Below are 139322 nucleotides of genomic sequence, written 5' to 3' on the forward strand. Positions count from 1 at the left end.
GTATGATCCTATTACCATTTTGTTCATTGTTTTGGGTTTATTTTTGTAGATCTTTTCTTTCTCTTGTGTTTCCTGCCTAGAGAATTTCTTTAGAATTTATTGTAAAACTGGTTTAGTGGTGCTGAATTCTCTTAACCTTGTGAGGAAAGCTTTTGATTTCGCCATCAAATTTGAATGAGAGCCTTGCTGGGTATTCTTGGTTGTAGGTTCTTCCCTTTCATCACTTGGAATATATCGTTCCATTCTCTTCTGGCTTGTAGAGTTTCTGTTGAGAAATTGGCTGATAACCTTATAGGATTTCTCTTGTATGTTGTCTTTTTTCCCTTGTTTTTTTTTTTTTTTTTTTTTTTTTTTCATACAGGTAATGCATATTTATTGAAAATTTTCTTCACCGACAATGGTGAAATCAAGACCCAAATTACAAAACATGATGGCAGTTGATACTTATAAAAATAAAGCGAAGGGCGATGTTTCACAGATTTGTGCAAGTTTCTTTCAAATCTCAGTCTGTCCTTTCATCAAAAAGGAGATTGCAGCATCTGTGTTAGTCCTCATGATGAAATAGTAAAAAACTGCATTCCATTGACAAAAAAAATAGCTTTGCTTCTAAACAGCATAAGTCTTTAAAGTGACTTTTCCCCAACAATAAATATAGAAAATAGCCTTTATGGAGCACGTCTAGCTTGGTCAGAGCCGCTTCCTCCCCGACAGCCTTTAGACGTCGTCTTAGTCTTTGGTGCACGGGCGGCCAGCGAGGTCAGACTCCAGGCTGCCCTTCGGGGCCCTCCAGTGGCCCCAGCCCCGCGCGGCACGGGCTCTCAGCTCCTGCACACGCCCAGCTGAAGGCTTGAGCCCTTTCGAGCCAGGGCTCCTCAGACCCCACGGCTCCACCTGCCCCCTGGCTGCCCGCGAAGGTGCTCCCCGGCTCTCACGGCCAGCTGGGTGGGTGTCACACCGAGGGGGCCTTTGGCGGATGAACCTGCTGCACGAGCTGTGGGCGTTTCACCCTGGGCTTCCTCCGCTTCGGCCTGCTCTTGGCCTTGTTGATCTGCACCACAAAGAAGGCCAAGACCACCATGGCTCCCAGGAAGGCGAAAACGGGAATGGTCTGGCCCACCTCCTGGTTGTAGCGGCCTGGCATGATCCCTCCAGGAATGTCCCAGGCTCCACTCTCTCCAGGAGACAAGGGCCTCACTTGAGGGCGATTCGATCGGAAGTTGGGCAATACCACTTTGTCCAGGTCAATCCCTTGTTGTTTTTAATAATTTATCTTTGTCTTTAATTTTTGCCAGTTTGATTATTGTGTGTCTCGTTATGTTCCTCCTTGGGTTTATCCTGCCTGGGACTCACTGTGCTTCCTGGATTTCGTTGACTATTTTCTTTCCCATGTTGGGGACGGTTTCAGCTAATTATCTCTTCAAATATTTTCTCAGGTCCTTTCTCTCTTCTCCTTCTGGGACTCCTATAATGTGAATATTAGTGCATTTAATATTGTCCCAGAGGTCTGTTAGGCTGTCTTCATTTCTTTTCATTCTTTTTTCTATATTCTGTTTTGCAGCAATGATTTCCATCATTCTGTTTTCCAGGTCACTAATCAGTTCTTCTGCTTCAGTTATTCTGCTCTTGATTCTTTCTAGTGTATTGTTCATCTCTTTTTGTTTGTTCTTTAGTTCTTCTGGGTCTTTGGTAAACATTTCTTGCATCGTCTCCATTCTTTTCCCAAGATCTGGGTTATCTTCACTATCATTCTTCTGAATTCTTTTCTAGGAGGTTGCCTATCTCCACTACATTTAGTTGTTTTTCTGAGGATTTATCTTGTTCTTTCATCTGGAACCTATTCCTATTTCTTTTCATTTTGGTTAGTTTTCTGTGATTGTGGTCTTAGTTCTGGGGGTTGCTGGGATTGTAGTTCTTATTTTTTCTGTCTGCCCTCTGGTGGATAAAGATAAGGGGCTTGCATCAAGCTTCTTGATGGGAAGGACTGGTAGTGGGAAAAAGTGCATCTTGCTCTGGTGGACAGGCCCTTGCTCAGTAAAACTTTAATCCAATTGTCTGCTGATGGCTGGGGCTGCACACCCTCCCTGTTGGTTGTTTGGCCTGAGGTGGCCCCATCCTGGAGTCTACAGGCTCTATGGTAGGGCTATTGGAAAAGACCTCCAAGGGGACTTACACTGAGATGCATCTCCCAGTGATGCCAAGCAGAGCCCTGTGGGACTCTAGGGCACAGAGGCCTTTTTGTTCCCCGTTCCTTGTAGGCAGGACTCTGGCCTGCGTGAACTAGAACTCTGGCCAGAACTCTGGCTTGGCTGAGTTCCAAAGGGCAGAACAGTTGCTAATCAAAGGAGAAGAAGCAACAAAACCGCCTGAGGCAGAGGTTCATCAGGATTAAGAGATGAATCAACCAGGACCCTGCACACACCCTAATCTTGTCAGCAACCCCACTTTGGAAGCTGTAGAAGAAAGAATAATACAAGACTGTTACTGCCTTGATCCTTATCACATACACCTGCCTGACTATATAACCTTTCCCTATTCATCAGGGAAGGGGAACAGTTCTTGAGACATTAGCCTACTGTGTTCACCCTTTGCCTGCCAAAGTAATAAGAGCTGCTCTTTCTTTCTCCCCCATAACTCTGTCTGCATTTGTTTGGCCTTGGTCCATAAAGGACCAAGATTTTGGCAACACCAAGACTGCTGCTGCCAGTGCCCCTGTCCCTATGGCAGGCCACTGCTGACCCACGCCTCTGCAGGAGAGCCTCAAACACTCACAGGTAAGTCTGGCTCAGTCTCCTGTGGGGGGGTCACTGTTCCTTCCCCCTTGGTCCTGGTGCACACAAGGTTTTGTTTGTGCCCTCCAAGAGTGGAGTCTGTTTCTCCTAGTCCCATGGAGCTCCTGTAATCAAGTCCCACTGGCCTTCAAAGTCAGATTCCCTTGGGATTCCCAATACCTTGGCTGGATCCCCCGTCTAGGGAGCCTGATGTGGGGTCTGGAACCTTCACAACAGTGTGAGAATTTCTTTGGTATTATTGTTCTCCAGTTTGTGGGTCACCCACTCAGTGGGTATAGGATTTTATTATTGTGATTGTGTCACTCCTACCATTTCATTGTGGCTTCTTCTTTGTCCTTGGATGCAGGGTATCTTTTTTTGGTAGGTTCCAGTGTCTTCCTGTTGATGGTTGTTCAAAAGCTAGTTGTGATTTTGGTGCTCTGGCAGAAAAAGACGAGTGCACATCCTTCTACCCTGTCATCCTGGACCAGTCTCTTTCCTTACTTTCTGGTACAAAAGGCAATCTAGGCTCAATTTGTTCTTTTCCTGACTTAGCCCAAGAATCAACCATTTCTTCAAGGGGCTCTGGCTTCTTTTAACAAAAGATAGTATTTGAAAGGGGCTTCCCAGGTAGCTCAGCTGGTAAAGAATCCATCTGCAATGCAGGAGACCCCAGTTTGATTCCTGGGTTGGAAAGATTCCCCTGGAGAAGGGATAGGCTACCCACTCCAGTATTCTTGGGCTTCCCTGGTGGTTCAGTCAGTAAAAAATCTGCCTGCAACACGGGAGACCTAGGTTTGATTCTTGGGTTGGGAAGATCCCCTGGAGGAAGGCATGGCGACCCACCCCAGTATTCTTGCCTGGAGAATTCCCATGGACAGAGGAGCCTGGTGGGCTACAGTTGATGAGGTCACAAAGAGTCGGACATGACTGAGTGACTAAGCACAGCACAGCATAGTATTTGGAAACCAGGTGCCAGATATTCTCATTGCTACTATGATGCCATTGTCTCTAGGCCTTCTCAGCAGACAAAACTAAGAAATAAGTGAATTTACTATGTATGTACACACACACACACACACGCACACACATGCACACATACACTACTCCAGTCACTTTTGCCACCTAACATACCACCACCAAAACTGATATAGAATACTGTATTAGAAAAGACATGGTGAGGCTGGCTTGTCTTTGCTCAGTGATGTCTTGGTCCTTATCTGAGGACGCTTAAAGGCTGAGGGTGACTTAACTGCTAAGAGCTGGGATCATCTGGAATCATTTTCTTTTACACATCTGACAGTTGATGCTGGCTGTCAGCTGGTTCTCTGCTACAGCTGTTGGCTAGAACACTTACACGTGTCCTCTCCAAGCAGCCTGTGTTTCTTCATGGCATGGGAACCTTGAGATAAAATTCTTACATGGCACTCATGGCTCCAAAGGCACTTTGCAGTGAATAAGGCAGAAGTTATATCGTCTTTCATGAGCTAACCTCAGAAATCATGCAGCATGACTTATGTTTCATTCTATTGGTTTCAAGACACTTACAAACCCATTTTGATTCATGGAGGGGAGGTATGGACCTCACAAACCCACCTCTTTTTTAATTAATTAATTAGGCTGCATGGGGTCTTACTTGCAGCATGCAGGATCATTAGTCGAGGCATGTAGGATCTAGTGCCCTGAGCAGGGATCCAACCCAGGCCCCCTACGTTAGGAGTGTGAAGTCAGCCACTGGACCTCCAAGGGAATTCCCAATCCACCTCTTTTTAAAAAAAATTTGTTGAAGTATATCTGATTTCCCACATTGTATTAATTTCTGCTATAGAGCAGAGTGATTCAGTTATACATACATATATTCTCTTTCATATTGTTTTCCATTATAGTTTGTCACAGAATATTGAATATACCTCCCAGTGCTATCCAGTAAGACCATGTTGTTTATCCATCTTATATATAATAGTTTGCATGTGATAATTCCAAACTCCCATTCTTCCCTCCCCCAATCCTTAGCAACCACAAGTCTGTTCTGTTTGTCTGTGAGTCTATAAAGCGATCTCTTAATGAAAGAAATGGAGAGAATTAAAGACAAAATAGTAGATGAGGAAGAGAACAAGAGTACAACCAATCCTTTCAAAGAATTTTACCATAAGGGGAAGGAGAGAAATGTTGCTTAGTGTAGAAAGAGATGCAGGCTTAAGGGGAAGGATTTTTAAAATAAGAATGTCTTGGCATTTTCGCACACTGATAGGAATGACCAAGCACAGAGGGACAGGGACCAGAGAGTGCAATGCAGGAGTGATGCCCGTGGCTGAGAAGGACTGAGGTTCAGCGCACAGTGGAGAGAGTGGCCTTGGGTAGACACTTAGACTTGTGGTCCCTGGAAGGAGACAGAGTCTAAGCCCAGAAATGCAGGAGAAGGTGGGAAGTGGAGAAAGAAGTTCTTCTCTGTTGCCCTTTTTTCCACGAACTAGGAAGTAATGTCATCAGTTGGGCACAGGCGAGTTGATGTGAGGAGAGAAAAGAAGGTGCCCCAGAGCTAGAGTGAAAATGGAGGTTTACATATAACAGGTCTAAATTTTTAAAGTTAATCATCAAGCTAATAAACTGTTTGGTATGTTCTTTACTCTTACCTTTGATAAGTCTACCTTCATGACAACAAAATAAGACAACACAACTGAGACAATATCAAAATGACCTCATTTAATTATCATCACATGTATCTAGGTATTCTTTTGGTGGACCAGATAAGGTTGGCAAGTAACCAAATAAAGATGTGCATTATTAGAGAAAGGATAGTCTCATCAATAAATGGTGTTGGGAAAACTGGACAACCACATGACAAAAAAAAAAAAAAGAGAGAGAGAGAGACTAGACTACTACCTCACACCATTCACAAAGAATCAACTCAAAATGTCAAAATGGATTAAAGACGTGAGTGTAAGACCTGACATCATAAAATTCTTAGGCAAAAACTATACGGTATTCTTTTTCACGTTGATTGGAGCATTATCTTTCTGGATATGTCACTTCAGGCAAGGGAAACAAAAGCAAAAATAAATGAAACTGAATCAAACTAAAAAGCTTTTGCATAGCAAAGGAAACCATCAACAGAAATGAAAAGACAACCTACCAAATGGGAGAAGATATTTACAAACTGTATATCTGATAAGGGCTTGATATTCAAATTATATAAAGAACTCATACAACTCAACAGTGAAAAAACACAACTCAATTTTTTTTTTAATGGGCAGAGGTGCTGAACAGACATTTTTCCGAAGAAGACACTCAGATGGCCAACAGGTACATGAAAAAGATGTTCAACGTCACTAATTATTAGGAAAATACAAATCAGAATCACAAGATATCACCTCATGCCTGTCAGAATGGCTATTATCAGAAAGGTAAGAAATAACAAATGTTGATGAGGATGTGGAGAAAAGGGAATCTGTGTATACTTTCGGGGGAATGTAAATTGGTACAGCCATTATTGAGAACAGTATGGAAATTCCTCAAAAAATTAAGACTAGAATTACCATATAATCCAGCTATCCCACTTTTGTGTATTTATCCCCCAAATATGAAAACACCAACTTAAAAGATATATGCATCTCACATGTTTATCACAGTATCATTTACAATAGCCAAGCTATGGAAATAGCCTAAGTGCCCACTGGTGGATGAAAGGATAATGAAGATGTGGCATATGTATATTAAATGGAATACTGTCAGCCATAAAAAGATGAAATCTTGCAATTTGAGACAACATGGATCTTAAGGATATTACACTAAGTGAAATAAGTCAGATGGAGAAGGACAAATATTGTATGATTTTTGCTCATATGGGGAATATAAAGAACAGACAAAAAAACAAAATAAATGAACAAGCCAGACCAAATAAAAAGAAACTCATAAATACAGAGAACAAAGCAGTGGCAGAGAGGAATGAATGGGAAGAAGGTGAAGTGGGGAAAGGGTAGCAACTCCATGGTGATAGATGGAAACAAAATTTTTGGTGAGGAGCACACTGTAGCGTGGGAATGTAGAAGTGGGAATGTAATGTATGTGTGAAACTTAACCAGTAGTACTTCAATTTTAAAAAGACATGTATTATTTACAAATTAATAGATACATATTTCAAACTGTTTATATTTTCTTCATTTTTGCAAAGTCACTATTTATATTGTTAGTTGAGATTTTCACATAACCTATGTTCTAGTAATGGTAATGGACTAAAGAATTTAAAAGTTAAATGCAACTGATTTCAAACTTTATGAAATTTGAATATATCTTCATAAACACACAAAATGAGTTAATGTAAAATTTAAATTATTTTCATGCTTTCAAATGTTATTTTTCTAATATTTGAATTGTCTACTAAAATTAAAGTGTAGGGACTTCCCTGGTAGTCCTGTGGCTAAGAATCCACCGGCCAGTGCTGGGGACACGGGTTTGATCCATGATCTGGGAAGATCCCACATGCTTTGCAGCAACTAATCTGGTGCAATTACTGAGCCCTCACACCACAGCTACTGAAGCTCACATGCCTACAGCCTGAGCTCTGCAACAAGAGAAGCCACTGTAATGAGAAGCCCGAGCTCCGCAATGAAGAGTAGCCCTTGTTCGCCACAACTAGAGAAAGCCTACTCACAGCAACGACAACCCAGCACCACCAAAAACAAATAAATAAATAAGACATCTGTGATGATTAATTTAAAAAATTAAAGTGTTAGTTGCAAATTATACTGAATAAACAAAAATTGTTTATAGAAAACTGACATGAAAATTTAACTTTTTGAAATTTTAACTAAATCTTATGAAATATTTTTTATCAAGTTAAATACATGTAATTCAAGTGTTAGATGTCTGTTTACTTGCCAGTGTAGCTTCATGTGCTATGTTTGTTATGTGTGTATATATATATGTATATATATACAAACTGAAGAGTAATATTAATTGTTTAGTACAAGGAAAATATTCCTCAGCCACCACGTACAACTGTGGCCCTACTGAGAAAGGATACATCATTATGTAAGAAAGGGTTGCATTCCTACTGAGAGAGAAGGTTTGACAAGTTAATTAATTTGCCTTTTCCCTTACTTAATCACTCTCATTGCTAAATTCTCCTTGCTTCCCAAACAGGTATCCATCTGTAGGGTCACAATCCGTGACTCTTCACAGCATTGGTCACTATCACCTTTTGCTTCAATGACAGAGGACAAGAGGTCTGGAACACATTTCCTTACGACTTGAATAGTATTAATTATAACAGCAGATGTTTAGACTTATGGTCATGCTGTGTGTAGTAGGCAACCTTCTTAAATGGCCCCCAGTGGTCTCTACCTTCTGACAGCCATGCCCATATGTAACCCCTTTCCCCTTGAGTGTGGGCTGAATCTAGTGACTTGCTTGTAATGAATAGAATATTGCAGAGTGATGAGGTTTCAATTCTGAGATTAAAAGTCGATTTTTGTCTTGTAGGCACTTTTTCCACAGCTGGTTTTGATGAAGCAAGTTATTATTTTGGAGAGGCCCACATGGCAAGATGCTGAGGGTGGCCTCTGGGCAGTAGTCAACAAGAAACTGATAACTTCAGTCCAGCAGCCTTTAAGGAACTGAATCCTGCCAACAACTTGGGGAAAAGGCTTAGAAGCAGGCCTTTCCCCAACTGAGCCTTCAGAGGAGATCACTGGCAACAATTTGATTGCAACTTTGTGAAAGACCCTGAAGCTGAGGGTCCAGCTAAGCTTCTCCAAGGTTTCAGACCCACAGAAATCATGAAATAATGTGTGCTGTTTTGAGCCACTAGTTTTGGGGTAATTTTTTATATAGCTAATACATTGTGCCAGAACTGTGTCAGTCCTTAGTAACACAGATACCTTATGTCCCTTCAGAATTTTTTTTGTGGGTTGACATGTAGTGTCCTCTTAAATATAGGGCTCAGTCTTCAATTTTTTTACTTGCATGGTCCCTAAAAGCCTTTTGGAAAACTATGTGACTTGTTGCACACTTTTTACTTCATATCTAATTTCTTTCCTTGTAAATTTAAATAATGACAAACAATGTAAAAATTTTAATGTCACAAATATTGGCATTTAAAAATAAAACTTTATGATACTCTTTTAAATGTGACCAATAGAACCTAAATGCCATAACTTTTTTTTTTTTTTTTTGGCTGTGCAGTGTTCCATGCTGGATCTTAGTTTTTCGGACAGGAACCAAACCTATGTGCCCTGCAGGGGAAGCTCTGAATCTTAACCACTGGTCTGCCAAGGGCGTCCCAATGCCATAGCTTTTTGATATTCAACATCATCCTTTTAAAAATCACGGATAGACTCTTTTTCAACAATTGGACATTGTACATTATTTACTTCTTCCTTGAATTCATATTTCATTCATTTCTACTACATAATTTTATCTTAATGTATGTTATATCTGAAAGCCTTGTATTGATCTTTCTGTGTTTCTCTGTAACAAAATATATTTTCAAAAAATTAGTTCTTTTTAATTTCTTTTAATCATAATACTCTAAATGTTTAAACTTTTGGATTGAACTATTAGCAACAGAGCAAATTGATCACATAGATGTATCATACAGCTTGATAGATTTATTAAACATAAATATAGAATGTTATTCACAGTGCATCTCTTAAAGAGTTTTTAGCTAGTTCTGTAATAGGGAAGAACAGATCTGACTCCATACTAGATCTGTTCCTTTTACTTTAACTTTAGTGCTCTGTTGCCTAGGCTCAGTCATGCTGGCTCTGCACCTTTTGTAAAAGAATGTTGCCTATAGCTTCCAATATACAGGATAGCCTGACCTTGACCCGACCAGAGAATAGTATCAGTTTTGTTTGAGGTCTGGAGGAACATCATGACCTGACTGTGACCTAATCTACATGGACAGCTGTAAGAACAAGGCATTCCACACCCAGAAGTTTGCAAAAACTAACCATACCCTTTCCTCATCTTCCCTTTCAAAGGGCTTTGCTGGGCCTTCCCTGGCAGTCCAGTGATTGAAATTCCCCACTGCATGGGGCATGGGTTGAATCCCTGGCCAGTGAACTAAGATCCTACATGCCAAGAGGGGAAGCCAAGAAAAAAAAGAAAAAGCTCTGCTTGAAAGCCTGGGGAGTTCTGGTTTGCCAGGCCCTGCAGTAAACCTTAGGGCTTCCCAGGTGGTACAGTGGTAAAGAATCTGCCTGCTAATGCAGGAAACATAGGAGACCCAGATTTGATCCTTGGGTTGGGAAGATCCCTTGAAGTAGGAAATGGCAACCCACTCCAGTATTCTTGCCTGGAAAATTCCATGGACAGAGGAGCCCGCCTGGCTACAGTCCATGAGGTTGCAAAGAGACGGGACACTACTGAGCACGCACATGCAGACAGTAAACTTTTCTCTGCTCCAAACTCCAACAACTTTTCAGTATTGTTTGACCTCACTGTGCCTCAGGCACACAGAGTTGCTTTAGGTAACAGTTCAGGTATCCCTGAATCATAAATCACATTGCTGGAATGAGTCAGCTTTCAGTAACATTCTTTTTCTATTTTTTTTTTTCCATAAAAATAAAAGCCGAGAGTTCTTGTTCACATAAATAAGAAAATGGGAATGGCAATGTAAATTTATCATAGCAATGACACTTACTTCTAGTTTATTTATTTGGCTGTGCCAGCTCTTATTTGCAGCATTTGGGATCTTCAATCATTGTTGCGACATGCAGAATCTTCAGTTGCAGCTTGGGCATTCGAACTTTTATTTGTGGCATATGGGATCTAGTTTCCTGACCAGGGATTGTACTTGGGCACTCTGCATTGAGAACTTGGAGTCTTAGCCACTAGACCACCAGGGAAGACCCAACACTCACTTGTTTGAACTCCCTCTGAACTATATGTCAAAAATCACATCATGAGCCATCATAAATGTATTTCAAAATACATTAAAATTTATGGGGAGGGAGGCGAGAGGGGGGATCAGGAAGGGGAACACATGTAAATCCATGCCTGATTCATGTCAATGTATGGCAAAAACCACTACAATATTGTAAAGTAATTAGCCTCCAACTAATAAAAATAAATGAAAAAAAAACATTAAAATTTAATGTATCAAGCTAAAAACTCAATTAGATTCTCTTTTAATTTTGTTGAAAACAACCTCACTTGCTAAAGGATTCATTACTCAATCATTAGAGTCCTTTACTTTCAAAAACAATACTTCAAATTGTACTTTTGTTTAGCAACCCAGATGTTTTTACATTTCCCCACCTCAGGAGAATGGCAAATGGGCAATGGTAGAAGAGGAGGAGAGAAAATATGCACAAAAGTTCTCAGGTAAATTAGTTTTAGGAGAAGGATATACAGAAATAGAGAACATGAACATGAATACCTTCATAACTGGCCATGTCCTCATGTCCCTTGTAAGGACTTTGGGTATTCCTTGGAGTCTGCACACTTCAAGGTGAAGACCACTGAATTAGGGACGTGTAGCACGGTTGTCAGCCAGTATAAAGTCTACATGAGACTTAACATAAATTCAAAGTGAGAAATTCAAAGCCAGCATGGTTGTATAGTTTTCTTTCCCTTGAGATATGCTCAGCCATGTGAAAGCAATGGCAGAGTGGCAGAGAGTTAGGACTTTTTGCCAGGAGTGCCAGGAAAGGATGAAGGGATAAAGGAGTCAAGGTTGTATTCAAAAATAACTTCAGGGTTATTGGTGCAGTCCAGACAGGAAAGCAAGTGCTAAAATTTCCAGTTCTTAAGGAGGAGCTCTCCCAAGGTAGCAAAGTGAGAAGAGAAGAGTGCTCAAAACTAAGCTTTGGACAGCTCCAACATTTAATGTCAGGATGAGAAAGGCAGTGAAGATTGAGTGATTACAGAGGTGGATATCAAGTGTTGGGTCTTGGAGGCCAGGGAAAGTGTCCCAAGAAAGTGGAAGTGTACCTATCACCTGCTGCTGGGGAAATTAGTAACAGGATGTCTGGAAAGTCCACTGTATTTAGTTACATCCAAGTCATTGGGGGAATTTAGGAGAGAACAAGGCAGAAGCCCAACTGGAATAGGATGTGGAAAATGAATGGGAGGTTGGGGATGTGAACAGCCATACTAACAATTCTTATTTGGATGTTGAAAGAAGGAGGACAATAGTGTTATTCTTTATCTCTTTCATTTTTTTCAATATAATATTTACTGCAGCTCAAAATATTTTTTTTTTTTGCCTTGTTTTCTTTATCTGTGCCTCTCCTTTCTCAAAAATGGAATCAAAGCTCTATGAAGCTGGCAACCAACACTGTCTTTCCAGCTTGTACAGTATATTCAACACTTGGAAATATTTGTGAATCAATTAATGAATAAACCATGCTAAACAAAAGGCTTACAGAAGTAGTTCATCTCCAAATAAAGGTCTATCTTGATCAAAAGACAAATTTATGCTTCATTTTCCTTGAACTTGTAAGTAATTTTAAGCTCTTTTGGTTAAATCTTAAGAAGTGGACATTCAACTTGATCTCATCTCACGCCCCAAACCTCTCTGAAATGGAATAAGAAAGGCACAGGCCTACAGGACAAAGATGCTGACTTAAAAAAAGTGCACAAAATAAGAGCATTGGATTAAGTTTTATTTGGAGAAAAATGAGGACTATAGCCAGGGAGACAGCATTTCAGATAGCCTGAGAAACTGCTCCAAAGAGGCACGGTGAGGTCAGTATATCTGTGATATTGATTTCCCTTTTGATGAAGAGGGAGTACACACAATCAAGCACATGTTTCCTGGCAGAAGGTTTCTCCTAGTCACAAGGAGCAGACATCACCATGAAGGATTTTGGTGCTTTTCTAGATATGAGAAGATATAATAATTGAGTTCATATAATCAGTTCCTGAAAACATCTAACTATCTGAAGACCTGTTCTGCTAATTTCTCCAGAACATGGAGTGCCTCATTCCTGATTTCCACCCTGAACTCCCTTTAGGGAGTGTTTTAGGTCAGCAGCTGCAGCAACTCATGATTTAACCCTTGTAGAGGTAGGTGACAAGTACCAATTTGTAGTTGACAGAGAGAACAGGGGAAGAGACAATGACAGACAGGAGAAGCCAATATCTTAGTGAGTGGAAAGCTGATGGAACTGAAAGAAGAGTAATTACTGACTTCATCAATCTGAGAAAGCAAAACCTAAGGGTGAAAGTGGGAGCTGTGGGCAACAAGAAGCAAGCTTATTCCTGAAGCAGAACTTCAGGAAAATGGAGGAATTTCACAGCTCTAGTTTCTTGTGAAAGCAGAGGTACAAGGAGATGATGGATTAAAAGTTTTTGAAGAAGTTGAGATACCTGCAGTTGGTTCCCCACAGAAGGTAACCAGGCAGCCCCCAGGCCAGAGCATCACTGGGAGAAGACTGAGGAAAGTTCTATTAGGGAAATTAAATAAATAGTCTTGCTTAGGCTCCAGAGACAAAGCAGAGCAGGCCTCTGACCTTGCTTCTAACCTGCCTGGACACTGCCCTGACTGTGAGTGACTGCCTGCTGTGAGGGCCAGACTTGCAGCACCTTAGATAAGATGGGGGAGGAATCTTGAGATTATTGAACGCCTGGAGGGGGCCTGGCCAACCAAGCCCCAGGCTTAGCAACATTCAAAGTTTTACATGGCAAAACCATCATCATTAACTTGAAACCAAGCTTGCAACTTGGTCACAGATTGATGACGATATCAGTTTGCATCCATCCTGGGATTATACGTGGGAACCCCGAACGGCAATCTTTGAAGGCTCACCCATGGAGCGGGACACGCTGCCTGGGACCCTTTCCCAATTGGGACTCCAGATGTACTGTGACATGGGACTTCCTAGAGCTGTTTAAATCTGGATGTTGGTCAAAGCTCAATTTGGTGATGTATTCTCTGCTCTTTCTAGTTCTCTTTTCTTTTAATGTTAGTATGTTGAAAGTAAGTTAGATAATTCTCTAGTAAGTATCTATATTATTTATTTGTATAAAACGAGTGGCTTATTTTGTTAAATCCTTTGAGCCTGAGACGAAAGTGACAACTTTCTGCAAAACAGGGCCAAACCACACAAATCTGGCTTTGGGGACCTCAAACCCAACAGAGAGCAGAGATGAGGCTCCATACTGAATACAGAGAGTTTTATTGATGGAAGGCCTATATCCCAAGCAGTGAACCTGCAGCCTCCTTTCCCCAGCTGGGTCCCAGAAGACCGGCAATCCACTTTCAGTCCCCCAGGAGCCTGACGCTTGGAGGCAACTGACTCCCTCAAGAAAAAATACTCACAGATATAGACTTTTGAGTGTGATTCAAAGCAAAATCTTTAAGAAGTCTTTACTAAATGTGTTACTATATTGTTTCTGTTTTACATTTTGGTTTTTTGGCCACAAGGCAGGTAGGATCTTAGCACCTTGGATCCCTCCTCCACCAGGCATCAAACCCACACCCCCTGCATCGGAAGGCAGTCTTAACTACTGGACAGCCAGGGAAGCCCCTGATTCAAAACTTTTAGTCTGGATTCGCTCTCAATAACTCACAGTAAGGCTACTAGTTCCCACCTGGGTACCACAGTGGCCCACTGGCTTGCGGGTGGCTTGCTTTTAAGCAGGAGTTGTCAGCTCAAGACCACTAGACATTTAAGGGAGATTTTGGACAGGAACAAAAAATTTAAATAAAAAGCAACAAGGAGGAGAGCCGGCGGAGCTGGTGGGAGCGCGCCTGTTGCAAGATGGCGGCGGCCATGCGGTCCCCGCCGGTCGCAGGGCCACCACAGGCAGCGCCTGCGCTGCCTCCGGTCAGATGGGTCTCGATCTCACCGAAGGCCCCTGGTCAAGCGGGCCCAGCAACGTCCCGGCCTTTCTGGTCAAGCCGTGGACCCTCCTGAGTGACCCCTGACGGACACGCGGAGCTGTGTCCACGTGCCCGACCAGGCCGGCAGGCTGCCTGAGTCCCCAAGCAAGGCGCGGGCAGCTTCATGCGGCGGCTCGACCCTGTGGCTTCCGGAAGATGGTCCTCATCGAGACCGGCGGCCGGGTCGGGCCAGGGTCGATGACCCCGAGTGCCAGCACCGCGCGTCCGGCGCGGCCAGGAGTAGCCCCCGGAGAACAGTCGGGAGAAAGTGACCGTGCGTCCACCCTGAGGAGTGAGGACATGAAGCTTCGCCAGGACAGTGTCACCAGGCTGTTGACCGTCTCTCAGTGGGTGAACGGGAAGCAGGAGAGCATGGACCCCATCCTGCCGGCCGTGAAGCAGAGGACGAGGCCCTGTGGCGGGAGGTGGCCGGCCTGCATCAGAAGCACGCCAGGCCACAGAAAGCAGTCGATAGGCTCGTCCAGGTGCTCATCTGGCTGGCGCGGTCCAACCGGATCCTGCAGGTGATGAGAACGATCCCGGTGATGCTGAAGACGGCAGCTCAGCACATCCCAAGCCCCAGAATGGCCAGCAATACTCCCTGGAACAGGTCCACTACAGCCCCTAGGAGGCTCCTGCCTGGCCTACTGAGGCCCCAGCCTCTCCTCTCCAGATGTTGTTGCCAGCTCTGGACCCATCATCTGTGACATCACTGAGCTGCCCCCAGCAGCCCCTTGGCAAAGAGAGATCCCTGTCCAGCAGGCCCTTGATTGGAATTAAGGAGGAGTCCCTCCACCCCCCCAGCCCACCTCAGAGCCCCTGGGCCAAGGATTCTGGTCCCGGTCGCGGGCACCCATCCTCCGTGATGCAGACTCCCTTGTCCCCAGTTCAGTTCAGTTCAGTCACTCATTCATGTCTGACTGCAGCACGCCAGGCCTCCCTGTCCATCACCAACTCCCGGAGCTTACTCAAATTCATGTCCATTGAGTCGGCGATGCCATCCAACCATCTCATCCTCTGTCGTCCCCTTCTCCTCCCCCCTTCAATCATTCCTAGCATCAGGGTCTTTTCCAATGAGTCGGTTCTTTGCATCAGGTGGCCAAAGTATTGGAGTTTCAGCTTCAGCACCAGGTCTTCCAATGACTATTCAGGACTGATTTCCTTTACGATGGACTGGTTGGATCTCCTTGCAGTCCAAGGGACTCTTAAGAGTCTTCTCCAATATCACAGTTCAAAAGCATCAACTCTTTGGCGCTCTGCTTTCTTTATAGTCCAACTCTCACATCCATACATGACTACTGGAAAAGCCATAGCTTTGACTAGACGGACCTTTAAAGTAATGTCTCTGCTTTTTAATATGCTGTCTAGGTTGGTCATAGCTTTTCTTCCAAGGAGCAAGCGTCTTTTAATTTCATGGCTGAGTCACCAACTGCAGTGATTTTGGAGCCCAGCCACCCTCATTGATTCTATTCTGCTGCAGAACCTGAGCCTGCCACCCAGGCCACATCGACCACACCCTTTACAGATGGGGGGTTGGGGGGAGTGCCCTCCCCACAGTCCCTGCCCCTCCCTGCCCCAACCCCGCCTCCCCATCAGGTGCCTCAGCCTAACCCACCTGGACAATTTGTCTCATGCCCTGCAGAGGCCTGGGGTCACCCGTCTCTTCCCCAGCCCCTCCTGCTGTCTGCATTACCGAGTCCAGTCAGGGACCAAGCTCAAGGATCACTTGGATGCCACAGACTCCAACCTGGATGATCTGCAGACCAGGCAGACTAGCCATGGCTTCCACGTGGGCACTAGCGCCCTGCTGGATCTGTTCTGCCCCTCGGTGACGTGCCCAACAGGAGCCTGCCTGACCCGGGCAGCAGCCTGCCCCGCAAGCCCCCTGGGCCTCTGGAGGCAGAGAACAGTAGCCCTGACTCCGGGAAGCAGCTCCTGCAGGCCCCAGGCTCTGTGGCGGCCAGCAACCTTCCGGTGCACTTCGAAATAAAGGAGGGCTCCAACTTCAGAAGACCACCCTAGGGGATCCCACCATCTCCCTGCTGACGGGGAGGAGGGCCGGCCTGTGCCCTTCCCCTCCCCTCCTGATGCAGGGCTGGTCTCAGGAGCCTGATAACTGGTCTGCCAAGGTGGGGCATGGCCCCCAGTCAGCACCAAGGGCCACCCCTGTGTGCCATCACTGGCTTGGCACTTCACAGCCACACTCGGACTGACCAGTACAGGTAGAATTGTATTTTGGACTTTTTACATGAGAGACACTCCCCCACACACACCTTTTGCCTTTCTCCTCCTATTGAGATGTTGTTGTCCTTACTCAGTCGTGTCCAGCGCTTTGTGACCCCATGGACTGTGGCCCACCAGGCTCCTCTGTTCATGGGATTTCCCAGGCAAGAATACTGGGGTGGGTTGCCATTTCCTTCTCCAGGGGATCTTCCCAACCCAGGGATCAAACTTGGTTCTCCAGCCTTGTGGGCAGATTCTTTACCGTCTGAGCCACCAGAGATATACAGATACATATGTGGATGGACACACGAGACAGGCAGAGATCTATGAACGTCCAGGATCCGTCTGTGGCTGGAAAAAAAACAACACAGAGGATAGAGAGGAGAGGGAAACGTCTCATAAATTATAATAAACTTCCTCATAGATGAGGGAGAGTATCTGTGAAAGAAAAACAGGATGCTGTAAAAAAAATTAGCAAGAAGGTACAGTAAGGTGATCAATAGTATATGAGAAATAAAACCTTAAGGCCAATTTTAAGATCTAGAGTTTATTACTTCTTATGATAGAAAGAAGCTCCTGGCATTTTAAAAAACAATTGTCATTATCGTTAGCTCAACCAACCAACAAAGGTATGTACCTTCTTTTTTGTCTTGAAAATGACTGGAATCTCTAAAGAAAGAAATGTATCTTTCTCCGAGAAATTCTTTCTTTGAGAAATTCTTGCGAGTACCTAGTTAACTGGAGAAATTAAATCTCGCCCTAAATATTGAGGAGACTCTTTAATGCGTATACAGTTAAAAATTAAAAGCTGGCTTGGTTAAACCTTAAACACGGCCTTCTAGGGGGAAGCTGATTTCTCTGTGTCTCTGAGATGTAAATGTCCTATATGATCTTACTAGCTTGCTCTATTGTGTGTTTGTTTGTTTATATTAGGCCTATAAGAGATCTTTTCCTATTCTTACTTGGTGGCAAAACGATGGATCCTTTTAAAATTAGAGAAACTAATGAATTATTAAATATAGGGCGCTCTCATTGTAAACAACTGTTTTGTTGGTACCTATAAAACACCAGGGTTTCCTTGGTGGCTCAGATGGTAAAGAATCTGCCTGCAATACAGGAGACCTGGATTAAATCCCTGGGTTGAGGAGATCCCCTGGAGAAGGGAATGGCAACCCACTCCAGTATTCTTGCCTGGAGAATCCCATGGACAGAGGGGCCTGATGGGCTATAGTCCATGGAGTATAGCAAAGAGTTGGACATGACTGAGCAACTACACTGAGAAATTATTATCTGTTTTGATTATTTAGGAATTGTACTGACACTGCAAATTAACTTACAAAGGAATTCTTCCTATTGAATAGAGAGCATATGTGCAAAATCCCAAAGGGAGAAAGGAATGTCCCCTGTTATTTTTTCTGTTCTGTCCCAGTTCACCTCTCAGGAGCAAAACTCTTTTACTGGTTTCTCCTGCATCTTCCCAGATAAAAGTGAAAGTGAAAGTCGCTCAGTCCTGTCTGACTCTTTGCGACCCCATGGAATTCTCCAGGCCAAAATACTAGAGTGGGTAGCCTTTCCCTTCTCCAGGGGATCTTCCTGACCCAGGAATCAAACTGGAGTCTCCTCCATTGCAGGTGGATTCTTTACCAACTGAGCTGTCAGGGAAGCCCTCTTTCCAAATAGAGGCAATTTATTGGAAACAGTGACAGACTTTATTTTCTTGGGCTCCAAAATTATTGGAGATAGTGACTGCAGCCATGAAATTAAGAGATGCTTGCTCCTTAGAAGAAAAGCTATGACCAACCTAGACAGCATATTAAAAAGCAGAGACATTACTTTGCCGACAAAGGTCCATCTACTCAAAGCTATGGCTTTTCCAGTAGTCATGTATGGATGTGAGAGTTGGACTATAAAGAAAGCTGAGTGCCAAAGAATTGATGCTTTTGAACTGTGATATTGGAAAAGACTCTGGAGAGTTCCTTGGACTGCAAGAAGATCAAGCCAGTCAATCCTAAAGGAAATCAGTCCTGGATATTCATTGGAAGGACTGATACTGAAGCTGAAGCTCCAATACTTTGGCCACCGGATACGAAGAGCTGATTCGTTGGAAAAGACCCTGATGCTGGGAAAGATTGCAGGCAGGAGGAGAAGGAAACGACAGAGGATGAGATGGTTGGATGGCATCACCAACTTGATGGACATGAGTTTGAGTAAGCTCCGGGAGTTGGTGATGGACAGGGAGGCCTGGCGTGCTGCAGGCCATGGGATCCCAAAGAGTCGGACACGACTGAGCAACTGAACTGAACTGAACTGAACTGACTGTGAAGCTAATTACGCTTTTGCATCAGAGTCCCTTCCTGGGCTTCCCTGGTGGTTCAGTGGTAAAGAATCCACCTGCAATGCAGGAGACCTGGGTTCAATACCTGGGTTGGTAAGATCCCCTGGAGAAGGGAATGGCAACCCACTCCGGTATTCTTGCCTGGAGAATTCCAAGGACAGAGGAGCCTGGCGGGCTTCAGTCCGTGGGGCTGCAGAGAGTTGCACACAACTGGGCGACTAACACATCAGGGTCTCTTGCTTGCTGGGGCCCTTCACAGGCATTGTACCTAATTTTGTATTTGTACTTTTGGCATTCTTTTTCTTAAAAAGGGCCACCAGAATTGTACAGTTCCAGAGCGCCTAGACCTGGATCTGTTAGCTTCCAGAGACAGTGCCTTCTTATACAAGTGTGGATTTACATATTTTCTATATAAATACATAAATACTAGTATATCATGCTCAGCATTCTTTGCCTTCATTTTTTACACTTCATATCTTGAAATCAATATTTACAGAGTTGTCTTATTTTTAACCATTGTGTTACATTCTATTGTAGGGATAACGGCCCTTTTATTTAACAGTTCATCTATTGAGACATAATTGAGTTATTTGTAGTATTTTACCAACCCACCCGGTGCTACAGTGAAGATCTTTGTGTGTAATTCATGGTCAGGGTGACTGTACCTGCAGCTATCTGGGGTAGTTCTTGCTTGTAATAGTGCTCCCTTTGAGTCTCAAAAAGTCCAACGTAGATGTGTGTTCTTTGAAGTAGAACTGCTTGGTCAAAGAATATGTAGATATTTAATCTCAGTAGATATTTTAAAACTGCCATCTGTAGAGGTTGCACCATTGTACCCTTCCATCAGTAATGTGTGGACAGGAAATTCCCTGGTGGTCCAGTCGTTAAGACTGTTTGCTTTCATTGCCGGCTGGAGTGGACAAGAGAAAAAAAACCAGCAGTGTGTGGACAGTGTGAACAGTACTACTTTACTTCCCTGGCTCCTGCCAACTGAGCTTGTTATCAAGCTTCTTCATCTGTGTCTATCTGATGGGCAAAAAAGTGTGTCATTGTTAATTTACATTTGAAAAGTTAGGAGTAGAGACTTCCCTTGAGGTCTCTACAAGGGTGGTTAAGAATCCATCTGCCAGTGCAGGGGGATGGATGTGGCTTCTATCCCTAGTCCGGGAAGATCCCGTGTGCCTCGGGGCAACTAAGACTGTGTGCCACAACTGCCAAAGCTTGTGCACACCTAGAACCCACAGTCTGCAATAAGAGAAGCCACTGCGGTGGGAAACCTGCGTACCACAACAACGAGTAGCCCCTACTCGCTGCAACCAGAGGAAGCCTGGGTGTAGCGACAAAGACCTAGTGCAGCCAAAATAAATGAAACAGATAAATGATTTTTTTTAAGTTAGAAGTGAAATGAACTCTTTAAATTTCCATCAGATGGTTGAACAACCATTTGAATTTCCTTTCCCATAAATAGTCTATATCCTTTGCCTGTTTTTCTACTGGTTGTCAATATTTTTCTTATTGATTTGAAAGAGATGTTTATGTTTTGGGGAGTGCTGCCTGTTATTTAGAAATAACTTTGGGAAAGTAAAGGCTAGAGGTAACAGTGTACAGATAAACATTCTTTTAAGCCCATGCTTCTCAAACTGGTTTACACACATACCAGGAAATACTTCTCAGTGTGACAGGAACAGAGTAGATGATGTTGAATAACATCAGCTCTGGAGTCAGACTGCCTACATTCATATTCTAGCTCTATGTCTTGCTAAGTAACTTTGGACACATCTTTTAAGTTTAACGGACTCAATTAACTATTCATAAAGTAGATAATAATCTCCACTTCACAAGGTTGAAATCAAAGAGCCTATGCCAAGAAAAGTTGTCTTGGAAAATCAAAATAAACAATAATTCTCGTCCTGTTATTTGGACTTTTTAAAGAAAAGAATCATAAGGAGCTTTCCTAGTGGTCCAGTGGTTAAGAATCCACCTTGCAAGGGGATTTGTCCGCCAAAGCAGGGGACACTGCTTTGATCCCTGGTCCTGGAAGATTCCACTTGCCATGGAGGAACTGAGCCCATGTGCCACAAGTACTGAGCCCATCCTCTGGAGCCTGCATGCTGTAACTGCTGAGCCCACGTGTCACAACTAATGAAGCCCGTGCTCCCCAACAAGAGAGGCCATTGCAGTGCATTGCACTGCATGCATTGCCCATGCACTGCAACTAAGGAGCAGCCCCCACTTGCCACAATTAGAGAGAGCCCAAGTGCAGCGATGAAGACTCACTCAGCACAGCCATAAATAAATAAAATTTAAAAAGAAAGACTCATAAAGACACACACAAAAAATTAAAGCAAAGGGATAAGAGTATGCCATGCAAATTTTTAACCAGAATCCATCTGGCACAGATAACTTCTCAACAGACTGTATCAGTTAGCTAATTGCTGTTTTTAAAAAGAAACCCCAGGCCCCAAGTGGAGTCACTTATGCTAAGTCCTGGATTTCCCTGGTAGCTCAGCTGGTAAAGAATCTGCCTGCAATGCAGGAGACCCTGGTTCAATTCCTGGGTTGGGAAGATCCCCTGGAGAAGGGATAGGCTACCCACTCCAGTATTCATAGGCTTCCCTGGTGGCTCAGACAGTAAAGAATCTGCCTGCAATGTGGGAGACCTGGGGTCGATCCCTGGGTTGGGAAGATCCCCTGGAGGAGGGCATGGCGACCCCCTCCAATATTCTTGCCTGGAGAATCCCATGGACAGAGGAGCCTGGCGGGCTACAGTCCATGGGGTCGCAAACAGTCGGACATGACTGAGTGAATAAGCACAGCACAGTGCATGCTAAGTCCCACTGAGATTTAGCACTGGGATGGCCAAAAATTTCATTCAGGTTTTTCCGTGAGATGTTACAGAACTTAATAGCAGTTTCAGCTTCTCCCAGGAGTGGAATTTTAAACCAATTACTCTGAAATTACCTGAGCAACCCTTGTGAAGCAATTAGCTTGCTAAGACCTCCTGCCTTCCCATAAGGCAAGGGGATCTTCCCTGGAAAATTCACTTTTAACTTCCTTGTCTCACCCTCCTTCTGCCTGTAAAATCTTTCCATCTTGTACATCTCCTCAGAGCACACTTCTCTTTGTTTTGTTTGTTTTTTGGAGGTGGGCATGCTGTGGGACTTGTGGGATCTTAATTTCCAGACCCACGGTCAAACCAGGGCCCATGGCAGTGAAGGTGCAGGGTCTTACTCCAGGGAATCTTCCTGACCCGGGGATCGAACTCGAGTCTCTTGTGTTTCCTGCATTTCTTTGGCAGGCAGATTCTTTAGCGTTAGCACCACCAGGGAAGCCCCTTAACCCCTGGACCACCAGGGCATTCCCTGAGCACACTCCTCTTTGTTAGATAGGGTGCTATCCATTTCATGAATCATTGAATGATGCCAATTAGATCTTCAGATTTTCTCAGTCCACTTTGTTTTATTTAACACTGTGTATCTAACTACCCCTAAAGTTAGTGTCTTGAAACAACCATATAGTTAGGTCACCCTTCTGTGAGTCAGCAGTATGAGCTGGGCTCCTGTATGAAATTCTTATAATCTCTGCAAAGCTCACTCCTATGTTTGTGATCAGCAGCTGGACAGCTCCGCTTCTGAAGGTTGCCTGGGCGTGGCTGCAGCGATAAGAGGTGCCTGGGCCACGGGGCAAGTGATCCAGAAGACTAGCCTGAGTGTGTTTTGGGATAGAGAGCAGAAATGTACAGAGCTTTCTGAGGCCTCAGCTCAGAGCTGGCACAAGATTGCTTCCACCTTGTTTTATTGACCAAAGCCAGTTATAAGGCCAATCCAGATTCCAGGAGTGTGGTAAAAAAGCTCCACCTTTTGATGGAGTAGCTGCCAAGAGCACGTTGCAAAGGGCCCAGAAAATAGGAAGTGAGGAGAATTGCAACCAATTCAACACCTACGTAAATTCAAAGCTTGGGATACAGACTGTAGGTAAGAGGTAGCTAGCAATCATGGGGCTATTCAAACCCACAAACATCCCACAGAGCAAAAGTCAATCTGAACATCTGCCACAGCCAGAGGAAACCAAAACCACTGCTGGTCTGTGCTGGTTATTAAGTAAAGCATTTCCTCCCCCTTGCCTCCCTGCTTCTGGCTTTGATGGGTACGGCGGGATGCTGAGTGAGGCTGGAAAGAAACACACAAAGAAGCCAGCTGCACCGTCTTTGTTCCTCAGCACAATTTTCCAAGTCAAACTTATCTGGGAGAGAGAGCAGGGAGCAGTTCTGAAGAGAGATCTCAGTTCCCTGCCCAGGGTGGTTCTTGCTGTTGTTCAGTTGCTAAGTCATGTCTGACACTTTGCAACCTCATGAACACTAGGCTCCTCCATCCTCCACTATCTCTCAGAGTTTGCTCAAATTCATGTCCATTGAGTTGATGATGCCATCCAACCATCTCATCCTCTGCCACCCCCTTCCGCGTTTGCCTTCAGTCTTTCCCAGCATCAAGGTCAATGAGACAGCTCTTCACATCAGATGGCCGAAGTACTGGAGCTTCAGCTTCAACATCAGTCCTTCCAATGAATATTCAGTGTTGATTTCCTTTAGGATTGACTGGTTGGATCTCCTTACAGTCCAAGGAACTCTCAAGAATCTTCTCCAACACCATAGTTCAAAAGCATCAATTCTTCAGTGGGTTGCCATTTCCTCCTCCAGAGGATCTTCCTGACCCAGGGATCAAACTGGTGTCTCTTGTGTCTCCTGCATTGGCAGGTAAATTCTTTACCTCTGAGCCAGCTGGGAAGCCCCTTAAACCTGGGTAGCCTGGATGAAAACCAGGAATCCTAGCCACTGGACCACCAGGGGCTAGAGGATAGGAGCAAAGTCACCCTGGCTTCCTCCTTAGACGCCCCCCCCCCACCCCTGCCTCCTTTTGAAAGTAAGAATGTTTCAAGGCGACAAAAACTGTGAAAACAGGTACAAAGTTTATTATTAGAGACTAAGTTTATTATTAGAGAGACAGCATAATAACATGTGGGAGAGCAAACAGAGGAACAGTTTGTTTATTTAAGGCAGAAGCAAGGCAGAAATGCACACCCGGAGAGCAGTGGAGTTGTCCTGAATGAGGAGTGCAGTAAAGAGGTAACTTGAATCTCTTATGTAGGGCAGTCCCTCCAGGTTTCTGCGAGCATGCGTTGCACGGCTGCTCAGTCACATCTGACTCTTGGCCACCCTGTAGACTGTAGCCCACCAGGCTCCTCTGTCCATGGCATTTTCCAGGCAAGAGTACTGGAGAGGGTTGCCATGCCCTCCTCCAGGGGATCTTCCCCACCCAGGGATCGAACCCCCATCTCCTTCCTCTCTTTCATTGGCAGGCAAATTCTTTACCACTGAGCCACCTGGGAAGCAGTGGTCTTTGTTTCCATGTGGCCAATTATCTTGTTTCTTTTTTCACAACTGACTGGTCCTTGGACCCTCTGCAAGACGGGCGTGCAATTTTCAGCTAAGATGGATTCTACCACAGAGACATGTGGGTGCATGTCCACACCTATTATGGAGTGGGACCCCCACTTTTTGACTTGCTAGAAGCCTTCCTGCGCGTGTGCAGACAGGGAAGTTTTCCTTGACCTTAGGGGTGGGCATCTAATCTTGTTACTTCAGCAGATCTCAGCTTCTGCCACTAGCTTTGTCCTCGGAGTGCCTGGGTGAGAACAAAGCTTGAATTTTACTCCACTTGACAAACACCAGCTGTCCAGCCCAGGGGTCCACATATTGCCTATCTCAAAGCCAGAGATAGCTGGCCTAGAGATGAAATGTAATTTAAAATGAAGTATGGAGGGCTTTTTTATAGAGATAGTGAGTAGATATGTTCTGTGGCCTTCCTGAGTTGTTCAGAGGCACAGAAGGAAGTAGCTCACAGGGCAGGCTCTCAGGAACAGTGGTGGCAATGGATAAAGCTGTTATCTGGTTACAAGCTCTGAGCCCGCAGACCCAATGCACTGCTGTAGAAATAATAAGTATAGATTGTAGTAAATGATATAAAGGAAATAAGCAGCATGAGAGAATTATGCTTCAGAGAGAGGGAGGCATCGGGTTTTGTGATGGTGTGGCCTGGAAAAGTCTCCCTGAGGGGACTTCAAGCTGGAGAACGAACCATCTCAGTGTTTCAGGCAGAGGGACCAACTCGTGTCAAGTCCCAAGACAGGGAGGACCTTGGCAAGTTCTCAGACAATGACTTGCTTTTTCTTTTTTAACTCCAATTTATGGGATAAAAAGCATTTTCTTACTGCAATCCAGAACACACATGCATCAAAAACAAAAATTTCATGTAATTCTCCTTCTACATGAAATACTAAAATGCACTCTTGTATTTTCTTTTACTTCAGGTTCATTGAGATATAATTTACACACAGTAAAATCACCCTGGTTATGTGCACAGTTCCATGTATTTTGATAAATGTGTACAATCACAGACACTACCACAATCAACATAGAGAACATTTCCAGATTCCTCAAAATTTCCTCCTGGTCCTTTGTAGTCAGTCCCCTCCCCTAGCATGAAGCCAGTAGCCAGCACTGATTTGATTTCTGCTCCTACCGATTTTTAAAAATAGTTTTTCTTGATGTGTCTATTTATAGGTTTATATGATTTTAATGATCTTTTCAAATAAATTGCTTTTGGGTATCACTGATTTTTCTCATTTGTGTTTCTGTTCTCAATTTCATTGGTTTCCTCTCTAATCTGCCTTACTTCCTACTTGTTTAGTTCACTTTGGATTTAATTTGCTCTTTTTTTTTTTTTGGTTTCTAAAGAAGGGACATAGATTAACAATTTGAAACTTTTCTTATTTTCTAGTTTAATATTTAAATTTCCATTTAGGCACCACTTTGGCTATACCCCACACATTTTGATATATTGTGTTTCTATTTTTATTCAATTCAAAATATTTTCTCGTTTCCCTTGTGACTTCCTCTTTGACACATGGGTTAATATTTAGAAGTGTGTTATTTAACTTGCAAATATTTGAAAGATTTTCCAGATATTGTTCTAATTTAATTCAGTTGTGGTCAGAGAACATACTTTTTATGATTTCAGTTATTTTAAATTTGTTGAGGCTGTTTTATGGCCCAGACTATGATTGATCTTGCTGAACCCTTCATGTGCGCTTGGAAAGAATGTTGTTTTTCTGTTGTTTGGTGGAATGTTCTATAAATGTCAATTAGGTCACATTTGTTGAGCGTGTTCAGGTCTTTTTATCTTTGCTGATTTCCGGTCTACTTGTTTCATTGATTACTGAGACAGGAGTGTTGAAGGCTCCAGAATCCCACATGTTGGGTGGCACAGCCAAAAATAAATAATTAAAAAAAATTTCAGTGGAGAAACTGAAAAACAAAGTCATATAATTTTATGAGACTTCTTACAAAAATCAGTAGACTGCTGATCCCTACTGGTACCTCATTTTCAGTTTAGAAGTCCCAATCTTATTTCACTTAGTTGTTTATTTTGGTATTAATTTCATACTTTTATATTTTTAATCAACGTTATCATTTTTAATCAATTATTCATGTACTTAGTCTAAAGATTCAAATGCTTAGGAAACAACACCCCTCCTCCCACTCCAGTGCAACATAGCTCATTTTAAAAAACTATTTATTGAATTATAATTGACATACAATATATTATATTGGTTTCAGGCATAAAACATAGTGATTCGATATTTTTATACATTACAAAATGATCACCATGATAAGTCTAGTTACCATCTGTCATCGCACAGAGTTAGTACTGTATAGTTCATTTTGCTTAAATGGATATTCATCAATAACATATTATGAGTGCACAAGCGTTACTCACTAAATAAACTCTCATTCCCCTCGACCTAATAATTGCCCTTGTGTGTATTGTTTCTATGTTCTTACCATTAATTCAACCTCCAAATATCTCCTAGTATGTATTTCTCTTTGATTTGTGCAAACACATCAAGTCATCCATCATATTTTCTGAATGAACGTTCCTCTTGAAGCCTCTCACCAGCTCCTATGGGAACGGGCTGCCTTCCAGGCCTGCTGAACACAGCTGTGGTCTTTGGAGTCTCCTTCACTGTCTTTCCGGGAATTCTCTTCCTCTTCGCTTGTGTTCCATCTTCTGCTTCACGCATATCAAGAATTCTTTTTTGTTTATCTCCTAGTTGTGGTGGAGCACATCCTGTAAGTTTCCAGAGCAAAGGTGCTTGAGAAGCAAATGCTTTGAGACTTTGTACATCTGGAAGTGTACTTATCCTCCTCATGAACTAATTAATAGTTTGCTTTGGTATTGAATCTTAGATTGGAAAAAAATTTCCAATTTTTTTCTAGTTTCTAGGGAAACTAGAACCCCATGTGCTGAGTGGTGCAGCCAAAAACAAACAAACATACAAACAAACAAACCTGTTTTAGCCTCTCTAGAAGTTGTTAAGATCTCTTTTTTCACAATGGTGAATTCAAAATGATATAGCTCTGCATGCACGCTAAGTAGCTTCAGTCATGTCCAACTCTTTGCAACCTTATGGACTGTAGCCTGCCAGGGCTCCCCTGTCCCTGGGATTCTCCAGGCAAGAATACTGGAGTGGGTTGCTATCCCCTCCTTCAAGGAATCTTCCTGACCCAGGGATCAAATCCACTTTTCTTATGTCTTCTGCATTGGCAGGAAGGTACTTCACCACAAGCACCACCTGGGAAGCCCAATATAGCTGTAGAATTAATTTTGTTTAATGTGCTGGGCCTTGTCTCTCTAGAAACTCATCCACCAGTTCTGGAAATTTTCTTAAATTATTTCTTTGGTTATATCCTTCCAACAGTTTTCTTTTTGTTTTACAAAATTATTTATTTTTATCTGCTCTAGAACTGACTCACTGAAAAAGACCCTGATGCTGGGAAAGATTGAAGGGGACGACAGAGGATGAGATGGTTGGATGGCATCACCGATGCGACGGACATGAGTTTGAGTAAGCTCTGGGAGTTGGTGATGGACAGGGAAGCTTGGTGTGCTGCAGTCCATGGGGTCACAAAGAGTAGGACACGACTGAGCGACTGAGCTGAACTGAAGGTCTTCACTGCACTAGAGCTTTCGTTAGTTGCGGTGAGCGGGGGCTGCTCTCTAGTCAAGATGGGCAGGCTTCTCATTGTGGTGGCGTCTCTTGTTGAGGAGCACGGGCTCTAGAGTGTGCGGGTTTCAGTAGTTGGGGACACACGGGCCTTGTTGCCTGGTGACATGTGAGATCTTCCTGGACCAGGACCAAATCCATGTCCCCTTCATTGGCAGGCAGGTTCTCAACCACTTGATCACCTGGGAAGCTGCAACTGTTTTCTTTATTTTCTCTCTATATAACTCCCAGAATCAGATACTGGACTTCTTGGACTGATTTCCTAAATATTTTAAATCCTTTCTCCCACACCCCCATTTTTCATATTGTTTTTCTTTTCTCTACTTTCTGAGAGACTTCACCAACTTTATTTTTCAAGTCTCTATGTTTTTGATTTCTACTATCATACATTTTATTTTCATTTTAAGAGCTCTGCTTTGTTCTCTGAATGTTATTTTTCATAGTATTCTGTGATTGTTTCATAAATGTAATTTCTTAACTCTCTTGAAGATATTAATAATAAATATTTGGCAAGTTTTCTTCCCCCTTTTTAGTTTCTATTTCCTCTGAGGTAGGGTCTTCTCAGTGGCTCAGTGATAAAGAATCTGCCTGCCAATGCAGGAGACACAGGAGACATGTTTCCATCCCTGGGTCAGGAAGATCCCCTGGAGGAGGAAATGGCAACCCATTCCAGAATTCTTGCCTGGAAAATTCTGTGGACAGAGGAAACTGACGGTCTGCAGTCCATGGGGCCACAAAGAGTCGGACACGACTGAGCAACTGAGCATGAACGCACGCCTCTGAGGTAGTCTCTTATTCTTGTTTTGCTTGATCTCTGTATTTCAAGTTAGAGATTTTTTTTTTTAAACTTCTGATGATCCTTGGCTGTCTGCCTATATTTAAGCCTGGGGCACTAAAACGCTGATTAGACGATCTCTTCTCTTTGCATGGGGCTTTTCAAATTTAACTTGAATGTCTTGGTTTCAGTTCTCCCAAAAGAGACCCTAAAACCAAGTATTCAAGTGGAAGTACTCAATGGAAGCATAGAGGAGTAGGAAAGTGAGACAGGGAAGAGAAAACAGCTGTAGAGCTAACTGTAACTCAGGCTTAATGCTATGGAAAATCTTTGGGAAAATGATGCAAAACACACATCCCAGAACTCTTCTATAGAGCAGAAAAGGAAGTTGGGACGGCTATAAAAAACAGAATCTTTGACTTGTCATTGACTGAGTCCTTGCCAGGAAGGAAGAGAAGTCTTTCTTCTTCCTATTGTGTGTGTCGTCGCTCAGTCGTGTCCGACTCTTTGCGACCCCATGGACTGTAGCCCACGAGGCTCCTCCGTCCACGGGATTTTCCAGGCAAGAGTACTGGAGTGGGTTGCCGTTTCCTTGACTCTGCTATTGTTGCAGCATGTAAGAGCTCCCCCTGCTGGTCTCCTGACTATTTAATTGAGGTTGCCACTCCAGTATTCCTGCCTGGAAAATCCCATGGCCGGGGGAGCCTGGTAGGCTACAGTCCATGCGGTGGCAAAGAGTCGGACTTTCACTTTCTAGTTATTAATTTTTTTTTTTTTTTTTTTTACCATTTCTCCCTTTTGATCAAGGTCATTCTCTGAAAGCACTGCTGATCAAGGAGCAGATTTTCTAACTTCAACAGCTTTTTGTCACTCAATATCAGAAAGGACCTTTCCTGGGTGTTGTGTCTTATATAAGAGGGAAAATGCACAGATTGAAAACCTATTCAAGCAATAAGGAGGGTCAGGAGAGAGAACTCTTATGTACCTTTTATCTAAAGTCCATATGTTATCAAGATCATAGACACTGGAGATCTTCCGAGATATTATGTCATCAAAAAGGTCTGCTGAAGTTTTCAGCAGGCCTCGTCCAGATATTTCGGGAAAACCGTTCATTGGATCTCATCTGCATCAGTTCTGGGAGCCTTTACTTTCAGGTCACCAAGTGACGGACAGGTCCAGTCAGGGTTCAGTACTTTCTTTAGGTATGTCAGGTAAATCCAAAGGTCTATTCCTCAGAGTTTTGCAGGACAAAGGTTGGTTAGAAATACCTGATAAAAGCCTTTCCAGCAATGTTGAAGAGCCTTCCTCTGAAGGTGTCTTTTTCAAGAGAGAAAATCCCCAGATTGCAAGGTGTAATGCTTAAGGTCTTCCTCTTCTGAAAACATACTGTGGAAAGACTGCTCTACCAAAGCACAGTTATTTTTAATAGAAGCAGTTAGGCCTTTGCAATATTGGAATGCCTCTCCTTTTATCAGTTGTGGGTCAAAAGAAGCAGAAGCCAAGTGCATTGGGCATCCTGAAACTGTCTCAAAGGGTGAGCACTTAGGAGTTCCGAAAACGGTGGATCTGAGACTTGGAAGGACCAATGATGATGCTTTGGAGGGTCTTTCCAAGGTATTTGGAGGGACTCTACAAATTTTGCCAATTGAATCTTAATAATGCCATTAGTGCATCTGACTAAACCAGAGAATTGAGGGTGGTAAGCACAGTGAAATTGTTGTAAAACTGGCCAAAGTGCAGGCGAGCTGTTGAAGTATCTCGCCAATAAAGCTGGTTCCTTGATCACTAGCGAAGTTTGAGAGGAGGCCCCAAGTAGGGATAATCTTTTCCAAAAAGACTTCATCCACAAAAGAGGCAGTAGCGCATCTGTGAGGGAAGGCTTTGGTCCAGCATGAAAGCATACAGGCCACGACTGAAACATATAGCCATAAGATGGAGGAAGTTGTATGAAATCCCTGTGCCAGAGCCTGAATGGTCCATCAGGCAGTTCAAATGTAGGAAGAGCTGAATAGACTTCCCTGGGTTATACTTCTGACAAATGGGATAAGTGAGGTGGGCACTTTTTGTGGTATTGTTAATGCTTCATCACCAATATTGAGTAATGAATGCTATCATTTTGTCAGTAAATCAATGGGTTAATCCACATACAGTAGTGAGGAGAGGGAATTTCAGAATCAAATCAACAATTTTTGAATTCCAAATCTTGTTTTTCCTTTTCTGAGACCAATTGGTTGGACTTCTCTAGCCAGTGTTTCTAAGTTATCATTTGGGAGAAATATTACCTTGGACCATGACAGAAGTTTAGTTGCTGGTAGTCCCTTTAAGGGCAGTATTTCTTGTGTAAATATCAGCAAGGTGATTTCCCTTAACTTCCAAAGGGTCAAATTCAGAATACCCTAGAATCTTACCAATAGCTAATGCAGCAGGTCAAACTACTACACCTAATAATGTCTGAACATAGAAGCCATTTAAAAATTTATTTCCTCTGAAGTAAGGAAGCCACATTGCTTCCACAGCATTCTAAAATCATGAACTACTCTAAAAACATATCTACTATCCATATAAATATTGTCCTTGTCTGAAGTACAAGCCCATGTAAAACTATATAATTCAGCCTGTTGGCCATAGGTAAGCATGCTGCCTCAACATCAAAAGGAATTGTAATAGCAGCCCAGCATAATATTTATGGTTGTCATCTTTTGAATAAAAACCATCAGTAAACCACAAGAAATCAGCATTACCCAGAGGAATTTCAAGATCACCAAGAGGAATCAGGAAGTGGTCCATCAGCATTAAGGAGTCACGAGGGATTCTGTTGGTGACAGGGTTAAGATGACTATAACATAAACGGGTTACATGAGATCAGGTAGCAGAAGGACTTCATAGGAGGTGAGGTGTCTGGCTGAGAAATGTTCAGTGTAATGAGAATTCAGGAGGGTTTCTACTGCGTGAGTTACAAATGGTTAAAGGAGATTCATAATCATTTTCTCAGTGGCTTCCACCAAAAGGGCATTGACTATAATGGCCCTAGGGCAAGGTGGCCAGGTGCTGGCTATAACACCCTATGGGTCAGCAGTGGTCCCCCTGTTTTGGGGTGAATACTCCAAGGGCATTCCTTAGTTTTCATATACAAAAAGGAGAAAGGGAATCCGATAATTGGGATGCCTAATGGCATGTGGGTTCATCAGACTCTGTTTTAAAGTCTTAAATCTAGGTCCTCCAGTTGTTTCCATAAAATTGGGTTGGGGTCATTATTGTTGAGTAAAACATACAGAGGTTTGGCCATAAGAGAAATTGAAATCCAATTTTGACAATAACCAGCTATCCAGAGAAAAACAGTTGGCACTTAGTTTTGGGTTTGGGGAAACTTAGGAGACCATGAAGTCTATTTGGATCTAGGTGTGGTCCTTGTTCTAAGAGCAGATGCCCAGGTATTGAATCCAGATTTGGGCCAACTGCACTTTTTCTTTGGTAACTTTATGTTCTTTTAGGGCTGAGTGCTTTAGCAAACTGGATGCTGTCTTCCTGTGAGGAGCCTTGAGAAAGAGTGCAAAGAAACAAATCATCCATGTATGCAACAAAGTAGAATCTTTAGGGAACTTTATATTACCCAGATTGGCCTTCAAGATTTATGATAAATAGAAGGACTCTCAGTAAAACCCCAAGGCACTACTGTTCAAGTAGTGAATTATTTTTCTTCCCAAGTGAAGGCAGAAAGGCATTGGCTAGTTCATCAACCAGAATTCTAAAGAATGCATTGCATAAATCAATTATGGCAGATAGTTCACTTCCAGTGGGAATGGATGTTAGTATGATATGAGGATCAGAAAGCAAAACTTCCTTGAGTGGCTTTGAGAACTGTGGGCAGAGAAGCAGAATGGAAGAAGAACTCAGTAGGTACTTCATGGTGGCCACAGCTGATGTTTATGGACACGTATGAGGCCTCTTGTGGGCTCATCCAGAGATATCAGGGGAAGGCTGGCCTGCAGGGCTGGCTGATGCAGGTGGAGGCCTGTGACCTCCGTGACCCTCAGTGGATGCCTCCCAGTATCCATGACCTCATGTAGGCCCCTCTGCTTGATTTCATATAGCACAGTGCTGGCCTGTGCTGGCCCTGTCACCTGATTTAATAGAGCACAGTGGACTTGACTGTGTGCCAGCTCTGAGCCTAAGCCTTAAGAAACCCAGCAGTTTCTATTTTTCCTCTCCTGGGAACACGGGTATTTATTTATTTGGCTGTGTCGGTGTTAGTTGCAGCACGTGGGATCTAGTTTCCTGAGCAGGGTTCAAACCTGGGCCCCCTGCACTGGGCGCGCGGAGTCTTAGCCACTGAACCATCAGGAGAAGTCCTTGTTCTGGGAACTTGGGGTCTCCAGGTGAAAAGCCTGTCTACCCTGCTGGAGTGACTGCATAAAGAGGTCACCACAAAGCCCTGAGAACTGAGGCCGCAGGGGTGTGACCACAGGCGGGCGGTTCCGGTCATTGTGGGGCCCTGACGCCCTCGATCGGAGACTCTGAGCGCAGGACGAAGGTGCCCCATGGACCTTCCAGCCCCGTGGGCACCACCGGGATGGCCGGGGATCTGTGGCCTGCCAGAACTCCTGACCCACTGAACTGTGAGCAGCGATCAAATGGTCACTGTTTGAAGACATCGTGCTTTGGGACAGTTTGTTATATATCAACAGAAAACCAAGACTGAACCAGAAGAGAAACTTTGAGTTCTCGATATTTGAGAGACTGTCTCTACAGACCAACAAGTCTGACAACATTTAGACTGCACTCAAAAAGAGCTAAACCTACAAGGCAGTTAAAACCATATGCTTGTCTGGAAGAAAACATACATGTTAGAATTTTTAAAAATATGTAATAAGAATTGTTTTCTTTACTCATATGCTTCGAAAACCTAAGTTTGAAGAGAAGAGTAGGAAATGCTCCCCAAAGTACCTCCAGGCTGGGTGACATTTGGATCCATCCTAGTATGAGCTCCTTCTAACAAACGGCAAGGGAGCTGGGGCCTCATTTTTTTTTCCCCCAGTGGCTGAAATCTGATCCCTTTAGTTTACAACCAGATTAAATAAACTCACTTTCATGCTTGTTTTATTTATTTATTTATTTTAAATATATAGATTTATTTATTTGGCTCTGCTGGGTCTTAGTTGCAGCATGAGAACTCAGTTGCAGCAGGTGAATTCTTAGTTGTGGCATGTGGGATCCAGTTCCCGGACCAGGGATCGAACCCGAGCCTCCCGCATTGGGAGCGTGGAGTCTTAGCCACTGGACCACCAGGGAAGTGCCCTCATGCTTGTTTTAAAAATAAAGTTTTGGACTTCTCTGGCGGTCCAGTGGTTGAGAATGTGCCTGCTAATGCAGGGGACACAGGTTCCATCCCTGGTCCAGGAGGATTCCACATGCCACAAGGCAACGAAGCCCGTGGGTCAAAACTACTGAGCCCAAGCTCTAGAACCTATGTGCCTCAACTGCTGAAGCCCATGCACCCTGGAGCTCATGCTCTGCAATGAGAAGCCCAAGCCCCACAACAAGAGAGTAGCCCGCTCGCAGCAACGAGGACCCAGCACAGCCATAAACAAATAAATAAAAGTAAAATTTAAAACAAGTTCTACAAGGAAGAAAACACTCATCTTGATGGAGTTCTCCTCATGTGTTGTCAGCGCATTCTCTGAAGAGGCACCTTAATGTAGGGAAAGAATGGTGAGGTGTGTTGTCACAGAGGATGGGGTTTGAATCCCACCTCCTTCCCCACCTCAAAGCTGTGAAGCTTTGAAGAAGTTATTTGACATCTTTCAGGCTGAGCAGAGGCTCCCTCATCATTAAAAAGTAAGACTAGTAATATCTACTGAAACCAAGCAGGACCCTGGAGGGCCTTCCTGGGGATAGACCACCCCCTACCTCTTGCTGCGTCCCCTGCCTTGTGTTTGTTTAAAAAAAAAAAAGCCTTAACCTCCTAGACCTTCCCCAAATCTCAAACAGCAAATTTCATCAGAGAAATTCTTAAAAAATGCAGAAACAAAGGAAAGAAGTCAAGCAAGACAAGGTAATCAGAATTTTATCCGTAATACAAAATCAAGGACGTTTAGTTCCTCTTCAGGGGCTATAAATCCTATCCTGAGCCATACCCATGAGTTGTTTTGCAGATATTAAAGCCCCACCAGGCAGAAGAAGTTAACTGTTCACTGACCACCAGCGCGTAGATCCCAGAACAGTTGGAACCAGAAAGTTGATGTTTGAGATTCTTGAAAGTTCACCCTGTTACCTCACCACTGACCAATCAGAGGAATGTACACAAGCTGATCATGCACCCCACAACCCTCTTCCTCCCCTGGCCTTTAAAAACTCTTCCCTGAAAGGCATGGGGGAGGCTGGTTTTTTGAGCATGAGCTCAAATTCACCTGAAGTCTTGCAACAAGTGCTGTCCTTTCCTTCATCACAACCCAGCGTCAGTACATTGGCTTTGCTGTGCTTTGGGCAAATGGACCTAAGTTTGGTTTGGTAACTGTACCTTGAAGGATTGATTCAAGGAAATAATGAGGTACTGTATATGAAAGTACATAAAACATTGCCAGGCATATGGCTGAGACTCAAAAATACCTTGGCTGCATTTTCCTGCATTCAGAGGTTATTGAAGCTCAGGTGATGGTTCAAAGAAGCTGAAGGAGAAAACAGGCTGGACAGCTCAGTGGGAGTTGGGTTAGGTCACCAACACTGTTCTCTCTTCCAACCCTCTGGCCATTGACTTGGATCCGGAGACGGAAGATTTTAAATACATGAACCTATTGTCATATTTTCTGTAATGTGTGTCTCTACTCCCAACACAAAAACAAAGGTCCTGGCTTTAGTATCTCAGGAAAGGAAATAGAGTAGAATGCAGATTATCATTTTTTCAGTTTTTGACTTTGATGTTTAAAAGCCAAAGTCTCAAAAAAAAAAAAAAAAAAGCTTTAGAAGAATAATTAAAGAGTTCATTTTTCTCAGTGCTGTCCCACATATGATATGTACTCACATACATATGCACATATTGACACATGTGTGCAGGCAAAAAATCAAAGGACTATATAAAAATTCACTATTTTTATAGACTCTGGAGATGGGAAGTCAGACAGAAATGGGGAGCTGGAATGCGGACTGTATGAAGAAACTACTCAGGTGCTTTTCTCTTTGCCCTCAGCAACTAAGTGACCTCCTCCTTCATTGTTTGTAGAATTATCCTGCTTGTGAGAAGATTAAGATTGTTTCAGAAGGAACAGAAAGAGGAGAAAAGAGTTAATGTGTTGAAATTCAAAATAGGGTTTTTCAGCAAGACAATAGACTTGAAATTGCACTCACAGAGAAATCATTTTCTGTATGCATTTACTTCCTGTTTAACATAATCAAGATCGAGATCTAGATCCAAGTTTCTACCAAAGGGAGAGGTAATTTAATCTCTCGTTTCTGACTTCCTCACCTGTTCATGATGACAATTGTAACACCTACCTCAAAGGATGGCTTCCAAAAGGAGCTCCTTTCTTTTGAAGTGGCAACTAGAGCTAGAAAATCAAGGGTATGATATGAAAGGAACGCAAGAGAAGCCACCCCTTCTAGTCTTGGAGATTGAAGAAGAAAGCCGGGAGGTGACAGTGAAATAGACATCAAAGAGGCTTACCTTGGGAGTGGAGAAATGGCTTCAAAACAGCCAGAAAATAGAAGAAATCATTGAAGTTGGTACAAACTGGTGTCCAGTGTAGACACATGGACAAATCAAGGTGAACCAGTAGGGAGACAGAGAGTAGTTTGCACTTTTAGTTCTTTCCTAGATGGGTATTGAGTTGAGAGCCATGGGCCTGCCATGGGCGTGGTGTGCAAGCAAGATGGTGAATGGGCGACAGAGGTGGAAGGTTCAGACAGCTTGGGTCGGGGGCTAGGTGGGCGATACAGTGGATATTCAGGGAGTCCACTGGGCTTTCTAGAGCCACAGGGAGGTTGCAATAGCCAGGGAGTACAAGTGAGATCAGACCCAGCCATAAGAGTTGTCGTTTGGACTCTATGCCATCACATAGACTGCAGCACGCCAGGCTTCCCTGTCCTTCACTATCTCTCGGAGTTTGCTCAAACTCATGTCCACTGAGTCGGTGATGCCATCCATCCATCTCATCCTCTGCTGCCCCCTTCTCCTCTTGCCCTCAATCTTTCCCAGCATCAGGGTCTTTTCTAATGAGTTGGTTCTTCACATCAGGTGGCCAAAGTATTGGAGCTTCAGTTTTAGCATCAGTCCTTCCAATGGATATTCAGGATTGATTTTAGGATTGACTGATTTGATCTCCTTGCAGTTCAAGGGACTCTCAAGAGTCTTCTCCAGCACCACAGTTCAAGAGCATCAGTCCTTTGGCGCTCAGCCTTCATGGTCCAACTCTCACATCTGTACATGATTACTGGAAAAACCATAGCTTTGACTAGACAGACCTTTGTTGGTAAAATGATGTCTCTGCTTTTTAATATGCTGTCCGGGTTTGTCATAGCTTTCCTTCCCAGGAAGAAGCGTCCTTTCATTTCAAGTCTGCAGTCACTGTCCACAGTGATTTTGGAGCCCAAGAAAATAAAGTCTGTCACTGTTTCTATTTTTTCCATCTATTTGCCATGAAGTGATGGGACTGGATGTGATGATCCTAATTTTTTGAATGTTGAGTATTAAGCCAGCTTTTTCATTCTCCTCTTTCACCTTCATCAAGAGGCTCTTTAGTTCCTCTTCACTTTCTGCCATTAAGGTGATGTCATCTACATATCTGAGGTTATTGATATTTCTCCCGGCATTTTGATTCTAGCTTGTGCTTCATTCAGCCTGGCATTTTGCATGATGTACTCTGCATGTAAGTTAAATAAGCAGTGTGACAATATGCAGCCTTGACATATTCCTTTCTCATTTTTGAACAAGTCCATTGTTTCATGTCCGGTTCTAACTGTTGCTTTTTGACCTGCATACAGGTTTCTCAAGAGGTAGATAAGGTGGTCTGGTATTCCCATCTCTTGAAGAATTTTCCACAGTTTGTTGTGATCCACACAGTCAAGGGTGTTGGCGTGGTCAATGAAATAGAAGTAGATGTTTTTCTGGAATTCTCTTGCTTTTTCTATGATCCAATGGATGTTGGCAATTTGATCTCTGGTTCCTCTGCCTTTTCTAAATCCAGCTTGAACATCTGGAAGTTCTCGGTTCACATACTGTTGAAGTCTAGCTTGAAGGATTTTGAGCATTACCTTGATAGCATGTGAAATGAGCACAATTGTGTAGTAGTTTGAACATTCTTTGGCATTGCCCTTCTTTGGGATTGGAATGAAAACTGAAATTTTCCAGTCCTGTGGCCACTGCTGAGTTTTCCAAATGTGCTGGCATATTGAGTGCAGCACTTTAGCAGCATTATCTTTTAGGACTTGAAATAGCTCAACTGGAATTCCATCACCTCCACTAGCTCTGTTCATAGTGATGCTTCCTAAGGCCCACTTGACTTCACACTCCAGGATGTCTGGCTCTAGGTGAGTGACCACACCCTCATGGTAGTCTACCTGCTTATCTTTGTGCACCTTTTAAAATACACGTGAATATATTACTATTCCAAAAATTCAATGAATAATCAGAAGACTCTTATAATAGACATCATATATAGGCATATAACCAAGAAAGAATTACCACCTAGAATTTATGAAGAATTTCAACAAATCAGTATGAAGAAAGACAGTCAACCAAAGAGAAAAATGAAGACAGGATGAAAGACAATTTCTCAAAGAAGAAAGAGAAAATGCAATTTAAAGTAACAGTGAGGGGAAGAACCCAAATGTACATGGGTAGTCCTCTTGGCAGCTGGGGCTCTGAGGTTTGGATATTCAAGCTGTGCTGGCAAGCTGGGGCCCACAGCAAAGGTTTGGGCTGGCTTCTCTAAGGGGGAGCTGAGCGACTACAGCAGACTAAAGGTGGGTTCTGTGAAAATGCAAAATAAAATGGAAGCTGCATCACTGACTTTCAGAGGGATATTAATAATTCAGCTATCAAGTGTATCTGAAAGATTCATTTGAACCACAGTGGTGTCTCCCTGTGAAAAAAGTCAATGATAACTTCAGCAAGAAAAAGCCCGTCAAGAGCAAAACCTTGGACTTTAAGATGAACCAACTTCATTGCCTCCAGAGCAGCTGCTTTCTCCACCAAAGCAAAGATTTAATGTTCAAAGACCGTGTTCATCTCCCCAATACTTCCCCCCCACCACTGCGCTTTGAAGAAATATAGTTTTAACATTTTGTTTGTGTTATATGTCTAACCTAGAAATATAATGAATAAACTATTGAAAAATAAAATAACAGGAAAGAATTCCCTGGCAGTCCAGTGATTAGACTCGGTACTCTCACTGCAGGGAGCATGGGTTCGATCCCTGGTCTGGGAAATAAGATCCCATAAGTCACATAGCGTGGCCAAAATATACTCCCACCCACCCCCTGCAAAAACAACAACAACAACAGTGGGTAACATTTCCCATCCATCATATTGGCAAAGATTAGTCTGGTAATATCAAGTCTTTCTGAGGTTATGGGGCAATAGGGGACCCTCTTACGTTGTATGAGAGTGTAACCTGGAAAAACCACTGTGGAAATCATTTGGCAATATCTAGTAGAGTTGACAGTACAATTCCACTTATAAACTTATATCCAAATTCTCCCATATTTGCATAAGAAGGCATAGAAAAGTATGCTCATTGCAGCATTTTCTTATATAGAAATAAGTTGGGGTCCACTCTCCCTTGAGCCGACCTGCTCTTCTAACAGCGTCTCCAACTCTAATAAACTTTATTTCCCTCTCATTCTGTCTCATGTCTGGAAATTCTTTCCAACCCGAACACAGACTATGACATAATTGTCCCCAAATAACTGGTCAGATATCTCAGTGTAAAGTTTTCAAAAAAAAAAAAAAGAAGGAAGTTAGAAATAACATCCATGAATGAAAGAAGGGAAAAATGATTCACGGTCTATTTATGTAATTGCAGGTTATAGAGCTGTGCTGTCCAATATGGTGGCCACGAGCCACGTGTGTCTTTTTTAACATAATTTTTATTTATTCAGTCCCTTTGGGCTGTGTTGGGACTCCGCAACTGTGCAGGAGCTTTCTCTAGTTGCCGCGAGCAGGGGCTCCTCTCCGTTTCGGTGTGTGGATTTCTCATTTCAGTGAATTCCCTTGTTGCGGAGCACAGGCTCTAGGGTGCTCCTGCTTCAGTAGTTGCAGCGCTCAGGCTGAGCGCGTGGGCTCAGGAGCTGTGGTGAGGGCCTTAGTTGCTCCACAGCTTGTGGGAGAGTCCCAGACCAGGGATCGAACCCATGAGCCCCACACTGCAGGGTGGGTTCAGCCACTGGACCACCAGCGAAGCCCCAAATGTGCCTATTTAAATTTACATTTATTAAAATTAATTTTAGGGGAAAAATTAATCCTAGAGGAAATTTTTTAAAAGAAGTAAAATTTATTTTAGGGGAATTCCCTAGCCATCCAGTGGTTAGAACTCCAGGCTTCCAGTGCAGGGGACATAGGTTAGTTCATGGTCAGGGAACTAAGATCCCACACACTGCAAGGTGCTGCCTCCCACCCCCCAAAACTAATTAATTCTATGTTTTAAATTTAAAATTTTAAATTAAGTTCCTCTATCAAGTTTAGCCACATTTCAAATGTTCAGTAGCCACGTGTGGCTGTTGGGTACTATATTATTGGACAGTGTGATAGAGAACATTTCATAACTGCAGAAAGTTCTATTGGACGGCACTGCTACAGAGCTGATAAAAGGAGCTATCTTATTTTCAAAGTGTTTCAAAATATGCAAGTCTCAAAAATCTAAGTTTGATTGGAGAAACCAAGCTAGTTGCCGAAGAACACCTAGAGTATCGTCCCATTTAAATAGTTTGGAAGAAATTGATTGCACTGCCTTTAGAGACAGGAAGCGTGTGGTGAGGGATGAAGTGGCTGAAAGACTTCACAGATGCCCTTTTGCATCTTTTCAGTTTTGAAATAGGCTATTGTGTCACCAGTTCAAATAACATAAAGTTAATTCTCCTGGCCTCAGTCAATTCAAGTAAAAGGCCCAAAGCAGGTAAAGTTTGTTTGGACTTCGCAAAATCATACTTCTTGGTTTTTTACTGAAACCTGCCTACCAGATTATCTTTTTAAAAAAGGAACATTGTGTTTCCTCTCTGTGGTATTTTACAGTTTCCACAGAATGCAAAATTTGACTGTTTGTACCGAAACTTCTATAGCAAGATCTGGCTCACGTCTCTGATTTGTTTCATGTGGGAATGAAAGTCTTTTGAGGGAACTGAGCTCCTGTAAGCGGTGTACCATGGAAGAAAAAGAAAAAGCCTTTAAGTGTGTGCAAAAAGTTCTGAGATAACTTATAAAGGAAAAGGGCGACAGACAAACACAGTGTGAACTTGAAGCTAAATTGCAATGCGTTGTCTAATAAGTCTGGCTTGAACCTATTAAAAATGCCCATGTTTTCACAGATATGTAGAAATAGTACGAAAACATTCATGGGCATGATAATCATTGCATTCAAGCTAGAGGTTCCCTCTGAGGAAGGAGGAAGGGGATCAGGAAGGCATATGCAGGGGATTCCTCTGAGTCTTTAATGTTGTACTCATTAAAAAATAGAGCAAATTAATAGGGTTGGAGAAGGTGGTGGTAATTCTGTGAGGTTCCTTATGGCTATGCTCTGCAGTTCTGTATTTATTTCATCATTTTGTAAAAGAAGGAAAGAGAAGGGAGAACACTGTTGGAAGCTTTAAATATGAAGACTGAGATGTGAGAGAGAATGTGACATTTGGTTGAGGAATTAAAAAAAGCTTCTGAGATTTCCAGGTGGTCCAGTGGGTAGGACTCAGTGCTCCCATTGCAAAGGGCCCAGGTTCAATCCATGGCTAGGGAGCTAAGATCCCGCATGGCTGGAGTGGCCAAAAAACCATGTAGTGGGATTCTACAGTGAGGGTGGATTTGCCCTGGAGAAGTCTGCCCAGGTGGGCGTGATGAGCTGGTACACTGGACCAGTTAAGCCATGTTGAAAGCAAAAAATATGCAGGGTCTTTTTAAAGAAAATGTAAGATCAGATATGTGAATTTTTCTTTGAAGAATGGAAGTCATTTTTAAACAGTAAAGGGTTCACTAACTAGATTTGGAAAACTTTGGAAAGCTAAGTACAAGTCTCAAAGTGAATGCATCTTGACTTTGCACATAAACTGCTCTTAAGATTCTGGCATCCAAAGGGAAGAAAATAGGAATTCTCTTAGGGCCAATAAATTTGTAAAGACATTTTATTATGTAATTGGTTATTCCAAATGCTTACAACACATTCTTTAGATAAATTACAATTATCACTGTGAAATTTAATGATGGTTCAAAATTCGTATCAGTTGAGATAAATAGGGCATCTGTGAGCTTACAAAGCTTTTCCCAAAGGGGCAGTTTATTCAACAATAAAAATACCAATTTGTGATTATGGTGTTAAAAGACTTATCCCATAACATTATGTTAAATCAAGTGGATTCTTAAAGTTCCTTCCCCATACTCAAACACAGAACAATGCTGTTGCTCTGACTTTCTTTTTCAAAAATTTGTATTTATTTATTTTTGACTGTGCTGGGTGCTTGTTGCTGCATGTGGGCTTTCTCTAGTTGTGGCATGAAGGCTTCTCATTGGGTGGCTTCTCTTATTGCAGAGCAAGGACCCAGTTGCCTCCCAGCAAGCGGAATCTTCCCCAACCAGGAATAGAACCCATGTCCCCTGCACTGGCAGGCAAATTCTTAACCACTGGACCACCAGAGAAATCCTGACTTTTTCATGTCATATTGAGCAGTTTGCACTTCATTTTATTTTTAAATTAATTTTTATTGTTGTTTTTGTTTTGTTCTGCCATACTGTGCAGCATATGGGATCTTAGGTTCCCTGATCAGGGATGGAACCCTTGCCCCCCACTTTGGGAGTTTGGAGTCTTAACCACTGGACCACCAGGGAAGTCTCGGTATTTGCACTTTTGAAAGATCACACTGGCTGCCAAATGGAGAGTCAGAGGGAAATAGGAGAGGATGCGAGAGGCAGCTGGATGCAGTTGTAGTAGTCCAGGTGAGAGGTGAGAGGTCAAAGGTGAGGAAGGATGAGCAGCAGGTAGAATCTGCAGGACCAGGAGATGGAAGAGGCGGGAGGCCGGCAGTGTTGGTGGGGAGAAGGTGGTCGGAGGGAGAGTGTTAGGTTTCTGGCGAGGCTGATGAAGTGGGAGACAGGTGCAAAATGAGTAGCAGGGAGAAGGTCAAGCTGCGGTTGGACATGTCAAGGCAGGGTCATGCCTAAGGTGTGTAGGCAAAATCTATAAACAAATTGACTTCCAAAATTGCTACAAAATACATGGCTTCCCAGGTGGCTCAGTGGTAAAGAATCCGGCCCCCACCCCCACTCCCCCCACCCCGCAAATGCAGGAGATGCAAGAGACTCAGTTTCAATCCCTGGGTGGGGAAAATCCCCTGGAGAAGGAAATGGCAACCCATTCCAGTATTCTTGCCTGGGAAATCCCATGCACAGAGGAGCCTGGCGGGCTACAGTCCATGGGGTCACAAAGAGACTGAGCATATACCCACAGAATACCTAAGCCCAAGTGAAGTATAGTGACATACTGATGAAAATTTATATTAATGGGTAAAAAAATGTACTTATGTATTTTTTCATAAACCGTCCAACCTATACATGTGAAGATTTCTTTTGTGGTTTCCAGGCATCATCTCTTCCCATTCCGTCCAGAAATCATTGTTTCTTGGTCTGTACTGTCCAATGTGCTGTTCCTAGATAAGTTTTTTGCCTACCCTACACAGCATGTGGGATCTTAGTTCCCGGACCAAGGATCAAACCCCCCTGCATCCCTGCCTTGGAAGTGCTGAACCTTAACCACTGGATCACCAGGGAAACCCAGGCTCCTGGATAATTTTATACTTCCCACCACTGCAAGGAAATACGCTGTCATGGCTCTTTGGAATGTGTTTGATTTGGAACAATACAGATCTCTTTTCTTTCAGATCCCCCATACTTAATGCTGGTACATCGTTACCCAAAGTACAGTGTCATGTTTGAATCCTGGCTTCTGATGACTCTCTGAAGAGTGACTACAGGGCTTCACAGATGACAACCAGGAATGAAGCCTTACGCACAATACACAGGAAAAGTAAAGGGTCATTTGTTTTCTGGTCATGTTACGTTGATCATTTGAAATTTGATCATGAGCACATACATCAACCCATGTTTCAGCCATATATTCTCTTGGGCTGTCTAGGACATAATCGCTGCCTTCTTGGAATGTGATCTTTTTTTTTTTCCCCCCCAAGGATACGGCACCCCTGCCTTTCACACACAGCCACCAGCAGGAGGCAGCGAGAATACGAGGTCTGTCCATCCTATGAGGAACTTCCCTGTAGCTTATACTGTAAAGAATCTGCTTGCAATGCAGGAGACCTGGGTTCGATCACCGGGTTGGGAAGATCCTCCGGAGAAGGGAATGGCAACCTACTCCAATATTCTTGCCTGGAGAATCCCATGAACAGAGGAGCCTGGTGGGCTACAGTCCATGCACTCACAAAGAGGCGGACACAACTGAGCGACTAAGCGCAAGCCCATCCTTTGAGCTGCCTGTGTGACCAGAGACTAACCTGGGAGGTGGCCACATCAGCTGGAGAGAAGGGCCGGCTGGCTTGCAGAGTTGAGGTCTTAAAAGTCTCAGGACGAGGCAGGCAGAGCCACCCCCCGGGGACAAGCTGGCATGAGGTGCAGACTGTAGGGCAGGTGGGTGACATTCCTGGGTGCCAGCAGGGCGTGTGGAGCAATGCCAGCCGCCAGGGACATGCAGGGTGAAGGCCACCCGCCACCCTTTCCAGCCCCATCTCCCCAGATCGTTCTCTGCTCTAGCCATTTTCAGTCCCGGGTGCCTGGAGAGCCCGGCTGCCGCCTTCCCTGCCTGGAGGGATGCAGTAACCCATGCCGATGTACATGCGGTGCTAAGGAGGTCACAGTCATGACCTTTTAGTATTGTCCTTGCCTGTCTGCTCATCTGTCTGGACAGTAAGTCCCTGACATATGAACCTTCAAGTTGTGAACTTTCTTTTTTTTTTTCCATTTATTTTTATCAGTTGGAGGCTAATTACAATATTGTAGTGGTTTTTGCCATACATTGACATGAATCAGCCATGGATTTACATGCGTTCCCCATCCGATCCCCCCTCCCGCCTCCCTCTCCAACCCATCCCTAAGTTGTGAACTTTCAAAGACACCAACGTGTCCCCGTATCCAGCTGTTGTACTGCACTAACCCCTGCTTTTTAAGGTACTGTACTGTAAGATTAAAAACGTTTTATTTTTTATGCTTATTTATTTTTATGTATTATTTGTGTGAAAAGTATCATAAATCTATTACAGCAGCGTACTACATAGCTGAATGTCTTAGTTGGGTACCTAGGCTAACTTTGTTGGACTTAACAAATTGGACTTACCAACGTGCCCTTGGAACAGAGTTCGTTTGTATATAGGGGACTGACTGTGCTCCCCACTGGGAAAGAACTTCCGAAGAGGCAGGGACCTTGTCTGTCCCGTTCACTGCTGTGTTCCCAGCACGCAGCAGTGGGGCAGGCTGGAGGAGCCCTGGGCTCCATGCTACAACTGGCTATGATAAGCCTTTTTTACACTGAATCTGCATCTTACCAAAAAAAAATGAAGCAATGAACTGATTTTTCTTTTGTATTATAACTCAGTTTTTCTAGGAGCATTAGACCCAACAAAGGAAGATGGCTCCCTACACATCCTTTAAAGGGCATGTCTTCCCTAGACTTTCAGCACTGCTTTGGGGCGTGTCCTGGGAGGCCTGTCCACACAGATGGAGGGTGTGGTGGTGGTGAGTGAGGCCTCCTTGGCAACTGGGTCTGGAGACCAGAGGCGGTGGTCCTCCTCTCCAGAATCTATCACAAGGCCCACTGCTCTCCGTAACTGTCTGTTGGGGGAGACGGCCTCCCTGTCATTGGACGAGTATCTACCTATGCCTTGGTTGTGTTATCTGGGATAGAGAAAAATCTGGGGGCAGGGGGATGCGGGATCAACCACCTCTGGCTGAGTGCTTTCAGACTCAACGAGCTTCCTCTCGGACTCACAGAGCTAGACACTCCTTGGGGACCTCAGCCCCTGCTCTGTACCCACATCTCCACTCCTGCAAAATCAAAGCTGCCTTTTCCCTTGATTCTTACTTATCTTGCTGCTCCCACCTGAGATGAGGACTTCCCCTGGAAATCTTTCTTCACCTCCTCACTTCTGAGCAAGGTGATCTGATTCCAGCACCTGTCTTTCTTCTACCATATGGTAGGTAACATTTTATTGTCTGTGTCTGCTTCAGTCCAAAACTGGAAGCTCTGGGAGGAAAGAAATGATGTTTATTTCCTTCACCAGTGTGGCCCAAGAGCCTAGCACAGCACATGACAGAGTGGGCACTTAAGAAATAATCAACTGGGGACTTACTGGTGGTCCACTGCCTAAGATTCCGTGCTCCCAATGCAGGGGGCCAGGGTTTAATCCCTGGTCAGGAAACTAGATACCATATGCTGCCACTAAAGATCCCACCAGTGACCAGTGAAAGTCACTCAGCTGTGTCCGACTCTTTGTGATCCCATGGGCTATACAGTCCATGGAATCCTCCAGGCCAGAATACTGGAGTGGGTAGCCATTCCCTTCTCCAGGGAATCTTCCCGACCCAGGGATTGAACCCAGGTCTCCTGAGATATAATTGCAGGCAGATTCTTAACCAGCTGAGCCACAAGGGAAGCGCATGCTGCAGCAAAGACTGAAGATCCCAAGCACTGCAATGAAGATCTAGTGCAGCCAAACAAGCATAGAAATAAATATTTAAAAAATGATGAACTGTACTTGAAAACTGAGTGAGCTTTTATAACAATTTTAAGAAATAAAATTCATCCTTTTAAAATGTATAATTCATTGGTTTTTAGTATTAATATATTCACAGAGTTGGTCAACCATCACCATTATATAATTTCGGAACAATTTTCATCATCACAAAAAGAAACCCATTAGCCAATCACCATTCCTCCCTCCCTTGGTCCCTGGAACCACTAATCTGCTTTCTGTCTATGGATTTTCCTCTTCTGGACATTTCATACAAATGGAATCATTCAATTTGCGACCTTTTGTGTCTGCTCCTTTCATCAGCATGTTTTCACGGTTCATTCATGTTGTAGCATGTATGAGTACTTGATTTCTTTTTATGGCTGAAGAATAGTCCATTTTATAGATATACTACATTTTATCTGAAGAGTCTTCAGCATTTTCGTTTGCTTGCTTCTCTGTTTTGTTCTTATCTTTGGGATTTCAACTAGGCAACAACACATACAGAAAAAAGGTTGCAAGGCCGTACACAGTGGCTTCCATGGCTAAAAAAATGATTTGTTTTCCTATAAATTTTCTTTTCTTTCTTTTCTTTTTTTTGGTTGTCAAATGATCCTTTATTTTTCTTTTTCCTTTGCAGTTCTTAACTAGCTGGGCACTCCACTGCACCACTGTTGGTATCATCTATGATGTCATGAGGGTGGCGGCCATCAACATTGCAGCCCACAGACTGGGCGGTCCCCAGGATCTCTTTAATGGTTCCAGAAAGTTCTCTAGCTAGAGACCAGTGCCGCATCTGCCGGGCAATGTTGACGATCTCATCAAAAGTGATGTTTCCACTGTGCTTAATGTTTTTCTGCTTCTTTCTGTCCCTTGGTGGTTCCTTGAGGGCTTTGATGATCAGGGCAGAAGCAGAAGGTACCGCCTCAATCTGGGCTTGTCTGTTCTGAATGGTCAGTTTCACTGTAATCCTCAGACCCTTCCAATCACCAGTTGCCTTGGCTATGTCATCACCGACCTTTTTTGGAGACAGGCCCAAGGCGCCGATCTTGGGGGCCAGGGCAGACGTGACACCGACTTCCCCACGGGTGCACCTCAGGTACACAACTTTGATCTCGTTGGGGTCGAACTTAGGCGGCATGGTGGAGGCGGCTGGTGTCGGATGAACCCGGATTCGGGACGACTGAAGAAAGTTGCACCTTCGCCTCCTCCTAGCCGAAAGCTGAAAGGCTTTTCTTTCTTTTCTTAAGTATAGTTGATTTAAAATGTTTTGTTCGTTACTGTTGTCGAGCAAAGTGATTCAGTTATTACATATGTATTCTTTTTTTGTATATTATTTTCCATTATGGTTTCTCATAGGCTATTGAATATGGTTCCCTATACAGTAGGACCTTGTTGCTTATCTACTTTGTATATAGTAGAGTGGCTATATTGCTCCCAAATTCCTAACTTATTCTCCCCACCTTTCGCCTTTGGTAACCATAAGGTAACTTCACTGCACACCCTGCCATCTGCGAAGAGGTCTGCAAAAGGTTGGGCAGGTGGAAAGAAATCCCCTGGAGAAGCAAGGGAAAGAAGCAGGGGGAGGAGGGGATGTGGAGTTTAGGAATGTGATTTCCAAAACAAGAAATCCTCCCCAGCTTGCAGGAATGATCTCTGAGGAGGGGGAAAGGACCTCTAAGGGACTGTCCCACTCAACCTGCTCCTGCGGTACTCAGACGGGAGACGCTCTAGGCTTTATCATCACACTCTAGGCTTTATCACAGGCTTTATCATCCCCCTTAGCCCAACATCAAGGCCTTGGAGAGAACTGACATCTTTATAATATCAAGTCTTTCTCTGTAAGTACACTGTGTATCTTTTCATTAATTTAGAACATCTTCCAGTAGGTTTTATTATTTTCTCCACAAAGGGTTTGCACTCCTATTGTTAAATTTATTCCTAAGTACTTTGTATTTTTGTTACTATTGCAAATGGTATATTTTTAATTAAAATTTTTATTGCAACATAACATGAAGTGCAAAGTCAAGTGCAGAGCTTGACTTTTATATATGTATATAGTCATGTAACCAAACAGTATATTTTAAAAGTTACACTTTCCGATGGTTACTGATGAGAAATGCAAAAATTATATATATATTTTTTCTGTATTTATTTTGGACTAGAAATCTTGCTAAACTCACTTGCCAATTCTACATGAATTTTCTTTTGGGGATGTTACACACACATTTCATCTGCAAATACTGACGGTCTTGTTTCTTTCCAACCCCTATATATTTGCTGTCACTATTTATTGGACTAGCTAAAACTTTCATTATTGTATTGACTAGGATTGTTGAGAGCAGGTTTCTTTGCCTTTTTTCTCATCTTAAAAGGAAGGCTTTCAACACGTTATTATTATCGTGATGTGTGCTGTTGGATTTTTGAAGATGTCCTTTATCAGGTTATGGCTTTTTCTTCAATATCAATGGATGTTGAATATTTTGAGCAGTCTTTCTGCATCAATTAAGATAAGTAAACTTTTTCCTCCTTAATGTCCATATTTCTCCTACTCTAACATTTTGTTTTTTAACTTTGATAAATGTCTTTTGATATACATATCTTCTCCACTTTCCCTTCTCAGTCCTCTTTACCCATCCAGTAAGCGTCAGTCTTCTCTGGTTTCCTTCATCACTGCTCACTCTTCAAGCTCCTTCTCCTTGTAGGTTTCCTAGGATTTCAAAGGTTGGGGGATGATGACAGGGTTTTTAGACACTGGGTTTCCCCACAGTCTACTCCCCTCCACAAGCACAAGTTTGAATTCAAGTTAAAGCACTGAATTAGAAGATAGGTGGCTTGAATTCCAGACAATTCCGATTGTCTCCAATTGCCTTTTCATACTGTCCACGGGGTTCTCAAGGCAAGAACAGTTAGAACAGGACATGGAACAACGAACTGGTTCCAAATTGGGAAAAGAGTACGTCAAGGCTGAATATTGTCACCTTGCTTATTTAACTTATATGCAGAGTACATCATGTGAAATGCTGGACTGGAGGAAGCACAAGCTGGAATCAAGATTGCCGGGAGAAATATCAATTACCTCAGATATGCAGATGACACTACCCTTAGGGCAGAAAGTGAAGAAGAACTAAAGAGCCTCTGGATGAAAGTGAAAGAGGAGAGTGAAAAAGCTGGCTTAAAACTCAACATTCAGAAAACTAAGATCATGGCATCTGGTCCCATCACTTGATAGAAAATAGATGGGGAAAAAATGGAAACAGTGAGAGACTTTATTTTTTGGGATCCAAAATCACTGCAGATGGTGACTGCAGCCATGAAATTAAGAGTCGCTTGCTCCTTGGAAGAAAAGTTATGACCAACCTAGATAGCATATTAAAGAGCAGAGACATTACTTTGCCAACAAAGGTCTGTCTTGTCAAAGCTATGGTTTTTCCAGTAGTCATGTATGGATGTGAGAGTTGGACCATAAAGAAAGCTGAGCACTGAAGAACTGATGCTTTTGAACTGTGGGGCTGGAGAAGATTCTTGAGGAGAGTCCCTTGGACTGCAAGGAGATCCAACCAGTCCATCCTAAAGGAAATCAGTCCTGAATATTCATTGGAAGGACTGATGCTGAAGCTGAAACTCCAATACTTTGACCACCTGATTCGAGGAACTGACTCATTGAAAAAGACCCTGATGCTGGAAAGATTGAAGGCAAGAGGAGAAGGGGACAACAGAGGATGAGATGGTTGGATGGCATCACCCACTCGATGGACATGAGTTTGAATAAGCTCCTGGAGATGGTGATGGACAGGGAAGCTGGGCCTGCTGCAGTCCATGGTGTTGCAGAGTCAGACACAACTGGGCGACTGGACTGAACTGTGTCTTCAATTATGCACCAAGACAAATCCCTTAGGAATCCGCTTTCAGTCTGGTAAATAAAATCCCTGCCCTGCCTACCCCCAGGATTGGTTGGTAACTAGGGGGTAGTAGAAACACTGCAAATTATTCACAGGTCAGGGGTTGCTGCTGTTACCAATAGTAGAAGTATTGTGAGATAACCGATATACCTTGCATTTTGAAGCTAGTGGAATTTAGATCCAATCACACTTCCGATCAGCAGTGTGGCTCGTTACTTGTGCACTTGTTAACTTCACCTTTCTGAACCTGTCTCCTTTTTCTGGCTTGCAGATAAGAAATGGAAAGCACTTGACACATATTAAGAGCCCAGTAAATGGAGCGATTTATCTGAAAAGCATTAAAAATATTCCATAAACGGAAGCAGTCAATCCTCCGTGGGTTCTAGCCTCGGAAACACTCAAGTCAGTTGTCCAGCACCAGTAACAGCGCCCAGGTACACACAGGAGGTAAGGCGAGGAGGGTGACCGCAGAGAAAAATCCTCCTCCTCTGTACCTCGAATCCCCACCGTCGGGCTTCCATGGAGAGGCCAGCTGTATTCAAGGTCCTTAAATGTGGTGAGAAACGCCAAAGTGACCAGGGAAATGAGCCGAATCATTCACTCCGACAACAAGCGGGATCCAGCTTCGGGGATCAGTCCTCAGCGGCGCGGGGACTTCGCGCAACAGCCGCAGCCCCACCGGTCCAGTTAGGGGCTCGCGAACGCGTTGCCTACTGCCGCCGCCGCTAGGAGGCGCTCGTCCGGCTCCGCGGCCCGCACAGGTCCTTCTGCGCAGGCGCGCCTCCTCTTCGCTGGCGTCCCCGCCCCCACACGAGTTACGCTCCGGCGGCGCCTTCCCGGCCATTTCTGACGCTGCGAGCGGCGGCCGGGAGCCGAGCGGAAGCGCCGCGCGCCTCCAGCTGAAGGAGGGGTGGGGTGAGGAAAGAAGTGGTGCCGGAAGTGGGGCTCAGTCGCCTGTGAGGCGGGCGGGGGGAGCAGGAAGGAGGCGGTGGCGGCTGGGCGGGGTGTGGCCTCCGGAGGCGGCGGGCGCTGCGATTGGCCCTGGATTGTGGCGACGGCGACGATTGGCCCCTGTGGGCCGAGCAAGGTGAGCCCGGGTGGCGGCCGTTGAAATTCAAAAGTGGCGGGTGTGGCAGCGCAGGGGCCGGCGGCGCAGGGGCCCGGAGCTCGCGTACCCTGTGTCGCGAGCGCGCAAGAGAACGCGGGTCCCGGGAGCCCCGGCTCTGTGTCGTCTTCAGTGCGCTTGCCCGGCATGAGTGGCCCCGAGCCGGACATGGAGCCGCAGGTGAGTGGCGGGCGGCGCGGGGACGACAGCCGGCTGCCGCACCCCTCAGCGCTGAGCGGCCGGAGGCCTCTGTCCGGCCGGCGGGGCCCAGATCCGCGTGCCCTGCTCCGTGGGACGGATCCGGAGTGGAGAGCGGAGAAGGCAGGGAGCGGCCCCGGAGGGCGGGGGCACGTCGGCCTGCCTTCTCGCAGTTTCAGGGAGCCCCCGCACCCTTCCTCACTTTCGTGTATCGAGGATTTCCCGTTTCGAATCTTCAGGCTTGTCTGAACACGTTCCCTCCCGTCCATTCAGTGTGAGTTCCGAGATGGCCTCTAGCCCTGGGGAAACGGTGACTGAAGCCGAATCCCTGCTAATGCCTTTTCGTGTCCTCTCTCTCCTCTTTGCAGCCGCTTGCGGGCATCGGAAGGGAAGAGGGTGGAGTACTCTGAACTGAAGGACTTTGCATTATCTCTCCTTCCCTGGTTTTGCAGAGATCTCTGCTCAGTGGGACTGGTTAACTTAATGTCTCCTCTCATCAGTGCCCTGCGGCACCCCACGACCTCCTGCAGCCTCCTCCGTCCAGCGGAGAGAAGTGTGTTTGTGACAGAGTGGGTTGACTTCTGGTGCCAGAAAAGGGCTCCTGCCAGAATCCTCTGTTTACTTCTGTTTGGCATTCAGATTTACCCAGTCAAGTTGCTACAAAGAGATAGTTTTTGTATCCTGCCAGCCAGAGAGAGGAGCAGTGTGTTGTGACAATGAAAAAGAATAGAAGCCTTCTCATGTTTATTCATCACATATTTACCAGGCATCTACGATGTGCTTGGGATGCAGCAGAGATCCCTGTCGTCATGGAGCTGCCATTCTTTGGGGTGACAGGCAATATGTGATAAGTAAATTGTCTAATGCTGTTAATGTTTTAAGGGCTGTTGAGAAAAGGAAAAGTTTGAGCAGATTAAGAGGGGAAGAGGGGAGGCCAGCTGGCAAGATAGACAATTAAATTGGGTGGTCTTAGTAAGCTCCCAGTGCAGAAGGTGAGAGGTGAATAAAGACTTGGAGGAAGTGAGGGAAACAGGTAAGGGGTTATTAAGATCATTCCAGGCAGAGGGAATCCCGTAGCGCAAAATCTCTAGAGTTGTATAGCAAAGCCGGATTGGAATGAGCAAGAGGGAATGTTGTGGTAAGGGAAGTCGGATAACAGACTTCTTGCACAGGCCACCGTGAAGACTTTGGTTTTTTTCTCTGAGTGAAATGGGGAATCACTGGATGGTTTTAAGCAAAGAGAGACAAGATCTGTCTTACATTTTAAGAGGACCATTCTAGCAGCTGCATTGAGATTAGCCTGTAAAGGAGCAAGGATAGAAACAAGGAGAGCTGTTAGGAATGTGGCGGGTTTTCTCAGCTTTCAACATTATTGACATTTCATTGGGGGTGGAGGGCTGTCCTGTACATTGGCTGATGTTTAGCAGCATTCCTGGCTTCTATCCATTAGGTGACAGTAGCAACCCCCACCTGACCATGCCAGTCAGAGTGTCTCCAGACACTCACACATCTCCTGGGGGTAAAGTCATCCCTAGCTGAGAACCAGTGGCGTGTGATAATCCAGGTGAGAGATGATGGCGATTTGAGTCATGGGAGCAGCAGGGGAAGTGGTAACAAGTGGTCTGATTCTGGATCTATTTGGAAGATAGAGTTGGCTACATTTGCTGACATTAGACTTTGTGGTATATAAGAGAATGAGAGGACTTTAGATGTATTTGCTTGAGCAGCTGGAAGAGGGAGTTATATCAACTGAGATGGAGGAAGCTGCAGGGTCGAAAGGATTACACGTCAGGCGGTAAGAGTTTGGCATGTTTACTAGGATTCCAAGTGGTGACATTGAGAAGGCAGTTTCGTATGACTTCAGAGTCAAAGTCTGAGCTGGAGACGTAAGCTTGGGAGTTGGCAGCATATGAGTGGTGTGTAAAGCCATAGGAGTGGCCCAGAACATAGAGATTAGAAAGACCACTGTTAAAATTTGGGGAGATGAAGAGGATCTATCAGAGAGGTAGGAAAGAAGACCATCAGGAGAAGATGTCTCCCGGGAGCTAAGTGAAAAGAGTGTATTTAGGAAGAGGGAGTGATCAACACAGGGTGACTTATGGCCTTGAGAGTAGTTTTGGTGGAATGGTGGGAGTGAAAGCCTGATTGGGTTTAGGAGAGAAAGACTTTTTGGTTGGAAGCAATAACTGTGTGTTGTATACTGGCTGGAAGGTTCCAGGAGAAAGGGGAAGTGATGGTGCAGAAAAGGAAGGATTGCCTCGGTGCTGTTCTTGAGTGGGTGAGGAGTGGGAGCAGATGTGCACATGGATGACTTAGCAGCAGGGCATCCATCTCTGAACCTGGGAAGTGGTATAGGAGGGGTTCAATGAAAATCTGCTTTTATATTATGGAAGGTGATATTATGGAAGGAGTGGAAAGTTGGGAGTTGTCCTGTCCAGCTTTATAGATGGGCGAAAATTAAATACTGTGCTCTTTGGAGTTGTCCTGAGTAAACAACCCTTTGAACACATTTTCTGAACCCACACAAATTCCAAGGAGGTAAGTCTTTAGGTAATCCACTATCTTAGCATAGGGAGAACAATAGGCATTTCTGATTAAGAAATTCAATGTTTGACCTGAAATACTGAAAAGAAAAATTTACTTTTCATACTACATTTAATTAAAAATTAAAATCAGTATTCTTTGTGCAAAATTCTGCAAGTGGCAGGAAAAAGAGAATGCAGCCTCTTTTTTTTTTTCCTTTTTATTTGTATATGAGCCAGTAGTTTGAACGTATCACAGTTAAGTATATCCCTGCTGGTGGATGGGCTTCCCTCATAGCTCAGTTGGTAAGAATCAATAAACTAAAAATTAAAACAAAAACAAGGATATCAGATTGTTTCAGAGTTTTCTCTGTGAGCATCCCTGAATCTCTGTATCACAAGTAGTTCAACCTTACTTTCCTGAAGTTAAACTTAGCATCTCTTAAAAATTAGCTTTCAGGTACTCTCAGATCTCTCCATGTTACTTCTCACAACTGCATGTGAATCAGCAATATTTAAAAACAAGAAGTTTAACTGAAAAACAAACACAGCTTTTCCTCCTGTGATCTTGAGAAGCAGGGCAGGCTTGGAGTCAGCCAGACTTGGTCTCCTTTGTTGCCTGCCCTCTGTTCCCCCACTCCATGCTACCTCTGCTTAGCCCTGAGACTCTTAGAATATCCCCTCTCAACTGAGTTCCTGGGGAATTAAGCTCTAATGCCCTAAGGCATCCTTTGCATCTAATGTATTAACTTCTCTCTTGAGCAGTTAGAATGGTGAGAGCTGTTTACATTCTTGGGAGAATTGAGAAGACAGTTCATTTTCTGTAGAGCTTTCTCTTGTACCCGTTTAGAAAGGCTGCCCTGGAAAGTATGCTCTGGGCAGGCAGGGACTTTACATTCGTTACTCTTGCCCCAGGGCCTAGAACAGCATCTGGTCCAGAGCATCATTCAACAAACCTAGTGGGACAGACCCATGATGAATGGATGGATGAGGGAATGATGCCATCCCTCTGCTGTGATAACCCTCACCTTCTATTTCCATTCATTCTTTGCACTGGACACGGTTCACTTAAAAAAAACTTTAAAAATATGCCTTAGTTTATCTTTTTTTGTATACTTTTGTTTATTTATTTTTGGCTGTGCTGGGTCTTTGTTGCTGCTCGGGTTTTTCTCTAGTGGTGTGTGGGGGCCACCCTCTAGTTGCTGTGTGGGCTTTTATTGTGGTGGCTTCTCTTGTGGAGCACAGGCTCAGTAGCCGTGGCTTACGGGCTCCGTTGCTCCGCAGCATATGAGAGCCTGCCAGACCAGGGATCGAGCCTGTGTCCCCCACACTGGCAGGCGGGCTCTTTACCACTGAGCCACCAGGGAAGCCCCTAAACCTTTTTAATTTTTTTATTCTTTGGCTGCAGTGTGCAGTATGCAGCATCATAGTTCCCTGACCAGGGATCGAACCTGAGCCCCCTGCAGCGGAAGCACAGAGTCTTAACCACTGGACCACCAGGGAAGTCCACAGTTCACTTGTTCAGTACAAATTGAGTCATACTGTTCTCCTGACTTAACGACGTCAGAGGCCTCTTGCTTTCAGTAGACCCAGACTCCATGCTGGCATCCCGGCTGCCGTGGTCTTTCCCTCTGCCTCTGCTCTCCTCCCCACTCTGCACATCCCTGTGTTCAGCTGAAAAGAATAACCGTCATTCCTTGCACATCCCTCCCCTTGCTTTCTGCCTGGAATGCTCCTCCTCAGCTCATCCCATCAAGCCAGCTCTTTCTCATCCTCAAGGCTCAGCCTGAAAATACTTTGTAGGATTGTGTCTACCGCTCTCCCCATCTAAACTGGATGCCCACTCCCTCCTTGGGGATCCTTTCCTGATCACACTCAGTAAGATTTAATCATCTCTTTACGTTTTACTTGCCTACTGTCCTGTGGCCATTCTGAGGACAGGGACCACGCCTGTTACTCCAAAATCCAGATCATTTCCTGGCATGTAATAGGCACTTGGTAAATACCGAATGAAGTAAACTGAAGGACAGAGAGAAACCGGCCTTGGAATTAGCAGTTACCCATAGTGAAAATCAGAAATTGATCTATCCGTGGTGCTTTCCCGAGGGGGACAGGAGAATGGTGACCAGGTGTCCTGGCTTGCATAGGAGTGACCTGGTTTTAGCATTGAGAGTTCTGTGTCCCAAGAAACCCCTCAGTCCTTGGCATACCAGGATGGTTGGTCCCCCAAGGCAGGAGTAAGCAGAGGTTGGGCGTGATCCCCAGACCCTGAGCTGGGCTGCTTGGAGGAGAGGCTCTTCCTTTCCCTTACCCCCATCGCACACCTGTCCTTGGTGCTCTCCACTGATCATGCTGCTACTCTTATCTTCCCCTTGCCAGTCCGCCTACTCCCACCTCATTATTATTTATATAGCCTCTTTCGTATATTGTTTCACATGCCTGATCAGAAACTCTATCTGGCTATCCATGCATGCAGGGCCCAAACCTAAACTCCTTAGCGCAGCATCAATGCCCTATGAGACAGTGTGGTCCAGTGGTAAAAAACACAGCCTCCAGAACCAGACTGTCTAGCTTCTAACCCCAGCTCTTCCTTTTATTCATCAACGACCTTAGCCCAGCTCTGTTACTTCCCAGCTGCCTTCCTTCCCTCATCTGCAAGGTGGGCTAATAGTAGCACCTCCTCTGTGGGCTGCTGTGAGGTTTAAGTCAGCTGATTCGGATAAAACATTTGAAACTGTTCCTAATAAATGTTACCTACTCTTTCCAGCCAGCCTTCAGCCTGGTCTCTTTTCTAAGTCACTCCCTTGTTTATGATTCTCAGCTCTCACTGAAAGAGTTCATCGGTTTCTCAGCCATGCCATGTGCAGGCAAAGCTTTTGCCTTCCAAAAGGAGGGCTCCTTCTCTGCTAATTTAGGTCCTCCCCTTAATGTTAGCTGAAGTCCAGCATGTGTCTTTCCGTCTTGTCCCTTAGGGACTGTGTCGTGTCCCAGCTCCCTCCATGGTTTTTGGCTGGCACCTCATCTGAGAGCCCCAGGGTGTGGCCCCAGGGGTACTGAGTTGATGCTTGTTGGAGATGGTGTTGAGAATCAGGCTCGGGGGCCATAAAGGGGAGCTCCTGGGACATTTGGGCCTCAGGGTGTGTTCTGAAAGGCCTCTCTCTTTCCAGCAGAGGTCACCATTGTTGGAAGTGAAGGGCAACATAGAGCTGAAGAGACCCCTGGCCAAGGCCGCTTCCCGGCTGCCTCTCTCGGGACGCAGGCTGAAGAGGGGGCCCGACCAGATGGAGGAGGCGTTGGAGCCGGAGAAGGTGAGCTGGGTGGAGATCCATGGACGTGTGTCTGAAACCATCAGGGATGGAGCTGTGGAGCCCACCCCACCCTTGTCTTTCCCCAGAAAAGAACACGAGGCCTGGGCACCAGAGTGACCACGACCCACCCCAGAGCAGCAGCCCTCAGCTCCGTGCCACAGACACAAGGCCAGACCGCAGGTGGGCGCCAGGGCTGGAGAGAGACCTGGTCCACAGTTCAGCTCACTTCTGTCTTTTTTTTCTTTCGATCGTAACTGATTGTGAATAGGTAACATGTTTTACTGGTTTCAAAGTTCCGAAGGCACAGAAGTTTTTGTGCAGTGAGAACTCTCCCTCCTGCTTCTGTTCCCCAGTCCCCCAGCCCCCTCCCTAGGGGCAGCTGTGAGTCCTTCCAGGGATGTTCTGTGGGTTTGCAAGCAGATATGGGCGTGCCCCCCCGGTGTGTTTCACACGCACTAGCATACTTCACACACTGTTTGCCTGCCACCCCCCCCAGCTCTTTTCACTTGTCTTTGTCCAACTTGTTTCTTGGCATGTTGGTCCTAGGGAGGATATCTTTAGGAGCTGGTCAGATTTAGAGGAAGAGGAAGGTTATCTTATTTCTAATCTTCTGAAAAAGCAACTCCTCTGTCTTTGGATGCACTCCCAGCCCAAGTGCGTGCTACCCTGCGCGTCATGACTCTGCTCTTCCTCTCCTCTGTCTCCCAGCAGTGCCCAGAGCTCCCAGGAAGTCAGCACCCCGATGTTCCATGGCTGTTGCCCCAGGTAATAATAGTGTCTGAGAGCCAGGGCTGGGAAGGGGTTGGGGGTGAAGGAGGTGGGTAGAGGTGGAGGGACCCTGGTGTTATCGCCCCTGATGCCACCTTTCTGGTTCTCTAGTGCTGAAGACTCAGAAGCCAGGTCCTGTTGTTCCTGCCCAGAAGCCTGGAAGTAGGTGACAAATAAGATCTTGGGTGAGAGGCTGGGATGGGGAGAGGAGGTGGTGAGTGCCCAGAAAAATCCTTTTGGTCCTTTCCCTGCCTGAAAGAGAAGGAGATGGAGCCTCAGGTGTGGAGGCCCTAAGGCTAGGAGGGAGGAGGGAGACAGAGCTAGGGCTGCCCTGACCTTGGTCTTTCTGTGCCCGTCTTAGCGACAGCTGCGCCTCCTATGGTGGGAGGGAAGAAACCCAAACGTCCTGCCTGGGACCTAAAGGGGCAGTTATGTGACCTCAACGCAGAGCTGAAATGCTACCGTGAGAGGAAGCAGGTGCTGGACCAGGAGAACCAACAGCTGCAGGACCAGCTCCGGGAGGCCCAGCAACAGGCCTCGGCCCTGGGGGCAGAGCGCAGGACCCTGGAAGAGGAGTTGACCAGGGTGCGGGCCCAGGCTGAGCAGGGCCAGCGGGAGCTGGGGAACCTGAGTGCCCGCGTCCTGGAGCTGGAAGAGCGGCTGGGCACGCAGGAGGGCTTAGTGCAAGAGCTCCAGCAAGAACAGCTGAGATTACAGGAGGAGCGCAGGGGATTGGCTGCCCAGCTGGGCGAGCAGGAGGTGAGGGCTGGCTTCTGTCTAGGTGGCCCAGAAGTCGCTTTGGGCTTTGAAGTCCTGAGCGCCTCTGTCCGGCAGCACCGTCCCCCACCCTGCCCCCTGCTCGCCCCCACTCTGCACACTTCTGCTCTGTCTTGCTTCCTGCCCCACTTCACCCCATTCTGACTGTTTCCATAACCCTCCCCTCTGCCATCTGCCTCTCCTCTACTTCTCCACCTCCTTTCTTTCTGTCCGTCTTCACTGATGGTCCCGGATGGACCTTCACTGATAAAGGTCCCCATGCATTCTCTCCCGTCTGTCATCCATTTGGCTCCTTGGTGAGCACCAACTAAAATGAGTTACTTGTAGTCTCTCAAATGACTCGATTCTCAATTCAGGGCGTTTGGCACATCGCTCTTTGTGGAATATTCTCTCTACACCACATCCTTCCCTTGGTTCACTCCCGCGCTTTCGGGGTCAGCCTAGATATCCTTCCTTGTGCCCTTTCTGGTGCTCCCATGTACTCCTTATTCTAATACTATGATTAACATTCACTTATCTCTTCTTTACCAGACTCTGAAGTCCTTGGGGTCAGGGGCCAGCCCACCTCCCACCCCTAGTCCCATCATGAAACTTCTTACTCTTGGTTGTAAGAGTACATGTGTCTCATCGTCCATGTCTGTTCTGTTCTGGACAGAGGAGGCTGCAGACCTCAGAAGCTTCTCTGTCGGACAGCCAGGCGGAGGTGGCATCTCTGCGCCAGGAGGCTGCAGCCCGGGAGGCCGTACTGGCTGAGCGGGAAGACCGTCTCCACGGGCTCGAGATGGAGCGCCGGCGGTTACACAACCAGCTGCAGGAACTCAAAGGCAACATCCGAGTTTTCTGCCGGGTCCGCCCCGTCCTTCCAGGGGAGTCCACCCCATCCCCTGGCTTCCTTCAGTTTCCCTCTGGCCCCTGTGGACCCTCTGACCCTCCAACCCGCCTCAGCCTCTCCCGGTCTGATGAGCGGCGTGGGACCCTGAGTGGGGCGCCAGCTGCCCCTACCCGCCATGACTTTTCTTTTGACCGGGTGTTCCCACCAGGGAGTGGACAGGATGAAGTGTTTGAGGAGATTTCCATGCTTGTCCAGTCAGCGCTGGATGGCTATCCAGTGTGCATCTTTGCTTATGGCCAGACAGGCAGTGGCAAGACCTTCACCATGGAGGGCGGGCCTGGGGGAGACCCCCGGCTGGAGGGGCTGATCCCTCGGGCCCTGCGGCACCTCTTCTCTGTGGCCCAGGAGCTCCGTGGCCAGGGCTGGACCTACAGCTTTGTGGCAAGTTACGTAGAGATCTACAACGAGACTGTCCGAGACCTGCTGGCCACTGGGGCCCGGAAGGGCCAGGGGGGTGAGTGTGAGATTCGCCGGGCAGGGCCAGGCAGCGAGGAGCTTACGGTCACCAACGCACGCTACGTTCCGGTCTCTTGTGAGAGGGAGGTAAGCGCTGAGGGCCACTAGGCCTGGACGTGGGGTCAGAGGGCTGGGGCGCAGGCAGAGTGATGCAGTACGGAGGTGGGGGGAGCGGGCAGGGTGAGGAAGGGCGAGTGGTGAAGACAGATCGGATGTTTGGCTTTGGCTGCTGGGCTGTGAGGTGGAACCAAGGCGTGGAGAGAAGTGACGTGTCTCCTGAGACGGGTGCCCCTGGGCCCCACATGGCAATCTCTGTCTCATCTCTGCCCCCTCTGCTTGTTCAGCTCACGACATCCCTGCTGGCCCCCAGGCTTTTCCTCAGCCTGCTCATCACACCTTTGGATCAGGGCTTTTGCACCTCCTCTGTCCATTGCCTGACATGGTCTTACGTTCCTTTCCCAGCAGGGCTGGATTGCCCCCTAACCACCTTAAAGTTTTTAAGGTGTTGAGGCCATCCCTGACCATCTTTTTTTTTTTTTTAAACTTTTGGCTGCACTGCATGACTTGTGGGATCTTAGTTCCCCAACCAGGGATTGAACCTGTGCCCTGGCAGTGAAAGCACCAAGTCCTAACCACTGGACTGTCAGGAAAAGTTATCCCTTCTAAAATCAGAACCCTCACCATCACACACTGCTTTTCTATTTTTATTCCTTGATAATCTCAGACACACTGTGTATTTTAATTATTTAGTCTTTTGCTGGCTAGAAAAAAGCACCAAGAAGGCAGGTGCTGGGTCTTGCTTATTGCCGTATCTGACCTGTGGGTTCCCAGGTGGCTCGGTGGGTAAAGAATCTGCCTGCAGTGCAGAAGACATAGACGCGGGTTTGATCCTTGGGTTGGGAAGATCCCCTGGAGGAGGGCACGGCAACCCACTCCAGTGTTCTTGCCTGGAGAATCCCATGGACAGAGGAGCCTGGTGGGCTACAGTCCACAGGTTGCAAAGAGTCGGACTTGACTGAAACGACTGAGCACGCAGGCATGCATGCACGCCTGACCTGGCTATGGGCTGACCACTGCTTGACTTCACCTCTTGCTGCGCCCTATCCCCAGGTGGAGGCCCTGCTCCATCTAGCCCGCCAGAACCGCGCTGTGGCCCGCACAGCCCAGAATGAGCGCTCGTCGCGTAGTCACAGCGTGTTCCAGCTGCAGATCTCTGGGGAGCACGCTGGCCGAGGCCTGCAGTGTGCGGCCCCCCTCAGCCTGGTGGACTTGGCTGGGAGTGAGCGGCTCGACCCCGGCTTAGCGCTCGGTCCTGGGGAGCGGGAACGCCTTCGGGAAACGCAGGCCATTAACAGCAGCCTGTCCACGCTGGGGCTGGTCATCATGGCCTTGAGCAACAAGGTAGGAATGGGGGTGGGGGGCAGGTGGGCCCTGGGAAGCGGCTGGTGCTGGCTGTCCCCAGCCATGTCCTAATCGCCTGTCTCTCTCCACCCTGTAGGAGTCCCACGTGCCTTACCGGAACAGCAAGCTCACCTACCTGCTGCAGAACTCTCTGGGCGGCAGTGCCAAGATGTGAGCAGAAGGGGTGGGCTGGGAGCCACCGTGTCAGGGTCAGGGTGGGGGCAGTGATGTAATGGAGATCTGGACACTGATTCTGGGGTTTGCCCCCTCTCCTCTGTCCACAGGCTCATGTTTGTGAACATTTCTCCCCTAGAAGAGAACGTCTCTGAGTCCCTCAACTCCCTACGCTTCGCCTCCAAGGTGCGGTCACTAGCAGCCCCATCCCCGTCAGGCTTCCTGCTGACTATAGGCGTCTGCACCCTGGTCCTTCAGGCCAGCGGCACATGCATCCCGAAAGGATGTACATTTGCCAGGCAGTTAACTATTGACTTCTGGGGGTGTTTGAATTAAGTTTTTAAAACTAGGTGGTTGAAAGGTCAAAAATATGTAGAAAGCTGTATACAAGTGAGATTTAACCTCCGCCCCGCCCGCCGCATTCTCTCTTCGGTCCTAGTAGTCGTTGTCATATTTTATCCTTTTACTTCTCTCAGTGTTTCTTTTTGCAAATACAAGCAATATGCATAGGATTTCCCTCTTTCTTAGAGAAGACATCTCTTCCCCTCTCTCTCATGTATTATATGTTGTCCTGCCTTTTTTTTTTTATTAACAAGACAGCCTTAAGGACGGGGCGGTAGCCAGGGAGAGTGGGGGAAAAAGAAAAAAAATCAGCCCCAGGATGATTCCCCACCAGCACACAGAGATCATCCCATTATTTTTACATTTGCCTAGGACTCCACTGTATGGATGCGCCAAAGTTTATCCACCAGTTCCCTCTACTGGACACTTGGATTCTTTCCACCCTTTTACTGTTACAAACAAGGCTATGTTGACTAACCTTGTACATATCATTTTATATTTGCTTGGTTACATCTAACTATCCAGAGAGAGATTCTTTGAAATGGGTTTCCTGGATCAAAGACATACAGGTTTTTCAGGCTATTCCAAATAGACAGCGTGAATTCAGACTCCAGTCCCCACAAGGGTCAGCTGTGTCCAGACTATGAATTCTCTAAGAAACTTAAGCTCCCTCTACAAGAGTTAAGTCAAGAAGTTTCTTTACATAGTGCCTTGGAGGGTAATGTATTCCTCTGATAACTCATTTTCCTGAGGATATAGCCTTGAGATGCTTTCTGGCTTTATTCAGGGTCTCAGATTACAGGTGTTCTGCACTCTTGCTGCTGTGGAAGTAATCGGCCACCTTAGCGCCCTGCTGTGGTCTTCTGCTTTAATCAGGATTTCCCTTGCTACCTTACAAGTTCAATTAAAGTTCCCCATGGACTGTAGCCTACTAGGCTCCTCTGTCTATGGGATTTTCCAGGCAAGAATACTGGAGTGGGTTGCCATTTCCTTCTCCAGGAGATCTTCCCAACCCAGGGATTGAACCCGGGTCTCCCTCACTGTAGGCAGATTCTTTACCGTCTGAGCCACCAGGGAAATCAATTAAAGTTCTACCAACATCATTAATACCCAACAACGTGAACTCTTTGACATCCTCTAATACCCAGTTTATGTTAAATTTCCCCTGATTGTCTCAAATGCCTTTTATACATTAGGGTTTGTTCCATTCAGGATCAAAGCAAGGACCACCCTTTTAATTTAGTTGAAATGGTCTTTTGAGTTTCTTTTAATCTGTAATAATCTCACCCCCAGATTTATTTGTTGAAGAAGTGGAGTGATTTGTCCTATAGAACATATCATATTCTAGATTTTGGCGGGTTGCTTCCTCTTTCCTCCATAATTTTTATTTTCTTGTAATTAGGTTTGGAGGCTTGATTTGAATCAGATTCAAATTTCTTGGCAAGAAAATTTAAATAGTATGATACATTTTATTGCATCATATCAGGAGGCACCTAGTATCGAGTTGTTCCATTTTCCCCCCTCCCCCTAGTTGTATCACCTTTAATGATATAAAAAGTGATCACTGGACTTGGGTATTGTCAGCCCGATCTATCCATTTAAAAACTCCCTTCAACTTTCTCCCCTAATGATTTTGTCAGCGATGCTGTCTAGATCTATTGTTTGTTGTTGTTTAGTCACTAAGTCATGTCCAACTCTGTAGTCCACCTGGCTGCTCTGTCCATGGGATTTTCCAGACAAGAATATTGAAGTGGGTTGCCACATCCTTCTCCAGTGATTGAACCCACCTCTCCTGCATTGGCAGGCAGTTCTTTGCCACTAAGCCACCATGGAAGCCCCAGATCTATTATTAGGGAGTTTTAAAATGGTGATTTTCTAATTTTCTCAGCTGTTCTACATTTATTAATCATAATTCTTGAGAACTCTCCTTGTCATCTGTTCTTAAATTCTGAAATTGGTTATTCTATTCTGGTTATTCTGAAATGCAGTCCATATAGGTAAGATGGGATAAATGCTAGATTCTTCATCAATTTTCACTATTGTAAGTTGGTATCTTGGCAATGTCCAAAGATGACCAGTGAGTTTTTATCCAGGAGATAACATCTTACTTGTACTTTTGGTATATATCCTTTGAAGTCATTATTCTTTCTGATACTCAAATTGCCCGCCTTTGGCCAGTGGAAGCTCCAACTTGGCTCCTGTGCCCTTTAGACAAGTTCCCAGTAGTCCTTTCTCCGGATTCATCTTGTACATTTCTGGCCCTAGACTGAGGATCATTAATTTTCTAAGGAGCTTTGGTTCTTTTATGTTTTATGTTTATGTTGCCGTGTTATCTAGCTTATTGAGCATTAGTGGTGGGAGGGCTGTGGGGTTGTCTAGAAAGAGAAGTGCCTCTTTCTGCTCCTGTGAGGGGCTTCTGTCCCTTCTCTGGCCTTTCCCCCTCTTCCACATCTAGTGTGCCCAGTGGGCGTGGGAGAACTGAGACCAGCCTGAACCTGCTTTCAGAGCCTTTATTTCAGGATTCTGAGGGCAGCCCTAATACTGAGGGTTCAGAGGTGATTTGGGGAAAACTTTGTTTGGTTGCTCTGAAAACTTTTTTTATCTAAATCCCCTGCCTGCAGGTGAACCAGTGTGTCATTGGCACTGCCCAGGCCAACAAGAAATGAAGATGGATCTAGATTGTGTGTGTGTGTATGTGTGAGACACACGGTGGGGGTGGGGTGGGGTGGTGGTGCTTTATTGGGAGGGGGCGCTGATACCTGGGCCTATCAAATAAAGAAGAGAATTTTTGTTGTTTTTAAATAAAGGTTTTATTAGCGGTTGCCCAGTAAGGGGGATATTTGTCATATCCATGAAGATGGGAGCTGTGGCTCTTCCATTCTGCCACACGTTAGTGTTTCACGGGGACAGGGCTTTGGCTTTTCTGACGGGTCACCTCAGAGTCAGGGTAGCCCCTCTTCCCGCTCCCGTCCCAGTCCCCGTCCGGGGGGGTGTGCGCACCAGGTGTCCAGTCACTAGTTCCGCTTCCTCCGCCACAAGCCACCCTCGCCCGGGGCAGGAACTCGGTGAGTGCGGGAAGGTGGGAGTCCGAGTCCGGGGCGGGGCCGGCGCGCCCGCCCACAAGCTGCGGGGTCTCCTCCCGCTCTTTCTCTGCCTTCCCTTTCGAACCGCCGGGGCTAGCTCCGCCCGCCGCCATTGGCTGGCTCTCGGCGGCGTCACCGCCTCGGTACGAGCTCTAGTCGGTGCACCCGCCTTGCCCGCGCGGGGCGGGGCGCACGGGCTAACTCCCTCGCGCCAACCGCCGAGGGCCGCCGCCCCGTCAGAGGAGGGCTGGGTCTTCCCAGGTGCCGCGCGCGCAGGAGGGGTCGCGCGTGCGCAGAGGCGCGGCGACGGTGGGCGGGGGTGGGGGCAACTAGCTCCGGGGAGGGCGGGGCCGGGGCAAAGGCGGGAGGGGGCGGGGCCCGCGGGGCGGGGGCCATGGGACGGGTGAATGGAGGGCGGGGTCGTGAACTAGAGCGCGGGGCGGGGCCCGGAGTGACCCTGCGGGGCGGGGGGCAGTTAACGGATGTGGCGCGGGGCGGGGGCCCGGCCGGCGGCCTAGCGGGGGATTCCCTCCTGCCCCGAGGGCAGGCCTCCCTCTGGAGGAAGGGGCTGCGGGGATTCCCTCTCCCGCCGGGTCCGAGAGCCCGCCCTCCCCATCCGCGGAGACGCTCCGGCTCCCTCCGCGCCCTCCAGGCCCGCTGGAGGTGAGGGAGGTGGGGTGAGGAGGTGCCCGCCCCCCCGGCTCCTCCTTCCCCCCGGCCCTCCCCTCCCTCCACCCTCCCCCCGAGCCGGTTTGTCCCTCCCCTCCCCTCCCCTCCTTCCCCCCGCCGCCTCCTCCTGCCGCTGCCGCTGCTTTGGCTGCTGCGTCATACGCCCCAGAGCCGCCGGGACGGAGGGGCTGGGCCTGGGGACCCCCCGGTCTCTGCCTGCACGCCCCCCCGACGCCCAGCCGTGCCCTCCCCGCGCGGGGGTTTCACCTCAGTCTCCCACGTCTGCCTCTGCCCGGCTCCCGGCGGCCCCAGCTGTCACTGGTAAGGAGGCGGCGGGAGGCGCCCGTGGGGGGGCAGGGAGCCGGGGGTCGGCGCGCAGGGCGCGGGCGGGAGAGCCGCGCCGCCCGGGCGGCGGGTCGGGCTGGGCCGACTCAAGTCCCTTCTCGGACTCGCCGTCATGGGGAGAAGAGACCCGGACTGGGACACGCCCCCCTCCCGGGGCACTCAGGGAAGTTATCTAACCCGGGGGCAGGGAGCCCCGAATTTGAGGGTGACCTGACATAACCTAGCACCAAGATGATTGTTCTGAATGAGACACAGGGGCCCAGGAGGCAACCTTTTCCACTCTGGAAAACATCTCCAGAAAAAGCTCCCGAAACACATCTCTGGGACACCGCACCCCAATTATAATACCACTATAAACAGTGGTAGAAGGTGATAGTGGAAACTGAGTGGTAACCTTTGCCTCTGCAACCGTCGTTTCTGCTAAAATCTCAAGGCCAGGATACAACATCCCAGGGGAGCTCTGGAAGCTGGGAAACTAGAGAACTAGGTTGGTGGTGGGGTGGCGGGGACGGCTGGGAGAAGAGAGCCTGTGGTGACTTTTGGGAGAGCCGGAGTCAGGAAGGCCGGAAGGGGTGCCCAGTGGGTTTCCTACCCAGGTGTCTCAGGGAAATGGAGGCTGGGCACACCTGCTCAAGTCTTTTGACAGAGAAACAGGCAAAGAAAATGGGGGCTAGTTCCTCAATATTCATAACTTTCTCCTATGGTCTCATTTCTAACTAGGCCCCCCCAGGATGCAATGGCACAGCCCCCCCGGCTGAGCCGCTCTGGTGCCCCCCCACTTTGGGACCCAGCTTCCCCTGCTCCCACCTCAGGCCCTCGGCCTCGACTTTGGGAGGGTCAAGATGTGCTGGCCAGATGGACAGATGGGCTGCTATACTTGGGGACCATCAAAAAGGTGAGCCTTCTGACCTGTCACCTTTTCTCATTCCCCTTATCTAGTCTGATTCCTGTTCCATCTTCTGTGCTCACCCATTCCAGGTGGACAGTGCTCGGGAGGTGTGTCTGGTTCAGTTTGAGGATGATTCCCAGTTTCTGGTTCTATGGAAAGACATTAGCCCTGGTGAGAAGCCTGAGAGTATGGATCCCATGGAAAACAAGCCTGGCATGGGGGACAGAAAGGGGCTGGAGGACAAAGCCCTCTGACACTCTGTTCTTTCACAGCGGCCCTCCCTGGGGAGGAGCTCCTCTGCTGTGTATGTCGCTCTGAGACTGTGGTCCCTGGGAACCGGCTGGTCAGCTGTGAGAAGTGTCGCCATGGTGGGTGAGAGGGCAGGACACCTGAATGGTCCAGTTTGCCCTGGGTCTGCCAGGGTGTCTCTGACCCTTCCCTCCAGCACTGGTCCTTATACTACCTGTCCTGGTCTGAGTGCCCAAGCCACTGCTCTGGTCAGTCTCCACAAGCTTGTAACCTCACTGCCTTCCAGCACAGGAGAGGTGGCCTTGGGTTGGGATGTATGAGCTCTGCGAGCAGAGGGTGTGAGTGAGCAAAAGTCTCTCAGTTGTGTCTGACTTTGCGACGACATGAGCCGTACAGTCCATGGAGTTCTCCAGGCCAGGATACTGGAGTGGGTAGTCTTTCCCTTTTCCAGGGGGTCTTCCCCAGTCAGGGATCAAACCCAGGTTTCCCACATTGCAGGCGGAATCTTTACTAGCTGAGTCACAAGGGAAGCCCAAGAATACTGGAGTGCGTAGCCTCTCTCTTCTCCAGGGGATCTTCCTGACTCGGGAATCGTACCGGGGTCTCCTGCACTGCATGTGTTCTTTACCAACTGAGCTATCAGGGAAACCCCGAATGCGGGCAGAGGGTAGTTCCAGTATGGCCTTTTCTAACCATTTGACCTTAGGCAAGTCCCTAAACCTTTTAAGAATCACAGCTGCCTCACCTTTTAAAATAAAGGCAATACGCCCACCCTAGTAGGACCATGGTCAAGAACAAAATGAGATGGGGGTAAGACTGTTGTCCCAATGCCTAGTGCACACAGGTATGCAATGCAATAAGTGGTCTACTGTCAATATTCTCATTATTCAGCTTATCACCAGGACTGCCACGTTCCAAGGGCCCCAGCCCCCGGAGAGGGAGAGGGCGCATCCTGGGTCTGCCGCCAGTGCGTCTTTGCCATCGCCACCAAGGTAAGGGCCCCTCCCTGTGGGCCCTCCCACCCCCAGCCTCTCCTGAGCCCTTCCTTCCCCTACTCCTGAGGCCACCTGTCTGTTCCACCCACAGAGGGGGGGTGCGCTGAAGAAGGGCCCCTACGCCCGGGCCATGCTGGGCATGAAGCTCTCCCTGCCGTATGGACTGAAGGGGTTGGACTGGGACGCTGGGCATCTGAGCAACCGGCAGCAGAGCTACTGTTACTGTGGTGGCCCTGGGGAGTGAGTAGTGAGGGGCGGGGGTTAGGGAACAAGTGACGGGGGTGGGAACAGAGGAGAATGGCAGGGTGGCAGGGTGCTGAAGGGGCAGGAGAGTGGTGAGCAGGGTTTGGGGCAGTTAAGGAGGACGTGTCTGGGGGTCACTGGTCCCGTTTCCCTTCAGGTGGAACCTGAAGATGCTGCAGTGCCGGAGCTGCCTGCAGTGGTTCCACGAGGCCTGCACCCAGTGTCTGAGCAAGCCCCTCCTTTACGGGGACAGGTGAGCCTGGGCAGACCCTCCAGGAGCTCTGCCCCCCCATCCCAGACCAGGTGTCTTCCTGAGTTCTGAAACCTTGCTTACTGGTTAGCTCCATCCTTGCTCGGAACACCCCCCTTCCCCCATGGGCAGGTGTATTTCCTGTAAAAGGTGTATTCTGTTCCTCTTGCCTACGTCCAGGTTCTATGAGTTTGAGTGCTGTGTGTGTCGGGGGGGCCCTGAGAAGGTCCGGAGGCTACAGCTTCGCTGGTGAGCTGGATATGGGGCACGACCTCAGCATCACTTTCTCCGCACCCCCAGTTTTTCACTTTGCAGGCCCCAGCCCCCTACTTGGGGGATACCCCTGCCTGCCCCCCAGCTTTTGTAATGCTTCCACCACCTTGACAAGTCAGTGTTTCTCCAGGGTGGATGTGGCGCATCTTGTCCTCTACCACCTCAGTGTTTGCTGTAAGAAAAAATACTTTGATTTTGACCGTGAGATCCTCCCCTTCACCTCTGAGAATTGGGACAGTTTGCTCCTTGGAGAGGTAAGGCGTGGTGAACCTCTGGGGGTCAGGGTGGACCAGGGAGATGCGGAAAAATGGGGGAGGGGATCACTGCTCTCCTGACCCCATTTCCTATCCCCTCCCCCAGCTCTCAGAAACCCCCAAGGGAGAACGGTCTTCCAAGCTCCTCTCTGCTCTTAACAGCCACAAGGACCGGTGAGTCCGAGGGAGGCTCAGGAGATGGAGACGTGGCTACGCAGCTTGAGAGGGAGGGGCTGCAGCCCATCTGGAAGATCCCCTCTGAAAAGGACTGACAGCATAGGAGGGTCCCTTTTCTCCAGCACTGACCCTGTATCATTTCTCTCCTCATCCCAGTTTCATTTCAGGGAGGGAGATTAAGAAGAGGAAATGCTTGTTTGGTCTCCATGCTCGGATCCCTCCCCCTGTGGAGCCCCCTCCTGGAGACGGAGCCCCCACCAGGTCACTGGTCCAGGGGGGATGGGGAAGTTCTCAGGGTGTATGTGTGGAAACAGGGAGGTCTTTGGGGTGTCCGGGAGGGGGCTGGGGGGATAAGGAGGCCTCTTACAGCTTCCCTTCAGGGCAGGGCCCTGGGGGAGGGGTCTCACGTCCCCTGGGGAAGCGCCGGAGGCCGGAGCCAGAGCCCCTGAGGAGGAGGCAGAAGGGGAAAATGGAGGAGCTGGGGCCACCCTCAGCAGTGCGCAACCAGCCCGAGCCCCAGGAGCAGAGGGAGCGGGCTCGTCTGCAGAGGGCACTGCAGGTACAGGGGCAGGGGCAGCCGTGGGCACATGGTGGTGTGGGAAGGAGTCAAGGATGCTCTCTCAGTCCTCTGCTCCTTCTAGGCCTCAGCGTCTCCACCACCCTCCAGCCCTAACCAGAGCTACCAGGGCAGCAGCGGCTACAACTTCCGGCCCACAGACGCCCGCTGCCTGCCCAGGTCAGTGCGCCGCCTCCCTCCAACCAGACACACTCCCTCGGAACCTCTCTTCCAATTGCTTGCAATCTTCTGGATTTCCTCAGCCAAAATTCTTTTCCCTCTCCCCTTTGGCTGCCCACTTCTTTACCTAGAGACTTCGAGAACCAGTGTCTGCTTCCCAGTATATAGGGACGGGTTCCTTGAGGATAGTGTTTGCACTCTGCCCTTCCCAGGGGGAGAGGGTCCTATTCCCCTGCTTTGGGTCCTGACTTTCTTTCTTTCCAACCCCAGCAGTCCCATCCGGATGTTCGCTTCCTTCCACCCCTCTGCCAGCACCGCAGGGACCTCTGGGGATGGTGAACCCCCAGACAGGTGAGATTCTATTCCTTTACCTGTGATACCTCTGTACTCTTAATTTCCTTGGTCTTGTAAACCTTTTTGTTGTTGTTCCTCTGATCCCCACACGGCCTCCATTTCTGGTCAGTCTTTATCTCCATCTGGACTGACATTTGCTTTCTCTCCCTAGGTCACCCCTGGAACTTCACATTGGTTTCCCCACAGACCTCCCTAAAAGTGCCCCCCACTCGATGACTGCCTCATCTTCCTCAGTCCCAGCCCCCTCCCCAGGTGTTCCCAGACGCTCAGCACCCCCTTCTCCCCTGTGCCGTAGTTTGTCTCCTGGGGCCGGGGGTGGAGTCCGAGGTGGGGTCGGCTACCTGTCCCGAGGGGACCCCGTCCGGGTCCTTGCTCGCAGAGTGCGGCCTGATGGCTCTGTGCAGTACCTGGTTGAGTGGGGAGGTGGGGGCATCTTCTGAACAGCCTGCCTCTGCCCGACTGCCCACTGACACACACCGGCACTTTCATACCCTGACCTCTGACCTCACCTACAGCTGGGATGTACCTGGGGCACTAGGGGGGTACTTCCCTCCACTGTCCAGGCTGGAATCCAGGTTGGGGGTTGGGGAAGAGGCTCGCTCTCCTCTACTCCCTTCACGGTTCCTGACCCTTCCCCCCAACCATTCCCTCATTTCCTTTGATGTTATTTTGTTACAGCTTTTTAAATATTTTTTAAAATTATTTAACCCCTGGGGAGGGAGACTAAGGAGGGGAGGAGAACAGATCCTGGGCTCTGTATCATTCAAATAAAGATAAATAAACAAACTTAGCAGCCCTGAGTCATTTTAAAAAATGAGAAGAAAGGGACTAGAAGCACTTCTGATCTTCCCAACCAAATTCACTTTTTGACAAGGAAAATGGAAGAGAGAACTAAAAATGGGATTTATTGAGAGTCCAGTCATCACAAGGTAGGAGCGTTGAAATTTATGAGGGAAACCCTGGCAGAAACGAAGGTTCATCCCAGTGGCGCTGCGCTGGAGTCAGGAACCGACTCTGTAACCTGACGCACCCACTGCAGGTATGGGGAGTTCCCCTGCTCCACAGGCAATGCAATCACCTCGGCCACTTCATAAGGGTGCACAGACCTGTGGGAACAAGGGGGGATCAAAGACTTACCCAAAGGAGACCATCGCCTCAGACTGCCCAGGAAGGCTCACCCCACAGGATACACCCTCACCTCTACCCATGTCAAAGTTCTCACCGAACAAAATCTGTCAGAGCTGGAACCAAGGAACTTTGGGTTTTGATCATCTGAGGGGTGAAGACAAACATGGCTGAATCGGGGGGTGAAGTTGATTTCAGGATCTCGGTTGAGGGATAGGGGTCAAAGTAAATGGTCAGGGAATTAAGTTTTTCTCGCGTAGGAAACATTTCTCACCATCAGCACTTCACTGTCCTCTTCAATCTTTCCTTTCCACTCATAGCTGAAAAGGTCAGGGAGAGAGTGTTGTGTGAGCAAAGATTTCCCTCAAGGTAAAAGACTGCCAGTCAGCCCTTTGAGTTAGGTTAACCCCCCAACCCCTAATTAACTCACATGGATGTAATCTGAGGGACGAGGTTGACGCAGGCTGCTAGGCGCTTCTCCACCACAGCCCTGAAGGTGAAGAGAGCACCGTTTAAAGGCCCCATGACCCGGATTTTTGCACTGGCAGCCCAGAGACAGTCAGGAAGCAGCGGGAGATGCTCCCCCAACTCTCCCTTCATAAGCACCTTTCCTCGCTTCACACTTAAGTCCCCACCTGGCGATCTCCTTGGCGACCTTCTCGTTGGGGCAGGTGACAAAGGCCGCAGAGACCGAGCCGGGGACATAGGCGGAGCCCGAGGCCGACGAGGGCTGGGCCGGGGGACTTCCTGAAGCCATGGACAGCAGGGCTCGGGGTAGAAACAGAAGGCGGGAGGCCACAGGCAGCAGTGTCGGCATCCAAAGAAGGGACAGGAGCAGAGCGGCCTGAGAGCAGGAGGTGAATTCGGTGTCTCATGAATACCCCAAGAAATTGCACCCCGGGAACACTTCGCTTGGATAGACCCTCAGGCCCTCCCTCTTCTGCATCCCGAAGGAAAACATTCCTGAAACCAAGAGAAGCTTGGAAAATTTAAGGCAAAGACTCAGTTTTCACTCTCCTCGGAGGCCAACCTCTGGGTTTTGGGGTACGGGTCATGGGCGAAGCTTCGAGGACCGGAAGGGGCGGGGCCGGTCACTCACCCCTCCGCCGAGCAGGAATGCGGGAGCCCGACCCCGCCTCATGCAGCCTATGCTGGTAGAGGAGGGTTGAATATCAGAGACCACACGTTACGCAGAGAAAGAACCCCAAAGCCAGGAAGAGCGGCCTCTTACCTGGACAGCAGCCACGTGATAAGAAAACAGCGCAGACCACGTGACAGTAGAAGCCGGACTACCCTAACCTCCAGAGCTGGCCAATCCTTGCCCCCACGTGGCCCGATTTGTCCCGCCTCCGGGGGCGGGAGGGGCGAAGAAGGATCCAACCAATCAACACCCGGATCTGCAGACGTGCACGGAAGTGGAGCGCCCGTTTCCGTGTAAACCGGAAACGGCCAATTGCTGGCTGAGGAGAGCCGCAGCGGCGTTCCACTGTCACGTGAGGGGGCGGGTCTCCTCAGGCAGTGGTACCTCAATGAACTACGCGAAGAAACCAATCGTGGGGCAGCCCCGCAGGCCACGTGATGAGAGCCCAGGCGCTGGGAAAGGGGGGCTGGAGACCCCGCAGAGTCGATGCGTCAGGTTGTGGAGTGGGGGCTCATCCTTAAACCCCGGGATGTGCTGAGTAGCAGCCCCTATACTGTACCTGAGGTCTTAAGGAGGGACAGGGTTTTAGGAGATTGAACCTCGGGGGGTGAGGGGGAGGTGAAGAGAGCGCCCCCTGCCATTTTGGTTAGGACTGACAGGTTCTTGAGTTGGGGAATGCACAAGTATAATCTGAGAAACCAACTCTCTCTGGTTATAGGGGGAAGTGATTAGGCAGGCAGGCTATGGCATGACCACGGCTAGGTGGAAAGATGTATTTTAAAAGAACGGAGTAAGACCCTGTAAGTGGGATAGACAGTGATTAAAATGGGGCGCCTCAGCCTTAACTGAAGCCCCAAAACTGCATACAGACTTGTGAATCGATAAGAGGTGGTGGGGGAGAGGAGGGCCGCAGGTTGGGGGTATGAAGAAGACACCAGGAAGTAGTGATGGACCTTTTGTCCTTTACCCCCTTCCTATTTCACTCTCTGGGTCAGGTCTACCTCTCAGCCTTGGGTCTCCTTCCCTTAACCCATCCCCCTAGGAGCCAGGACCTGCCCTACATAACTTCCCTGGGGCCCAAGCACATCCTGTGACCCAAAAATGGAGGGGCCAATGAGAGGAGAAATAGGTGGGAGGAGGCAGGGAGAAAAAGGCTCTGCCACTTTCCCTACCCAGTATTCCCCCTCCATCCTGGGTCTGGGGTCTCTGGTCTGCTGGGTGGGTATAACTGGGCATTTCCCAGGCTGAGTTCTCTCATACCTACCACTCTGGGGTTGGAGGTCTCCCTGAGATCTCTGTCTTTGGAGTTTGTCTCTGAGGGATCTCTATGGGGTCTTTTGGTATTTGTATCTTTTTTAGGACTGAGTGTCCTTGTTTTTTGTTTGTGGGGGGAGGTTTCTGGGTCTGCAGTCAGCCTCTCTGAGGTATTAAAAATTCTTTTTTTATGTATTTGGGATCTCTGAGTTCATCTCTGGGCTAGCAGCGTGTCTCTTCTGCCCCTCACCCCCCCAACCAAGGTCTGGAGTTCCTTTGTCTTTGAGTTATCAGCCTCTGAGTCTGCAGTTTCTTTTCTCTGAGATCTAAGTCTGGGGTCTCTGATATCTCTCAGTGGGTCTGAGTTCTCAAAGACCTAATTTCAGGTCTGGATTCTTTGTGAATCTGGTCTTATCTTTTCCTTTGAGTCTAGGTCTTAGATCTCAGTCCCTGAAATTACTGTTTATGTCTGGTGTCTTAAGATTTCTGTGGCTATGAAGAACCTTTTGGAGACTGAATGCTCAGATTTTGACCTTTGACCCATCTTAGGAGGGTGGTCTGGGGTCTGTTTTCTGAGATTGGGGCCTCTTTTCCTCTAGACTTAGGGTTTGCGCCTCAGATTATCCCCTGCGCCACCCCCCCCCCCCCCCGCCCACCTCCGGGTGGCAAGGTATCTTTGTGGGTCTGGAGCCTCCCGATATCAGGGTCTGGGGTCTGCATCTTTAGAACCGCTCTCTCTTGAGTCTCTTTCTCTCTGTTTTGAGTCGGGGTCTCTGCCTCCCTGGTTCTCACTGAGTAGGGGTGGGGGCTGCAGGGACTCTCTCTCCTCCTCCTCCTGCTCTCCTCTCGCTCGCTCCCCCGCCCCCCTCTCTCTCTCTCTCTCCCGGCTGCCGCTGCTGCCGTTGGCTCCTCTTCTCCTCCTCCTCCTCTCTCTCCTCCTCTCTGCCTCTCTCCGCTCCTCTCTCCTCCTCTCTCCTCCTCCTCCTCCACCTCCTCCTCCTTCTCCCCCTCTCTCTCCCCCTCTTTCTCTCTTCTCTTTCTCCCCCGGCCCCCCCGCCCCCTCCCCCCCAGGCCTGATGAGCAGGTCTCGCGCCTCCATCCATCGGGGGAGCATCCCCGCGATGTCCTATGCCCCCTTCAGAGGTACGGTGGTGAGGGGAGGGGGAGGACCAGTTGGGGGGGGAGAAGGGGGGAGGGGCGGGGTGGGGGGGGGCTGGGCAGAGCTGGGGCCAGGGAGGGGAGCAGCTGAAATGGAAGGAGAGAGGAAGGCAGGGATGGGAGCAATGGGGAAGGAGGTACTGGAGGATAGGTGTAAATAAGGACCGGAGGGGCCAAGAAACAGGCCTTGAAGGGGGCTGAGGGGAAAACGATGAAGGGGAAAGAGATCGCCAGAGAAGGTGGGAAGATAGAAGGGTAGGGTTGGGGGAAGAGCTGCAGAAATAATTTGGAGGTGGGAGCTGAGAGATGAGGAAAATATCAAGAAAATAGAAGGACAGAGTCTTAGGAGAGGGGCTAGGAGGGGAAAATGAAGAAAATTAAAACATAGGGGTGAAAAAAGCAGCCAAGAAGATGGGGGGTAGGATCTGGTGGGGTCTCAGAGTATGGTAGGGGGTAGAAAAAGACAGGAGATGGAAGGAGAGGAGAAGGGGCCAGATGGAGAGAGAGGGAGGCAGTGGGGGGGGGGGGGAAGGAATGAAGGGTCCAGATGGAGGGAAGAGAGGAGAGAGGATGGGGAATGGGTTTGGGGGAGGAGGGACCAGGGCAGGGGGAGGGCCAAATTAGGTATGTGTTTATTGGGGGGGAGGGGGGCAATACAAGTAAAACTGAGTGCTGGGAATAGGGGGCAGATGAAGACCCTGCCCCAGACTCAGGCCCTCATTAAGGCCCTTGAGCATTGAAACGTAATCCCTGGGGTCTTATCCACTTCCTTCACTTCACCACTTTCACCCCCTCCCCCACCTCCAGTCCTTATTTCCATTCCCCCTCCCTCCTCTGGTGTCCATCACCTATATCTTTCCCCACATATGGTGTCCGTTCCTTATATGCGTCCCCCTTCTGTCCTTCCCCTCTATCACTCCCTTCTCTGGTGTCCCTTCTCTCTCTCCCTCTCTTTTGCCTGGTAGTCCTTTATATCTCTACCACCTCTTCACCCCCTCCTTCTTGACCCCCTTGTCCTAGTGTCCCTATTCTGTCCCCTTCATTTTCTTTGGGCCCTTCTGGTGTATTCCCTTGTCCCTAAAGATTTACCATCATCTCTGACTCTTACTCTCTTAGATCCATTTCTGTTATTTCTTCTCCACCCCATCCCTTCTTCCCCACCCCATTCCCTATCTTATCACCACAAGTCTGTGCCTACTTACTTTCTACTAAGACCCCACCTCTTATCACCCATTCCTCTTCTCTTGTCTCCTCTCGTTCCTGGGCTGTTGGAGATTTGGGGAGCAAAGACACCAGTTTTGACAGTTGGAACAGGACCTACAAGAGATCCCCATCTGAGCCCCATGGAATTGTTTATCCTAGTAAATCTTTCCCCTTTCTTAACTGTGTCCCTTTGTCTCTTGCATCTGCCTCCCAGAATCATCCTAAGTCCAGGCAATGTTTGTGTATGTGTGTATTTCCAGAGTTGCTCCTAAGTGAAGTTCCCCGTGTCCTTCCCCACTCCCAGGAGGAGGGTGTCCCCTGAAGTATAACTGTCCTGCCTGTGGTTGCTGTCTGACCCAGTCCCTCCTATAAAGATGATGTGAATCAACAGATGTCCCCTTTGGGAGTCCTCAGGGTCTGACTGCAGTGGGCACGTTTCCTGCAGTATCTGCAGTCTCAGAGCCTAGGTTTTGGTGATCTCTTTATCTTTGGTGTCTCTGAGGTGGCACTGACACAGAGTTTCAAGAGTATTGGGGTTTTTAGATACCTGTGTTCAGGGAGTTCATCTCTGTCTCTGACCTGCAGATTGGGTAAATTTGAACCATGTTTACAGACAGAAAGGGGCTAGATTTTTTAACACTCTGTTACTCATAGCTTTTAGTTGGAATGAAGTTCACTGGCCAGTTCTTTTCCTGCAATATTCCCATGATTAATTATACTGGAAAGGTAACGGGATTTGATCTTTTTTCCTCTAAACTCTCTGTCACCCTCATTCCTTAAGCTTATTTTCTATCACGTTGATGTCATCAATTTTATTTCTCTCTGACTTCTATAGGGCTTGCCCACTATGTCCCTGTGATGGTGTGTAGCATTGGGGTTTAAAGGAGAGGCACTTTGCATGCACATGGGTGTGGAAGAACAGCAAAGTCAGGGGAGGGGCGACCCTTACTACTACTTTTGGAAGTTTTGTCCCCATCCCCAGCCTCTATATCACAGGCTTGGATCTTTCATTCTTCCCTCCCCTCTTCCTTCCTCAGGCTTCACACGGTGCCTTGGGGAGGTTCCTACTTGAGGAGTTGGCTTCCATCCTGTCCATGGAGACTGGGGAGGTGGGGTAGGGGGACAGTATTGAATCTTTGACCTCTGGGCATGGCGTAGGGGAAGAGATCAACTCAGTGTTCATGCAAACAAGGGCATATTTCCTGCCTCCTCAGTCCCCAACCCCTCCACAGCCAGATACCAACAAGACCCATCCTTCCTCTACCACCAGCAGAACCAGCTCTTTCCCTGAAGGATAAGCAGGGTTGGGCTGGGGAGGAGGGAGTGAAGGAAAGATGAGAGGCAGGAGAGGAGGTCCTCATGGTATTCTGACCCTGGGAACAAGTAAGCTCCTCACTCCCTCTCTTTTCTAGATATTTAGCTTTTAGTCTCATGACCCAAATGTTCCTACATCTCCATCCTTCTTCCCACAGCTCTGTAGGCTTCCTTACTCTCTTGCAGATGGGTGGGGTCACCTTCCAAATCCTTGTCTTCCGCAGCTATTTGGTTGCCCTCCCTTTTCCCAGACACTTGCCACCAACCTCCCTGTATTTTTCTTCTGCCAGTTTTGTTGGACTCTCAGCCTTTTGATTTTTCAGAAGTGGATGGAGAGCTCCTTCCCCTGTCTCTGCCTCCAAACTTGTACTCTCTCTGTCAGGATATCATTCCCCTCTGAACCACTCCTCTGTATTTCTTCTGCCAAGTCTACTGAGCCCCTCAGCTCCCACCGCCCCAGCCAAAGAAGCTTATCTTCTGTTCCTCTAAAGTTTCCAGGGGCCTCACCCCCTTCTATGATCTCCTCAAGGTGGGTGGGGGCCCCTTGTCCCCCTTTATGGATTCTTCTTCTATCCCCTGAATACATAGAGCTTCCCTTACAGTTTCTGTGTATCTCTGCCCCCTAGATGTACGGGGACCCCCTATGCACCGAACCCAATACGTTCACTCCCCATATGATCGTCCTGGTTGGAACCCTCGGTTCTGCATCATCTCGGGGAACCAGCTTCTCATGCTGGATGAGGACGAGGTGAGCAGGGTGGGAAGGCTGGGAAGACACCTCCGGGTAGCATGTGAAAATGTGAGAGAAGGATGGGAGAATCCTCATTTGCAAAGGGATGTGAGGCACAGAGATGGCAAAGGGAAAGACACTGGCAAGTGGTGGGAGGAGGGTGGCCTTGAGACTTGGGTTGAGATGTCAGAAGGGGCAGGGGTTCTCTCCCCTGGGCCAGAGGGGTCTTTGAGGGCCATGTGCAGTGATGGGGAGGAGTCGTGGTTCTAAAGATTTGGGGGTGCCTTCTGTTTTCACCCTGCTCCTATTGTGGGATAGGTTAGGCTAGGAAAGGGAAACAAAAGGGCTTGGAGGAGGGTGAAGACACAGGGATCACTTTGGAGGGAACATCTCCCTCTCCTCTCCCCATACTGAGCAAGCCTCATCACTGACCACTCCCCATCCTTTCCCTGGCATGGGGCTGAGTGCATGGACTCAGAGTGGGGTCTCTGAGGGAACTAGGAAGGGGCTGCAGGGTACAAAGAGAGATAATAGAGAGCAGTAGGTCTGGGCCTGGATGGTGGTGAAGACAGGGAAGCCTGAGATGAGGGTTTAGAGAGATGCTGAGAGGGCTTTCACCAGGGACACAGGGAAGGAATATGAGGGAAGAGACGCCTAGGGGGGTGAGGGGAACTGGGAATATGGGAAGTTGTCTAAAGGAGTCAGAGTGGGATAGAGGCAAGGACCAGCCGAAGTGGAAGATGTGAAATGAACCGAGCATCCGCGTGGAGGGAGGTAGCCGTGCAGTGTGATTAGAGAGCCAGGGGGTGTGGGCTCTGATCCTGGAGCCGGGTCAGCAGTAGAGCATCCATCAGAGGAAACAGAAGATGTGACTATGAAGAAAGGATCCCCAGAGGTGTGGTTCAGGTGGTGGGGGGTGATTTAGGTAAGCTTTAGAGAGTGATAGGATAACCTGCAAGACCAGAGAGGTGGTAAGAGATATGTCCCAAAAACTGTCAGGAAGGGTGTAGTGAGGCAGGGTTAGAGCTGGAGTTGAGATTAACCAGAGTTTCGAGGAATCTGGGGGGCAAGTGAGTGTGGAGATGCCTGGGTAGAGAGCTTCCCAGGCACAGAGTCAAGTTGAAGCTTTGTCCAGGGAGGACATGGTGACTCAAGGGAAGGGTGGTTTGGGGAGTTCAAGTGTTAGGCACTGGGGGCCAATTTGAATGGTCATTAGTCGTGGCCAAGCATTTGGGGTCTGTAGGATGAATGGGGGAAACTGGAGACTGAGTGAGAATGAAGAGGTTGGACAGTGGGTGGGAGAATGAAGGAATGAAAGAGATGGGGACAGACAGGTCCAGAGGACGGGTGGCTAGAAACTGAGGTAGGAAGGGTGTGGAGGGGGTCCTGGAATGGCAGAGTGCAGGGCCACAGGGAACTGGAATTGGCTGGGCTGTGGAGCCCAGGCTGGGACTAGTGGGGTGGGTGGTTCTTGAAGGGGTGGAGATTGGCGGGGTGGAGATGGGAAGGTTAGGAAGGAGGTGGCCAGGGAGAAATGGGGATGAGGCTTAGGGAGAGGTAATGGCTAAAGGGAGGTGAGCCAGGCTGAAGGGGGGGCCATGAAAGGTGCGGGGGGAGGTGACCAGGCCCTCTAGGGGGTGGGGAGGTTGGGTCCCATTCTGGCCGCAAGCCTGGCCGTGGGAGGGAGACAAGCTGTGGATCCTGATTATAAATGCAGCTTCTGCTACCCCCGTGACAGCCACGGAGGGAGGGAAGGGGGTGAGGGCGGTGGGAGGTTGGGAGGAAAACAGGGAGAAGGGAGGAACTGAAGGTCAAGGGGAAAGTGGATTTGGGGAGCAGCAGAGACCAGAGTGGTTCCAGGGGTTCCCTGGAGGGTGTTTCAGAAGACATGGTGGAAGAAAGGAGGGTGGGACGGGAGGGGATGAGGGAGCAGACTCGGAGAGAGAAGGCAATGAGAAATCCACTCACCCCGAGACACTTAAAAAGAGTACGGAGGGGCAGGGGCAGGTGGTCAGGCTGGTGGGAAGGGAGGCTCATCCTCCTCGGGTGGGGAAGAGAAAGAAGAAGGACGGCCTGGGCCCGCGAGGTCTGACGCCCCCCCCCCCCCCCCCCCCCCGCATCCCTAGATACACCCCCTTCTGATCCGGGACCGGAGGAGCGAGTCCAGTCGCAACAAACTGCTGAGACGCACGGTCTCCGTGCCGGTGGAGGGGCGGCCCCACGGCGAGCATGGTACGGCGGCCGAGCAGGCTCTCGTGCCCCGGACAGGCGCGGGGAGGGGGCTGCGGGGGCCTGGGTGCAGGGGAGGGGGCGTCCGGGGCCGGGAGGGGGCGGAGACGAAGTCTTGCACCGAGTGGGAGCCCGGGCGGAGCCGGCGCCCTCCTCTGGGGTCTGAGCGGGACGCAGGTTGTGGGTGAGAGGCCTCAGCGGTCCTCGCTGTTTCGCTCTCTTTTTCCTCTCCAGCAGCGAAGTTTGACTGTTTCCCCGGTGCTTGTAAAAATAGTCTCCTTAGATCTTTCGCTTCCTGTCCGAGTGTGGCTGCCCCTGCCCCTCCCCGGCCTGGGTCTGGGATCTTGGAGAGAATGACCTAGTTCCCGCCCTGCCCCCAGACCTCTGCCCCACCCCCCACTCTCCTGATTCTTCTCCCAGACCTTCTGGCCTGTGGACCCTCCCTCTTGCCCCCTTTTCCTTTTCTCATCAGCTGTTTTTATTTTCTGCAATTCTGTCACCCTCTTCCGCTTTCCTCCCCGATATCTCTTATTTTCTCTGTCGCTCTTGGGTCGTCTGCCTCTCCCCTCTGCTCTCGGTGGAACTCCGTCAGACCCCCATCTCATCTCCTTTCTGTCTGTCTGTGGAGCTATGTGCTCAGTCTGTCTCTCCAACTCTCCCTCTCTCCATCTGTCTCTTCCCCTCCCTCCCTCTTTCTGCCCCCCCCCTCCACCCCCCTCTTTAGTCATTTAAAAAAAGATTTTTGTCTTCCTGAGAAGTTCGCTTAAAAGGTTTCCATGGGAACAGTGAGGGGAGATGAAGGCAGAGAACCGAGATCTGCAGCCAAGGTGCAGAGAGACACCCTCAGCCCCCAGAAACCCCCTTGTCACTGCCCCCTACACTGTGTCCCCCTTCCAGGACCAAGGGTCCAGGTCCTTCATCCCCTCAACCCCTGGTGACCCCCTTATTCTACCAACACCCCTCCTCCCCTCAGGGATCCAGGCTTCCAGTTTCTCTTCCTTAGAGCCAGTGGCCTGTCTCCATCCCTTGGCTCCCTTCAGCCCTCTCTGATAGGCTCAAGCCTTACTGCTCTTGGGGGCCAACTCTGGGACCCTGGGTGGATTGCTGGCCTGGGGTGTGTGTCATTGTCATGGAAACTTCTGACCATGGGGGCGTGTGGGTAGCACATTTCTGTGAGGCAAAGCCAGGTGGAGCTGCTGGTGGTGGTGGAATGTGTATAGAGAATGTGTGTGATGTCTGTCACATCTGTGTGTGTGTGAGAGTCAGTCATGTCCATGCCGGGGAAAGGTTTGTGTCCATGTGTGCATACCTGTGTGTCCAGGCCGGAATGGTCATATGCTCATGGGGCATGTTTTTTATATATCTGGTGGTGGGCGTCTCTGCCCACACATTCCCCTTCTATTTTCTTACTGTCACTCCTCAGGGTCTGGGGTCTCTCGTGTGGGTCTCCTGTGTGTTCGGGAGGAGGGCACTCATGTATGTTTGGAATTGGGGATGGTGTGTGGAGGTGTTTGTGTCGGAAGTTCAGTCGGGGCTGGGAGGGGGTCCAGGGGTATATATATTTGGGGGGAGTGTTTAGTAAAAGAGTTGATGGCTGGTGAACGTTTGGGGTTCTCAGAGGGACGTAGAATGTGTAAAGGGAGTGGAGAATGTGCAAGGAACCTAGAAGTTTAGGGACCCTTGGGGGCCTGGGTCCGAGAAGGTCTGTGCAGAGGCTGTGGACTCTCGAGCCCAGGAGAGGTCGCCGGACCTTCAAGGGGCATCGGCATTCAGGGCTCCTCCTCTCCTGGGTGGAGCCGCCGCCCCTCATTCCCTCCGTGGTTTCGATGGGGGGTCCAGCTCAGGAGGGAATGGTGGGAGGCCCGGTTGGTTTTGGGGGTCCCTTCGCCCCCCTCCCGCATCTCTCTCGCGCTGTCTCCGGGCGACGGGGCTCGTGACAGAGGCGGCCACGGCAGCAGCGGTCGCCTAGCAACGGCGGCGGGGCCCGGGCAACGGCGGCAGCGGCGGGAGCGGCGGCGGAGGGAGCCGTTCCCGCGGCCGTCACCGCGCGGCCGTCCCGGCCGTCCCGGGCCCCGCCGCCGCCCCCACCGCGCCGGGCGGCGCGAGCCGGGCCGCGCCGCCCCCTCTCCCGCCGCACCCGCCCCTCCCCCGTCGGGGACACCCCCGACCCCCCCGGGGGGCGGTGCGAGGTAAGGGCGGGGCCGGGCGGACGAGGAGCGCGTGGGGGGCGCCACGCTCGTGGGGGGCGCCGCGCTCGTGGGGGGCGCCGCGCTCGTGGGGGCGCGCGTGTGCGTGGGCGCGGGGAGGGGGTGGGGAGGCCGCGGTGGTGGCGGCGGCGGCGGCAGCTGCTCCCTCCGCATGTTCTCGCTGCATCTTCCGAGTGGGGGGAGTTATGGTAACTGGCGGGGGGCAGCGGAGGTGGGGGGTCGGAGACTGGCCTCGTGGGGCCAGTCTCCGGAGCGCGCGGGGGCGGCCGGTGTAGGGTGGTCTTGGAGCCCCTCGGTGGAGGCGGCAGCCCTAGTGTCCGCGTGTGGTCGGTGTCCAGGCTTGTGTCCCCTGTGTTAGTGCCATGTGCACACGGGGGCCCGTTCCTCGCGTACACATGTGCAGCCAGCCTTTTGCAGCCTGTCCTGCCCTCGCCTGCCTCGGCTTGCTTCCTACCTAGGGCTCTGCTGGGCTGGCCGCGACTTGGGGGCAGCTCTTGGCCGTACTGGTCCCTGTCACCTCTGACCCTGAGAATGCACGTCCCTGGCTGGGGCTCACCTTCTGTCAGTCTCCTGTGTGTGGAGATGTGTGGCTGCATGAGAAGGATTTCTGTGTCCCTGGTGGCAGGTGTGTGTCTTTGCATGTGTGTTCCATCACTGGCCTGGGTATCTATGTCAGTCCCAGCATGAGTGTCCAGGGCGTGTCTGGATGTGGGTGGTATGCAAGTGGGGGGAAGAGAGTAAGTGTGTGTGAGTGTGTTCTTTGGAATCCTGCCATGTATGAAACACCTTTGGGCTAGCAGGTGTGAGCCCCTGCTCTGTTAGGGAGTGGGGACAGGAAAGCTAGCTGAAAAGGGAAAGAGTGGGGTAAAGAGGAAAAGTGGGGAGTTGGGGGAGAGGAGGACTGAGCGGGGCTTGGTGAGGGGAGAGGCAGGAGAGGGAATGGCTGAAGAGGGCTTGGGCAGGTGGGACTTCGTGGAGTCAGGTTGAGAAGAGAGAGGAGGTGGGGAACTGGCTGGAGCTGATGGAGAAGGGAGGCTGGAAATGAGGAGGCAGCGCAGGGGCAAGAGAGACTCAGGCCTTCTGTGAAGTGATCACTGAGAGGAGAGCGGCAGCCGGGCTTGTGGCTTGTGTAGGCCATGTAGAATCGGGCTTGGCTGGCTCAGGAGAGGCCATCCTAGAGGCTGGCTCCCAGTGAGGCCTGGCGCAGCAGGACCTGCTGATAGAGGTGCCCATTCCCAGCCCAGAGTTTTGCCCCCCCCCCCCCCCCCCCCCCGGCCCATTCCTCTGCTCTCTCTCCAGCTCTGTTCCTCCACCTGCTTTGGCAGCCTTCCTCTGGGGCTCCCCTTGAGAGCTGCCAGCGGGGTGTGACAGGGAAGAAAGGCCAAAGGGAAGGTTAGTGGTTTGGGGGATTGGAGGGTAGGGGGAGATTCTGTGGGTGATGGCAAGATTAGAGAGGTTGGAGAGGTGGGAGTGCAAGCCCTTGCTGTGTGTGTGAGTGAGTGCAATTGTGTGTGTATACAGGGTGTGTACATGTGTGGGTGTGTGCACAATGCCTGTGTTACGGGTCTGTGTAGGTGGCTGTTATGCGTGTGCATGCGTGTATACATCGTGCAGGGATGGGACATGGAGGCCCAGGATCTTGGTGTGTGCTTATCAGGTTTGCTCTCTGCGTGGACATGGGCCTGTGGCCTGTGTTCTGTCCATGTCACTGCATGCAGCACTGTTAACAGGATATCCTGTGTTTCTGTCACTCTGCCCCCTTTCCTCTGTGTTTCTGCTCTTTTTTTTTCATTGTGGCACTGAAGGGCTTTGTAAGCATATGCGTATGTGGTCTCTGTGTATCTCTGACTTAAATATGAGTTTGTGCCTCTTAGTACTTGGTTATATGTATAAGATTATATTACTTCCAAGAATCAAGCAGACCAATTAGCAAATCCATTCTCCTTCTGTTAATTCTTTAGTTCTAAAGCAGAATTTTAGTGGATTTGAAGTTAGAGTTTCTGCCTTTATTACAGGATCTTTTATATGAACATAATGGCTGAACTGCATTCTTTGGCATGAGAATGAGGCAAGCAGACCTGAGAAAAGCAAAGACTTAGGAAGGAAATAGCCTGAACCCTTAGATGCACTGTTGAGTGTGTAACAGAAGGGTAGTTAATGCATTTGTTCCTTGGTTTTTCTTTATTCTGGAAGCAACCAGGGACTCCTGTGTTGGAGTCAGGAAAGGGCTGGGGAAGAAGGAGTTGTCCTGAGATAGAGTGGTTGTGGTTGTACTTTTCCTGTGAATGAAGGATGCTTGTGCTTTGGGGGTCTGGGGGTACCTTGATGCGGTCAGAATCATGGTTTACTCAGGCCTGTGTCTTAGAGGTTAAAGTGGCCTCCCCTGTGTGGGGGCCCTGTGTGGTGTCAGGGTTAAATGTCCTTTTCTGCAATGTGCTGCCCACATGACTGCCCAAGGGACTTGGGCCCCAGGTCCACACCAGCAGCTCTCATGGGTGTCAGGGTCAAGTATGCACTCCCCTGCTGCAGTGCTCACATATGTCTAAGCATGTGTCCAGCGGGGTATGTGGGCCCCAGGGCCTCAGGATGCGGACCTGTGGCACCCCCAACTCACCATTCTCTGCATGTCTCCTAAGCACCTGGGTTCTTCTTTATCGTCCGTGCTGTGGTTATCATGTATATATGTCCCCTCCCCACACAGCTCCGTGTATGTTTCTGTGCTCTACACATGTGTTGCTGAGGGACTGACAAGGGTTTCCATGTCATGGGATCCACATTTTTGTGTGTAGATCTCCTAACACCCGGGTTTTAGAGGCATAGGGAAGCTGGGCAATTTGCAGGTGATTTGCAGTTCAGGAAGCTGACAGTGAAGCTGTGGCTGTGGCCCTCCCTTGTTCTGGACACTAGAGGGTTAACAGGCGGCTCTTCCGGTCCCCCCCACCAGCCTGTAGCTTCTTGTTGCTGTGGAGATGGTAGCCCCGCCCCTGATGCAGCACCTGCCCCCCCATTGGCTGCAGTGGTGACTGTGGGGCTGAGGGGGGAGCCCAGGCCTGGGCAGCCATTCTGGAGCTGGAGCCCGAGCTTGGCATCCCCCCACTTTCATTCTCCTCTAGCTCCTCAGCCCCTCTCAATTCCCTGGCAGCAGAGCCTCAGCTTCCCTCCTCCGAGCTGCCACCCCTCCAGACTCAGAGCCGTCCGAGCTTCCTCCGCGTTCACCTCCCCTCCTCCTCGCCCTGCCCTCACTTGGGAGTCCCCCGAGTGCCCACTGCCCATTCTCCCTGCTCCCCTGCGTTCTTCCCCTTCCCCTTCCCCCTTCCCTTCTGACTCCCTGCCTCTGCAGTGCACGTGGAGCGGGCCCCTTCTCCCCTCCCCCTGCCCTTTGCTGTCCCCAGGCTTCTTCCGCTTCCACTCCGCACAGGTCCCTTCCAGGACCTCCCCCTCCAGGCCAGGGAGGGGGTCATGGGAGGCAGTCCTGGCCCTCCAGACAGATTGGGGTCGGGGGGAAGATGTGCCCAGCTGAAAGAGGAGGAAAACCTGCCTCCGGCCCATGACCTTTAACCCGACTTCCCCCCCCCCCCCAGCTGACCCCTTCCTGGGGGTGTGGGCACCAAGAACCTAGGATCCGTGGCTCTTTGGTGTCCTTTATTCCTGGAGTTTTACTGACGCTCTCAGCCATGCCCCTTTGCTGACTGCCAGCCCCAACCCCAGTCATGGGCCTGAGGCCCCCCACCCCGTCCCCCTCTGGGGGCTCCGGCTCAGGTTCCTTGCCCCCTCCTTCCCGCCGCCAGCCTCTCAGCCGCCGCTGCTCTTCCTGCTGCTTCCCGGGGGGTAGGTGAGGCTGGAGCTGAGGGGCCGAGGGAGGGGGCAGATGTGCTGGGGCCAGGGTGGACCCGGGGCTACGGTGACCCCCTCCCACATCCCTGCTGGCCCTCTCCTCCCCTCCAGAATACCACTTGGGTCGCTCGAGGAGGAAGAGTGTCCCAGGGGGGAAGCAGTACAGCATGGAGGCCGCCCCCGCCGCACCCTTCCGGCCCTCGGTGAGTGAAGGCCCTGCCAGATGTTGGTCAGCTGGTCCCCTCCCTGCCAGTCCCAGCTGGAGCCCCTGGATTGTGAGAAAGGGGGCAGGAGAGAGAGAGTCTGTGCGTGTGTCCCCCCACTTCTTTGGTTTCCCCCTTCCTAGCTCTGCCCCCCCTGCTTCTCAGACCAGCCCTCCCACCTTCTCTAGGCTGGTGTGTGTGTGTGTGTTTGTGTGTGCACTCGCACCCGTGGGAGCACAGGAAGACAAACTGTAGCAGGGCTCCTGTCCCCTTTTTCTCACCCTGGAGACTTCCCTTTACCCCAATCCCGGCTTCATCCAGAGGCTCCTTACCAGCTGAGCAGTGAGCAAGTGGAACCGACACTACCCCAACCCACCCCTATCCCCATTTCCCCCCACCCAGCAAGGCTTCCTGAGCCGGAGGCTAAAAAGCTCCATCAAACGCACGAAGTCACAACCCAAACTTGACCGGACCAGCAGCTTCCGCCAGATCCTGCCTCGCTTCCGAAGTGCTGACCATGACCGGTATGGGGTCTGAAGTGGGCTGGACCAGGGTGGGATAATTTGGATGCAGAGTAGGGGGCTCTGGAGTGCCCACTGCCCATTCTGTGGGGGCTATCAGAGTGCAGAGCTTGATGGCCTCTGATTGAGAGGTGTTATGGGGCAGGGGCCAGAATGGAGGAGCAGCAGGAGGTGGGGAGTGGGGGGAGGACGAGGAGCGAGGAGCGGGGCAGGAAAGGGGATGAAGGTGAAGCCAAGGAGGGCCTCTTCTGGCCGGGGAAGGATGGGCTCCAGGCTGGGGTGGACAGAGCTGCCCCGAAGGACAGAGATGGAGTGACAGCCGGGGAGAGGATGGGGAGGAGGCGGTGGGCGGGAGGGACCAGTGCGATCCGGGCGCAGGGTCCCAGGGAGGGGGGCGGGGTGGGGCGGGGCGGCAGGTGCGCGGGGAGCAAGCGGAGGAGGGCAGGCAGCACAGGTGTGCGGGTCCACAGCCAGGGAGGGCAGGCTGGAGGGTTCATCATGGACTGAGCCTGAGGAGGAAGGCCGCAGACAGTCCAGAGGGCACGTCTCCAGGGCTGGGCTGGAAGGAACCTCGCTTGCTCCTGGGGTCTGCTTCTTGGGGTCCCTCCTTGGGTTTCCCCCTCCCCCGGGGCTCCTCCCAGGGAGAAACCTGTCCTTCCTTCCCCCTGTCTGGCCACCCCGGGGCAGGGCAGGTAGGGAGTTGGGCTAGGTGAGTCACACCTTCCCCTCCCCCTCCGTGTCCCTGGAGCTGGATCTGGGGCCGGCAGGGGGTGAGGGCCTGGTATTCCTGGCCGCGGGGGCGGGGGGCCGGGGGAGCGTCGCGCTGACGGCAGTGGAGCCCAGGATGACGGGGCTGCTATAAATAGCTCCAGGAGGCTCCCACACCCGGCTCCCCCTCCCTTCCCCGCGGCTCTCCACTCCTCATCCCTCGCTGGCTCCCGTGTCCCTCTGCTCTTCTGAGGGGTGCTCCCAAGTTCACCCCTGCTTGCCCTCTGTGCTCTCAGCCAGCCTCCAGGGCCCCTCCTCACCTTCTGCCACCCTGTCTCTCTGCTCTTACTTTTCCCTCTTCTTCTTGTCCTTTCCCTATCTCTTCCTCCCTAGTCCTCCTTTCCAGACCCATGCTCCTGTTCTGTTTTCTGCCCACAGCCTCCTCGTATCTCTTACTATTTTCCCTCACTCGTTCCCTCAATTTTGCTAAAATGTGTTCTCTTACCTCATTCATTCTTGGATTTATTAAATGCTTTTTAGATAGTACCTGTGGGGCAGGCCCAGACCAACATCTTTGTACTTTTAATTCTTGATTCCCAAGAATCAAGACTCCCACAGCTGTGAGTTTTTTTTAGGGGGAGTGATCACCTAGAAGTCCCATCTAGAACTGTCCAAAGCCCACCTGTTTCCTTTTTTCCCTGCCATGGGTCATTTCTGGCTTGAGATATTTCTAGGTGTCCCCAGTATTCAAAACCCCTTAGGTGGTGGACTGAGGGGAGGGGCTTTCTCTCACACCCCTTATGTCCTTCCCTGGTACAGGCTGGGTTTCTCTTTGTCTATGTTCGTGTGGGAAGTGGGTGTAGAAGCACTTTCCCCAGGTCTCTGTCCATCCCAGAGCCCGCTTGGTGATGCAGCCCTCTGGGTTTGTAAGCAGGCTGGGTCCTGATCCCCGCTCCTGGACCCCCCCCCTCCCCCCCCGCCAGGGCCCGGCTGATGCAGAGCTTTAAGGAGTCTCACTCTCACGAGTCCCTGCTGAGTCCTAGTAGCGCGGCCGAGGCCTTGGAGCTCAACTTGGATGAAGACTCCATTATCAAGCCAGTGCACAGCTCCATCCTGGGCCAGGAGTTCTGTTTTGAGGTACTGGGTGTGTGGGGCTGGGGTGGGACCAAGAGTGGGGGTCCAGGAGGGGCAGGCAGAGAGGCTTGGAGAAGGTGGCAGAGGTGGGATGTCAGGGAAACAGAAACCTCTGGGGCTGGGAGGAAGGAGGAATGGGCTGGGAGGAAGGAGGAATAGGCCAGGAGGAAGAGATGGTAGGGTGATCCCAGCCCTATGGAGTCCTCTCCCTTCTAGAGCCCCCTCTGACCATGCACCCCTGTTCAGGTAACAACGTCATCAGGAACAAAATGCTTTGCCTGTCGTTCTGCCGCCGAAAGGGACAAATGGATCGAGAACCTGCAGCGGGCGGTGAAACCCAACAAGGTACTGCGCGTCTGGGGGCTCCAGACGGCACGGGCGGGCCAGTGTCCAGGGGGCCGGGGGCAGGGGCAGCATGGGGCAGGGGGCAGGCGGAGGAGTAGGAGGAGACCCCCTGTTTCTTTTTGTTTTCTTCTGCCATATGATGTTTCCTTTCCATAGAAATCGTAGACTGAGAGCTGACAGGGCTCTGGAATTTCCTCCAGTGCCTCTTCCCCACAAGCAGGGATGTCTCCCTAATACCCTGACAGGGGGGCACCAGCCCCCACTCGCAGTGTTTCCGTAGGACACTTAGATTGGTCAGTAGCTGAATCTCGAGACCATGGTTTCTTCTCTGTACAACTGGTAGGAATGGGGTTGAAGTAGAATATCTCTAAGGTCCCTCTGGCTCAAAAATTCTGTGAGCCTGTGTTCTTCCCAAGAGAAATGCTCCCAGTTCCGTCTGCTGTTCTCTGTGTCCCAGCTTCCAGTGAGCTCCTCTGGGGAGACCCTTGTTTGTCAATGTCCTTCTTAAAAACTAGACCCAAGATGCTGCCATCTTCCCCCTGCAGAGTCCGGATACCAGGCTCTTTTCACACTGAAACCACTGGTCATTGTCAGCCTCCAGGCCCTTTTTGCATTAACTGTAATTAATTACAGTTAAGATTCTCACCTTTTGCATTTATGCCTTTTTTTTTTTTCAGTTAACTTCTGATTGTCTTTGAAAAACTCCTCAGTTTTCCTGTTCAAATTCCACCTTAATATTTTGGGTTTATTATTATAACTTTTAAAATCTTTTCCCAATACAAATTCTATCAATTGATGTATGAGCTCAGTCTATATCAATTTTGTCTGGCTGCTGTAACAAACTACCACTAAGTAGGCTATTTAAAATAACAGAAACTTATTTTCTGGTAGTCAGGAGACTGGAAGTCAAAAATCAAGGTGTCGGCAGGGCCTTGCTCCTCTGGAAGCTCTAGGAAGAATCCTCCCCTTCCCCTTCATACTGTCTGGGGGTTGCCAGCAGTCTTCAGCATCCCTTAACTTATAGCTCCATCTGCAAAATTTTTACTTCCATCTTCATGGGCTCATCTCCTTTCCATGTGTGTCTGGTCTCAAAATTTCCCTCTCCACATAGACCCCAGTCATGGGATTTAGGGTCCACCCTAATCCAGTATTAAGACATGTCAATGTGATTTTATCTGCAAGGACTGTATTTCCAAAATAGGTCACATTCCCAGGTTCCAAGTAGAACGAACCTGAGGGGAACAGGGTTCCGTTCCACACACACCTTCTCAACCCTGTGATCGCTGGTCTCAGAGACTGGGTTTTTGACTGTCTGTCTTCTTTTGGTGTCTCTGGCTCTCTGGCCCTTCCCCTTCACCCACCCTACCCTGCCAGGACAACAGCCGCCGGGTGGACAACGTATTGAAGCTGTGGATCATAGAGGCCCGGGAGCTGCCCCCCAAGAAGCGGTACTACTGTGAGCTCTGCCTGGATGACATGCTGTATGCACGCACGACCTCTAAGCCCCGCTCGGCCTCGGGGGACACTGTTTTCTGGGGTGAGCACTTCGAGTTCAACAACCTGCCGGCCGTCCGGGCCTTGCGGCTGCACCTATACCGTGATTCAGACAAAAAGCGCAAGAAGGACAAGGCAGGCTATGTCGGCCTGGTGACTGTGCCTGTGGCCACCCTGGCCGGGCGCCACTTCACAGAGCAGTGGTACCCTGTGACCCTGCCGACGGGCAGCGGGGGCTCTGGGGGTATGGGGGGCTCGGGTGGGGGAGGGGGCTCTGGGGGCGGCTCAGGGGGCAAGGGCAAAGGAGGTTGCCCAGCGGTGCGGCTGAAAGCACGTTACCAAACGATGAGCATCCTGCCCATGGAGCTATATAAGGAGTTCGCCGAGTATGTCACCAACCATTATCGGATGCTCTGTGCGGTGTTAGAGCCCGCCCTGAACGTCAAGGGCAAGGAGGAGGTCGCCAGTGCCCTGGTTCACATCCTGCAGAGCACGGGCAAGGCCAAGGTGAGTGCTGGGCCCTCAGGACGAGGCGGCCTGGGCATGGGTACTCGCTGGCGGGGACAGTAAGGGCATATGTGTCTTCGTGAGCTTGGGGTGAACAGAGGCTGACCCCTGGCTCTTCCTGGGCTCCAGGACTTCCTTTCAGACATGGCCATGTCCGAGGTGGACCGCTTCATGGAACGAGAACACCTCATATTCCGCGAGAACACGCTCGCCACTAAAGCCATAGAAGAGTACATGAGACTGATTGGCCAGAAATACCTCAAGGATGCCATCGGTACGGCCCCCCTGCAGGCCTTCTCCCCAAACCTACAGACACCCGGCCCAGCCCTAAACACAGCTCCTGCAGACCCCAAGTCCACCTTACCTCAGCTCCATGCTTCCAGACCCAGAGTCCCCAGCCTCCAGCCTGATTCTGAGATTCCCCAAACCCCAGTTGTCCCTGCCCTTTGAAAGTGTGACTGACCCTCACTGTGCCTCCAACCCCACAGGGGAATTCATCCGTGCTCTGTATGAATCTGAGGAAAACTGTGAGGTGGACCCCATCAAGTGCACGGCATCCAGTTTGGCTGAGCACCAGGCCAACCTGCGGATGTGCTGTGAGTTGGCCCTGTGCAAGGTGGTCAACTCCCATTGGTGAGACTGGGAACGCTGGGTTGGGAGGCCAGGGTTGGGGGAGTCGTGTGTTCATCTGTTCATCCATCTGTCCATCTTCAAAGAGAGCCGAGAACCAGTTGTAGGCAAAGTGTTGTGCTCAGTGCTATAGAGCAGACAGAGAGCTGTGAGACTTGGTCTCTGCCCTCAGAGGACCTGCACCAGAGGGGTTGGGATATTAGATATGCAGAAAACCAAGGAACAGTGTAGTATGTGTTAAGTTCCAAGGAAGGGACCCTCCATCCCGTCTCCACACATAAGATCAGAGAAGGCAGAGCTTGGAGATGAGCAGAGAAGGCTTCATGGGAGAGGTGCTCCTGGACTGGGCTTAGAAGATTGGGCGGGGTTCTGATCTGTAGAATATGGCGGGTTGAGAAGCTGCCTCGGGAGAAGGCTGTGGAGCAGACCCATGTGTGAGGGCGAGAGGTCCTGGGACAGTAGGCAGAAGTGGTTTAGTGGAGCATGTGGCTCACCTCAGTGGAGAACGGAGGGCCACGTGGCCGGACAGGGTGCAGAGAGTTAGCGTGTGAAGGCCTCACTGCCCAGTAAGGGAGCCTGAGTTCTCAGTAGGTCAGGGGACGCCTGTGATGGTGTGGGTGCCGTGCAGTATCGTGACCGTGAAGGTTAGTCCTTCAGTAGAGGTGGGTGCAGAGGCGGCTGGATAGGGAGATGAAGTCCAGGCTAGTTGGGGGCTGTTGTTAATGTGTTAGGCATGGAAATCAGATCCTGAGTTAGGATCTGGCAGGAAAAATAGAAAGGGGCCGCTGTAAGGACTCTGTGGAGAGGATCAGCGGGCATCCTCAGCTAATTGGAAAGGAAGGGCCGTGTCTGTGGGGGTCCTGAGGCCATGAGGCTGGTGGCTGGGCGACCAGTGGCCTCACTGACAGAACCAGGGAGTCAAGAGCAGGGGACTCAGTGGAGGTTGGAGGTGTGGGGGTGACGCTCAGCTCTGCTTTCCACAGTTCGAAGTTTAAGGTGTCAATGGGACATTGCAGAGGAGGACCTGGGAGGTGGGGGGAGTGAACTCAGCTGTTCCAGGGATTGGGACCATGCCTGGGGTGCCTCCATCCCCATTTCCCTGGAATCCAGAAGAGTTGGGGGGTCCGAGCTCCCTGTACCTCAAGTGACCCTCCATCTCTCTCCCATCTCTGTCTCTCCCGGTGTCTGTTTCTCTTCTCCTGCTCTCCTCGTCTCTCTGGCACACGCGCTGTCTCTCTCACGTGTGTTCCTGTCCCCCACCTCCTCTCCCTCCGGTCCTCTCTCCGCCGTCTGTCCCCTGCCGCAGCCCTCTTCCTCCTCAGCCCCCCATCTTCCTCCTGCGCGCCCTCCCTCACGCCCTGTCACTTTCACCTCTGTCTCTGCACCCTCACCTCCTACCACCCCCCTCAGCATGTTCCCTGGAAGCTGAGGGTCTCTGGGGCTCAGTCCCGGTCTCTCTCTCTCTCTCTCTTTCTCTCTGTCTCCCCGCCCCTCCCCGCCAGCGTGTTCCCGAGGGAGCTAAAGGAGGTGTTTGCGTCCTGGCGACTGCGCTGTGCAGAGCGGGGCCGGGAGGACATCGCAGACCGGCTGATCAGCGCCTCGCTCTTTCTGCGCTTCCTCTGCCCGGCCATCATGTCTCCCAGCCTCTTTGGGCTCATGCAGGAGTACCCAGATGAGCAAACCTCGAGAACCCTCACGCTCATCGCCAAGGTCATCCAGAACCTGGCCAACTTTTCCAAGTGAGGGAAGCCTCAGGCCGGGGGTTGGGTGGGGCTGGCAGGAAGGGTCTCCTGAGTCCCTAGAGTCAGGTGTGGGTTGGGGCCTTCTGGGTGTGACCTGTGCCTTCTGGATGCTTTGGCCAGGTTTACCTCAAAGGAGGACTTTCTGGGCTTCATGAACGAGTTTCTGGAGCTGGAGTGGGGTTCCATGCAGCAGTTCCTGTATGAGATCTCCAACCTGGACACGCTGACTAACAGCAGTAGCTTTGAGGGTTACATCGACCTGGGCCGAGAGCTCTCCACGCTGCACGCCCTGCTGTGGGAGGTGCTGCCCCAGCTCAGCAAGGTCAGCATGGGCCCCTTGGCTGGTCCTTAGGTCTCCAGAGGCTCCTGTGGCCCAGAGACCATCCCCTGAGCAGATTCTGCCACCCTTCTGATCACGTCACTGCCACTTCCCGGGCTCAGACACCTTTCCCCTTCTGAACTCTGAGGCCCCCGGGTAACAGCCCCCAGGTAAAGCTGGGCTCTTAGCCCCCAGGTAACAGCCTTCCCCTTCCAGGAAGCCCTCCTGAAGCTGGGCCCGCTGCCCCGGCTCCTCAACGACATCAGCACGGCTCTGAGGAACCCCAACATCCAAAGGCAGCCGAGTCGTCAGAGCGAGCGGCCCCGGCCTCAGCCCATGGTGCTGCGGGGCCCTTCGGCCGAGATGCAGGGCTACATGATGCGGGACCTCAACAGGTAAGCCCCGGGAGACCCCGGCTGTGCCCTAGGAGCCCGCACATCTGTCCCGGATACACTCCTGGGTCCGTGAGCCTCTCTCGAGGACTTCAAAGAAAGGAAAGAGAAGTGTTTTCTTAGAGAAAACTGTAAGGAGACAGGTTCAGTCAGTGGTTAGGCTGAGAGCCTTTAAAAGTCAGAGGAACCAAGCAACGCAGAGCGCCCCCCTGCCAAAAACATCCCTTCGGCTCCATGTGCTGTGAGCCTGGGGTCCCTTGGCCTGCCCAGGTCTGCCGCAGGCGGGAGCTCAGCCGGTACGCTGGGACCAGCCACCTGTGTCAGGACGTTCGGATGGCTCTTTCCCAGTCCCCGCCGGGACCCCGCAGAGCCTGCCCGCTCTGGCCCACCCCCGCAGGGTCTCCCCTGCGCCGCCAGGCGCTGCCCGCCCTGCCCCTCCTCTCCATGACACCATTCCCATCCACCACCCCGCCCGCCTCCACATGTCCGACCTCCGCCCCTCTCTCCTTCTCTGCCTGTGCTCGCCCCTCTTGCATCTCTCTCCAGCTCCATCGACCTTCAGTCCTTCATGGCTCGAGGCCTCAACAGGTGAGGGGCTCTGCGCTCCCCCGCCCTCTTCTCTCTGCCGTCTGCCGCCCGCTCCCAGCCTTCTCCATGCACCCTCATTTCCCCCACGTCTGCCCCGACCTGCCCTCACCCCTCCTCCTGCTGCCCCATCTGCCCCCGCTGCCCGGAGGCCCGGCCTGTCCTGTCTCTCTCGCACCCCTCGCACCCCGCCGCCGCCGTCTCTCCCTGCCCTGTGGCCCCCTCTTCATCCCAGGCCTTTGCTGATCACAGAGGCTCACCTGCCGGCGGCCCGCTCTGACCTCCCACTCGTATGCCCCCTTCCCTTCCTGCAGCTCCATGGACATGGCTCGCCTCCCCTCCCCAACCAAGGAGAAGCCCCCGCCACCACCTCCTGGTGGGGGGAAAGACCTGTTCTATGTCAGCCGCCCACCCCTGGCCCGGTCCTCCCCCGCCTACTGCACCAGCAGCTCGGACATCACAGAGCCGGAGCAGAAGATGCTGAGTGTCAACAAGAGTGTCTCCATGCTGGACCTGCAGGGCGACGGGCCTGGCGGCCGCCTCAACAGCAGCAGTGTGTCCAACCTGGCGGCTGTCGGGGACCTGCTGCACTCGAGCCAGGCCTCCCTGACCGCGGCCTTGGGGCTGCGGCCTGCGCCTGCTGGCCGCCTCTCCCAGGGGAGCGGCTCGTCCATCACGGCGGCCGGCATGCGCCTTAGCCAGATGGGCGTCACCACAGACGGTGTCCCTGCCCAGCAACTGCGCATCCCCCTCTCCTTCCAGAATCCTCTCTTCCACATGGCCGCTGATGGGCCAGGGCCCCCAGGGGGCCATGCAGCGGGCAGCGGCCACGGCCCACCCTCCTCCCATCACCACCACCACCACCACCACCACCACCGAGGCGGAGAGCCCCCAGGGGACACCTTCGCCCCATTCCACGGCTACAGCAAGAGCGAGGACCTCTCCTCAGGGGTCCCTAAGCCCCCTGCTGCTTCCATCCTTCACAGCCACAGCTACAGCGATGAGTTTGGACCCTCTGGCACCGACTTCACCCGTCGGCAGCTCTCACTCCAGGACAACCTGCAGCACATGCTGTCCCCTCCCCAGATCACCATTGGTCCCCAGAGGCCTGTCCCCTCAGGGCCTGCAGGCGGGAGCGGCGGTGGGGGCAGTGGTGGGGGCGGCGGGGGTCAGCCGCCCCCATTGCAGAGGGGCAAGTCTCAGCAGTTGACAGTCAGCGCTGCCCAGAAACCTCGGCCGTCCAGCGGGAATCTACTGCAGTCGCCGGAGCCGAGTTATGGCCCTGCCCGCCCACGGCAGCAGAGCCTCAGCAAGGAGGGCAGCATCGGGGGCAGCGGGGGCAGCGGTGGCGGCGGCGGGGGTGGGGGGCTCAAGCCCTCCATCACCAAGCAGGTAGGACGGCTGGGAGGGCTGAAGGGGCGGCGAGCGGGAAGGGAAAAGGAGACGGGTGGAGGGGAGCAGAAAAGTCTGTGGTCTGAAGTCACAGTTTTCTCATCTCCTTTCATTCATTAAACAAAGTGCACAGAGGGCCTACTTTGCTCCATGTGCTGTTGTGGGCACCGTGCGCTTGTCAGTTAACAGACAGGCCTTCCTGCCCTCTTGGGGCTCCCAGGGGAAATGTGATGAGAACAGCATTCACGAGGGGATCTGCGGGGGGACTCCCGTCTCCTTGGGCCATTTTCCCTGCCTCTGAAGGCGCCCGCCTTCTTCACCTTCCCTCTCCCCTCCTGCCCCAGCATTCCCAGACGCCATCCACACTGAACCCCACAATGCCGGCCTCTGAGCGGACGGTGGCCTGGGTCTCCAACATGCCTCACTTGTCGGCTGACATTGAGAGCGCCCACATCGAGCGGGAAGAGTACAAACTCAAGGAGTACTCCAAGTCTATGGACGAGAGCCGGCTGGACAGGGTACGAGGGGCCCTCCCTGCCCTGAGCCCTGTCATTACCTTTACCCACAGGGCAGGCTTCTAGTCCCTTCCAAGGGCAACACCTGGGGCCAAGTAGTTATGAGAAGAAAGGACAAAGACCCGATCCCTTCTGAGAGGCCCTCAGTCTCTCAGGGGAGGCCAGATACAATCAGTCCATTGAAAAGCCCCTTTCAGCTCTGTTTTGTGGGTTCCACACATGGTAGATTGTCAGGGGAAGCATGCTGTGTATTAGACCGCCTCCGTGTTCCTCCCCAGGGAGAGCATAAGCCCGGGCTCCTGTGGCTTCTCAGGAGGACAGTTACTGCACCAGCAGTGGGAGCTGATCCACTGGGCGAGGGCAGGGCAATTATACCACGAGCCACGCACGGCATCCCCAGTCATTGTCCCACGGCACCGGAGACAGAGGGGTAGCGGTCACAGGTCTCGTGTGTGAAAATGGGGTGTATTGGCGCACGTGGGGAAGACCATCCAGACTTTGAGCTGCTGGTGGCCCCCAGCAAAAGTCAGCCGAAGCTCTGGCCCTTACTCAGCAGAAAGCTGCTTGGGAGCCGTTGCTACAAGGACCCTGAAGAAGAGGGTGACTGCAGGGTTAGGTTATACATACAGGATACATAATTCCAACTGGGGGAGCAGAGAGGTTTTTGGGGAGAAGTAGCCTCTGAGCAAAGAAAAATGTTGGGATTGATGTAGATAGACTTGAGCTAAGAGAATATCTTTAGACCTTATTATAAATTTTTTCCAGCACTATTTAACAAACCAAGGATAAAATGTCTGTGTCCATGAGTCTGTCTAGGCTCCTGTGTGGGGTCTCCTGTGTCCAGGTGCAGGCATCAGGGCATGTGTATACCTCTAGGTTGGGGGAGTCCACGGTCTTGTTACATCTTGAGGGAGCCTCAGCCCCATGGGAGGGGTTTCTTAAAAGTTTGTGTGTGTGTGTGTGTGAGAGAGAGAGAGAGGGAGATCAAGAGGCCAGGGAAAGGCTGGAGGAGACTGGTGAGGATGCCTCAGTGCACGGTGCTGTGCTTAGCAGGAAGGGTAGAGGCTGGGTGGACGGTCAGGCCCAGCCCCCCTCACAGTGCGGGGTCGTGTGCCCGGCGGGCAGGTGAAGGAGTATGAGGAGGAGATCCACTCGCTGAAGGAGCGTCTGCACATGTCCAACCGGAAGCTGGAGGAGTATGAGCGGAGATTGCTGTCCCAGGAAGAGCAGACCAGCAAAATCCTGATGCAGTATCAGGCCCGGCTGGAGCAGAGTGAGAAGAGGCTACGGCAGCAGCAGGTGGAGAAGGACTCCCAGATCAAGAGCATCATTGGCAGGTGAGGAGCGGCCCGGGCAGGGCTGGTGAGGAAGAGCCTGAGGCTGAAGAGGGTCAGTGAGCCCCGCCAGCTCAGGACACCCGGAGGAGAGCCCACCACCCTCCCAGGGATGCCACCTCCTCCACCATCACCAGATGGAGAGACGCCTTGTGCTCAGCGCAGTAAATGTCCTTTTAGTAAACCTTGATCTCTTTGCTAGCAATGTCTGAAGCCCTCAGAAATGCACCTGTTACTGTCCAGCCATCTCTGTGTGTCTGGACTGGCCTAGGCTGGGGCTCCCCACTGCTTATTCTCAGGCCAGCCTATGATGCTCACCCCAAATCTGAGCAGGGCTCCCTTAGCCACAGTAGCCCCTGATGTTCCCATCCTGGGCCGCCCTCCTCTGCAGCTGTGGAAAGGTGTTCCGTCAGAAAGTGAATGATGCGCGTTCTACCTTGTGCTCTGCCAAGCCCTGAGCTCCAAAGGAAGTGTCTCAACAAGGCGGTCAATTAGCTTGAGAACTGGATAGGACCCCACACCCCACTCCAACCAGAGCCAGCTCCATTTCCATCCATTCTCAGTGTATTTTTGAGTAAGATTAATTAGAAAAGCTTGACTTGAAACTTTTGAAAACCACTGCTGTGATATCCTTTATGAGAAATCACCTTGAGAGCCTTCTATGAGGGTAGAGAGAAGCTGGGAATGATGATTATAGAGACCCCTCTTGGGCCAGGGGTGTCCAGGGGCTGCCGTGGAGACAGTCTCAGTTCCGTGAGGTGGCGTAGGGGATGGAGAAGCCAGATCTTCAGCTGCAGTGTCTGCGGAAGGGCCTGCTCATGGATAGAGTGTTGAGTGCTGTGTGCCTGGTGGGTGGGGCCCCCGGGGCACAGAGACCTGTCCTTGGCAGGGAGATGCAGGCATTCCTGAAAGCGGGTGAATGACGGGCAGTCTCTGGGGGCCCTGAGGTGGGAGCAATGGAGGGATTCTGAGTGCGAGCGAGAAAAGTGCCGAAGCTTGAGAGAGTGGCAGGGTTCCCAGGGTCGGGATCTCCCCGGGCAGGCTCCCCGCCCGTGCCCGCCACTAACCCCACTGAAGCCCGTCCCTTCAGGCTGATGCTGGTGGAGGAGGAGCTGCGCCGGGACCACCCCACCATGGCTGAGCCGCTGCCTGAACCCAAGAAGAGGCTGCTCGACGCTCAGGTGGAAATTACAATGTCATTTATCTTCTCCGTGTCCCATCCCCATCCATCCCACTGTCCTTCGTGCGGTCACTGCGCCAGCCACCCCGGCCCCATCGCCGCCGTCTCTCCCGTTGTCCTCCGTCCAGCAGCCACTCCCGGCCGTCCCCCGCGACCCCATCTTCATCCAGTCGTCTGTGCCTTCGTCACTCCCAGCAGTGTCAGCCTCCACTCCCCTCCCCCTTCCCCATGCCTCCCCACCCTGCCTCCCCTGCTCGGCTGCATTTCAGGACCTCCAGCCAGAACCTCAGTCTCTCTGCTCCCAGACCCAAGTCTTGGCCCCAGACTGGCGCGGTCTCCCCGAGCGCCTCTCAGGCCAGGGGGCCGGAGGCAGTGCTTCACCAGCGCAGAGCCCCCGGCGGGTGCCCAGCGGGTGCCCTGGGGCCATTGGGGTGCTCGTCATCACTGCTTCCTGGGCCCCTCAAGTTCTCCTTGTTTTCTGACAGCTCGCAAGGCCTCTTCCCAGCTTCTGGGATCCTGAAGCCCACCCCCCACCACCCGGCCCCACACTCTGAGCACCCTCTCCTGCCAGTGTTTAAAGCCCAGCCCACCTTCTTCAGCCCTGTTCCCCCTCTGGTCCTCACACCTGCCTGACCGCCCTAGCTCCCAGCCGGCCGCCCTCTCTCTCCAGCCAGCTTTTAGGACTTCCCTCCCTCCCCCAACTCCTTGTTTCCCTATCCCCAGTTCGGCTCACTTGCCCACCCATGCTTTTCTCTCCTCTGCTCTGACCTCCAGGCTCCCCCCACCCAGAACCACCAAGGCTCCTGACCCCATGACCCCACTCTCTCCCCCTGCAGCTCCTCATCAGGTAATTCTCCTGGTTCCGCTTTGACCACGGGCGGAGGACACAGGGGGAGGTGACTCCGGACCACTGCAGGTTGGTCGTGAAGCCCACTCCCTCTGACTCTCCAGAGCCCCTCCCCGGCTCACGGCTGCCCCCCACACCTGAGGACCTCCCCAGACGCGACCCTCCGGACACCTGCACAGACCCATCTCCCCAGGCACTGCCCCAGAGCACTTCCCTGCCGCCTCCCAGAACCGTTCAGGGACACCTGCTCCCTACCAAGCTCTCTACCCTAGACACCTGCACATCCCTAGATCACAGCGCCCTCCCCACACAACCTCCCCGCACCTCCCCCCACCCTGCCTCCTCCTCTAATCTCTCCAGTGTATGTCTGTCACCCCCCATTTCACCAAAGCGTCCTTGGGGGTTGGGATGTTGGGGGTAGGGTTTGTTAAGGAGGGGTGGTGACACTGGGTTGGGGGGCGCTGGCTAAAGGGGCTGTGCTGGCTGCAGCAGGTAGGCTGGGGTTTCCTCTTCCTTCTCCCTTCTCCTGGTTCTGTGGAGAGCCCTCCTTCCTTCCACCCTTCACCTGTTTCTCTTCCTCCTTCCCTACACCTGTGAGGTAGACAGCATCTGAGGCTCCTATTCGACCCTGCTGGGTGGGAGTTAAGAGTGTGTAGTTAATGCAGGGAGACTTTGGGGGTCTTGGAAAGGGTGCCATTCAGATGTCAAGACAGTTAAGGGTGAGTGGAGCAAGGAGAAGGATTGAGAAAGGAGACCCTGATGGATGATAGGATGTGGACCGGCCCACGTGGTGTGGGAGTTGGCAGTGGCAGGAGATGACTTCCTAGATAAGATCATGGGCTGGTAGCCGTGTTGATTTCAGGCAGAAGTGCTAGGTTGGGGGCTGCTAATGCCATTCACTCCCCGTCTCCTGCTACCCAGTGGCCTTGCCGGGCACAGAATCCTACCTGAAAAGCCAGTAAGTGGGAACCTGTCAACCAGTGACATCACTTCTGAGAGGCTTTATTTTCTGCAGGATGGATCTGCAGTGGGCAGTGGCTCCTCACACTGTAATTTTAACTCTCTGCCTGCCCAGCCTCTCTGTCAAAGTAGTTAGTGAGCTGAAAACAGATGCTGCCAGGCACTAGGGGACCTCACCATTTAAAGGACTCCTGTGGTGAATTCTTTTGTAAAATGAATAATGGCACCCTAATTTATCTCCTTTCTAAATTTGGGTCCCTGGGGGTGTCGGGGGCACGCCTGTGTGCCACTGCCAGCAGACAAGCAGAGGGAAGGGAGTCTGAGGTCTCCTTCCCCTGCTCTCCCGCCACACTCAGGATGCCCTGCTGCACGTGACTTCCTCTTGTTGACTCCTGGAAAGTGTGGGAGATACTCAGTAGCTAAGAGGGCAGCTTTGCTTAAATCTTGGGTTTGGGTGACCTTCTGAGAGGTGAGGAGAACTGATTTGGGAGCCTCTGCCTGGAATGTTGTTATGTCTTTAGCGATTCGGTCAGACACAGCTTGGTTGCTAGGCTTCAATGCCCTATATCTCAGGAAATAATTTGGACAGTTTTTATAAATCCCTTTCAGGTATTGGTCCCTCTGTAACTCAACCATTAATGTAAAAATTAATTTTATGTCTGCATTTTTAAAAGCCAAATGAGCGACCTGAAGCATAGAATACATGGTGTTCTTCTCCGCTCCCAGCAGAGGAACAGAAGCCAGAGCTGAGGGGAGGAGACAGGAGTTGGTCCAGGAAGGGTAGAAAGGGGTAGAATAGTACCAGGGGTGGGAGTCCCCCTCACCCTCTAACTGGGAGCCCAGGGTGAGGGAACGAAAGGAACATGGGGGTGGAGAGGAACGAAGTCCTTCTGCTTCCTGGGGACGCAGAGCTTGGGGCATGCTGTGTCTCTGCAGGAGCTCCTGGTCCTTCCTTTCTGACATCAGCATGAGAGGCAGCCCTCCCACAGTATTTTTTCCTTCCCACATCACTTCCCTGAATCCTGTTCCTTTCCCCCAGTACAGTTAAACCTCTCTAATGTAGAGTGTTGTATTTGAGATGGCCACTCTGAATAAGTGACAAAACTGAATGACAGTATCTGTTTAATGAAATGCATATCTTCAGAATATATACAGTAAGTAGAACTCCATGAACGAGGCTTTTCCACTCGAGGCCCTCAGGGAGCATGTGTTAATGAGTGGATAGGATTGAAAAGCCTGTTTTCTGGTATAGGTTAAATATTCCCTCCCACAGACATGTTTCTACTATTAATTTGCTTAGCACATTCTTTCTTCACAGATAAAGGAAAACTCAAGCCCAGTTTTTGTTCAAATTATGAAAAAATTCCAATCCATGGGGGGTTGGATTAATGAGGTTTTGCTGTACTGCCTTTCCTTGTTCCCTCTGCACTAAGTTCCCACCTCAAGTTGGTGGTGGCCTGGGAGGGGGCCCTGGGCAGTGGAAGATGCCAGGGTTAGCTTGAGGGTGAGATAGGAAACTGACCTCTTTTGAAATGGGTTCCTGGTGTGACTCCTGGGGTTGAAGGCCCCAGTTAGGAGTCGGGGTAAGAGTCTCTTCTCCCTGATTGCAGAAGATGTGCCTTCTCCTGCAGGTGAGAACAAACGAGAAGGATGTGGGTGGGAGGGGTGTCCTGGGGGAAGGGGGTGGGATAGTTGGTGGAGTGGGCCAGCTCTGGGGGAGGCCACTGCTTGGGGGCTGGCAGCCAGGCCCCCGCGAAGCGTCTCAATAAGTCCGCGCTCTCCTCTTTGGTATCTTGCAGGAGAGGCAGCTTCCCCCCTTGGGTCCAACAAACCCGCGTGTGACGCTGGCCCCACCTTGGAACGGCCTGGCCCCCCCAGCCCCACCTCCCCCACCCCGGCTGCAGATCACTGAGAACGGCGAGTTCCGAAACACCGCAGACCACTAGCCCACCCAGCATCTCAGACCTCCTCCTCCCTCCCTGTGTACCCCACCCTGGAACGGCACTGACCACCAGGACTGGACGTCGCCGAGGGACAGTGGGATCGCCTCCCTGAACGCCTCCTTGCGGGGCACCAGTCCCCCACCCCCACTGCACCATTTCTGGGAGGGAGAGCGGGGAGCCTCAGCTGCCCCCTTTTCCTTCCTGCTGGGGTGCTGTCCCCTGTGACCTCCAGGACCCTTGCCCCAGGACACAGACCCCTTCACTCCGGGGTGCTATCCCCATCCTCTGCCTCATCGTTCCCCTGAGCACTGGGGGACAGACCCTCACCCCCACCCTGGGGGTGCGGCACCTCCAAACTTTCAACTTCAGGGTGATTTTTTAGCAGTAACCAGAGCTGACAATCTAACTCCCCTCCACCGCCCCATTTTGGCCTCCCCTGTCCCCCTTGTTATGGGGAGGGGACCCCGGGTGAGGGGGTCCTATTACCCCTTGATTTCTCAGGAGCGTCTGGGGGGGCTCAGCACGCACAAACTCCTTCTCCTCCTACCACTCTCAAATACTCTCCCTCCCCACCCAGAACCCAGATGGGGTGGAGGGGCCACCGGGGCAGGGAGGGGGCGGCAAGGGGGAATGGGAGTTGTCTCCCTTTCTTCCATACCTGATCTGCTCTTGGCTGGTCCCAGAGCGGGGTGAGGGGGCTCAGGCCCCCCCCTCCCCCAGTGTGTTGGGTGGGGCGGAACTGAGGTTCAGGGGAGGGGTTAGGGTTTAGCAGGGGGGTGTATGTTGGGGAGGACAGACTAGCTGATCTGCCCTACCCTGACACACACAGCCCCCCTGCCCCCCCCCCTTGGTCTCTACTCCCAGGGGGAGGGGGGAACTTACTCTAGGAAAAGCCATGTCTCTCTCCCCCAGGGCAGGGGGACCTGTGTTGGAGGAGGGGTGTTGGGGGCCCCCTTCCATGACTCTGTCCCCTGGGGGAGGTAGGACAGGGCTGGGCTTCCCTCTCATCCTCCCCCCGCCCCAATCTCCCTCCACATCTCTCCCTCCCGCCAGCTCCACAATTTTTCGGTGTTTCTCTGTACATAGCTCTCTGGCGGGATAGGGGAGGTAGGATGGATGGGGTTTGGGGTGGGTCGGTCATAGGAGGAGAGAAGGCCCTCCTTGGCACCCCCTCGTCCCTGACTGCTGTCCTCTACCCAGCCTTGCCCCCTCATCCCTTCTTGCGTTTGGTATTGAGACTTCTCGGACTCCACCCTTCTTTCTTTTGTATGGACAGTTCCCTTTCAGTCCCATCCCCTACACACAGACACCCAGCCGGGGCCAAATTTATACTTATATAAAAGTTGTAAATATGTGAAATTTTATCCCTGTGCCCTTCCTTACTTTCCCAACCTCAGACCCTCCCCCTGGACCCCCTTTCCTCTTCTCTTCTTTGGCTGTTGTAATTATCTGGGATTTGTACTGTACATATCTGGGGTGTGTGTGTGTGGGCTGGGGGCAACCCCTCTGTACAGCGCTTCCTGGCCCCCTCCCCCCCACGATTCCGTCCCCCACCCCATAAGGGTAGGGAGATGTTCTTCCTACCTGTTTTATTTTGTTTTCTCGTTCTCCCTCCCCACCCCTCCCCACCCCACCCCCAGCCTACTCTCTCCCCCACCACTGCCCCTTTTCTTCCACTCCCAGCCCCATTTCCTTTTTTTCTGGAGTGTGTGGTGAAACAGAAAAATCATGTTTAATAAACGGAGATTGTTCTTTTATCGCGGTGCTGACTTTCCTAGTCTCGGACCTCTAGGAGGATTAGCATGGTGACAGGAACTGCTTTTTGAGAGGAAGCTGACAGCTTGGGAGAAATTCTGTATCCTTGTGTGATGCCATAGTCTTGGCCCTAGAATATCGATCTCCCAACCAGTGAAACTGTTTTAGAGTAGGAGTCTTGCACAGGCCAAATTTCCCCCATGTGTCTCACCACTGCGCCACTTAACCCCAAGAGTAGAGAGGTTAAGGAACAGCATTATCTGATAAAAAATCACAAGTGTACATCTACAAGTCCCTTAAAAATAATTACCTAGAAATGAAGATTATTTAATTGTTGGTTAAAGTGCTCCTGTGCGGAACGGAGGGAAGAACTGGGTGCCTCAGCCTTGTGGAGTCGGCCCCTGTGCCGCCTCGGCCTCCCCTGAGGAAAGGATTGGAACTCCCACCTCGCTGGTGGCAGGTCGGGGGAGGGAGCATGGGATAGAAGGTGATGCGAACAATACCTAGCCCATACACTAGATGCCCTCTTAATCTCCACCTATCGGGGGCAGGCTCTACATTTAATCACTGGCATAGCTCACTGGTCGCCCTCGGTACCGGGTGCACCTTCTCATCCCTTCTGTGGCCCGGGCCGGGTCTACTGCCTCCCGCCAGCACCGCCTTCTCCCCGGCGCGACCAATCGGCGTGAGGCTTGTAGGCCGGCGCCCTCCGATTGGCTGCCTCCCTGGCCCCGCCCAACTCCTAGAGGTCCGCTTCCGGCGAGGAGGAGGCGGCTTCCGGCCGAGGCGGTGCGGTTGCTGCAGAGGCGCTCTGGACGCCAGACCGCGTGTGTACCCGTGGGGGCGTGGCGGCAGGAAGGGCCAAGCGGCTGGCGCTCGCGGTCCCCAGGTGCCTGCCAGGGAGTTGGACTCTGCGGGCACGTGAGCTGGGGAGCGGAACGGCGGGGTCCGGCTCGCGGCTAAAGGACCTTCTCCTCGCCACAGGCCCTGCAAGTTCAAGCCCCGGTTGGTGTTTTGTTGTGGTTTGTTTTCGTTTTCTCGGCGGGGTGTGTTTGGGACTGTTCTGCCCGAACCACCGGCGACCGAAAAGTTCCCACACGTTGGGGTGCAGCGGAGGCGGACGTTGTTTGGGGAGATACGATTGCCCTCATCCCGAGCGTCTGTGACCCCCTCTTTCCTCCACAGCCCTCGTCGCGCAGGGGCTCTCCCCCGCCCCCTCACCTCCTGTACCCGACCCTCTGGGGTCTCTTTCTTCCCCAGGAGGCCATGGATACCTCGACGCCTTTGCCTTCCGTAGCCCCCTCCCCAGCCTGCAACCCAGCCCCACGGACGATCCAGATCGAGTTTCCTCAGCACAGCTCGTTGCTGCTGGAGGCCCTGAACCGCCACAGGCTGGAGGGAAAGTTCTGTGATGTCTCTCTCCTGGTGCAGGGCCGCGAACTGAGGGCCCACAAAGCAGTGTTGGCCGCCGCTTCTCCTTACTTCCACGACAAACTACTTCTGGGGGATGCCCCGCGTCTCACCCTTCCCAGCGTTATCGAAGCCGATGCCTTCGAGGGGCTGCTCCAGCTCATTTATTCGGGGCACCTCCGTCTGCCCCTGGATGCTCTCCCTGCGCACCTCCTTGTGGCCAGTGGCCTGCAGATGTGGCAAGTGGTAGATCAGTGCTCAGAGATCCTTAGAGAACTGGAAAACGCAGGTGGTGGGATTTCATCCCGAGGAGCTACCCCTTTCCACACACTTCTTTCCACCACAGGAGGCTGGTGCATCCGCTCTTCCCCTTGCCAGACCCCGGCACAGTCTTCTGCTTCTACCCAGAGCCCGATTGGAGGGGAGGGGAGTGAACTGGGAGATATGTTACAGCTTCAGGTTGAAGAGGAAGAGGAGGAAGAAGATGAGGAGGACCAAGGGTCAGCAGCACCCTCTCAGACTCCTCAGTCTCAGAAAGGGTCAGGGAGTTTTCCTTGCCCTTCTGCATCCCACCCCCTGCCCACATCCACTACTCCTTGCAGGCTTCCAGAGGGCGAGAATGCCCCACCTGAGTCTCCTGCTCCTCACACTGCATTGCCCCCCAAAATCTTCTACATCAAGCAGGAACCCTTTGAGTCCAAGGAGGAGGTAGCAGGAGGCGGAAGTCAGTCTGTAGGAGCGAAGGAGGAGACTAAAGTGTTTCCAGGAGGGAACACTGAAGAGAATGGAGAACTGGGGTTCCTACTGCCCTCAGGAGCAGGGACAGCATCTGGAGGAGGTGGTCCATCCTGGAAACCAGTGGATCTTCATGGGAATGAAATCCTGTCAGGGGGTGGGGGACCTGGGGGAGCAGGGCAGGCTGTGCACGGGCCTGTGAAGCTAGGTGGCGCACCCCCTGCAGATGGAAAACGCTTTGGTTGTTTGTGTGGGAAACGCTTTGCAGTGAAGCCAAAGCGTGACCGGCACATCATGCTGACCTTCAGCCTTCGACCCTTTGGCTGTGGCATCTGCAACAAGCGTTTCAAGCTGAAGCACCATCTGACAGAGCATATGAAGACGCACGCTGGAGCCCTACATGCCTGTCCTCACTGTGGTCGCCGGTTCAGAGTCCATGCCTGTTTCCTTCGCCATAGGGACCTCTGCAAGGGTCAGGGCTGGGCCACTGCTCACTGGACTTACAAGTGATTGCTGAGGCCATATGCTAACTTTCAGGACAAGGGAGCCCCTGCTGCTGATGGATACTTATTACTCCTCACTACCACACTACCCTAATCTTGTATCTTGTTGGTGTTGGTGGTTTTTTCCTTGGCCATACTTCGTAGCATGCCACTAGGGGTTGAACCTGCACCCCTGCAGTGGACAGTGCAGAGTCCTAAGCACTGGACCAGCAGCAACGTCCCTGTATCTTGTTCATTATTCCAGAAGGGTAGATATATTATGAATCTCTTCTTGGGTGTGGGCCTCAACCTGACAGATTTGAAAACTTGATTTCTCATCTCCAGGTTTTTGCTAATTATCCTACAGGAAACTGGTTTACAGGCCGTAAATATACTGATCAGTTGCCTGTAATAGATCTTTTCATACAGGAAACTGGATTAAATTTCAGATTAGAAGTTTTATTTGATGAGAGAGGAGTTAGAGCAAGAAAAATTATGATAAATGTTTAATTCAGTCTCTACGAGAAGTTAAGGGAGCTGGTCTCCATCTAGAGATGTGTTTGATTCAGAGTTCTAGTAATCCCAGAGACTAAGCTCTAAGCTTTACTTTTCCCTCATCGTTGCTGAAATTTTATGAGTAAAGGTCTTCTATACTTTTCCTTTGTTACGATTTTCTGGAAACCCTTCAGTCTGTAAATTACTTTCTCACCCGTAGGTACTTTTTCAACCCCTTTATTTTGTATGTTGTAGTTGAGCACTTTAACAAATTGAGGATTCCGTGAGTCACTTAGAACCCTCTTTAATAGAGGTATTCCCTCCACAGTCTCTGCCTCTTGTCTACCTTTGACCACCACTGATCACTCATATTGATCACAGGGACTGAAATGTGATCAGTGAACTCAGGAGATGGCCACTGACCTAAAATGCTCTCAGGGTAGTGCCACTGCTCTGAACAAGTGACTGAGGTTAGAGGGACTCAGGGCTGAGGTGGCACATGCTGAAAACTAGAGAAATAACTGCACAGTGGGACCATACCTCCTCCCTTTCCATCCTCACCCATATTACAGCCCCTTGGTCCACACATAGGAGGGTAGATGTTGGAATGGGGAGATTGTCGTAGTTTTCTTTATTTCTTCAAATAAACTTTGCCATGAAATCTAAGCTAACTGTGAACTGAATTGAGTCATTTATATGGGAGAGACCATGTGAAAAGAGTTGCAAAGACCTGGATGTATTCCTTATACAGCTGGGTTATATCAGTGGGGGAAGAATCAGATAGTTTCACGCTGATGCAGAGAACACAGTCCTGGACATTGGTGGACCAGATTCTCAGTCCTCACCTGCCTCTGAATAACTTCTGATAAGTTACCTTATTTTTCAGAGTTTTAATTTTTTTTTCTTTTGTGGGGTGGGGTGTTATGTACCTTCTGACTGGTTCTTTGTTTTCTCTTTTTTTTAGGGGTTGTTCACATGATTCTATAATGTTGCCTCCTGACTTCATGTATTATGTGTATTGTTTGGTTTGTTTAACACTTATTACAAAGCACTGTACTCAACCCTGACTTACACTCTTAACCGTGAAGAGTTTGCAGCTACTACCAAAGCTAGATATAATGACAATGTGGTATAGTAAGTCCATGATGGGGGACAGTACAAGCTACTGTAGTGGCACAAAGGAAGCTGAGTAAAGACCTATTATAGGTCACCAGAGGTTTCACAAAGACCTCCTCCGTTGCCAGAGTGTGGCAGTGGGGATAGGTGACTGAATTGATGTGGAAATGGTGAGCATGAGAACTGTAGAGTCAAGACTGACAGCCTTTGCCAAAGCAGGTACCTCAGAAGTTATTAGGTATGGAGCCTAAAGGGGCTAAACTATGACTGTGGCTGAGAAGGTGAGTTCTAGCTGGGATCTGTCAGTCTTTCTAAAGAACCATCCCCACTATAAGGACTGTGACCACACTGGATACAGGGTCAGGGATGGAGGCTGCCACCCTTGCATCTACTGCATGCCACCCACCTGTCATTCTTTTGGTGCACATTCTGTAAGTGATTGTATCTATTGGCCAGGATCCTTGGATTGCAAGTAATGGAAGCTGGCTCTGACTAACCCTTATCAAAGCAGGACTCTGAAGGATGTGGGCTGGCTCCTGGAACAGAAGGAAGGGCTAAAAGACCAGCTTTTAGAAGGATAAGACCTGGGTCAGCTCCAGGGGTTCAGGGAGCAGAAACTGGGGATTTCTTCAGGTCATATGTTTTGGGAAGACCCAGTCAGTCTTATGTCTTGTGTCACTCATCTTAAGATAAAATTTCCCAGGAGTGGACTCTGGGCCTCAGGTCCATCCTCTGGCCAGAGTACCGGGGCCATATATTTCATTGAGGCAACAAATCCTGGAATCCTCAAGGGTAAATTGAAGATCTGGGACAGAAGAGTGGGGAAGGGGGCCCACCCAAGAATAGAGGCCCACCCATACAGTCTCCACATGTTGCCCATCTCGGGATCTGTAAAGCCTGAGGTATACCTGGCACTTAATAGATGTCTAGACATACAGCAGAATTGCCTCCTCCCTCTCCTTATTCCCCACAGCTCTTTATTACTTCCTATGAAGCCCATTAAAACTCCCATGTTAGAAGTTTTTTTTTTTTTTAATCAAGTTATTAGAATTATAGAGAAATCAAGTTCCATGATGAAAGATTTTGGTTTAAACAAATGTGCACTTCTCTGCCTCTGTCTTTTCCTTTTTATAGTGGAGGAAATGTCCCTTTTACTGTCCATGGCTAGGCCCCTTCCCAGAGCCTTTGCTCTTTTAATTATCCTCTTTGTCATATGTCTTCACTCTCTGTCTCTGTAGTTTCTCATTAACAGTTAATATGTTCATGGGATTGTGAGAACTAATACATGTAAAATGCTTAAAACACTGCCTTGTACTCAGTAAACTCAATAAATGTCAGCTGTTATTACAGAGTGAGAGCATCAGTTCCCCACACTCGGGGATCGGTTCTCTCAGGGAGCATTCACATCCATAAAGGGAAAGTGTTTTCAACTAAAAGGGAAATGAGGCATACAGCACTCAGTAAGGATTAGATGTTATTGTTTTAATTACTGCCTTTCTCATAAATGCTAGTTTTTCAGGGCTCTTTTCCCCTGTCTTCTAACTTGATACACTCCTGGATTATTTTTATCCACTTTTCTGAGTTGAAGCATTTAAGTACTGGTGACCCTTAGTTATATATATCCAGTTTTCCTAACCCCCAAACTACTTAGATTCTTCCCCCTTTCCTTCCTTCAACAATAAGTGTCTGCTGTGTACTGGGCACTGATGAAGAAAGCAGAAAGTATCATAAGGACTTGGGCCTGGATTTTTGCTTTAAGAGACAGATGTTTAAATCATTGTGTATGTACTTCATAGATAAAAGGGAGAGGAAATACAACAGGCAATAAGATGGAGAGTAACAGGAAAGGAAGGCATACTGTACATATTTATCTAGTATCCAAAGGAAAAGAAAGACCCAGACTGTTGCCCTAATGGTCTGGGAGCGAGTGATGAGAATGAAGACAGAACACGAAATCTGGTGCAAGGGGTCGGGGACCTGCGGCCTCTATTGGACTGAGGTGCAGAGTCCACTCTGAGTCCAGCTTTTATTCGTAACTGCAGACTACAAGACTTTCTCAGATCTTATCTTTCTCAAGACATATGCCATATCAGTCACATACTCCTAAGCATCATGGACTACACTGACACAGTCCAGATCTCCTTGTGTTTACCCCAGGCCATTCCCTTCTGGGCTGGTCTTGGGAACAATTAGCAAGTGCATAGGCAGCGTTCATGCCTGATGCTGACTAGGCGTTCCAAGTCCATGCTTTCATGATCCCAGTCATAATCCCTTCTGGGTCTGACCCTGGGGTTTGTAACAAGGCTATAATTCTAAGAAGGACATGAGAAGTAATCATCAATATAGTTTCTTAATACATGCTGTTTATCCAGGTATTATTTCTGTGAAATTTCTCAAGGCTGTGAAAGTACATTATTAGGAATTCCCACTACACCAGACATGCAAACAGGGCAAGGAAAGTGGTTCCAGTTAAGTGTTCAGCAGATGTAAAGGCCCAGGAAGAGATAGGAGGTGTATTTGATGAGAGTGGGAACCTGGAGAGGAATGAGAGGTTGTCTTAGTCCACTCTGGCATCTAGAACAGTACCACCGATGGGGTGGCTTATAAACAAAAGAATTATTTCTCACACTTGGAGGCTGGAGTCTAAGATCAAGTGCCAGAAGATTTGGTGTCATGAGGACCTGCTTCCTGACTCATACATCTTATATCTTCACCCAGTGGAAAGAGAAAGAGAGCTCTCTGAAGTCTCTTTTTTATAAGAGCACATATCCCATTCATGAGGTCTTCACCTCCATGACCTAATCTCACCAATGCCCAGCCTTCTAATAACACCACTTTGGGGATTAGGTTTTAACATGAATTTTGGGGGGCATAAACAATCAGTTCATTGCAGATGTGATTAAAGAGGTGGACTGGACTATATGAAGCCTTGATTGTGATAAGGAATTTGGATTTGATCCTAAATGCATTTAGAAGACAATAAAGAATTTAAAGTAGGGGAATAATGATCTTTTCACATTTTAAAGAGATTCTTGGGCATCGCTGGTGGCTCAGATGGTAAAGAATCTGGCTGCAATGCAAGAGACTCAGGTTCCATCCCTGGGTTAGGAAGATCACCTGGAGAAGGGAATGAGTACCCACTCCAGTATTCTTGCCTGGAGAAATCCATGGACAGAGAAGCCTTGTGGGCTGCAGTCCATGGGGTTGCAAAGAGTTGGACATGAGTGAGCAACTTAACACTTTCACTGGACTTCCCTGGTGGTCCAGTGGTAAAGAATCCATCTGCCAATGCAGTGGACATGGCTTCCATCCCTGGTCCAGGAAGATCCCACAGGCCTTGGTGTAGCTAAGCCTGTGTGCTGCAACTACTGAGCCTACACTTGAGAGCCCGTGCTCGACAGCAAGAGAAGCCACGGCGATGAGAAAACCGTGTACCTCAGAGAAAGCCAGAGTGCAACAACGAAGACTCAATGAAGCCAAAAATAAATTGTATACAGAGGGCAAGAGCAGGAGTAGGGAGACCAATTAGACTATTTCATTAGTGCAGACAAGAAGTGAGTAAAAGCAGATATGGAGAGAAGGAGATGGATTAAAATTATTATTTTTCAAGGTAGGACTGACACGCAACATTTTAACAATAAAGAAATTCTGGGAAAGTAAAATACCAAGGATGATTTCTAGAGTTTTGGCTTGAGTTAGAGGCCATTTAATGAGTGGGAGACAGGAATAGAACTTGGGAGTGATCACAAGCAGCTGGATGTATTGACAAGTGTTCTTCTAGACCAGGGGGTGGCAAGCTTATTCTATAATGGATAGCATAGTAAATATCAGGCTTTACATGCCAAGAAGCAAAATCAAGGATATATAGGTACATAAAAAATTAAGGAAAACAAATCTCCACAATTTCCTTGTATTTATTAACAAAATTCAAAATAATAATTGAGTACAAATTTTTGTTGTACAAGTCAGCTGCCTAATTGGGGATCAAAAGTTACTGTTTCCTAGGACTTCCCCGGGGTGATCCAGTGGTTAAAGACTGTGCTTCCAGTGCAGAGGACATGGATTTAACCCCTGGTTGGGGAACTAAGGTCCCATGTGCTGCATGGTGCAGCTAAAAAAATTACAAGCAGTGTTTCCTATCATCATAATCAACTGCAAATGTTCATCTGTTAGTGCTGATCTGTAATGAGATTTTTTATATTTGATCTTTGAAAATGTCTTCATGCAGGTAATACTGCCAGAACTGGTATCAGTCTATAAAAGCATGTGATTTTAATTGAGCATATTCATCACTTGAAAGGCATTTATAGAGTTCTATCATTTATATTCTCTTGATACTTGCCTTTTATCATCTCGTTACATTATCAATTCAGTTAAGTTTAGTCGCTCAAGTCGTGTCCGACTGCCGCCCTATGGACTGCAGCACAACAGTCTTCCCTGTCCATGACTAACTGCCGGAGCTTGCTCATACTCATGTCCATCGAGTCAGTGATGCCATCCAACCACCTCTTCCTCTGTTGTCTCTTCTCCTGCCTTCAGTCTTTCCCAGCATCAGGATCTTTTCCAGTAAGTTGGTTCTTCGCATCAGGTGGCCAAAGTATGGGAGTTTCAGCTTCAGTATCAGTCCTTCCAATGAATATTCAGGACTTATTTCCTTTAGGATTGACTGGTTGGATCTTCTTGCAGTCCAAGAGACTTAAGAGTCTTCTCCAACAGCACAGTTCAAAAGCATCAATTCATCGGCGCTCAGCCTTCTTCATGGTCCAACTCTCACATCCATACATGACTACTGGAAAAACCACCACTTTGACTATATGGACCTTTGTCGGCAAAGTAATGTCTGTTTTTTAATATGCTGTCTAGGTTTGTCATAGCTTTTCTTCCAAGGAGTAAGTGTCTTTTAATTTCATGGCTGCAGTCACTGTCTGGAGTGATTTTCAAGCTCAAGAAAATAAAGTCTGTCACTGTTTCCATTGTTTCCCTGTATATTAAGTGATGGAACTAGATGCCATGATCTTAGTTTTTTGAATGTTGAGTTTTAAGCCAGCTTTTTTACTCTCCTCTTTCACTTTCAACAAGAGGCTCTTTAGTTCCTGTTTGCTTTCTGCCATAAGGGTGGTGTCATCTACATATCTGAGGTTATTGATATTTCTCCCAGCAATCTTGATTCAATCTTGATCCCAGCTTGTGCTTCATCCAGTCTGCCATTTCATATGATATAGTCTGCATGTAAGTTAAATAAGCAAGGTTACAATATACAGACTTGACATACTCCTTTCCCAATTCGGAACCAGTCTGTTGTTCCATGTCCAGTTCTAACTGTTGCTTCCTGACCTACATGCAGATTTCTCAGGAGGCAGGTAAGGTGGTCTGGTATTCCCATCTCTTTAATAATTTTTCACTGTTTTCCACATTGTCAATTAAGCACATCCAATTGAAGGACAGGTGGAAACTCTCCAACTGCACAGTTAAATGAAATATAGGAATTTCCTTTGCACTTGCACTGAGGTCTGAAAAATATTGCTGGAACCATAGTTTGAGTTCAGAATATGTGTCTGTTGCAAATTTGTGTGGGGATGGAGATCTTGCCTCTTGTTCTTGACTCTACCTGTAATTCAGACAACTTTAATGATTTTGCTGAGGTTTATTGATGCTTCCATACAAGCTCTTTTTGCCTCTTAAGAAATGGTACCACGTCTACAGCGTGTCCACTGACTGATGTGTAGATGAACAAAAAGTGGTATTTATATACAATGGAATGCTCCTCGACCTTAAAAAAGGAAGAAAATTCTGACACATGCTTCAAGATAGGTGAACCTTGAAGACACTATGCTAAGTGAAATAAGCCAAGAACAAAAGGGAGAGTACTGTTATGATTCCACTTATATGAGGGACTTAGAGCAGTCAAGTTCATAGAGACAGAAAGTATAATGGTGGTTGCTAGAGGCTGGGGAGAGTAGGAAAGGGGAATTATTGTTAAATGGGTACCTAGTTTCAGTTTGGATAGATGAGAAATGTTCTGCAGATTGATAGTGGTGATGGTTTCACAACAACATGAATTATTTAATGCCACTGTACACTTAAGAATGGCTTAAATTGTAAGTTTTGTTAGGTATATTAGCCACAAGAAAAAGTAAATGAACCCTTAGTGAGCTAATGGATCTCAACATTGAGCATCAGTGGTGGCTAATACCATAAAAAAAGAAACAACCGGACAATAAAAATATGTTGCTTTTTAAAAAAAATTTATCTACTTTAGTTGGAGGCTAATTACTTTACAATATTGTAGTGATTTTGCCATACATTGACATGAATCAGCCATGGGTTTACATGTGTTTCCCATCCTGAACCCACCTCCCTCCCCATCCCATCCTTCTGGGTCATCCCAGTGCACCAGCCCTGAGCACCCTGTCTCATGCATCGAACCTAGACTGGGGATCTGTTTCATATATGATCATATACATGTTTTAATGCTATTCTCTCAGATCATCCCACTCGCGCCTTCTCCCACAGAGTCCAAAATACTGTTCTATACATCTGTGTCTCTTTTGCTGTCTCACCTAGAGGGTTAGCATTACCATCTTTCTAAATTCCATATGTATATGTAATATGTTGCTTTTGGAGAACACTACCACCACCTATTAGTCTAACTGAAAGTATGGAACCTGAATGTGATCAAACCTCAAGATAAAACTGCCAATTCACAGATGATGCAGAAGGCGGGGGAACATGTTAAGCCATACCACAGTGATGCAGTCAGCAAAATTAAGACTGTACGAGACTCTGGGGATTAGACAACCAGTTTTCTTAAAAAATTGCAAGGGGAAAAAAGGGATGGAAGGAAACCTGCAGTTTAAAAGATTTTAAAAGACTAAGTAATCGTAATGTGTGGGCCTTGTTTGGATCATAGTTTTTTATTTTTAAGATTTTTAAAAAATATTATCATAATTATCTCATAAATGAGACAACTGACTAGACGTTTGAAGATACCAGGAAATATTGTTAAAAATTTAGTTGTGATAATGGTATTGTGAGTTAAGTTTAAAAAAAGAGAGAGCTCTTTCTTTGGTTATTTACAGATAAATGCATGTATCCATAGATGTAGACTGAATAAAAATGCCAAATACACATATGCATTCTAGAGAATTGTACTAATTATAATTTTTGTATATATAGTCACTTTTTTAAAAGATTGAGAAATAAATTTGGAAATAGTTAATGCACATTAAGAGCATCTAATCAATCACCAACTTGACGGACATGAGTTTGAACAAGCTCTGGGAGCTGGTGATGGGCAGGGAAGCCTGGCGTGCTGCAGTCCATGGGGTCGCAGAGAGTTGGACACGACTGAGTGACTGAACTGAGTCAAGCACATTATGGTTGGTGTTCTGGTCAAAGTTAGTAAAACTTTCTACTTGACTCTTAAAATAATTCATTGCTCTCTGTATTGATTTAGAGTGATCTCCAGCATATATTGCTGAGTGTAAAAAGCGAAGTGCAGGACAATATATTAATACATAACATGCTATGTTTTGTGTGAGAGACAGTAAAGGTAGAGAGGAAATAAGAAAGGTATAATATTTGCTTATATTTGCAAAAATAAGCATTCCTAGGATAAATAAGAAAATAATAAAAATGGGAAAAGAAGTTGAGGTAAGGACAGAAATGACCATATGTGCTTTAAGATTCCTGTAGGTGTACTTTGGGGGTTTTTTGCTTTTGTTTTGCTGTATGGGGTCTTAGTTGTGGCATTCAGGATCTTTCTTTTGTTTTTTTTAGTTTTGGCATGCAGGATCTAGCTCCCTGACTAGGGATCGAACCTGGGCCCCTTGCTTTGGGAACATGGAGTCTACTGGACCACAGTCTTAACCACTGGACCACCAGGGAAGTGCCTGTGTGTTTTTGAATTATGTAATTTAATTACCTAATCAAAAAATAAAAATTTTAAAATTCTTTCAATTTGAGAACAAATGAACTGAACCATATCAACTTGGCAATATAATCACAAAGAGAGTTAGTTCTGAAGACTTTCCAGCCTTAAGGGGATGTACTCTCTTAAGGACAAAAAAATCCCTAACTAAAAGTTTAAACTTTTAAGCCCTTAAATGTGAAATTCTCTTAAGCTGTAAACTTGTTTCTGAAATTATGTTGTTTGAAGTATTATCAATACAGGAATTTTAAAAACAAAGTATTTTCCAATAAATAGGTCAAAAGATGTGGTTATATTAAAAGTGGGAGCAATCAGTGTTTTTATTTGTTTATTTTTGGCTATGATGGGTCTTCATTGCTATGCGAGGCTTCGAGCAGGGGCTATTCTTCCTTGCAGTGTGCAGGATTCATAATTGCTATAGCTTCTTATTGCAGAGCACAGGCTCTAAGCACATGATAGTTGTGGAAATTGGGCTTTGTTGCCCTGCAGCATGTGAAATTTTCAGGGATCAAACCCATGTCCCCTGCATTGGCAGGTGCATTCTTAATCACTGGACCACCAGGAAAGCCCCTGAGGAATCAATGCTTTTTGTATAAGGAAAAGATATACAATTATATAACCAAGGAAACCCACTGACAGCATACTAATGTTTAAAGTGAAAAATCAGGATGAACTTATGAGTTTTCCAGTATATATTTTCTGGTCTTGTCCATTGAAATGGACTAGAAACAATGAGCAACCTAGTGCCTACTAAAATAAAGCATGGCTTCTTGAAGAAATTGCTGATTCCACATCTAGAAGTAGGCATTTTTCAAAGTGTACCTGGGACACATTTTTGTGTTAGGAAGCAAGAAAACTTTAGAAGATAAAAGTTTGTCATGTCAAAAGAACCCAGGAGCCTACATGAAAAGGTACCCACTGAACAAAGTTATCACAATCTTAGTAACTAAAAGAATAATGATCAAATTGAACACACTGGTTGAATGAAATTCATTATTTTATGATGATACTCAAAATGCGAATAAATCAAGAACTCTCACTCATTGCCATTTGGGGTAACTTTTAAAACATTTGCTTTGAAAATTGGTAATTGAATGGAAAATTGTTGTTATTGTTTAGTTGGTAAGTCATGTCTGACTGTTTGCAACCCCATCGACTGTAGCCCACCAGGCTCCTTTGTCCATGGGATTTCCCAGGCAGGAATATTGGAGTGGGTTGCCATTTCCTTCTCGAGATCTTCCCAACCCAGGGATCAAACCTGTATCTTTTGGTTGGCAGGTGGATTATTTACCTCTGAGACACGTAGGAAGTCCAAAGGGAGACTATTAAGCATTATTTTGCTCTTCCAGTAAAAGTTTATTTTAGGAAAACCACATAGTTCCAGTTAATGAAGAAAACCTTCACAGAATTCTTGTAAACAGTGTGAAGGAAACAATTAGAAAAACATAATTTAACAAACTCCAATGAAATTCAGGCAAGGATTATCAACTGGTATTAAAACCAGATGATTGATTGTTGTAAACATTCATATAGAGCCAGAGTAACACCACAGAGATAACTTTCCAATCTCAAGAGGGAAAGCATTAACTGTATATCAAATGATCAATCTTAGTATCACTAGTGGCTGACCTTGTGTCTCTAATGGACTGCAATATTCACAACAATGAGTAACAATATGATTTTATTCTTTTTAATATCTCATATTCTAGTTCAGGCATTCCTCAGAGGATTTAATCCATTCCTAAAAACATGTTAGATAGTGAATTTTTAGGCAGGGGTGTCTGTATATCATTGTTATAAATAGAAAATATATATATATATATATATATATATATATATATATATATTCCCAGCACACCTAGAAGCCCCAACCAATTTCTTTCAGTACTTGAAACACTCTAATACATATATGTATATAACAGTCAACCAGGTTTTCTGCTTAAGATAAAGCCTTTAAAACACCAGCTGTCTAATTATTAATGACTTTGTGCAGTAACCTTTAGGGTATAAATCATATTTTCCTTTTAACTGTAACAAATGTGTACAGTAATGTAAATGAACAGTGAAATAATAAGTTAAAGACACATGACCATGCTGCAAGGCAGGTGAGATCTTAGTTCCCTAACCAGGGATTGAATCCATGCACCCTGCCTTGGAAGTGTAGAGTCTTAACCACTGGACTTCCAGCGAAGTTCTGAAAACTGGATACCTTGATAATTATGGATAACAAAAAAAAACAAAACCAGAAAATGAAAATTACTCTCTAGGTCTTTTTAGGTTGGCTCTGGGTTGAGAAAACTTCAGTGTTTAACCAGGCCATTTACAACTCTTTCTTAGTCTTTACTTTCAGCATCTGAGACAGACGCCTTGTAAGTGATACCTGCCCTCTTCAAGATTTGCCTGCAATTTCCTACATGACTTCTAGGCTAAAAATTTGGATCTTTTATTATGGCCCAGCTGGGGAAACACTGACTCTGCTTTGGAAGAAAAATTGTTCACCAGAAGAGTTGCAGAACCTGGCTAATATGTACCAGTAGGAATTGGGAGACTATACCAAGGGAAGGGGATCTTGAGGGTGCTGAAACAAGAAGATTGGAATATAAGACTGGATAAGGAAGCATATGTTAATAAAAAGACACTCTCTGGTGACTTAGGATTTAATATCCTGGCAAAGAAGCCTGGAACTGATCCTAGTCCACCACTGAGAAAGCTCCTTGAAGCTCGGGAAGGCAACATCCCATAGTGAGAGAGGAGGAGATGCTAGAACTTCCTTGGAAAAGTTAAAATGTAGACATGCTAGAATAAATTTGCTTTACTATCAAAGAACATAGGACTTCCCTGGCAGTCTACTGGTTAAGATTTTGGGCTTCCAGTGCAGGGGGAGGGTTTGATCCCTGGTCGGGGAACTTTGATCCTGCATGCCATGGAGCATGGTCAAAAATAACTAAAACAAAAAAGCACTGCTTTATCAGCAATCAGAAATGGAAATTAAAGAACTTGTCAGTTGAATGTGTTCCCTGGAGGCCAGAGGCCACTCCCTTCAATAAAGCAATAAGAAATCTGCTGGAGATGAGCACTGACATTGTTGAGATTATCAGTAGTAGCTGTTCTTTGAAAGCTAGGATTCATCCCAGAGGAGGCTGATGTGGAACTGGAATCCCCAGTGTCAATAGAGAGATACAATTTTGAACGAGTGGAGGCCCTGACTTAATTGTCAGGGGCAAGGCAGACGTAATTACCATAACAGGCAGCAAAGCCTGAATGGAAGCTAGAGGGAAGAGGCAAATAGAGGTCTGTGTCAGGGTATTCCCGCTGCAAGGTAGATAGCCAGGTAGGACATTACGCAACCTACATAGCCAAAACAGAAAGATCAAGAGTGAATGAGCCAAAAGCTGATGTTTGCTACTGAAGAGAAGAATCATGATCCCTCACTCAACTGACAGATCAGAGCCAGTTCTCAGACCCAGAGAAGACTGAATTATCTTGAGGAAAAACTCTATGACAACATACTAGAAGTTCCTCTAATCCTAATGGGACCTGTTGTAATTTATTAAAGGAACTGAACATAGGAAAAGGGAGGAACAGCAAGATCTTTTAAGAGATGTGGGTTTTAGAATCTGAACTGACAGTAGTATTAGGATACCAAAGCAACGTCATGGCACCCCTAGTAAGTGGTATAGGGAAGCTGAGTAATAAATGGAGTCCTGGCCTAAGTATTTCTCACAGTAGGTCTCATGGGTCTATGGAAAAACCCTCTGATGGTATCAGTAATTCCCAAAAGCATAGTTTGAAAGTATCTATTTAGACTCTGGTAGGACCCTCCTAGGAGTTCCCTGATCTATGGAGTAAGAGCCATAATGGTAGGAAAAGACAAGTAAAAGCTCCCAAAGCAGTGTCATCTACCCCTGCCAAGCCAAGATCAGTTAGAAGTAGTTTTGCATCCTACGTGGAATGGCAGAGATTAATATCATCCTCAAATACTTAAAGAATGTGGTGGTTATATGGTTATATTTCCTTTTATTTTTTTCCCTACTATGGTTCATATTCATTGGAAGGACTGATGCTGAAGCTGAAACTCCAATACTTTGGCCACCTGATGCGAAGAACTGACTCATTGAAAAAGACCCTGATGCTGGGAAAGATTGAAGGCAGGAGGAGAAGGGGATGACAGGATGAGTTGTTTGGATGGCATCACTAACTCGATGGACATGAGTTTGAGCAAGCTCCGGGAGTTGGTGATGGACAGGGAAGCCTGGCGTGCTGCAGTCCATGGGGTCACAAAGAGCTGGACACAACTGAGCCAACTGAATTGTAACTTTAATGGCTCCTGTAAAAACCAGATTGATTATGGTGGATGGTGGTGGACTATTTGATAATCCAGCATAGCCTCTGGCTCTTGGTATATCGCCTTTATTTTTTAAGTATTTTTATTTATTTATGACTGCTGGGTCTGGCTGTGCTGTTGCTGCGCGATCTTTTCTCTAGTTGCAGAAAGCAGGGGCTATTCTCTAGTTGTGGTGCATGGGCTTCTTACTGAAGTGATTTCTCTCGTTGCAGAGCGCAGGCTCTAGGGTGGAAGGGCTTCAGTAGCTGCAGCACGTGAGCTCAGTAGTTGTGGCCACCGGACGCTAGAGCACAGGCTTAACGGTTGCGGCGCACAGGCTTAGTTGCTCTGAGGCATGTGGGGTTCTTCCCAGATCAGGGATTGAACCTGTGTCTCCTGCACTGGCAGGCAGATTCTTCACCACTAAGCCACCAGGGAAGCCCCAGTATATGGCTTTTGATCTGATAAGTGTGTTCTTTTCTATCTCTATCAGAAACGAAGATCAGAAACCATTCACATAGAATAGACATTGGTGTCCAGTCATGGTCCTTCCCAGGACTACTCCCTTGCACCCTCTCTTGCTCTCTCTGTCACAATATAGGCTAACATGACCTTGATCATCTGGATATTCTCCAGAATATTATACTGATCCTCTATATTGAAAACATCTTACACCAGGGAGTAAGAAGTACCCTGGATGCTGCTATAAGATACAAGTATACCAGAAGTGAAGAGATAAACTAAATACAGATTCAAGGGTATCTCATATTGGTGCACAATTAGGAGTCCAATAATTCTGGACATGATAAACGTTATTGCTGATGTGGAGAGAGATTTAGTGGTCTCAAAAGATCAAACCAGCTATAGCATTCTCTTAAACCAAAGCCTAATCCTCAGCAAAGCCCTAACTCTCTTCAGTTCTGTGAAAGCTGAGAAAGGTGAGGAAGCTGAAATTTGAAGCCAGCAGAGGTTGGTTCATGAGGTTTCAGAAAAGAAGCCATCTGCATGACGTAAAAGTGCCAGGTGAGCCAACAAGTGCTAATGCAGAAGCCGAAGGAAGATCTGCACAAGATCTAGCTAATTCACAGAATTGGCTGTGCTAAACAACACATTTTCAGTGCAGGCCAACAGCCTTACACCGGAAGAAGATGCCATCTAGGACTTTTATAGCTGGAGAGAAGTCAGTGCCTGGCTTCAAAGTTTCAAAGGACAGGGTGACTCTTGTTAGGAGCTGGTGCAACTGGTGACTTTAATTTGAAGCCAGTGCTCATTTGACCTTCTAAAAACCATAAGGCCCTTAAGTATTGTGCTAAATTTATTCTGCCTGTGCTCTATGAATGGAATAGCAAAGCCTGGGTGACAGCACTTTTGTTTACAACACAGTAAAGACAAATACTCTATGATCTCACTTAAATGTGGAATCTGAAAAATGAAACTAGTGACTATAATAAAGACACAAACTCACAGGTACAAAGACAAACTAGTGGTTACCAGTGACGAGAGGGAAGGGGGAAGAGTCAAGATAGGGATAGGGGATTAAGTGGTACAAAGTACTCTGTATAAAATAAATAAGCTAAAAGGATATATTATACAACACAAGGAATATAGCCAATGGACCATAAAGAAAGCTGAGTGCCGAAGAATTGATGCTTTTGACCTGTGGTGTTGGAGAAGATTCTTGAGAGTCCCTTGGACTGCAAGGAGATCAAACCAGTCGATCCTAAAGGAAATCAGTCCTGAATAGTCATTGGAAGGACTGATGCTGAGCTTCGATACTTTGGCCACCTGATGCAAAGAAATGGCTCCTTGGAAGAGACCCTGATGCTGGGAAAGATTGAAGGCAGGAGGAGAAGGGAACAACAGAGGATGAGATGGCTGATGGCATCACCGACTTGATGGACATGAGTTTGAGCAAGCTCCAGGACTTGATGATGGACAGGAAAGCCTGGTGTGCTGCAGTCCTTGGGAATGCAAAGAGTTGGACACGACTGAACTGAACTGAACTGAGGTTTGTCATAACTGTCCTTCCAAGGAGCAAGCGTCTTTCAGTTTTCATGGCTGCAGTCACTGTCTGCAGTGATTTTGGAGCCAAAGAAAATAAAACCTGCAGATGCCATGATCTTAGTTTTTTGAATGTTGAGTTTCAAGCCACTTTTTTCACTCTCCTTTTTCACACTCATCAAGAGGCTCTTTAGTTCCTCTTCACTTTCTGCCATTAGAGTGGTATCATCTGCATATCTGTGATTGTTGATATTTCTCTCTGCAATCTCGATTCCAGCTGTGATTCGTCCAGCCTGGCATTTCACGTGATGTACTCTACGTATAAGTTAAATAAGCAGGGTGATAATAATATACAGTCTATATGCCTTCTCCAATTTGGAACCAGTCAGATGTTCCATGTCTGGTTCTAATGATGGCTTCTTGACCCACATACAGGTTTCTCAGAAGACAGGTAAGGTGGTCTGGTATTCCCATCTCTTTAAGATTTTTCCAGTTTGTTGCAATCCTTATAGTCAGTGGCTTTAGCATAGTCAATGAAGCAGAAATAAGTGTTTTTCTGGAACTCCCTTGCTTTCTCCATGATCCAGCAAATGTTGGCAATTTGATCTCTGGTTTCTCTGCCTCTTTGAAACTCAGTTTGCACACCTGGGAGTTCTCAGTTCATGTAACGCTGAAGCCTAGCTGGAAGGATGTTGAATATAACCTTGGTGGCATGTGAAATGAGTGCAAGTGTACTGTAGTCTGAACATTCTTTGGCATTGTCCTTCTTTGGGATTCGAATGAAAATTGATGTTTTCTAGTCTTGTGGCCACTGCTGACATTTCCAAATTTGCTGACATACTGAGTGCAGCGCTTTAACAACATTAGGATTTTAAATAGTTCAGATGGAATTCCATCGCCTCTGCTAGCTTTGTTCATAGTCATGCTTCCCTGGTGGCTCAGACGGTAAAGTGTCTGCCCGCAATGCCGGAGACCCGGGTTTGATCCCCGGGTCAGTAAGATCCCCTGGAGAAGGAAATGGCAACCCACTCCAGTACTCTTGCCTAGAAAATTCCATGGATGGAGGATCCAGGTGGGCTACAGTCCATGGGGTTGCAAAGAGTCAGACACGACTGAGCGACTTTTCACTTTCACTTTTCACATGCTTCCTAAGGCCCACTTGACTTCACACTCTAGGATGTCCAGCTCTAGTTGAGTGACCACTCCATCATGGTTATCCCAGTCATTAAGGCCTTTTTTGTACAGTTCTTCTGTGTATTCTGGCCACCTCTTCTTAATCTCTTCTGCTTCTCTTAGGTCCTTACCATTTCTGTCTTTTATCATGCCCATCCTTGCATGAAATGTTCCCTTGCTGTCTCTAATTTTCTTGAAGAGATCTCTAGTCTTTACCATTCTATTGTTTTTCTCTGTTTCTTTGCATTGTTCCTTTAGGAAGACCTTATGTCTCTGCTATTCTCTGGAACTTTGCCTTCAATTGGGTATATCTTTCTGTTTCTCCTTTGCCTTTTGTTTTTCTTCATTCTTAACTATTTGTAAAGCCTCCTCAGACAACCACTTTGCCTTACATTTCTTTTCATTTGGGACGGTTTAGGTCACTACCTCCTGTACACTGCTGGGAACCTCTCTCCATAGTTCTTCAGGCACTCTGTCTACCAGATCTAATCTCTTGAATCTACTCATCACCTCCACTGTATTTGAGGTATTAGAGGTCGTATCTGAATGGCCTAATGGTTTTCCCTACTTTCTTCAATTTAAGCCTGAATTTTTCAATAAGGAGCTCATGATCTGAGCCATAGTCAGCTCCTGGTCTTGTTTTTGCTAGCTATACAGAGCTTCTCCATCTTTGGCTGCAAAGAACGTAATCAATCTGATTCTGGTATTAATCTGGTGATGTCCATGTGTAGAGTCATCTCTTGGGTGGTTGGAAAGGTGTTTGCTATGACCCTCGTGTTCTCATGACAAAACCCTGTTAGCAGGACTTCCCTGGTGGTCCAGCGGCTAAGACTCCAGGTTCCCAATTCAGGGGGCCTGGGTTTAATCCTTGGTCAGGAAACTAGATCCCACACAGCAACTAAGATCTAGTGCAGCCAAATAAATTTTAAAAGAACAAAACTCTGTTAGCCTTTTCCCTGCTTCATTTTGTACTCCAAGGCCAAACTTGCCCGTTATTCTAGGTATGTCTTGACTTCCTACTTTTGCTTTCCAGTCGCCTGTGATGAAAAGCATATCTTTAATGTATACCATATAGCTCTATATTTAAAAATCCTTAAGTACAACAATCCTTGGAAAATGGAACATTATATTTATTGCAATTAGTTATATATCTGGATTTATTACTATCTTATAATGATTATTTTATATTGTGATTTTCCTAAATTGCTACTTTCTGCTTTCCTGCTTGCATTTGAAATCATTGTATTTTCTCTTTTTCCTTTATTCTCTAATGGTTTGGAAGTTATACTTCCTATTTCTTCCGTTTTTATAGTAAGTTCTTTTCTATTTTAATGTGCATACTTGACAGTCTAAAGGTTATTTATGTACCTTTTTCCATAACAGTAAAGGAGCCTCTGATTGCTACTACGCTGACCGTCTCCCTTCCATATGGTACATTAATATGTCCAGCATTCAGATATGGCTTATTTTTAGATCCTCCATATTGATGTTATTGTTGTTGCTTTATGCAGTCAATACCTGTTTTTATGTAAAGTCCTTATTTGTAAGCTCTTCTGTCTTGCATTTCAGTGTTCTGTTTCCTTCATCCTGAAATACATCCCTTAGGAATCTTGCACTGAGACTGCGTAAGTGATAAACACTGAGTTTTTCTCAGAGTGACTTTATTTCACCCTCCCTTAAAAAATTAATTTACCATGAAATCTAAGATACAAATGAACTTATTTACAAAACAGAATCACCAATATAGAAAACAAGCTTATGGTTACCAGAGGCAAAGAGCAAGGGGAAGGATGAAAGGAGTTTGGGATTGACAGACACACACAGTCATGTAACATAAGCAACAAGGTCCCATTGCACAGCACAGGAAATGATATTCAACCTTATAATAATCTATAATGGAGAAAAATACTAAAAAACATATATGTATAACTGAATCACTTTGCTATTCACCTGAAATATTATAAATCAACTGTACTTCAATAAAAAATTAACTTACTTTATATTTTAAAAATCTGTAATTTAGATGTCTTGATATTTCTAATTCTAAATGTTTGTATCTACATTTTAAAAACAACTTTTGCTTACGTAGCCAAATTAATGTTAACATGTCTAACAAAATAAACAGTGATTTCTTAGTATCACCTAATATCCATTCCATAGTCTGATTTTCTCAATTATCCCAATAATATCTGGTTTTCCAATCAGATCCAATTGAGAGCCACATAGTGCATTGGTTTCTTTATTGTATCTCTTAAGCCCCTTTTAATTTTGAACTGTCCCTTTTTTCATGACACTGATTAACTGAATTGACAAGGCTGGTTTTCCTATGAAATAGCCCGCTTTCTGGGTCTGATTGCTTCCATAAAGTGTTCTTTAGCATGTTTCTCTTTCCTCTAGATTTCCTTTAAACTGCAAGTTAGATCCAAGGGCTTGTTTAGATTTAACTCAAACTGAATTGACTAGATCACATTACAGGTGATGCAATATTCCTATCAGAAGACAATAATATCTTACTTTTCCATCTGTTATATAAGTATTCCTGTATATAGTTATATGCTAAGATTGTGTTCTTTGTTAATAATTTGCTTTAGGCTTTTTCTAGACAGATCTGTGTGATAGATTTCAGTCAGGATACATTACAATAAACAAGAGACTGGGAAGAGGGTTGGAAAAATGTATCCTAAAGATGGTGGGCCTATACATTTAATTTTTAACTAGCATCAGTTGGGACCACTTGGAACAGGCTTCTGCACAGGTAGGAGGAATTTTCTGTGATACACATCTGACTGGGTAGGAGGATATTGCATCTTCAGCTTCATCAAATTACTCTGATTCCAAGTCACTCTCCATCAGCCCATTTACTCCTCTACCACCAGCATCTAGACACTTGTTTTCCTCAGTGCTTGGTATGTGCGGATTTTTAAAAATTTTGCCAATATCATTATGTAAAATAACATCTCATTGTGATTTTTTTAAAGTTGTTACACATATCATGGCATTTTGCCCCTAAATTCTTGAGTATTTATCTTATAAAAATAGACATTTCCTACTTAACCACAATTTCCTTATCACTAATTAAATAATAATTCTTTACACCATCTAATACTAAATCTATATTCATCTTTCTCCAGCTGTCTAAAAAGATCAGTAAGGATTTAGGTAAACCTGAACAGGAGTCGACTGTATACTGGGGGTTTGTTCAAGTCTCCTTTATTCTCGGATGGTAGTTTACCCGGGTGTAATGGTGTGAGTTGCCAGATATTTCCTCCAAGACCTAGGAAGATAGTAGTGCCCTGTCTTCTTGTTTCTATAGTTGCTGTTGAGAAATTTGCTATTTGTCCTGGATTCATTGCTTGTGGAACACACGTTTTCTTTCTTGTTTCTTTTAAAATATCCCCCCATCCCCCCGTCTTTGAGTTCTTTAGTTTCTTTCTGATGTATCTGGGTGAGGATTTAGTATATCTTGAGACTTATTTCCTGAGACTGAGAGAGAATTCTTGTCCAAAATCAGTTCTGGATGATGATCAATCATGATCTGTTCTCATCTCATTATCTGTTTTAAGAGCCTAAAATAGTGCTGGCACGTATTAGGTGCTTATAAATAGTTATTGAATGCATTTGTAAATAAATGAGCATTTTTCTCCACTCCCCCTCATTCTCTCTATTCTCTCCTGCTCAAAATTTTTTCAGTATTTGTTAGAACATTTCATTCTATCCACCATGCCTCTTCCTCTCCTTTACTCATATTTCATCTCTTTATCTTTCTTGTCTACATTTTAGACACTTTTGTCAGATTTATCTTCTAGTACCCAATTCTAACCTCAGCTACTTCTAACCTGTTTAACCCATCCATTGAGTTTATATTTATATATTGAATTATATTAGTTATTTGTAATCATTGATACCTAGTTAATCTTTTTATAACATTCTGTTTATTTCATGCGTTTGATTTCTCTGTTTTATGACTAATCGTTTTTATCATACTTACAGCTTGAATCTTGTAACTCTATTGTCTGTGCTTTGAGAATCTAATCCTGCTGTTGTGAAGGCAAACTCTTATTCACTGTGGATTGTTTCCTTGTGGGTTTTCTAATTTTGGATTGTGAGCTTATGTTGATGACCTTGAGACAGACCTTCATGGGCTATTGTGAAGATTGGATAAATTAACTCATATGATGGTATGTCTCAAGTGCAGGTGAAAATGAAATCATGTTGAAAAGAATAGATTGAAGGGCCAGAATGATCCACCATGTCATGCTGTGTAAAATAAACAAACAAAATAAAAAACCCACTAGAGTGACATGCTTAAGCCATCAAACCCTGCAAGAATCACACAAGGGAATAATATCAAAAACTCTCTCCCAGACACCAAGCGCTTTACTCACATTAGCTTTACTGTTTATAACAACTGCAAGGATGGTGATATTCCATTTTATGGAACAGAAACAGCAACAGGGTAATTAATTTTTAGCTAATTGGGGAACCCCAGTTAACACCCAGGTGGGAATGATTGTAAAGTTCATGCTCTTTTAAATTCACTCCATTATTTCTCAAAACAAATTTTAGGGAAAAAAATAGTCATTTGTACTACATATGTATTCAGGCCAGTTACCCCCATGGATCATTAAATGTGTTAAATAATTAATGAAAAGGGGAAAAGAATGCATAAAACTAGAAAAGAATTGCATTTTAAGTAGAAAAAATTTAGTTTGCGTTTTTCCAATTTGGGATTTCATTTATGTACAAAAAAGTCAATCAACAAGCAGCTTACCTATGAGAAATACCTACAGCTCCCAGAATCTAATAAAAATATATCTAAGATGAGCATTCCAAAACCAACAAAGCAAAAAAGTGTAAATTTAATTCCTGAATAAGAAATTTCCAAGATAGCTCAACATATACAATTTTACATCAACTAGCCAGGCAGCATTAAAGCCGATAGGTGCCAACATATTTCAGTGTTTGTTACCCAGCCCCTGACAGGCTGATGGGATGTGCCCACTAGGAACGTTAGGTTCTGGGTCTGCCCATCTTGTCTGTCAAGCTCTTTCCAGGATCATCTTCCAAGGAAGAGCCAGGATGTTCAGGAATTACCAACTGTTTTAAATATTGTCAACATAAATTGCACCTAGCATTTGGAGTTAGGCAATTTGATTTTAATAAGGTAGACTCAATTCACTATTTAATATATGTTTATTTAAGGTACTAGTCTTGGTCTGTTGATTTAATCAACAATCCACCAACTGATTATTTGTCACCAGTTGGTACTTGCCATTTGATATAAACTTGCCATTTGATATAGGGACTTCTCTGGTGGTCCAGTGGTTAAGATTCTGTGTTTCCACTGTAGGGGGCACAGGTTCAATCCCTGGTTTAGGAACTAAGATCCAATATGCTGTGCAACCAAAAAAAAGAGTTTAAAAAGTTTTAATATGTAATCTTCACATCTCAGATTTGGCTGTAGGTTACATTTTATTATAAGGACTTTAAAATATTTAATGCTGTTAAATAATCAACTAAATAATTAAAGTTAATCATTAACTTTGCAAATGTATACACAGAAGAATGGAAAGATGATTTTATTAATGTATTTAGCAAAAACAGATGATGCAAATAAGTGGAGTCCTGGGAGGTTAACTCTATGGAACTAATTGGTCAGATTTCCATTTTGGCTATGAGTTTATTTTTGTCAGACTCTGAGAAGATCAACCACCATTCCAAAAAAAAATACTGACATTATAAAAGTATTTTATTTTTCTAAAACAGCCATGCCATATAATCTGGATTATTTTTTCTATAACATTTGTGTACTGACTTTAACAAAACAAATTAGATGATTTTAATACTGTGTCAGCAATACAAATAAAATATTTTTAAAATTGAATTTTGTAATCATCTCAATTAAAAACATCACCTTAGCTTCCTATTTAGTCAGAATCCCTTAAAGATAAGCCTTCTTTGGACTTTCCTGGTGGTCCAGTGCTTAAGACTGCATTTCTAAGGCAAGGGGTGCGGGTTTGATCCCTGGTCTGTGAACCAAGCTCCCACATGCCATGTGGCATGGGAAAAAAAAAAAAAAGCCTCTTTCTTTTTCAATTTCTACAGGCTATAGTATGAATTATTCCAAATGAAAACCTGCTTTCCACATCTGCCTTAATAAAGCCACCGCCAGTTGCATGAGGGCCACATCCCAGCTGCTTGCAGTCGGAGCGAGGCTGGGATGGTGGCCCTCAAAGTCATTTCCACACTGGCCTGTGCAAGGGTTTCTCTTGAGCTCTGACCCCAGGGTCAGGACTGTTAGATGACAGGGCATATATGTGCCACTGCCCAAAGTATTCCAGGTGCCTCTCCAGAAGATAATTTTCTATTCATATCCGCAAGCGCTGGCCAAGGATCTCAGTTCCCCGAATCCTAGCCAGTGTTGAATATTTCCTTCCCGTCTGGCTTCTGTCTTTCTGATTGGTATAGTGGTTATCTCACTGGAATGATTTCTCATTTCACTTACTGCATTTATCACTTCTAGAAGTCCCACTTGGTTCTTTTTCAAACCCACCATATTGCTTTTTCTAGTTTTCTATTTCTCGCAGATGTGTTCAACCTATTTCTTTAAGATCATACACTTCATTATTTTATAGTCTATATAAGATAGTTTTAATGTCTAAAGTCTTTGCATGGGGCTGCCCCTAGGCTACAGGACACCTTTAAGCAAATTAGAAAAAGTGGCCCTTCAAGCATGTGGTCCTCATGGCTCAGATGGTAAAGAATCTGCCTGCAGTGCAGGAGACCCTGGGTCAATTCCTGGGTTGGGAAGATCCCCTGAAGAAGGAAATGGCTACCCACTCCACTATTCTTGCCTGGAGAATTCCATGGACAGAGGAGCCTGGCAGGCTAGAGTCCGTGGAGTTGCAAAGAGTCGGACACGATTGAGTGACTGACACTTGCACTTTTCTTCAAGCACACTTTGCTCTGCCAGGCAGGACTTTCCTGCACCCTGGCACACACATGCACCTACACTGTCCCCCCCTCACCAGTCCCTGGGCTCTGGACACGGTTGCTGACAGCCAAGTGATCTGTGCTACCTGTGCCCTGACGTGTCAAGGTTTGGAGTCTAGCAGAATTTGGGCTTCTAGGGCAACAGGCTGGAGCCTGATTTCCTTGTGCCCTAAGTTATTTTTGACTATATGCTAGTCATTATATTGGAAAAATTGTTTGTATGGATAATTTGAGCACCAGAATGAAGGTAATTTCCTCCATAGAGAACTTGTTTTGCTTCTTCCAGGAGCCTGGGTACCTTGTCAATACTGAGCCACACAAAGTCAAGGCTTGGGTAACCCAGGTAAACAGAACCAGGCTGTCTTTCTGGCAGGTTGGTCCACTTCTAAATAGTTTACCCTCATCCTGCCTTATTGGGGGGAAAGGGTCTCCTGTGTGACTTCCCACCGGGCAGGCCCTGGGCTGTGATGGAGACCCACTCTTCTCAAGATGTCATCAGAAGGGAAGGTCAGCCCTCCCCCTAGCGGACAAAGGCCCTTCCTTAGCAGGACAGCAGCCTCTTGGCTCCTCCCACCTTGGTATTGGTGACCTACAGATTGATGCTGCCTGCCTTGTCAGTTCTTTACAGAGGATGTTTTCAACATCTTATCCAGCTTACTTAGTTGTTTTCAGCAGGAGGATGGCTGGAGAGCGTTATCCTGCTATTACCAGAAAGAGAAGTCCTGTTGCTCTAATTTGCATTTCTTTGATTAGTGGTGGATCCCAGCATCTCTTCTGAAGCTGGTAGCAGTTCAAGTTTCCTCTCCTGTGAAATGCCCTCTTTTCTCTCAGCCTCCTGCACATGTTCCTTAAATACTCTAGGTATTCATTCCATGCTCATTTAATATATGTTTTTCTAGTCTGCCCTCCATCTAGTCAGTACCTTGATGGTGTCCTTCACTAAACAAAATCTTGGATTTTGATATGGACAAATTTTCTGTACTGTCCGCCTCTAGAATTGTGTTGGTCTCATCCTTCATGGCTGTTTAGACCAAGCCGGTTCTTCCAGCCTCCTCTGACCTGCACCATGTAGAGGGGCGCTGCCGTCCCTGTAGTGTTGACCAAACTGAGTCTGCAGTGTCAGCAACCTCACCGCATGCTGCTTCATTTGTTAGCTTCCCATAAACCCCCCATGTCCCTCACATGTGTTGCTGTTAAACCAGATCCTGGGTTTAGGAAGTTAAGTTTTAGACTTTCAGGCAGAATACAGATCTCTATTATTTTTCATCCTGATTCAGCCCACCATTCCAGGCTGCTGAGTTATTTTTGGACCCTGATTCTGTCATCCGGTGCTTTGGCTGTCCCAGTTTTGTGCCACCTGAAACTTTGATAAATATGTCATCCATTCCCACGTCCAAGTAACTGGTGAGAATGTAGAACATGAGAGGATTCGGGCCAGAGCCCTGGACCATGTCCCTGGAGTTCTCTTTCAGGCAGCTATTGATCAACTGATGGTCACATTCCACCAAGAATGACTGAGAAACATCTAAATGCCTGAGCCTGCTCTTAAAAAAGAGTGGATATATGTATATGTATAACTACACTTTGCTGTCCAGCAGAAACCAACACAACATTGTAAATCAACTATATTTTAAAAATTATTATAAATAAATGAATGCCTGAGCCTGGCTAAGCCCTGAGAATACAAAGGTGGCAAATGAAATAAGTTCTCCACTCTCAAGAGAGTTCACATTCTAGTGGAGGAGACAGATGCATTTAAATATGGTATAAATTCTGGGCTTCCCTGGTGGCTCAGTGGTAAAGAATCCGCCTGCCAATGCAGGAGACGGGTTTGATCCCTGGTCTGGGAAGATCCCACACGCTGCAGAATAGCTAAGCCCGTGGGCCACAACTATTGAGACTGTGCTCTGGAGCCCGGGAGCCACAACTACTGGCCCACAATTACTGAAGCCCGTGTGCCTAGAGCCCATGCTCCGCAACATGAGAGGCCACCGGAATGAGAAGCCCATGCATCACAACAAAGAGTAACCCCCCACTTGCCACAACTAGAGAAAAGCCCATGTAACGACGAAGACCCAGCACAGCCAAAAATAAATACATAAATAAAACGTTTTAAAAATTAAAAATATAAATGCTAACACACTTGTTTGGTACTGTTGATTTTACATAGAACTCCCTTCAAGGACTATCTCTTTTGAGCCCTGTTTGGGATAGGCAGCCAACTGGGAATACATTTATTTATTAATTAAAAGATTTTATTTTTTAACTTTTTGTTTTATTTTTAAATATAATTTTATGTATGTATTTCTGGCTGTTCGGGGTCTTTGCTGCTGCACAGACTTTTCTCTGGGTGCAGTGGGTGGGGGCTACTTTCTAGTTGTGGTGCCCGGGCCTCTCACTGCAGTGGCTTCTCTTGTTGTGAAGCGCAGGCTCTGGGGTGTGCAGGCTGCCGTAGTTGCAGCTCCCAGGCTCTAGCACAAGCTCAGTAGGTGTGGTCCATGGGCTTAGTTGCTCTGCGGCATGTGGAATCTTCCTAGATCAGGGATCCAACCTGTGTCTCCTGCAGGCAGATTCTCCACTGCTGAGCCTCCAGAAAAGCCTGATTTTATTTTTTAAGAATATATTTATTTACTTGGCTGCGCTGGGTCTTCATTGCAGCATTCAGGATCTTTTAGTTGCAGCGTGGGGGGTCTAGTTCCCCGACTCAGGGTCAAACCTGGGGCCCCTGCATTAGGAGCACAGAGTCTTAGCGACTAGACCCCCAGGAGAATCCAGCCATCCCACATTTCTCATGTTCTCCTGAGGGCTGTTAGGATATTAGTCCAATGCTCTGCTGAAGTTCAGGTGTCTACAGTAACAGCAGAAGTATTTCCACCAGGACAGAGACCTGTTCCTTGTGAATGTATGCAGTGCCCCTTTATAAGAGCTTATTAATGATTTGTTCATAATCCACTGCCAGTTTCGTTGGTGACAATTCCTCCAAGATCTCTGAGGCAGTTCTCTCACTCTGCTGGGATGTAATTCATCAGGGTCAGGAGATTCAAGAAGACTTATAGTCCTCACTATTTATCTGAGGAGGTATCTGAGGTATTTACCCTTCAGACCAGCAATTGGTAGCCTGGCAAAGCCCTCTTCAGAGTCCAATCCAGCCCCGCTGCTGCTGGGAGGCAGTAACACAGTTTCTCCAGTTGGAGGTGGGGTATGAAATTCATTAAGCAGGTTGGAACCAGTGTTTCCTTTTACATAAAATGGAAAGGATAGGAAGAATCAGCACTGTAGCTAGCAGGGGGTACATGTTTTATAAAATTTCCTTTCAGTTGTATGTATGTGCTCTGGATCTAAAATACCTCTCTTACTGAAGGTCATCCCCAAAAGTTTAAAAGTTACTGGCATAGTGATTAAGTCGGTCCTCTCAAGTCAACCAGGCGACTCTGGACAAATTACTCAACCTAACAGAATTTCCTCATCGATCAAACAAGATTGGGGCACCCATCTCCTTGGGTTGTTATGAAGATTAAAATGACACAAGAAGTGAAAACTGCTTAGTTAAGAACCCGGATTGGAATGTGTACAGAAGATGCTTTAAAGACAAGCGCGCCTGGCCTTGTTCATGTCTCATTCCCAGCGCTGTTAATTTCACTTCCTACTTTCTATTTTCGGCAGTCTGGAGAAGAAAGTCTGTGACTTTCTAGCAATCCTGGATTTTATGGATATTATCAAATCTCAGAAGGTTTCAAGGCTCATAAACCTGCTTCTTCCGCGGCTCGAGGCTGGCGCCGCCTGCACTTGAGGGGCGGTCCGGCGCTCCCTGGCCCACCATCTGCAGTTGGAGATCGGCCTTCCGGGGCCCCTCTGGTTACGTGGGTAGGGGTGATGATGAATGCTTTGTTTCAAACCTAGGTTTTCTCCTTGCTTTCCCTCTGAGGGAAGCCCTTCCTCCCATCCTTGTAAGCTTTCTCCCGACTCCTCGGGTTCAAGGTGCTTCTTTCTCCTCCCAGCATCCCAGCTCCCTGGCGGGGGCGTGGCGGGCTCAGGTGCGCTCAGCCCATCGCCCCCACTTGATTCAGGCGCTGCCCTCACTGTTACGGGGCCGGGGGCGCTGGAGGGCGCCCAGCGGTAACCCCTCTCCCGGCCCGGCCGGGCAGGACGGTCTGACTACCGAGCCCACCTCCTCCCAGGAGCAGGCACCTGGTTGGTGCTTTATGGCCCACGTGAAAGCTCCGCTTGCCTGGCTCATTCAGCCCCTCATTCAATCAGGGACTTCACATGAAGTGCTGAGGATACGAGATGACTAAGAATGGATCCCTGCTTTCAAAAAACTGTCTTTAATGCCACCCCTCAAAATATTTAAGCAGCTGGTGTGGTGGATACGGGCTTCTCAGCCTGCCAATGCAGGAGACGTGGGTTCTGTCCCTGGGTTGGGAACATCCCTTGGAGAAGGGAATGGCTACTCACTCCAGCACTCCTGCCTGGAGAGTTCCATGGACAGAAGAGCCTGGTGGGCTACAGTCCATGGGGTTGCAAAGACTGAGCGACTAACGCACATAATAAACCATAACGGAAAATATTTTTAAAAAGAATGTATAGGAACTTCCTTGCTGGTCCCGTGGCTAAGACTTCTCGTTCCTAATGCAGAGGCCTGGGTTCCATCCCTGGTCAGGGAACTGGATCCCACATACCATAACAAAAGGTTCTGCATGCCACTAGGAAGACCCAACACAGCAAATAAATAAACATTAAAAAATAATAAGAATTTTTTTTAAAAAGAATGTATATATAACTGAATCACTTTGCTATACAGCAGTAATTAACACATTATAAATCAAATATATTTCAATTAAAAATTTTAAAAATCAAATATGTCAGCGTTTATAAAGTAAGGAATAGAATCAGGATCCAAGAAATTTAAGGGGCAAAGTTTGATTTTTAGAAGGACTGGTCCCGTTTCAAGGGTTTTGCTCTTAAATTGTATATAAAACAGGAACCACCCTCATTTTTATTTTCAGATAACATATTTGGTACCATGTGTTGAGAGGGTCACAGGATTCTGGGACCATGCTGAATGCAGCATCATACCAACAAAACCCTGCATTATAAAGAAGTCCACTCCATTTCTGGAGACAGGTCCCTAAAAGTGACTGTGGGACTTTCTCCTCTCTCCACAACTAGCAAAGGAACATTACTTAGAAAAAACTGCAATTGGTGTATCAGTCGGCAATGAAATGTATACTTCTCAAATATTCCAAGGCTATACACCTTCTTAAAAAATGCAATAATAAAAGTTTTAATTCAACAGGTATTGTGAGGCTTTTTAGTTTTTGCTAAATGATAGATGTGCTTTTGTATCTCATGATTTTACTTTGTATTTCCTTGATTACTAAAGAGTTCAGCATCTTTCTTTTTTTTATGATTATTGGCCACTTTTTTTTATATATAAAGGTCTGATCAAGTCTTTTTAGGGCTTCCCAGGTGGCACTATTGGCACTTCATGGCAAATAGATGGGGAAACAATGGAAAATGACAGATTTTATATTCTTGGGCTCCAAAATCACTGTGGATGGTGACTGCAGCCAGGAAATTAAAAGACACTTGCTCCTTGGAAGAAAAGCTGTGACAAACCTGGACAGCATATTAAAAAGTAGAGACATTACTTTCCAACAAAGTTCCGTCTAGTCAAAGCTATGGTTTTTCCAGTAGTCATGTATGGTTGTGCTAGTTGGACTATAAAGAAGGCTGAGCTCCAAAGAATTGATGCTTTTGAACTGTGGTTTTGGAGAAGACTCTTGAGAGTCCCTAGGACTGCAAGGAGATCCAGTCAATCCTAAAGACAATCAGTCCTGAATATTCATTGGAAGGACTGATGCTGAAGCTGAAACTCCAATACTTTGGCCACCTGATGTGAAGAACTAACTCCTTGGAAAAGACCCTGATGCTGGGAGGGATTGGGGGCAGGAGGAGAAGAGGGCAACAGAGGATGAGATGGTTGGATGGCATCTCTGACTCGATGGACATGGGTTTGAGCAAACTCAGGGAGATGGTGAAGGACAGGGAGGCCTGGCGTGCTGCAGTCCATGGGTCTCAAAGAGTCGGACACGACTGAACTATTGAACAACAACAAGGTGGCACTAGCAGTAAAGGAGTTTTCCCTGGTATTTCAGCTGGTGAGGAACCTGCCTGCAATGCAGGGACCTGGGTTTGATCCCTGGGTCTGGAAGATCCCCTGGAGAAGGAAATGACAACCCACTCCTGTATTCTTGCCTGGAAAATCCCATCAATAGAGGAGTCTGGTGGGCTATAGTCCATGGGGTTGCACAAGGGTCAGACGAGACTTAGTGACTTAACAACAATAACAACAAATTATTTACTCTTTAACTTATTGGAGCTCTTTACATATTCTGGATTCCCATTCTTTATTACATGAATTGCAATTGTCTTTTCTCATTTGTGGCTTCTCTTTTCATTTTCTTTTTGGTTTCATATAGAAATTCTTTACTTTAACATAGTTTAATTCGTGAATTTTTCCCTTTATGGTTTATACTTTTATGTGAATTTTTGGATGAATCCTTCTTCCTAGATCATAAGCATATTCTCCTATATTGTCTTCTAAAACCCTTATAGGTT

The 139322-nt window shown here is 48.1% G+C and overlaps 6 protein-coding genes, 1 long non-coding RNA gene, 1 other non-coding gene and 1 pseudogene across 20 annotated transcripts; 6 read left to right on the plus strand and 3 right to left on the minus strand.

Moving 5' to 3' along the window:
• Nucleotides 1–14757: 14757 nt before the first annotated feature.
• Nucleotides 14758–16623, plus strand: LOC133059994 (heat shock factor protein 1-like; annotated as a pseudogene).
• Nucleotides 16624–28865: 12242 nt separating this feature from the next.
• On the plus strand, nucleotides 28866–45418 carry LOC133059014 (uncharacterized). The gene is made up of 3 exons (XR_009693471.1): nucleotides 28866–29066; nucleotides 44124–44269; nucleotides 44430–45418. It is a non-coding gene; the product is annotated as an uncharacterized LOC133059014 (long non-coding RNA).
• Nucleotides 45419–47557: 2139 nt separating this feature from the next.
• On the minus strand, nucleotides 47558–48897 carry LOC133059398 (large ribosomal subunit protein uL11-like). The gene has a single exon (XM_061146446.1). The coding sequence runs from the start codon at nucleotides 48118–48120 to the stop codon at nucleotides 47623–47625; it is 498 nt and encodes a 165-aa protein (XP_061002429.1). The 5' UTR covers nucleotides 48121–48897; the 3' UTR covers nucleotides 47558–47622.
• Nucleotides 48898–51974: 3077 nt separating this feature from the next.
• Nucleotides 51975–66166, plus strand: KIFC1 (kinesin family member C1). 5 transcript variants are annotated; one of them, XM_061146435.1, is made up of 12 exons: nucleotides 51975–52166; nucleotides 57874–58014; nucleotides 58101–58194; nucleotides 58723–58779; nucleotides 58894–58944; nucleotides 59144–59541; nucleotides 60215–60994; nucleotides 62018–62308; nucleotides 62406–62479; nucleotides 62593–62668; nucleotides 65446–65515; nucleotides 65800–66166. In XM_061146435.1, the coding sequence occupies exons 1-11, from the start codon at nucleotides 52134–52136 to the stop codon at nucleotides 65488–65490; spliced, it is 2040 nt and encodes a 679-aa protein (XP_061002418.1). In that variant the 5' UTR covers nucleotides 51975–52133; the 3' UTR covers nucleotides 65491–65515; nucleotides 65800–66166. The 5 variants fall into 5 exon arrangements, with proteins under 5 accessions (XP_061002418.1, XP_061002417.1, XP_061002420.1 ...); XM_061146434.1 differs by lacking the exon at nucleotides 65800–66166 and having other exon boundaries at nucleotides 65446–65568; XM_061146437.1 differs by lacking the exon at nucleotides 65800–66166 and having other exon boundaries at nucleotides 57877–58014; nucleotides 65446–65568.
• TRNAG-UCC (transfer RNA glycine (anticodon UCC)) lies at nucleotides 56137–56209 on the minus strand. The gene has a single exon. It is a non-coding gene; the product is annotated as a tRNA-Gly (tRNA).
• A 193-nt stretch (nucleotides 66167–66359) lies between the features above and the next one.
• Nucleotides 66360–72127, plus strand: PHF1 (PHD finger protein 1). Of its 5 annotated transcripts, none has more exons than XM_061146441.1 (15): nucleotides 66363–66897; nucleotides 67642–67816; nucleotides 67900–67981; nucleotides 68083–68178; nucleotides 68951–69051; nucleotides 69146–69294; nucleotides 69455–69550; nucleotides 69728–69796; nucleotides 69951–70074; nucleotides 70181–70248; nucleotides 70408–70512; nucleotides 70621–70810; nucleotides 70893–70987; nucleotides 71261–71338; nucleotides 71493–72127. In XM_061146441.1, exons 2-15 carry the CDS (start codon nucleotides 67658–67660, stop codon nucleotides 71779–71781), a joined length of 1701 nt encoding a protein of 566 aa, XP_061002424.1. In that variant the 5' UTR covers nucleotides 66363–66897; nucleotides 67642–67657; the 3' UTR covers nucleotides 71782–72127. The 5 variants fall into 5 exon arrangements, 3 of the variants coding, with proteins under 3 accessions (XP_061002424.1, XP_061002423.1, XP_061002425.1); XM_061146440.1 differs by having other exon boundaries at nucleotides 66367–66897; nucleotides 71258–71338; XM_061146442.1 differs by having other exon boundaries at nucleotides 66367–66897; nucleotides 68962–69051; nucleotides 71258–71338.
• A 93-nt stretch (nucleotides 72128–72220) lies between these two features.
• On the minus strand, nucleotides 72221–73841 carry CUTA (cutA divalent cation tolerance homolog). Of its 3 annotated transcripts, XM_061146443.1 has the most exons (7): nucleotides 73698–73803; nucleotides 73566–73617; nucleotides 73102–73310; nucleotides 72897–72956; nucleotides 72741–72786; nucleotides 72564–72613; nucleotides 72221–72447 (listed from the first exon to the last, which is right to left on the minus strand). In XM_061146443.1, the coding sequence occupies exons 2-7, from the start codon at nucleotides 73605–73607 to the stop codon at nucleotides 72318–72320; spliced, it is 537 nt and encodes a 178-aa protein (XP_061002426.1). In that variant the 5' UTR covers nucleotides 73608–73617; nucleotides 73698–73803; the 3' UTR covers nucleotides 72221–72317. The 3 variants fall into 3 exon arrangements, with proteins under 3 accessions (XP_061002426.1, XP_061002427.1, XP_061002428.1); XM_061146444.1 differs by lacking the exon at nucleotides 73566–73617 and having other exon boundaries at nucleotides 73698–73841; XM_061146445.1 differs by lacking the exon at nucleotides 73698–73803 and having other exon boundaries at nucleotides 73497–73627.
• A 181-nt stretch (nucleotides 73842–74022) lies between these two features.
• On the plus strand, nucleotides 74023–106044 carry SYNGAP1 (synaptic Ras GTPase activating protein 1). Of its 3 annotated transcripts, XM_061146447.1 has the most exons (19): nucleotides 74023–74102; nucleotides 79163–79284; nucleotides 81393–81498; nucleotides 87648–87739; nucleotides 88142–88263; nucleotides 89952–90105; nucleotides 90349–90447; nucleotides 91822–92448; nucleotides 92578–92722; nucleotides 92937–93081; nucleotides 94581–94817; nucleotides 94941–95142; nucleotides 95356–95534; nucleotides 96078–96119; nucleotides 96431–97508; nucleotides 97853–98026; nucleotides 99149–99360; nucleotides 100448–100538; nucleotides 104144–106044. In XM_061146447.1, the coding sequence occupies exons 1-19, from the start codon at nucleotides 74045–74047 to the stop codon at nucleotides 104288–104290; spliced, it is 4032 nt and encodes a 1343-aa protein (XP_061002430.1). In that variant the 5' UTR covers nucleotides 74023–74044; the 3' UTR covers nucleotides 104291–106044. The 3 variants fall into 3 exon arrangements, with proteins under 3 accessions (XP_061002430.1, XP_061002431.1, XP_061002432.1); XM_061146448.1 differs by lacking the exons at nucleotides 74023–74102; nucleotides 79163–79284; nucleotides 81393–81498 and adding an exon at nucleotides 86764–87530; XM_061146449.1 differs by lacking the exons at nucleotides 74023–74102; nucleotides 79163–79284; nucleotides 81393–81498 and adding an exon at nucleotides 87408–87534.
• Nucleotides 106045–106817: 773 nt separating this feature from the next.
• ZBTB9 (zinc finger and BTB domain containing 9) lies at nucleotides 106818–109830 on the plus strand. The gene is made up of 2 exons (XM_061146450.1): nucleotides 106818–107047; nucleotides 107303–109830. Exon 2 carries the CDS (start codon nucleotides 107309–107311, stop codon nucleotides 108695–108697), a length of 1389 nt encoding a protein of 462 aa, XP_061002433.1. The 5' UTR covers nucleotides 106818–107047; nucleotides 107303–107308; the 3' UTR covers nucleotides 108698–109830.
• The last annotated feature ends 29492 nt before the right edge of the window (nucleotides 109831–139322 follow it).

This window comes from Dama dama, chromosome 7 (assembly GCF_033118175.1).
Source record: "Dama dama isolate Ldn47 chromosome 7, ASM3311817v1, whole genome shotgun sequence".
NCBI lineage: Eukaryota > Metazoa > Chordata > Mammalia > Artiodactyla > Cervidae > Dama > Dama dama.

Bases quoted from the DNA above. Each gene is read 5' to 3' on its own strand.
- ZBTB9 (XM_061146450.1), top strand. From the start codon at position 107,309: ATGGATACCTCGACGCCTTTGCCTTCCGTAGCCCCCTCCCCAGCCTGC.
- PHF1 (XM_061146440.1), top strand. From the start codon at position 67,658: ATGGCACAGCCCCCCCGGCTGAGCCGCTCTGGTGCCCCCCCACTTTGG. The intron at 67,982-68,082 runs GTGAGAAGCCTG...GTTCTTTCACAG, and splicing joins ATGGAAAGACATTAGCCCTG to CGGCCCTCCCTGGGGAGGAG. The intron at 69,295-69,454 runs GTGAGTAGTGAG...GTTTCCCTTCAG, and splicing joins TACTGTGGTGGCCCTGGGGA to GTGGAACCTGAAGATGCTGC.
- SYNGAP1 (XM_061146447.1), top strand. From the start codon at position 74,045: ATGAGAGCCCAGGCGCTGGGAAAGGGGGGCTGGAGACCCCGCAGAGTC. The intron at 87,740-88,141 runs GTGAGTGAAGGC...CCCCCCACCCAG, and splicing joins CCGCACCCTTCCGGCCCTCG to CAAGGCTTCCTGAGCCGGAG. The intron at 99,361-100,447 runs GTGAGGAGCGGC...CCGTCCCTTCAG, and splicing joins ATCAAGAGCATCATTGGCAG to GCTGATGCTGGTGGAGGAGG.
- CUTA (XM_061146443.1), bottom strand. From the start codon at position 73,607: ATGAGGCGGGGTCGGGCTCCCGCATTCCTGCTCGGCGGAGGG. The intron at 73,311-73,565 runs GTGAGTGACCGG...TCCTGCTCTCAG, and splicing joins CATTCCTGCTCGGCGGAGGG to GCCGCTCTGCTCCTGTCCCT. The intron at 72,957-73,101 runs GTGGGGACTTAA...CTTCACCTTCAG, and splicing joins GTCGCCAAGGAGATCGCCAG to GGCTGTGGTGGAGAAGCGCC.
- LOC133059398 (XM_061146446.1), bottom strand. From the start codon at position 48,120: ATGCCGCCTAAGTTCGACCCCAACGAGATCAAAGTTGTGTACCTGAGG.
- KIFC1 (XM_061146435.1), top strand. From the start codon at position 52,134: ATGAGTGGCCCCGAGCCGGACATGGAGCCGCAG. The intron at 62,480-62,592 runs GTGAGCAGAAGG...CTCTGTCCACAG, and splicing joins CTGGGCGGCAGTGCCAAGAT to GCTCATGTTTGTGAACATTT. The intron at 62,669-65,445 runs GTGCGGTCACTA...CCCTGCCTGCAG, and splicing joins CCCTACGCTTCGCCTCCAAG to GTGAACCAGTGTGTCATTGG.